This window comes from Corvus moneduloides, chromosome 3, assembly GCF_009650955.1.
Source record: "Corvus moneduloides isolate bCorMon1 chromosome 3, bCorMon1.pri, whole genome shotgun sequence".
Classification (NCBI taxonomy): domain Eukaryota; kingdom Metazoa; phylum Chordata; class Aves; order Passeriformes; family Corvidae; genus Corvus; species Corvus moneduloides.
Window position 1 is genome coordinate 99006272 of NC_045478.1, and position 144179 is coordinate 99150450.

Sequence of the window (144179 nt, forward strand, 5' to 3'; positions counted from 1 at the left end):
AAAGGCCATGCCTTAAAGTACCATGCTTAATACCACACCTGAGAGCACAGTGGATGGCCAGGGGTCTGCAATGCAATTCCTGAGCTGTTGGCACCATGGGGCTCTCTCTTCCTGGGCTCTTCTTACTTTCCCAGCTGCAGGTCACCAGCGTTTTGGGCTGCTATTTATGGTAACAGTCAGATGGATCAGGATGCACTTTAAACCCAAATTTCCTTGCTGCAAGAAGCTGAGCTTCAAAAGGCAATTAGAATCTGAATTAGAAGAAACCACAAAGTAAGAGAACCCTGCTTATGTTCATGAGTGAAGATGGCTGTTCTCTACCAGCTGCTGCTGGCACCAGCCTGCTTGTCTTTGCAAATGCATCAGTTCACAACTGGGTCTCAAGGATCTAGGAACTAAATCCACCACACTTTGCAAATCTTATGTATCCCTTAAGATGCAAAACCCCCTAATTTTGAGGGTGAGTTCATGTTCATCTTTGCATAGGAAAAATTTATTAGAATATTTAACCTAATCTGGCATTCTAGATGGAAGCCTTACCTTGGCTGCACCCACAGAAATTTGTTACAAGAATAAATACATGGTACAGAAAAAATTCATCTCACCTTGAAAACTTGCAGTCCGGATTTAAGAGGTTAAGAGATAAAACGTTGAATCAGGTAAGAAAACTACTTCATCTGAATGTAATTTGAATGTCCAACAGAATGTCCCGGTAGTTCCAATCACCCAAATAAATGACTGCTCAGAAATGAGACTCAGAGAATGTTATTCAGAGTTTCAAATAAAGGAATATAAAAAATGGAGAGAGCCTACATTATTCATAAAGGCTGGCCCAGTGAAAGACCCAAAGAACCTGAGCTTTCAGAAACTTCAGCCATTGATGATTGTCTCTGCAAAGCCCTTGGACCCCATAAATCACTCAGCTGCAGTGGACTTCAACGCACACACCGGAGAAGCCCAGATAAAAAGAGTAAATATTTAAGAATACAAAAAATCAATAACAGACCTGAGCAGCAGAAGATTACTTCCAAACCTATGAATCAGTTCCTTCATTCTTATGTTCACATAGTGCTCACTTGTTCTCAAGAGTTTATGAAAAATAACATCCTTTCAAATTTGAGCAGAACAAACTGTACCAAAACCATAACCAAAACATATGGTTTGCCTACAATTTCAGCAATTATCAAGTGTGTTATTTTGAGTTAATACAATTATTAACAAGGGCTTTGCAGACATTTCAGGTACTCGGGTAGTTCAAAACAGGCACGATATGTACTTGTCTGTATTTGCAGCAGAAACAAAGACATGTCAAGGTCCAGTTGGCCTCTCTGGTCATGCTCTAGAGCTGCTCACCTGCCCCACCAGCCTCACAAATGGGCCAAGGTGCAGCACCTGTACAAGTGTTAGACTCCCCAGCTGCCCCAGTAGTCCCAGCACAAGCAGAACTGGGAGACCTCCCATTCTCATGCCCTCACCTCAGCTTCAGAACTGAGACCTGCTTTTTATCTTTGTACATTTTCCCAAACTGGCCATCCCCCATTGGTCCTTCCACAGACTGTATTCCCAATCCATTACTTGGCTGCCCTTCAACCACTTTCCAGTTATCATCTCTCAAACCCAGGAGGCAGCAGCAACAAAACCACAATTTTTACCTCAGACTTGACATTGGCTGAACAACCCAGACCACATTTTTCTCTGGCATATTGTCTTTTTCTTTGCCTTCATCTGACCATGACTCTAGCAGGCCTGTCATACAATTGTGTGCCCATTTGTCCTACCTGTACTGCTTCTCTCCAAGTTTTGCAGTGACATTCCTGGTTTGCACTAGCATGACTGTGCATACACAAATTAGCCTTTCATCCAATGTGACACAGTTACCTTTCTCGCTCTCTTTTTACTGCATCTTTCACAGGTGGAAACTTTAACTCAGTTTCACTCCAAAAGTTGGTTGAGCCTCTTAAACATCAATGCCTCATCATCCCCACACTGAGAGCTTGCAAGAACGCAACTTCAGCACATCCATCAGCTGCATCTCCACTGACTGTAGAGGGAGCATAGATCCCTAATTCAGGCACCATTTGTGTCCAAGATTAGTTTATATGAATCCATCTGAAATACATATGTTATTTAATAATTTTTGTATTTATGTGGGCTTTTCCAGTACCCAGGAGAATGGGTCTGCAGCTATTCTGGAACACAGATCAAAATAACAGTGTGCAGAAGTTGCCTGGCTTGTGTAGAAGTGCAGAGTCTCAAGTCCTTGTAGGAAAACTGCCCTTAACAAGGGGTGCTTGGCAGACTCAGGTTCTGCATCTCAGAACCCCACCATCAGATGCAGGCTTCATGGAAAACAAATATACCAGGTCTTTAAAATGGCTTTGGATCCTAAATTCTCCTACCTGAACAAACAAGTGAGCACTTGGTAAGAGCACTTGTCCTCTACACCCCATCACCAATAGTGAGAGGATGTCAGTATTCAACATGAAGGAGTCTTTTCACCACTATCGGTAGGAGCACTACATTCTTCTGTGTTTCTGGGCCCTGGAGTCACATCTGATTTTTTTCTGTACAGTTATTGTACAGTAAGATAGCCAGCACAGCCCAAGGATTTTGGGGTTTTTTGTTTAAAACTGCTTGCAGCCATGAGGTGTTAAAATTCACACTTCTTTTCAACTGCTGAAGCAACACTCTGGGATGACATATCACAGAAGAGAGGCCAGCTGATTATCAGAGAGAGATATATCATAAAACAAAATAAATGACAAAGAAAAATGGGCCACTGTAAAAGCAAAATAAAAACAGTGCAAGGCGGTAGCACAAGCAAACAAAAAAGCAAGCAAAAAGAAGTACAAGAGCTCACAACACTCTTTGAAGCCACAAAAATACTCAAATAAGAGCAGCAGTATTCAGTGGAAACTACACAACAGCACTGTAGTCCAGCTGCTTTATTCTTCTCTTATAAAAATGGATCTAATATTAAACATTACAGCTCCTTGTTAGAACATGAGGAACTAATGCTGGCTGCACACTATGAATCACAGTGAGTTTCTATCTGCATTTAAATTTTCTGGACTTTGGACAAAATGACCTAATAGCTAAAAATACAGTCAAGTTCCCATTTCTAAAATCCCATTTCTACCCATCCTAACAGTTCACAGCCAGTGATGGTTTGCTGTGCAGGTACCAGTCCCTTCTCTTTTCAAAAGAGATGTGATGCAAGCTCTGACTGATTGGTGTGGACAGATATTCGAGCAGACGTTTCTCAGAGCTATCAGTTCTTAACTTCTGCGTTGCCTGGACATGATGACAGGAATCTAGAAGTAAATTACCCTGAAATTTTCCTTCCTTAAAATTATTTTGTAAGACTGACTTCTGTCTCCTGCTGTAAGACTGTGGGAACACTACTACTGCCTGTCTTTGGTCCTGAATGGCACTGGCAGTAGCAAGCACGGAAAGATGTTATCTTCTTGCTGCCCACAGAGATAAAGCAAGAGGAAATAAAAAAGGGTGGATTTTAACATCAGAATTACCACATATTTTATGGCTTCTCTAAAAGGCATAAAGTTTCCCACACTGGAAGTCTGATTTAACAGAAATATCACCCAAAGATAAACTGTTAAGCGGCTCTATCTAGTTTTACATAGGCAGCTGTCTAATACCATACTGCCAAAGCTGATTAGATTGAAGAACTTCCCACAACACATGTAGATGAATCCCTTACAATATGAAATTGAGGTTTTTGTCATGCATAAAACCAAATGCAAGCATTCACGTTCCACAAGTCAAGCATGTCATGTCACTGTCTCATTTAGAAACTTCACCAAATACTGCTGACCTTGCAACACATTTGGCAATTCAGATAGTGGAAATAAAGCAACTCCATAAAACAGGGATATCCCCGGTATGCAGCATATGTATCTTCCTAAATCAGTTGCATTTTTTTAAAACAACCAGCATGTCTGACTTAAGAGCACACACTCCTTGAAAGTGAAACAAGCTTTTTCAGAGGAGTGTTGTCTCATAACTTGTGCAAAAGCCATAACTCCATTTAGCTGGCAACTTCATCTTGACAAGAAATAAGTACAATTGTATTTTCAAAGTTTTTTGTCTATGAAAAAAAAATCTCTACTAGCTCATAAAGAAAAAAAAACATGCTAGAGAAGACTGGTGCAAAACTCATAGTGGTAGTAAAATTATGTTCGTTATAAGCTGAACAATTTACCTAATAAAGAGGCATAGGAATTTGTAACAACTGAAAGAGCTGTAGAGGCAAATTTAAAAAACCAATTTGTTCACTGGTAGACTAAATTAACTATGTAAACAGAGGAGCAAGTTTTGTAAGCCTGTTTTCCAAACAATACTACATTTTTCCCCCTACATCATGCATTGTTTTTGTCTCATACTCATTTTCTCTGTCCTCAGACCAGGAGCAGCACTACAGCAAAGCAGCCAAATTGTGACCACCACTGGTAATGCCCTTTCATTTTGAAAATCATGTTCCTATCCTGTCTTGGAGTAGAGGGTCACCTCACAGAGGGGGTGACCTGGTCTGGGACAAATCTGAGAGTCGGGATGATATTAGTGCTGAAGGTCATTATCTCTTGGGAACACAGTAAGGATTAACCACAGACTAAGGACCTTTCCTGGCTCCCGTGGAGGAGTTTGGGAAGTAGACAAGGAGAGTTACAGAAGCAGCAGAGCTGGGACCTGCCTCATGTGTGACCCCAGAGTTGCCAGGGATCCATGGGGACAGAGCTTGTGCAAGCTGAGGGACAGACCCCGTGGTGTTCCCTGGCACAAGGACAGGCATGGTGGCCGGGGTGGCCAAGGGTGGGGCACAGCTCCTGCCAGGGCTGAGCACACAAGGGGTCAGGCTGGAGGTGTAGGGCTGTGTGGGCCTGAATGGAGTGGTGGTGCCACCTCCAGTCCCACCTGGACTGATGTGCTAGTGTGTAAAATGCAGGTCGTGCTAGTCCTCACACCAAAACCTAATGGCAGCTACATCTTTTCCTGCTTTCTCAAGGAAGTAGGACTTAAGCAATCACAGCGTCTCTTGTCCTGCCTGTTAGATGTACCCTACAACAAATCCTGAGTCTGTTGGCCAAGTTTAACCACAGAAGGGCACGGGTCTGAAAGATAAAAGCAACTTCTGAATGTCATGCAAATCTGCACGTGGGTTGTGGTGGGGACACCACAGCAGTTGCTCCAGCATGAGAGAATTGCTCTAAGAGCTCTACAGCTCTTAGACAGGGGTTTCTTCTGCTCAAAGTGCAGCACGCCCCGGAGCCAGGCCTGGCACAGCCTGCGCCCTGCCCACAGGAGCACTGGGGCACCAGGGAGGTCATAGGGATTCACCTCATCACTAACCACGATTATCTGTGGTTGGTGAGGTGCTGCAGGACCTATTATTCTGTAGATTAATACAAAGAAGGGAACAACAAGCTGCGCAGCCCCTTTGGTCCTGCTGCACACCTTGTTGTTCCCTTCTTTGTATTAATCTACAGAAGAAAAATCCCAGTTAAAGGTCACAGCAACACATGTAAGTTTGCAAGAAGGTGTTGTCAAGAAGCCAATATTGTAATGTCTGATAGTTTCAAGTGCATCACACTGACATAGCATGGAGACATTACACTATTCTAATATAACTTCTGATGGTCACATAATCTGGAGATTACCATTCTGAGAGATATTTTAAAAAAGAATTCTACTGCCTTATTATTATTTGGAATTTTATGTTGAACTAGACTTTTAGACCTGTGTTGGGGTTTTAGTTTAGTCTGTTTTTTCTCTGTTAAAGGAATTTTCTCCCATATGCATGTTGCTAGGGGACAAATAGCTGTACTTAAGAAAGACAAAAGGGGAGTGGGGCGGACCTGGCTACTCCTTTGTCTACACCTGGGTGTGGGGTCAGTTCGCTCTGAGCGTCCGGGGAGAGAAGCTGCAGAGAAAGGAGCTGCTGCTTCTTTCTTTTTGGCCGTTCTTTCTTCCTGCTGGAAACAACACCGGGACCCCAAAAGCCGCTTTCCCTGCCCTGCTGGAGACCGAGCTGTGGCTGCCCTGCCCCGCTGCTGCTTCGAGCTTTCGCTACGCTGTAGCCCTGCTCGCCCTGCCTGCCTGGGCCTCCGTGGGTTTTTCCCATCTGGATACATCTCGTCTGCCACCCGGGATTTGCGTTCGTCCCTGCCGCTCTAGCCTGCCGTTCCAGCCTGCTGTTCCTGAGAGTCCGGGATCGGCTGCCCAGGGGTTTGTGAAGCCTTTGTCCCATCCCTTCCCGGGATCCCAGGGCACCGGTGCCGCGTGCTCCCCGAGCTCGCTCCGGAGCGCCCCCTGCAGCCGCGGGGGAACCATCGCACCTGCCCTGCTCACCGGGAGCCGCCAGCGCCCCTGCCGGCTGCGAGCGGAACTGCACCCGAGGGGAAATAGCCTGACAGCCGAGAAGGCTGGCACTGGGTTTGTGATTGCTGTTACTGCCATAGTTGTTGTTGTTTTGTTTGACTGGTTATATACATATATATATATATAGTAAAGAACTGTTATTCCTATTTCCCACATCTTCGCCTAAAGGCTCTTGATTTCAAAATATAATAACTTGGAGGGAAAAGGGGTTATATCTGCCACTTCAAGGGGGGCCTCTGCCTTCCCTAGCAGACACCTGTCTTTCAAAACCGAGACAGATCTTGGCGCCCAACGTGGGGCCTAAGGGCATTAAGAGATAGAGGTGAAAAAGGAATAACAGTTCCTGGATAACTTTATTTTGTGTGCTGGATATTGGAACCTTGTTAGGCAGCACTATGTGGTCTAGTTTACCCTGGTTCGGGTGGCATGTAGCCGTGGCTATATTCTTCCCCTTTGCAGCTCCTTACTTGAATATGGGTCCTCTGACTAAGGCTACCATTGCTGTTATCCAGCTTGCGTTATGGGTCGAGAAGGTGAGGAATTCATGGGTTTTTAACTTCCTCCGGAATGTGGGCACATGGATAAACAGCTATCACACACTGAGCACATGTTTTTGGGGTTATGTTAACAATGGTACCTTCTGTGAGGAAATGACACCAGGGGAAGTTTTCTCCCAACCCCTCAACCAGTTCTTTGGGCCCACCCCATCAATTTTCGAAGGGTTTAAATTCCCTCTGAATACTAACCATCTGCTGCTGATAGGCCTACTCTATTTAGCATTCAAGGATAAGTTGAGATTGGCTTGGATATCTACCCGGACACCAGCCCCAGAGACTAGAGATCCTACCCCAGAGCCTGATCCTGCCCCAGAACCTGACATGGCCCCAGAGAGTAGAGTTCCTACCCCAGAGCCTGATCCTGCCCCAGAGCCTGACACGGCCCCAGACACTAGAGATCCTACCCCAGAGCCAGAGCCTGCCACAGCCCCAGACACTAGAGATCCCGCCCCACAGACTGATACTGCCCAACAGTCCACCTCAGAAATGGACTACCCAAACTGGGTGAGGGTACTGGCAAAAGGGATGCAGGAGATGTGCCAAGAGATGGGTCAGGTGCGCCAGGGGATATGCCAGGAGATGGGTCAGGTGCGCCAGGAGATATGCCAGGAGATGGGCCAGGTGCGCAAGGAGATGTGCCAGGAGATGGGCCAGGTGCGCCAGGAGATATGCCAATTGCTAAGGGAATACACCTCCTCAGCTAGTGAAAAACCCTCTCCCTGCCCCAAAGAGGGTGAGTCCGATGGTGCAGCAGTGGAACCCACGGATGTTACAACCGTCCAGGCTTCAGCTGAACCACAAGGACAACCACAGCCAGCAGCAGTCGCTCCTGTGCAAAGGAGGAAGTATAAGACCAAATCAGTACGACCAGTTAATGATGATGGGCAACCAGGGCCCTCACAACCAGCAGGAGAGCCAGAGCCAGAAGTCATCACTGAGTCCCTGTCGCACGACAGTCTCCGTGCTATGCGAAACGACATTGTGCGAAGGGGGCGTGAGCCTTATACCACCTGGCTGCTTCGGGTTTGGGACCTTATGGGCACAAGTGTGCAACTGGATAGTGGTGAGGCAAGGTATCTGGGATCGTTGACCCAGGACCCAGGTGTGGACCAGATATTCGTGAGGGAGCCAGGGCCCCTTTCTCTCTGGGAGCGGCTCTTAATGAGTGTGAGAGAAAGGTTCATTCACAAAGAAAGAATGCAGGAGTATCATCATAGAATGCAGTGGAAGACACTCGAGCAAGGGATCCAACAGCTAAGAGAGGTGGCAATATTAGAGGTACTCTTTGGGAAGGATGGACAGCATGATAATGACCCCGATAAGGTCAGGTGCACAGGACAGATGATGTGGAACCTGGCAAGGCTAGGGCCATCACAATACACCACCTTCATTGCAACGATTGATGCTGACAATACCCGAGAAACAGTGGGCTCTGTTGCCAACAGGCTCAGGCATTATGACAGCATGATCAATGGCCCGCTAAAAGCTCATGTCTCTGCTGTGGTCCAGGACCTCAAAGAGGAAATGAAGGGGATGAGGGAGGAGATGAGGGAGGAGATGAGGGAGGAGATGAGGAGGGTCAGCGTGGCACCAGTGCGAGTCACAGGCCCCCAAGTCAGAGCCCGTCGTCCCCCTGCGAGAGAGAGAGGGTACACCCCACGAGCTGAGCTGTGGTTTTTTCCTGTGTGAGCATGGGGAAGACATGAGAAGGTGGGATGGGAAACCCACCTCTGCCCTGGCAGCGCGGGTGCGTGAACTCAAGGAGGGAGGCACTAACCGAGGGGGTTCCGCTAAGGTGAAGGTAGCCTCAGCCTCCCGTGACCGAGCTGCCAGGCACTACAGAAGGGAGGATGATATGTCGGATCCCCTTGAAGGTACCTCGAGCATGTACGCCCAGGGAAAGAATGATAACCAGGGCTAGAGGGGCCCTGCCTCTAGCCAGGAAGAGGCACGGGAGAACCGAGTTTTCTGGACGGTGTGGATCCGATGGCCTGGCACATCAGAGCCACAAAAATATGATGCATTGGTTGATACTGGAGCACAGTGTACTTTAATGCCATCAGGACATGTGGGGGCAGAACCTGTATCCATTGCTGGGGTGACCGGGGGATCACAGCAGTTGACCCTTTTGGAAGCTGAGGTGAGCCTGACTGGGAAGGAGTGGCAAAAGCATCCGATTGTGACAGGCCCAGAGGCCCCGTGTATTCTGGGCATAGACTTCCTCCGGAATGGCTACTACAAAGACCCAAAAGGACTCAGGTGGGCATTTGGGATTGCTGCTGTGGAGGCAGAGGGCATTAGGCAATTGAACACCCTGCCTGGACTATCTGAGAATCCTTCTGCAGTTGGGCTCCTGAAAGTGGAAGAGCAACGAGTGCCAATTGCCACCTCGACAGTGCACCGCCGGCAGTATCGGACAAATCGAGATGCTGTGATCCCCATCCACAAGATGATCCGCGAGCTGGAGAGTCAAGGGGTGGTCAGCAAGACCCACTCACCCTTCAACAGCCCCATCTGGCCTGTGCGCAAGTCTGATGGGGAATGGAGATTGACTGTGGACTATCGTGCCCTGAATGAAGTGACTCCACCGTTGAGCGCTGCCGTGCCAGACATGTTAGAGCTCCAGTACGAGCTGGAGTCCAAAGCAGCAAAGTGGTACGCCACTATTGACATTGCCAATGCATTTTTCTCCATTCCTCTGGCAGCAGAGTGCAGGCCTCAGTTTGCCTTCACCTGGAGGGGCGTGCAGTACACCTGGAACCGACTGCCCCAGGGGTGGAAGCACAGTCCCACCATCTGCCATGGACTGATCCAGACTGCACTAGAAAAGGGTGAGGCTCCAGAACATCTGCAGTACATTGATGACATCATTGTGTGGGGGAACACCGCAACCGAAGTGTTTGAGAAAGGAGAGAGAATAATTCAAATTCTCCTGCAAGCTGGTTTTGCCATCAAGAAGAGCAAGGTCAAGGGACCTGCCCGAGAGATCCAGTTCCTGGGAGTAAAGTGGCAAGATGGACGACGTCAGATTCCCATTGAGGTCATCAATAAGATCACAGCAATGTCTCCGCCGACCAACAAGAAGGAAACACAAGCTTTCCTAGGTGCTATAGGTTTCTGGAGGATGCACATTCCCGAGTACAGCCAGATCGTGAGTCCTCTCTACCTGGTTACCCGCAAGAAGAATGATTTCCACTGGGGCCCTGAACAGCAGCAGGCCTTCGCCCAGATCAAACAGGAAATTGCTCACGCCGTAGCCCTTGGCCCAGTCAGGACAGGACCAGAGGTGAAGAACGTGCTCTACTCTGCAGCCGGGAACAAGGGTCTGTCCTGGAGCCTCTGGCAGAAGGTGCCTGGTGAGACTCGGGGCCGACCACTGGGATTCTGGAGCCGAAGCTACAGAGGATCTGAAGCCAACTACACTCCCACAGAGAAGGAAATCCTGGCAGCTTATGAAGGAGTCCAGGCTGCCTCAGAAGTAATCGGCACAGAGGCACAACTCCTCCTGGCACCCCGACTACCGGTGCTGGGGTGGATGTTCAAAGGAAAGATTCCCTCCACGCATCACGCCACCGACGCTACTTGGAGCAAATGGATTGCCCTCATCACGCAGCGCGCCCGAATTGGAAACCCAAGTCGCCCTGGGATCTTGGAAATAATTACGAACTGGCCGGAAGGTGAGACTTTTGGGTTATCTTCTGAAGAAGAAGAGGAGCAGGTGACACGTGCCGAAGAAGCCCCACCATATAACGAGCTACCAGAGAGTGAAAGACAATACGCCCTCTTCACTGATGGTTCCTGCCGAATTGTAGGCGCTAGCCGGAAATGGAAAGCCGCTGTATGGAGCCCCACACGACAAGTTGCACAGGCTACTGAAGGAGAAGGTGGATCGAGCCAATTTGCTGAGCTCAAAGCTGTCCAATTAGCTCTGGACATAGCTGAAAGAGAGAAGTGGCCAAAGCTCTACCTCTACACTGATTCATGGATGGTAGCCAATGCTCTGTGGGGTTGGCTGGAAAGGTGGAATAAGGCAAACTGGCAGCGCAGAGGAAAACCAATCTGGGCTGCTGAAGAGTGGAAAGACATTGCCACTCGGGTAGAGAAGCTATCCGTGAAGGTCCGTCATGTAGATGCTCACATCCCCAAGAGCCGGGCTAATGAAGAACATCGTAACAACAAACAGGTAGATCAGGCTGCGAAAATAGAGGTGTCCCAGATAGACTTGGATTGGCAACATAAAGGAGAACTGTTCCTAGCTCGATGGGCCCATGATGCCTCAGGTCATCAGGGCAGAGATGCCACCTATAAGTGGGCACGAGACCGAGGGGTGGATCTAACCATGGACAGTATCTCCCAGGTTATCCATGATTGTGAGACATGCGCTGCGATCAAGCAGGCCAAGCGGGTGAAGCCTCTGTGGTATGGCGGGCGATGGTCCAAATACAAGTATGGGGAGGCCTGGCAGATTGATTACATCACACTGCCTCAAACCCGCCAAGGCAAGCGCTATGTGCTCACAATGGTAGAAGCCACCACTGGGTGGCTGGAGACCTACCCTGTGCCTCACGCTACTGCCCGGAACACCATCCTGGGCCTGGAAAAGCAAGTCCTGTGGAGGCATGGCACCCCTGAGAGAATCGAGTCTGACAATGGGACTCATTTCAAGAACAGCCTTATAAACACCTGGGCTAGAGAACATGGCATAGAGTGGGTGTACCACATCCCTTACCATGCACCAGCAGCTGGGAAGGTTGAGCGGTGTAATGGACTGCTTAAAACCACCTTGAAGGCACTGGGTGGGGGGACTTTCAAAAACTGGGAGATGCATTTAGCAAGAGCCACCTGGTTAGTTAACACTCGAGGTTCCACCAGCCGAGCAGGCCCTGCCCAATCTGAACCCCTACAAACAACAGACGGGGATAAGGTTCCAGTGGTGCACATGAGAGGTATGCTTGGAAAAACTGTTTGGGTAAAGTCTGCCTTGAGCAAAGACAAACCCATCCGTGGGGTTGTTTTTGCTCAGGGACCAGGTTGCACCTGGTGGGTGATGCAAAAGGATGGAGAGACTCGATGCTTACCTCAAGGGGACCTTGTTTTAGGGTGAACTACCCATGGCTCTGTACTTGTATCAGTATCAGCATGTATATTTGTATATAATTTGGGTAATGCATAGATTTATATGGTTAAAAAAGTTAAGTTTCATGTAACATGTTAGTATGGGAAAAAATTCGGGGTGGATAATGTTGGGGTTTTAGTTTAGTCTGTTTTTTCTCTGTTAAAGGAATTTTCTCCCATATGCATGTTGCTAGGGGACAAATAGCTGTACTTAAGAAAGACAAAAGGGGAGTGGGGCGGACCTGGCTACTCCTTTGTCTACACCTGGGTGTGGGGTCAGTTCGCTCTGAGCGTCCGGGGAGAGAAGCTGCAGAGAAAGGAGCTGCTGCTTCTTTCTTTTTGGCCGTTCTTTCTTCCTGCTGGAAACAACGCCGGGACCCCAAAAGCCGCTTTCCCTGCCCTGCTGGAGACCGAGCTGTGGCTGCCCTGCCCCGCTGCTGCTTCGAGCTTTCGCTACGCTGTAGCCCTGCTCGCCCTGCCTGCCTGGGCCTCCGTGGGTTTTTCCCATCTGGATACATCTCGTCTGCCACCCGGGATTTGCGTTCGTCCCTGCCGCTCTAGCCTGCCGTTCCAGCCTGCTGTTCCTGAGAGCCCGGGATCAACTGCCCAGCGGTTTGTGAAGCCTTTGTTCCATCCCTTCCCGGGATCCCAGGGCACCGGTGCCGCGTGTGTCCCGAGCTCGCTCCGGAGCGCCCCCTGCAGCCGCGGGGGATCCATCGCACCTGCCCTGCTCACCGGGAGCCGCCAGCGCCCCTGCCGGCTGCGAGCGGAACTGCACCCGAGGGGAAATAGCCTGACAGCCGAGAAGGCTGGCACTGGGTTTGTGATTGCTGTTACTGCCATAGTTGTTGTTGTTTTGTTTGACTGGTTATATACATATATATATATATAGTAAAGAACTGTTATTCCTATTTCCCACATCTTCGCCTAAAGGCTCTTGATTTCAAAATATAATAACTTGGAGGGAAAAGGGGTTATATCTGCCACTTCAAGGGGGGCCTCTGCCTTCCCTAGCAGACACCTGTCTTTCAAAACCGAGACAACCTGTAACTCAGATGCAGCAATGAATGAAAACCAAAGAACTTAAGCATTTTTCCAGTGTTTTCTCTTGTGGAGATGAACATGCATCTTTGGAAACCACTAATTCCTGGCACTGAAGGGAGCAGTCAGGGAAATCTGATAAGTACACTAGCACCAGTTTGCAGTCAGCTGACAATAACACTTTCTAACTTTGAAAGCATCATAAAAATGTGTATTTCCTTGCCTTCTCTATACCCACCAGTATTTTCTGCAGAGAGCTACTCTAATCTCCTGGAAAGCATCACACCTTATGGTACCAACCACAGGAAGATGTGGTCTGTGCCCTTGGGAAAGAAAGCCCAGGATCACCAATTGGACTGGCTGAGGAGGAAGGGAAATGGAAAGTTTCTGACTTTGGACAGCAACCATGAGAATAGCACGTTGCTTCTTTTAACCATTTCCTAACTAGAATTGGTAATGTGAAATTTACTTTCCATAGACAAAGAAATTGGAACCAGTATTACTTTGTTCAGTTCTGTTTATTTATAAGGGAGGAAAATCATCCTGTGTCCTTGAAAGCAAAAGCAATCAAGCAGCAAAAGAGGCAGGCTTTGCTTACAAATCAAAGCCCCTTTTTAGCTAGCAACCTGGCCAAAGGTTTTCTTTTCAAATTACTTCTAACACTGCCAGACTATGGGTGCTTCTGTGGCTGCAGTGATCCCTTTCTTACTGTCCTGTCTCAGCTTCTGTTTTTTCTGCCCCTCCTCACAGAACCAGAAACACTTAGCAAACTGTACTCAGTAAAACCTCTTTACTTGCATATGCTTGAACATTGGAAAGCAGCTCCTACTCTTTTGGTTACCTGGTCCATAAAAGATCCCTTTTCTTACCAGGTTATTAATATTAACCTAAATGTATTAAAACTATTTACTCCTCAAAATGCCTAATTAATGTTCAGATGTAGCCAAATGATAGCAGCATGCAATCTTGATTCAAGGCACCCAGCATGACTTGGCCTATGAAATTATTACAAAGAATTTCAACTCTGGTCTGCGGAGCTAAAAACAACAGTAAAACACACACCACCACTGTTCCTTCAGAGACAGAGTGTTTGCTGTTAAAAGAGTTCAGTGGTCAGTGGAAACAGCAAATGTAAAAAACTAAATATGGCTTGGGGGCAGAAAAAAAAGAAACTTCTTCAGAAAAGACTGAAGAAATTGCCAGATCCTCAACTAATGTCAATCAGTATATCTTTGGTGAAGGTGATGAACTTCCTTAATGTAATGGAGCTAAAAAGACTGGCCCAAAGCAAGTACTAGAAATTAGGACGGTCACAAAAGTACAGGGCAGGGGGAAAAACATAAATTAATGAAAACTATTTTCACTTTGCATTATCTAACAAAAGAAAAAATACTTTGAATAATGTGTTCATTATTAATCAGATGAACAGAACATTCCAATATTCTACTTATAAAGCAAATAACCCCACTCTTCCAAGTACTGCTGACAGTCTCTTCTCATGATCTGTGCAGACTTCCAAATTTCTTCAAACCTGTAATAATAATCCTGAAAAGCATAAAGTGGCTGGGCTGTGGCAACCATGCTCTAAAGTGTGAGAAACAAAGAAGGAAGCACCCCTACCCGAAGGGAGATCAGCTGGACAAAGAGCAGCAAAGCACATATGGGTTTTGCGGTTCAGGATAAGGATTTTTTTGTTTATCCTTTGGTATAGCTCCAGCTTTGTAGGAGTTTTTTCCATGGTATTGTTTGGCAATAGGTCAGATCTCCTATTGAGTATCCACAAGTTTCCTGCATCTCACCTTGTCTCCTCAAAATCAGAGTGCCTTTCTTTGTCATTGCAGCGTCTCATATTATGTTAAATGCCCTTTTCTCCTGCTTCAAAAAATTGTCTTTCTTTCCAATTCAAAACCTTTGAAGGACTCGTAAATCTTCCCCTTTGCTCCCTCTGTGAGACCCTCTGGAACTGGTATTCTTTTAATCCCTGTTCCTTCTTCCTGTTTAAGGACTTTCCACTTTATCTGGTAAGGCCATTAAAGTTAATGCCTCTCCATCACTCTGACAAATATGTGGTACAGACCCAGCAGCAAACTGCCTGTTCCACATTAAAAATGCGACATTTACAATAACATTGTCCAAAATCCATCACATGTGTAGAACATGCAGGCCACCCCATATGTCTGGGATCAAATAGAGTTTAAATTTCATTAAAAGAGATATTTTATGGTTTTTTTCTAAGACAGAGTGCAGGACTGGGCCTACTTTAACCTTCTAAACAGCAGCTGACCAGCCAAGTCAATTAACACAGATATTTAAGTAAGACTTGGGTAACACTGATTTTGAATTTTTCCCTTTTTTCCCCCACAAAAAAATAATAAAGCTGCAGAAACAAAAGTGTTTGAAATCCCCACTGCCCTGTTGGACAGGGAAAACAAATACTAAAGACATTCCAGTCACAATAGTTTTGTAGTGTTTAGTAATTATGTGTGTAGACAGCAGTACATTCAACACCAGACTACAGCAAAGACATTTCTATCTCAAAAAGCCAAGAAGTCATACATCCTCTGAAATCTCTGTGGTAAAATTGTGGAAGACAGAAAACAATTTTTTATCTAGGATATATATTCAGAGATATGAACCACAGAAATCAAATACATATGGTTAGTGTATCAATTTGTCTGCATTATTTTGGAAATGTGGTGAATATTCATAAAAGTTATCATAAGAAGAGATGCCATCTTCTATCCATTAGAATGATCTAGAAAAAAGACAGTTGACTATGCCTGTACTGAATAAAACTGGAAGACATTTTTTAACTATAGAATCTATAGAAATCAGTTTAGAACTGATCCTCTTAGAACAGCATTGAGTTTACTTACACATCAGCTCATACTTCTGCTGCCTACCATGGCTTTACTTTTCAGAAACCCACTTTAATATTATTTTTTTAATGGAAAACTGAATATTAAAAAAAAGAAATTAATTTCAGAAAATGAAAACTTATGTTTTCAATTACAAAAGTTTGTCTTTAATGACATGAATTAGTACATTTTATGTCAATGTAAATCTGATGACTTTGGTGGTTCTGTGGTCTCCAAAAAATTAGAGTAGAGAATAATGCGGCCACCAGTTTTCAAAGGAAAGGAAAAATGGAAGGGGAATAGCCATGTATGAGAGCATGCATAAAATTAAATAATCTGGAAAGGAATTAGAGCAGGGGCTCAGTCATACTATAATTATTCTGCTTCACCTCAGAGAGTTCTGAGGTCTATTAAGACAGAAAATAGTTTGAATTTTTTCTTTTCTTCTAAGTTGTCAACTTTTTAACAAAGAGATAGACTGAGTAACGTATGCAGCCATGTGATCTGTTCTGACCACTGCTGGCTAATTAAGGCTTTAGCTAATTTATTTTTGAAAGATGGTTTCAGTTAGAATCTGAAAACTCTTGTTAGGTAATACAAACACAAACTGAAGACCTGTTACAACTGAGAATGAAACAGCAGTTGTACTTCTCATCTTAGTGGAGGCTGTAGGTGTCATGGACTGCAGCTCATTTCACAGTAACAATTTTTACTCAAGGAAGACAACATCTTTTTAAAGTGCGAAATAACCTGCTGGTAAACTCCAGTGTTTGAAAAGGGCCACTAAAAATTAGAATGGTGAAGTCAAAAGTGGTGGGCTTAAGTGGAAAACCTTAAAAAAAGGCTTTTTTCTCTGTAAAGTATCTTCTCCTAGGAATCAGTTTTTTGACGAAATATCAAATGAAAGTTTGACTAGCTGTGTGGAATATTTTTCCCAACACCCTGAACTAACTGTCTCTCCTATGACATCAACAGGACAAGAAGATTTGCCATTGCTTTTTAGCATTTTCCCAAAGGGCTAAGCACGACTGGTAGAACTCGTCTATGTAAATGTATGTATATATAAATGTGTACGTATACACGGGGCACCTTGTACAGCATGGCTGCTCCCCGGTGTGGTGTGATTTAAGCCAGAACAATGATGAAGACGTGCTCATCATTTACACCATCAGAGTACTGAATTATCTGAGTGTTGTCAAGTATGCTCCTCCCCCAGGAAAGATGAAATTTTGAAGAAATGCAATCAGGTGTGATGGTAGTAAGACCAGCCTGAGGGAATCCATCCCTGCCCACCTGCTCCACCCCTCCAGGGGAAAAGTGGGTTGTGACTTCTGAAGCCAGCTTTGCACTGAAGCCAGGGTGCCTTTCAATGACATGGTAAACCCCTCAGACTTTAGAACATACATTGAACAGCATTCAGTATAAAATTCTATCTTTTCATGCTTTTACAGGACTGGGCAAAGGCAAATATGTCTACAGCAAAATTTCAGGTTGAAGCCCATTATACTTACTGTGATCAACTCATGGTACACTGTTAAGAATATATATATATTTTAAAAGATATGGTTGGCTCAACTTCTAAGAATACTCAAATCTATTTAATATTCCAGATATTTGGCTACCTGTTGGCATTTACAAAGCTCTTTCTTGAAAGTGAAAATATAGCCCTATTTCCCCTGCAATGTTTGACTTTCTTAAATAGCAAAGGAATACTGCTATTTAGATGCAGGAACAGCAAGAACATTTGCCTGTTCAAATCTTCCCTTTCTGAAAACATGGCTTGTTTATTTATTTACTTATAATTTGTGAAAACACACTTGATAACTGGTTTTGTAAAAACAATAATAAAAGGAACAAACCAGAGTTATGAACTCAAATTACTACAACAGTACAAAAAGGCTAATATTCAGAGGTTAAAAACATGCTGTGTTGTTAACTGGTAAATCAGGATGGAATTCAGCTCTTCCAAAAATGGCAAGGTCACATACTGTCTGATCACATTCATACTACAAGCAGTTTTATTTCACTCAAAATCTTTTTCTTTTTAGTTGGTGTTGATCTAAGATGTTAGAAATGATTGCAGTCTACAGAAACAAGGAGGGGGAAAAAAAATCAGTTGTTAAACATGTCTGACTCTTGGAGATAATTCAAATGGAAAAAAATCCAGGTCATTGGCCTTTTTAAATAGACCCCCGGCAATATTTACTCCTCCATAAATAGCACAGTCACATGAAATAAAACTGTGTTCAGTAAAGCCTGCAAAACAAAAGAACAATTTACAGACTGAAAGGCAAACTGCGGCTCATGAGTTCGCCGGGTAGGATTAAGTGAGCTTGCTGCACGGTCTGTGCTCAGTGATTGTGGTGTCAGATCCGCTGCAAGGAGAGCAAGTCGGGTCACCGACGGTGCTCCATCCTTCAGCAAAAGCCGGGAAACGCCGGGATCCTGCTCCAGACGGTGACTTGTGAGGGAAAGCTTTTGCTGTAATGTCACGTTTCACTGGGGCAGAAACGAGCTCCACTGCCTTTCCCCTCGTGACTCAGAGCACATCTACATAAGGAAAAATCACGGGCATTACTGCGCTGCTTTAATTCAACCACCATGGCTCTGGTGCTGTAGGAAGGGCAGCATTTCCCCGAGGTAGACAAGTCCTAACATGGAGACACAGGCTTCTGAAATACCAGTGAGACCATTTAGTGCATCTGCTTGCAAAAATAGATATTTTTGGATGTTACAGACAAAAGGACAAATGACTAAATTACTGTAAACATTATTTCCATTTCTCTAAAGCTCGTGTCAATCTCTTCTGTGTGCTTGCCCACACTTAGGACTCTATTACAAGTCTTACTTCTAAAATTTTTTCCTCAAAGGTCCAGCTCTGGAAATCATGTTATTACATAAAAGCCACAGCTGTCTCTTTTAAGTCTCTTGTAGCTCTAAAAACACTTCAAAATGTGAAACAACTGCACACAAAACCTTTGTAGCCCATACAACAAATCAGTAGTATCCACAAGGGCATGTGACTTCATTTCATTCATTAACTGGGGAGTGGAAGAATTGATTTTAATTAAATCAAAATTTAGGACTCTTCCTTACTAGTATCACTCATTCTGGTTTTGCAAAATGAGGTTAAACAATGCTGCTGAATAGGTATTTTTGGGATCTGAGCCTGGTTTGAGGGTAAATTTGCAGGCAGTGGGTGCCAGCCCAGTCACCAGTGGGCCGTAGAGAACTGGCTGCTCGGCTGACTTGGCTCTTTGTTTCCAGTTGCTAAATCACAGCAGAGACACATGGAAATAGAAAAAATTTTTCTGCTATTACTTTCCAAGGGGAATAGAACTAAAAGAGAATAGAATTACAGTCCTAGATGCAGACCTAACTCCTGACAGAAAGTATTTTACACCATCAAAGTGCTTGGAAACCTTGGTACAGCAAAGCCTTTCCAGCTTGGATTTAGGGAGAGATTTTTGCCTATCCTCTTCATTTTTCTTCACTACAGCCTATATATATCTGATTTGCAACTCTTGGCCACGTTTTGTACTTTTCTGGCTGCCACATTCATTAAGTTTCCAAGAGCAGCTGATTCTTAGCACGCAGTAATTCTTGTTAGCCTGCTATGAAGCTGACAGAAAAAACCTTGCTGTTTGTTTAATTCCCTTCACTGAGCATTAGGAATTATTTCTGAAAGAACTCGGGTTTCCAGGTGTTCTTTTTCACGTGCAAACATTTCATACCAGAAGGAGTTCCCTCTTATTTCCTTAATTCTGTGTTGAACAATCTTTACAGAAGACTGTAAAGCTGAAGGTAGTGCTCATGGGCATTTACAGAGGTCTGATTTGCCACAGACAAAAACATTTAGAAAGTGGTAGTGGAAAGGCTACAGTGGTTTTTGTTGTTGGCAGTGGCAGTTGGTTGGTGGGGTTTGGTGCCATTTTTGCATTTCAGTGAATACAGATAGCTTTTGTTACATTTAAAAATATTATGAATCCACTCCTCTTGCTGAAGATCTTTACCCATTTTATATATGTAAAATACAAATCTTCAGCACAGAGAACAGATTAATAAATAAACATATGCTCATGTTCTGTAGATTCTTGCTAAGGAAATGTCATCATGGCAAAGATGCTAACTGACTGTGAAAGCTTCGTTGTAAACCTATATCCCTAAGGGATGCTTTGCATCTTACTGAGCCAGAAAGATTGCTGTTGAATTCTCAGACAGCACTGTTTACACCCAAAATGACAGTTCAAGACACAGGCAGAATTAAGGAGTTAAATTGGGATACATTTTCATTGGACTATCAGTTACAATAATCAGTGTATTTGTGCCTGTGCATACAAAATTCTTAAAATACATTTTTTATTTGCAACACAATCACACTGGGTTGTCTGACAGAAGATTCAATTTAAAGGTTTTTAAAATAACAAGAATCAGAGCTAGTTTTAACAATCCACTGCCTGCACTAACCCATACGCATAATTTTGCCTGGAAAGACTGTAATGAGGTATTCATAGGTATGCTGAAGGAAATCAAACTCAGGACCCTTACAAAAACAATCTTGCCAACTAATCTCTGAATTCCTATCCCTGAATTTCAAGTTCTGCTCTGGGAGGAAGGTGACAGATGGCCCTGAGATAACTAATGCTGTATTATTCAAGGATTTATCAAGCAGAAGGCTCCGGAACACTTATGCTAGACAGCAACTACCCAACACGGACTACAGAACATGTAAACATACAATTTAACCTGAACTAGGTGAATATCTCACTTGCTTTTACTGGGGCATTAGTCCAGGAAGTATTTTAAGCTAGGATTGAGCACCTCTCCTTTGCAGGCAGGCTGAGTGAGTTGGAGTTGTTCATCCTGGAAGAGAGAGGATTCCAGAGAGAAATTAGAGCACTTCCTGTATCTAAAGGCAGCCTACAAAAGAGCTGGAGAGGGACTGACTAGAAGGGCAAGTAGTGACAGGACAAGGGACAATGGCTTTAGACTGAAAAAGGGTAGGTTTAGAACACATATCATTAAGAAGTTCATCACCATGAGGGTGGTCAGGCACTGGAACAGCTTGCCCAGAGAAGCTGTGGATGCCTCATCCCTGGGAGAGTTTAAGGCCGGGTTGGATGGGGCTCTGAGCAACCTGGTCTAGCAGAAGGTGTTCCTGCCCATGGCAAGGGGTTTGGGATGAGATGGTCTTTAAGGTCCCTTCCAACCCAGGACATTCTATGATTCTATGAAATACCCTGAAAAACTCCTGGGGTTGTGCGGTAGTAAACATAAGCACAGTTGCAGTCAACGGGGCTTTTCATTTTCATTTTCATTTTGAGAGGGAAATAAAATTTTCTCCACAAACCTTCTTGGCTGAGAGTTCACCCACTTCAGGCATCCTCTTTACTAAAATATTCCTCCCACTGTCTCTGAGAAGAGCTAGATTTCTGGCAGCTTGGCCTCCAAGCATCTGTATAGAAGAATGGGAAAGCAGAGCTGTAGTTAACTCCTCATCTGCTGGCAGCGAGGCAGCTCCCAGCAGCAAAAACCCAGCAGCAACCTGGTACTTGAAGCACCACGCTTGCAAGCCAACTTGGCCAGGATTCTGCAAGTTAATGATGCTTCATGTTCACCTTTCCAAGAGTTTCTCTTCTGGGTAAAAAGATGCTAAGAAAGTGCAGAAAATAATCCCCCGTGACTAAATGAAAAGAACTGTAAATGTGACTTTCAGTAAAATCTGCTCCAGAATGTTGCTTCTGTGTTCTGAATAACGATCATGAATGATAATGAGACTTCCTCCAAGTTAGAGACATGCGAGAGGTTTTGCAGAATCAAGGCTTCAGGGCATATTGAGGGCCCTAATTTAGGAAATAACTTGGCATAAAATTACTATTCAAAACATTCTCTGTGGACACTGTGGACTTTGATGAATTTAATCTGGAGCCAGCAGCTTGTAACCTGGCAGGGTCCCTGTGTGCCTTTAAATACACTCTGAAAAACAGGGGCTTCAGAAGCTGACTCAGAGCAGCTCCGACAGCTGTGTAGGAAGCAGTATGTGCAGAAAGCGGGGAAGGGCAATCTCCAGCCTTCTCAAACACAGTTATTTCAGACTGCCACTCACAGCTCTCACTTTCATTTTTTATCTCCAAATACCCCAGTCCTGCAGGCCTGTATGTTCCAATGGTTTCATGCATCCATGGAATTCCACTAACTGCAAGCACAACTTAATGCAAACATTACCATTTCAGTTTGGGAAACAGTAGCTGGTCTCCAGAGCTGCTGCTCATTCTTCTCTGAAACAGAAGAGTTCTATTAAAAAGGCAAAAGAAAACTCAGTGGCTAAAGACACTTCTCACTTATTTGAGAGAAGTTTCATTTTGTGTGGCTGACTCAGAGTTCACCAATGTTTCTTTTACAAATGATACATGAAGATGCAGTCTGAAAATATCTTCCAGTGCAGTCAATATGAAAATCCCATCTCTGCAAGACTACACCTATTATTTATGGAGGTCTTTGTGTCATGGATTTCTACTGCCAACAGATTTTTACAGCACGGTTTCAAACAGCATTTCTAAGCCTAAGCAACCTTGGAGAAAATATTTTAAACCTCGGAAAAACATTTTTACATTACCTAGAACTTGCAGCAGGCTTTCTTAACAAACTCTGAAATATTGATGAAGCTCTAAGGTAGACTCTTTTACACTGGGAACTGGCACCAAGGCTTGAGTTGCCAATAAACAGTACACAGGACATGCTGGGCAGTGTCAGTTTCTAAAAATGGCCATAGAAGAAAATGACAGCTGTTGGGGGGCAGGCAGGAACAGAGGAACACAGAGGATACAGGGGCTTGGCCCCAGTGATCTCTCAGTAGGAGCTGTGGGCCTTGAAGTGAAATGTGAATTAACCAGGTAAGGAATGCAAGGATTTCCTTTACTAGAAACAATACAGGAGCTGGCAGTTTAAAGGACAAGTGCCTGAAGACTGCTATGCTGTCTGTAAAATGGATTTTCTAATACATTTTTTAAAAATTAAATGAAAAAGTCTACACACCTACAAGAAAGAAAAAAGTATATTACACTGGTACCCTATAATTCTAGATATGTTGTATCCAGAACTGAATCTAAAGTGTACAGAAAAGGATTCTCTGAGCTCAGCTCAGCAGATAGGAGTTATAGAATATTCCGAGTTGGAAAAGACCCACAAGGATCACTCTTAAGTGAATGGCCCATACTCCCTCTCTCTACTAAAGATCATTTCACCAAAAGCAAAAAGGATGGGAAGTGCACAAGTTAGAGACTGTGTTGACAGAGGAAAGGAAAAAAAAAAAGAGACAGAAGGAAACAGAGAGTTTCTACTGAACAGGCTTCCACAGTCTTAGCCTTTCATGTTCACGTAAAGCTATAATCATTTGGCTTTTGATTTATGGTTTATAGACACAAAGATCAAAGTCAAACTCATGAAGGCATTTTACAAACATTTACAGTGATGTTACTGTACTTATGCCCTACCGCAGCTACTGAAACTTGAGTGTGTGCTTGAAATACTACACTTACTGCTGAATTGGTATCTAAAACTATATAGTAAAAAGAAATGTGCTGATGTGCATAAAACGTAGCTCTACGTGAATGGCTACAAGGTAAGGCATCCCACGTTTCTGCAGCTCAAAACGGGGGAGGGGGGAATTGTACATGGAAACGGGACAGCCCAAGTGAGATTTAATGCAGCCCCGAAGCGCACGCACGGTCACGGCTTTTGCGTGCTGCGGCAGTCCCAGCTCTCCTTTCTCACGGCCAGGCTTCAGCCCGACCCGCAGAACCCGCACAAAGCAGCAGGACCGGTTTCTCCCTACACACCCATCCTTGGAAGCGCAGCACGTGCTCGGCTCAGGCAAGGCTCTGCCTCCAGCCCGCGACACGGCAGCCGGCGGCTCGCTGCGAGAAAGGAAACACCGCGGCAACGCTGATCGTCGAACACCCGAGTCCACGCGGAGACGGACGGAAGACATAAAGTGCTAAGGCGTCGGGAGGGTGGGCAAAAAAAAAAAGGAGCACTCGGGAGATGGCACGGAGACGCGCTTGGGAGCGCATCCGCGCGCTGCCGCGACTCCCGGCGCGCTCGGCTCCCGGTCAAACACCGTTTTGGCAGTGTCCCTGTGAGAAGCATCCCCGGGCAGGCTCCGCAGGGCGCGGAACGCCGCGGCGCGGGACCCGCCGGGCCCGCTGCGCCGCTTCCCTCTCCGCCGCGGGATTGGCCGGCGCGCGCCCCGCCCGCCATCCCGCCGCTTCCCCTTCCCTCCGCCGGGAAACCCCGCCCACCCCGCCTTCCCCGCTCCCGGTTGGAGGAGCCGGCTGTCAATCATCGAGTCCCCAGCGCGCGGCCCAACTCCCGCGTCCCTCTCCGGCCGCCGCGGGCCGAGCGGAGGGTGTTCCGCGGTCCTCTCCTTCCATTGGCTGCTCTGAGCCGTCAATCTTACGGCACCGCCAACCGCGGCCGCTGCTGCCGCCCCCGTCCCGCCCCTTCCCCCCACCCTCCGCTCAACTCCGCTCGCTCCGCCAAGTTGCGCGGCCGCTGCCCGGTGACTCTGGGGTTCTGGTGGCGGTACTCGCGGCGGCCCCCGGCGGAGCGTGACGGGGCGAGATGACGGCGGAGGCGCGGGGAGCACCCGGCGGCGGCTGAAGGCGGAGAAGGGGCGTGTGGAAGCGAGCAGCTGAAGCCCGGGGGCGAGTCCGGCCGATGACAGCGGGCTCGGCTGAAGGGGACGCGGAGCGAGCGAGGCGGGAGCGGGCTAGCGGCGCCGCCGAGCCCGTCCCGCGGCGGGTCGCGCCGCGCCTGCCCTGAGGAGAGCGGGACCCCGGGAGGGAAAGTTTGGAGCTCGCCCGCCCCCGCCCCGCCGGGCAAAGTTGTCTTTGGGTTTGTTTGTTTGGTTTCCCTTTCCTCCTCCTCCTCCCCCCTTCCGCTCCCCCGCCGGCTCCGCGCGGGGAGGAAACGGCGAGGGAAGCAGGAACTGAGGAGCGACCCGGGAGCCTCCCCAGCGCCCGGCAGAGCTCGCTCCACTCCTCTCCTCGTCGGTGTGGTGTGTGAGAACAGCCAGGACTTCGTTTTTGGTGGTGTTTTTTTGTTGGTTTGGTTTTTTTTTAAGCCACTTTCTTTTTTGCCCGCCCGCTTCTCCCTCCGGTACAATATATGCTCGTGGAGAGCCGCCCCGCCGCCCAGCCATGTCGGCGGCCATCTCTGCCGCGGAGAAGGTGGATGGCTTCACACGGAAATCGGTGCGCAAGGCGCAGAGGCAGAAGCGCTCGCAGGGCTCCTCGCAGTTCCGCAGCCAGGGCAGCCCCGTGGAGCTCTCGCCGCTGCCCCAGCTCAAAGGTACGAGCCTGCCCTCTCGCCCTCCCCTCCGGCTGCAGGTGCCGCTGCCGACACCGCCTGCCCTGGCTTGGCCCCTGCCCCGCACCCTTTGCCCTTTAGCCGTGTCCTCCCCTGCCCCCGGTGCTTTCCAGGTAGGGACCCCGCGGCAGGAATTCCTCCTCTGCTCACACAAACCAGCGCCGCACGGGTTGGCTCTCCCGCGCTGTCCCGGGCGCTGACCCCACTAACTCGCCGCTCCCCTTTTTTGCCTGGTTCGCGTGTTTTTTAAGGTCTTATTGAGGAAAATGTAGACGATAAGTTGTGTTCAGGAGAGCAAGGAATTGAGCGCTAAAACCTGGGAGCGAGCGGTGGCTCCTCCCACGGGGGATTTTGCGGAGAGGAGCTCTGCCCGTGGCATAACATCTTGAGTTACCGGAGAGAGTTTGCGTTCGGCTGCTCGGTGCTTTCGCACCGCTCTTGGACACTGTTTGAACAACGTTTTGCTGCTCTTCAGGAGTTGCTTCGGAGGCTTTCTCCTACACAGTGCTGTGTGGAAACACTCTCAAGTGAATGGAAACTCTGGATGCTGGCATTGCTGCCACTGAAAATAGACCGTGCAGGTTTTATCCACTGTGCTGCAGCTAAAATCTGAGAAGGCTCAGTTGATTAGGTTACAAAAATGAAGCGAAGTTCATTGCAACCTTCTGCATCTTTGAACATCAGAATAAATTTCTGTGTATTTCAAAAATTACAAAAAGTACTTGTGGGACAGAGAATACAAAACTTGTTATTAAAGCATTTGTCAGGGACCTGAAAAATAAGGGAGGGCGATTACTCTAACTTGACCTAGCACGTTAATTTTGCTTCCACTGGCTTTAAAGTCTTAAGGCTTTTGAAGCTGCATCATATGATGAGGGGAAAAAAAAAATCTGATTTGCAGCAAATATCCAAAATCTGAATGAGATATAGCAAACTTAAAAGTACTCCTAGATATTAAGTATTTTTTTTCAGTTTGATTTTTATGGCATTTACAATTGTGTCTATAGTATTTCAAGACAATCCCTTTTTTCCTGTTCTTTGAGTGGCAGATGTAAGTGAATCATAAATCTGGCTCTTAGCAGAAGTGTTATTGACTAGAAATAAGCTTAGGCAGGGGAGCAACATGGGGGAGGGTTGTTTGTTTGGTTTTGGCATGTTTGCTGCAGTGGTTTTGGGTGTTAGTTTTAACAACAGCAGGGGTGTTCTTGCTGCTTGTTTTGGGCTTTCCTTTCTCTCTGAAATTGTGTCCTGTCTTGGTGTGCTAGTTTGATTTGAGGGATTTATAAGCTGGATAATTTGTTTGAAATCAAGATCCAGTTTCTGCTGTTCCAATGCTGTTTAGACAATACATTTTCCTTAGAGATGGATTTTAGAAAACCACAGTTGAGACCTTGTAAAGGCCCTTGGTAAATATTGCACATAGGGGGCAGACTTCAGAAAGTTTGAGTCTTGGTCCAGCAAACAGTTAAACATACATGTGTTATGCAGGGAGTAATTCCAGCTTAAATCAGCATAATGTCCAAGTTTACATTCTTTGCTGAGCTGGGACTTTAATATTAAATTTTTAACTGTGCATTATTAAGTCTTGTTGTTTTGTGAGTGTGATTTTACAGCTTTTTACTTACAGCACAGAGAAATTTTGCATGGCATCAGCAGCTCAGATATTTGGAAATTTGAAGCCATAAACCAGCAGAGGAATTTCTTCAGTTATGCAGGGTTTTATAGTAGTTTGGATTGCCTTATTGCCTTAAATTCTAAAAGGAAAATCCCATCAGTCTTTATGCTTATGATTCAGATGTAAAGTCTTGCCTTGGAGACCTGCTTCAGAACAGAAATTGTGAGCAAAATACACTTTTATGAGCTGTAGTATCCCAAGTAGCTAGTTTGCAGAAAGTCAAGCAGCACTCCTTTGCTTGTTTTTCTCCCTTAGGTTTGTGATGCTTGATTTGTGCTGAACATAACCATGGACATGGGATGGTTTCTTTTTATCTGTTGATGCTCCCTCTCTCCCTTTTCCTCTTAAACCTTCCTTGCCCCTGAAACCAAAAAAGGTTCTAGAAAGAGTTTGCTCTCTCTATAAATGGATCGTTTTATGAAACTATTTGTTCTAATCACATATGTCTTGGGAAGATGAAGCTTTGCTTTATTCTTCAAAGTTGATATGGAATTCAGTGATAGTTTTGATGCTGCCAGTGTAGTATCATCTACAGAATTATGAGCCAGAATTCCCAGGGAGGGGCTGGAAAAGGAAAGTACGGTCATTATACTGATGCCTACGGGTGCTCAGCATACACTTATGTAATTAGAATACGTTTTTTCTTTTACAGACCTCTTCAAATAAATGGTTAAACCTGGTATTTCAAACCTGTATTGGGAGAAAAGCGGATATTGTTAGATGAAAAAGCAGTTTGGTATTATGCTGCTGTAAAATATTTCATCTTGTTTATAGGTACTGTCTCATTTCATCACTTTTAAGAGAAAATATTCTAAAATAAACAGTATTCTAAAACTCCCCAATAGGTTTGTCAGACTGGCCTACATTTGCATCTATTTTACTGGAGGGAGAGATGTGCCAGAAGAAAAACAGAAATTACCTATCACTTTAGAAAGTACCTTCTTGGGTAGAGGGTTTTGTGGTATTTTTCCTTTTCTCTAGGGGCTGTTCTGTTTGCCACTGAGATGGCCAGCTCAGATGGTGAGACACACTTTCAGAGTTGTATTGTTTCAAAGCCTCTAGACAGATAATCTTAAAAGTATGTATTTCTGCAGTTCGTTGTACTGCTGCTCTGAATTACCAAAATTCTGTAGTTTGGCTGTGTCTTTCTTCTCCAAGCAGTGATACGTCGCATCTCTTACTAATGGGGAACAGTCCTGAGTAGTACCCCAGTAACAGGAACTCTTCCCTTCAGAGGTGTTGTTGGGGGAGTGAGATTGAGAGGAGGGATGGTAAGATTGTGTGTTGTGATTAATATTCACCTTATTTTTGTGTGTGATGATATCTATCCTGTTTAGATGAAAGCTCAGCAAAACCTGACTGATGGCAGGATACTCAAAATAAATTAGTACTTTGTTCTTGAGTTAATTTAGGAGATTTCCTAAAGCATTTGTTATTCAGGACAGTGTCCATTTTACTGTATTATTTAGAAACTGAATAAGGAATACTGAAGACATGATTATATTTAAAAGAAAAAAAAAATAGCTTCATCTCCCCCAATCTTCTTTTTATTTTGTTACCTAAAGTTTGCATTATATAAGTCTTTTGAAGAATCTTCAGCCAAAGTAATGTGCTGGAACACAGCAGAATTTTGTCATTTCATGGACAATTCTGAGAGTGTTGCTTTTAAAAAAATCTGGCAAAGGGAATGTTATTTTTGTTGTCCTAATAAGTGATGATTTTGTCCCAATAGGAAATTGTTTTAAGAGACTGCAATAGGACATGGCATTTACCCTCATTTTTGAAAAAGAGCTACAACTTGACCTTGGAACCTGATCTGACTCTCTCCAGTAGATGCATGCATGCTTGTCTCTGTCATTTTTGGTTGAAGAAGCATGTAGAAATACAGGTGAAAGGTGGTGAATAGAAAACACAACTTGTTGCTTTTATTTGGTATAGTTAATATGGCCTGTCAGGTTGTAAAGCAAATAATTTTTTTTTTTTTCTGTGTACCAAACATGTCAGCTGCAGCTGGAAAGAATAAACATTTCCTGATGCCTCTCACCCACACAGCAGAAGAACTGGAAAGTGGTCCAGAAATCTCTTAGCCGTGGACTAGCAATAGCTACAGGGATCTCTGTGGGGCTGAGAGTTACAGAGGTGGAGTGTGCTGGAATAAGACGTTTTTAAGAAGACCTCCCAGTGTGTAGTGTCAGCATTCAAATACACGGTGTAAAATAGGTGTTAAGTCTGGTCTTTTCTTTACTTAAACCCTTGAGAGAGAGCTTGGGTTTGGCTGAAAACCAGTTGCTGCGTTCAAGCTAAGCTTCTGTGGCAATGTTACAGGGAGACCTAGTAACCTTGGATAGGTAAAATTTTAATGTTACTGAATCCGAGGATCAGTTCAAGCCTCAAACTTTGAGTCACATAGTGAGTACTTCAGAGTGACATAAATAAGTGGAATTAAAAACAGCTGAGAGGAATTTTCTTGTCATATTAAGTTGCCTTCGCTCCCCAAGGGAAAATGTGCTTCAGAGTTTTAGAATGGTTTACTTTTACTACAGCCTTAATAAATATTTGTAAGTGAAAGGACAGTTTTCTCTCTCAGATTTGCACTTGTTTTTTTATATCCCTCATGATCCATTGTTATTTCCTCTTCTATAGTCCCCCATCCTCCACCTTTTGTATTCAACATCCCTTGCAACTTCTGATAATCTTGGATGAGTTTTTCCTTAAAAGTGAGAATCTTTACTTCAGATGAAGAATAAGGATGTTCTGTGAGGAATTTATGTTTAACTCTTACTATAATCTCAGCAGGGTGCACTGTGAAGTAGTCAAAACTTCCTTTTTAGTGAAGTTACAACCTTGAGAAATAAACAACCTATAATAGATGAAAAAGCTGTAGTAGTTGCATGAAAAATGAGCTGTTTGAATTTTTTTCTATATTAAGGAACTGTTCCTAGTTTTTGGAGTGGAACGTTTTGGTCTTTAATTCTTAACAAATTGACCTTTTTTATCCGTAGACTTGAATTTTTGGTCTTAGAATATACTTCCATCAAGAGCAACTCCTAAATATAGAGCCTATTGACAGTCTTCACATGAACTTTTCTATTTAAATCTTTGATATCTTCTATGTGCCAGCTTAGTATCAGATTTCTTTTTCCATATTCATTGCTTTCTGGTTTAGTCAGATAGTAGTTTTGCGGGTGCTGAATTTAATGTTAGTTACTGTAGGAAATACTAATGGAATTAGTTACTGCTGCAAGCTATCTGATCAAAAGATGATTTCTTCAGTCTATAGATTTGGGTTTTTTTAACATCTGTCTATCCTGAAATCATTCAGTGCTTTTGAAAAGGTGTCATACCAACAGTTCTGGACAGATTGATATTCTTTTTAAGCACAAAGGGGATATGTTTTGTGTTCTGATGAAAAAAAGACACTTCCATTGAGAAGGCCATAAAATTTAGCTTCTATACCCTTGTTGTCCTGATTCCTGTTTTAATCTAGCAGGTTAAAATTATGGCTTTTAGCAGCATGTGGATTTGGAGGGTTGGAGCTGCAGCCCAATTAGATGAATAGGTAGTAAATAACACCTGTTTTAGAAGACTCTCTTGGCAAAATGCTCTACTAGAAACTGGATGGTGACAGCTTCTTTTTAATGTCTGAATCATTGATTCTATGATAGAATTACTGGATTAGTTTCTCTCAAGTTTTGCTGAGTTTGTGGCCAGTGAATAATGTTGTCTACAAGACGCTTATTTCATAGTATATTTCTGACTTGAAAGCAGAGTTCATCATAGTTGAGGTTGCCTTCAGTTTTCCTTCACAAGACCTTATTCTCAGCTTCTTACAACATTGCTGAACTGTTTGGACTGAAGTTTTCCATGCCAAGTATGGACAATTTTATTTGCAACTGTTCTTCAGGCTGATTTTCTTAGTTTCAGCAAAACCCATTCAGACTACTTTGAAGACTAGAGGAAAAATAAATTGTATAGTGTCAATATTAAAAAAACCCAACAAACTGTGTTGAGGTTTAATGCTTGCAGTACTTTGGACCTTAGCACGTGGTTCTTAATGCAAATATGCAAATGAATCTCATTTGGTCCAAATTCTTTTTGGTCCCATTGCAGCTGTTGTAGCTCAGCAGCAAGACTGATGGGTTGGTATTTACTAAGCTGTTACGTACAGATCCTTCAGGATCTGCTGTGCTGCTCCCATCTGCCATGCTCTGAGGTGTTCTGTGTAGCTTTCTTTGGGCTTCTTGTCTGTGGTACTTCTAGGGCAGAAGACAAGTGTAGGGAAAACCTGTTATTTTCTACAGGTAAGAGCCCAGGAGTACATTACAGGTGGAGGGATGGTATGGAACTGGTGAGATGATGGAAAAGCTTAAGTGGGGAGAGAAGGCAGAAGCCACGTCCTCTCCAGTGGCTGCAGGGAGCTTGGTGTTTGGAGTCTCATCACTCCTGTTGGCTGTGAAACTTTCTGGAAATGTTTCTTGCCATATTCTCTTCTAATTTCTTTGTAACTTTTCATTGCAGCTGTGGATTTTGAACTTCCCATGATCTTCCTGAAACTTCACAGGCTTAGGGTTTTTGTTCTGTACATCAGGAATTGATTGCTGATGAGTTAGTTCATCATATAAGGTTTTTTTCTTGAGAATTTAAAATGGAGGAGAGCATAACTGTACATTTGGGGGTGGGAAAGACTGGTGAGATGTAAGTGCAGGATTCTGGGTAAGATACTAGGCCTCAGTATTTTAAGGGTTTGGAGGCTATGGGAAGAAACAGCAGTCTGATCAGAATTCAGCAGACCTGTATCCTGCTAAAATAGTCGTATGTATTGCTGCAATGGGTATGGTGAAAAGAAAAGGCTATAGATTAAAAAAATAAAAATTATGCTATTGCATTGCTTTTTACTGTTGGGAAAAGATTTCTGTCTCATTCTCATCTTAAGTTGCTTTTCTTTGCCCTTACCAAGGTTTCTGAGAGAGGTTTCTCCTGACCTTACCAAGCAAAGCTTTGGTGAAATTGATGGGTTTTGTCAGCTTTCTTGATATGATAGGATTCAGAAGAGAAATACAAATTTTGCTTTGGAGTTGGGAGGTCAAGGTGAGAGTAACAGCAAAAATTATATTTGTGCATGTATATTCAAGAACTACACTGCAAAAGGAAGATGTCCTATCTCTAGTAAATAATTTTTTAAAACTCTTGAGAATTTAAAAGATGGTAAAGTTACTCCCTACCATAAGAGAAAAGCTTTCCACATGTTATGCAAGTTTCAAATTACTGATTAGAAGTTTGTATCTGAGACCATTGCATGCTTGGAGATTTGGCAGGCTGTGGGTAACAGACAATGAAAGCGACACAGTAGATTTTCTCAGAGCTGAGAGAGGAGGTGGGTTGAGCAAGTTTAGAGAAGGACAGTATAGCATGGGGCAGGAAGGCTGAGCTGAAGAAGAGCAGGAATAAAAAGTCACAGCAACATGTCTAAAGATGAAGGGGGAAACAGCTTCATTTCTGCTACAGTTGTATTAAAGGATTAGCAGAGTTCATCACTGCATAAACAAGTGAGCTTTTAGAAGTGATTTAATAGGCTTATTTCTGTAGATGCTTGGTACTTCAAAATACAAAAGCACAGATTTTATTTTATTAATATCATCCCAGGTAAAATTATATGGGAGAGTATGGGGGGGGAAAGTGCTTTTAAAAAAAGAGTTCTAATTTAGTGTAACTTTTGAAAAGTGTACCATATTTTCCATTAAAAATTCTGTGCTTGACATATGACGTGTGTAAGCTTGAAGTCTTGTTAAGCAGCAAAAATTTTGGTTCCACATGTATGTAAAAGCAACGAATGGTGAGAACTGAGCTTAGGTGTTGAAGTATGTATGGGAAATAAACTTATGTATTTCAGCCTAGTTGGATTCTCTAGGCAAACAGTTGTTATTGTTTGGAGAAGAAAAATTAAGATGTGATTATCAGAACCCTCTTGAGTGACATGGGTTTGGTCCCACAGTAAAGTCAGGAAGGACAAGGTTTGGTAATACATATTTCTTCATTTTCCCTTAAGAGTAGGAAGCAGGATCAAAATAAACCAAATACATCAAAGTGATGTAAGTTGAGTTTAAAAATAGCCAAGAGATTTTGCCAAATGGGAGAGTACTTAAAGTGCAGGATCCCTCATTACTGAACACTTTATGTTTACAGTTTTTGGTAGAGAGTGTGTAACTGTTAGAGGATGCTTAAAATTGATGAAAAAAATGATCTCAAACTTTTATTTATGAGGCTAAATGTCTACTTCAGTTAAATTAAGCAAAGAAATCCCACAATGTTTGGTATTTGTCTGCTCAGGATGAGCTGTTCTCATTCGGGTGGTGAGAGTTGGGTCGCTGAATGCAACATGACCAGGTTTTCACCTCTGTTCCCCATCTAATTTAAACATTGCACACATTGTTACTGCAACACAATTATAAAGTATCTCCTTAAATTATTTATCCCAGAAGACTTGGAAAAGCGAGAAACACTGGTGGAGCCAATTTGTGAAGTACATATTTATCCAAGGAGCTAATCCAGTACTTGTAACTTCCACAGAGATTTACACATGAATTCAAGGGAAGAGGTGGGTTTTCCTTGTCTTTTGAGAAGTTAGATTGACTGCTTCCTCTGGCACACATTTCCTATTAAATGACTCTTCTATGCATCTCCTTCACCTTTAAAAGCTAAGTGCTAAATTAACTGCAAAATGAGTTTCTGTACTTCTGTTAAATAGTGTTTAACAGCTACACTTGGTTTCAATAAAGGGTATTTTTATATTTCACTTAGCACTAATATTGCCATGTGAAAATTACATGAGTGTTTCTTCAGTTTCTGGGAAAATAAATAAACGTGATTTGTTGACTTGCATGTTCTAGTGTGATGTCAAACTGGAGCAACTTCATCATTTTACTCAAAATTAATTTTATACTTGGATATGGTGAGGAAATGATGGGGAAGAATACAAGTTAATAGATATTTAATCTGTTAATAATGCCACACCAGATCCACTTATGGCATACTTCATAATTACCGCTCAGTCATTATAAACTACCTTAATGTCAGTCAGACAGGAGTTTTGCAGTTGACTTAATCTAAAGGGAACTTAAGTTGTAAATACAGTTGCTGTCCTTCCAGACTTACAAGGTGCAAATCAATTTGATTTGGTCAAACATCAAGCAAAGTGTTTAGGTTGCTATTACTTGAAAATGTCCTGGATAATGGGTATTAAGCTGAAATTTTTACTGAGCATGTGTGGCACACAACTTTGTCACCAGCTTTTCAGCTGTCTGTGGGCCCTGGTAAAATTTGTGGACAGCACTACAGCTGTTGGGGGATAAAATAGGGAGCAGAGCTGCTCAGATTATTCTTTTAATTCTTAGGAGGGTAGGAGCGAAATGCTTTCTTGAGTCTGCCTTGTCACACCGTCAGGGGCTTTATTGCATCTTCAAAATTACATGGGAAAATCCAAAATTTTGTAGAACCATTATGCTTTGATAAACAGTATTTCTCTAAGGGCAAGTGCTTCCGTTTGTGGAAAAATCTAAATGATTTCCTGTTTTGGGAACATGGAGCACCATACCAATTGTCCCTTCTGATCTTTTTGATTTGACACTCTCAGAAGCTTGGTCTGTAGTGTCCTTCCATTTCTGTAGTCTCTTGGGTTTTGCTGGTGGTTAATTTTCCTGGCACAAGAGTGAATTACCTGGAGTAACAAATTGCTCTGTGCAGCCTCTCTGGGTGCTTTCACCTTGTGGTTCATGCAGTGTAACCTGACTTAGACTTTAAAGGGAAGACCCGTTTACATATGCGGGGCTTTACCTTGACCTTTATTTGCCCTCTTGTTAGGAGGACTTCTTGAAAGCATCTCTGTCTTACCATAACAAAAACCTTCGTTGCATTTCAATATCAAAAAAGCTGTTTGGGAGTTGTCTTTTCTGTTTGGGAAAGCAGTTTTAATTCTTGGGCTGTTGTATCACTTTCTATAATTTTAAGTTAAAGGTGCTATCTATCCCATATTCTCATCTTTTGAGAAACAATTTCCCATTCAAGTAATTAATTACTCTCTCCTTTTCCCAATTGAATGACCTGAACTGTGCATGTGAATTCTGCGATAGGATTTATCACCCTTAAATTTAGAAGTATCTTCCTTAAAGAGGCAGATTAGTGTTTTAAATTAATTTTTAGAGGCTCTGAGTGTATTCAAAAAAGGCTTAACTCTGCCATATGATCAGTCACTAAAACTGCTTTATGGGTTTCAAATGAAGACAGCAAATACAAGTAGCAGTGTGTGTCAAAACCATAAATGAACACATTGGAGAGCATAATAGTTGACTTCTGGGTGAGAGAAAGCTTGTTTCAAGTACAAGATCAGTGGGGGGGTTATTGTTTTTTGAAAATATAGCACTTCAGCTGTGTAAGAAGTGAAACTTCTTTGCCTTTTGCAATAAATACACTATCACTCTGAACAAAACTTCATATGGTTAGCCATGTGCAAATTCTTCAGCTTCTCAGTACTTTCAAAAACAACATTGATTCAACTGTGTCAGTCCATTGAACAATTTTTTCCCCTGCTTTTCCTTGTTGTTGCATGGAACTGAATTTCAGCTAGATTCTGAACTGCTGGTGTGCTCTTGAGGTAACCTTTGTATTGTTAAACTTGTACATTTTGTTAAGGGTGACTTTAAGGTGGTTTTTGTTCCTGTTCCAATGATTGGTATGCTTGGTGAGTTTTTATTTGAAGAATCAATGGTGGTTTAAGTCTCCTTTTTTTAGAAAGTGTGGTAGAAGTAAGGTGAATTGTGGCAGGCCAAGTTACTGGAGTCTAACTTTTTAAGGACCAAAGAGGATAATTCGTATCAGTTTTTGCATCTAACTGCTTGTTGTCTTCTGTAATTAAACAGTAGGAAATAAGGCTACTAATACGAAAGCATTTCAGTGGGGTACTTTCTTACTCTCTGCAGTATCTTGGTTGACTCAAATCTTAATTAAAATCAAGGGATTTAACATGGTAGTAGCTAGAGACTCTTAACTATATGATGTTATAAGAAAGCCTGGAAGACAGTAGAAACAATCTAGATAAGACACTTGCAGTTTATTGTCATTGCAAGAAGCCATGTCACAGAAATTGTGACAGATGTTGTTAGATCAGCATGGGCTTTTCAGATTTTCTGGACTGATTTGTTGAGGTCAACTGCTGGCCACGTGGAGCAGCAGATGAGACTCTCTGAACAAACAGTGTCTTATTGGGTGGGAGACAGCTTTCCAGGAGTACTTTTTACTAAATGACTTAAAAATTATCTGTAGCCTAGACTTGTAACTAACTTTCTAAACCACAGTGCTGTATGTGAATAAAAGGAATAGTTGATTGTTGTTCTCATCTACTTTTACTTCTAATGTGTGATTTCCTTCTTTTTTTCCTTCCCTGGCATGTATCACAGAATTAATCTTAAATTCAGAATATTCCAATGAGCAAAATTTCTGATTTTTTAACTATTTCAAAAGAGAATGGAGACTTATCATGTGGAGGGTGCCGCAGTGTGCAAGTCTTGCCTGATGACCATCTGTGGAATAGTTTACTTAAAAATGGAAGTACAGGAGAAGCTCAGCTTGTTACCTTGATTGTTCCTTTGCAGTCCTGATTTCTGAAATGAAGTTAAATGTTGGTATGAGCACATGGGTCCTAGACAGGATTGACCAACTTGGCAATTCTTGGCAAGTACGTTTTTTGTTTGTATTGTGTGGTTTTTTTGTTTTGTTTTTTGTTTATCTCCTATAGGTAGTATGAATTTCCTTTCAACAATGATTGAAAATGCCCTTTTTCTTGATTGTCTTCCAAACCTCTTTTTCTAGTGAACAAACTTACTTTTGAATAAGGAGCTGCTTAACTTTTAGGATACATAATTCTATCCTGACTCCTTTATCTGTCCTGGAAAGTCAGAGTTCTGTTTACTGACAACATGCAGAAAAATTCACTCAGCCCCTTCCAGAGTCCTAGCAACAGCTGTAGATTTTGGGGTAACAGGTACTTTGAAAATACATTCTTTGGATTCTGATTGGAGGGGGCAGAGGGGAAACCTACAACTCTGGTCTACTAAAAATAGTACTTATTCCTTAGGATGACAAAGCTTTTTTTATGTGGAAAACCTGAAGCTGTTGATGAAGACTTCCCTGGATGCCTACGGTGCTGCACAGAGCTCATCTGAGTAGCCCCATCAGTTTCACCTGGGCTGTTGAGCTACCAACAGCTGGAATTTTGGGAACTTCTCTTATGGATATATGGAGTTGCTGGGGAATGTTGTACACTACCAGTGTAGCCAAGTATACAGTATACATTTTTTTCTTTAAAAAGGAGCTTAAAGTGATTTAAAACAAAACAAAACCCCCCAAAACAACCAAACCCCTCAACAAACAAAAAAAATCCAAAATGTGTTATTCTCTAAAGTGTCTAACTTAACTGAAAAATTTTACCTGCACATTATCTCATGCCTCAATAGTTGGATGATATGGTTCCAGAGGAGATGGTAAACTAACTTAGCAGCTCACTGCAGAGAGCTTCTGCTCCCATTGCTAATCCTGTGCCTGAGCTGATGCACATCAGGCCCCTCCAGAAGCCATTTAACCTCACTAATATGACTGTGTTATTGAGTTAAAGCAGTTTAGGAAGAGCCTGACAAGTTCCAGAGCCGGTGCTGATGGATGGATGTGACTGGAACAGAGAAGGGGAAGGGAGGAGTAAATGGGAAAGGGAGTAGCAGGGAGGGAGACCTCTCTCCTCAATCTCTTGGTCAGCCACCGACTTTGCTGCCTGTCAGGCTTACAGATGGAGACTTCTGAGAACATGGAAACACTCTGTGCCCTGTTGTAACATCAACTTCACCGAAACTGCGTCTCTTAACAATGCTTTAGCATGCCTGTGACATCAGCACTGACACTCATGCTAGGAGAGATCACAACAATCATGTACATGAGGGCTCTTCAGAACAAACGCAAATATTAAATTTAGGTGAAATAGGCCTCCCTGTGCTTGGTTTATGTAAATGGGGCAGAGTTTATCACACTGCCTCTTTTTCAGACTAATGGTGTCTCTGAAAGGAGCGGGCTGTACAACAACATTGAGTCTTTTAAGTTAAAAGCCCCAAAACCAGAGCTTTGGTGTCTCATAGTCCACGTGATCCTCTCTCCATGTCAGTGTTAAGGCTTTGTTCTGCTCGAGCAGATTCCTCCACCACTGGGTACAGCTGAATATAGTGCGGTAAAGATAACCAGACAGCAGAGACTAAATCCTAAACTTTGCACTGTGGAATGCAGCATAATTATGACATGATCCTTTTCATGTATTCAGTTTGTCAGGAAATTGTGTAGAAGTGTAGGGTTGTCACCAGGTTCTAAGGAGATGTGTGGTACTTTATTCCATAATACCATTGTCCTCTAAGTGCTTGAAAATGCTGTGTATGAACTGCTTTAAGACAAAAACTCCTTGGTTGTTTCCCTGGCCTCTGCATCTTCCTGGGGTAGCTCTTTCAGGAAAAAGTAGAAATACTTAATTAGAGAGACTTAAAAAAAATGGAAAATGTTTGCAAATGTTTGCGAGGGTTTATTTTGTACTGGCAGGGAAACTATGAATTTTGAACTTGTCATTTGTGTATTTGAGAGAGTTTTTGTGGATTTAGAGTCTGGTTTCTGTTGATGAATCAAGGATTATGTTAGGTTCTCTGGCTTTGTACTGAAGGTCTTAAGTAAACAATTGTGTTGAGAAAGGAGAATTATCTTTCTTTTCCTTCCAGGAGGAAGGCTGTAAACATAAGAGAGAAATATATTGCAGGAAGACATTGTTGTAGCGTGTTTGTGTCTCCAGTTATGAACCAGTGAAGTAGCTCTTATGAATTCTTTCCCTTTCCATATTTTGCTTGGGCCTTCCCCAGAAAGATTAGTCTCTTAACTCAATATTCTATGATCAGATTTGTACTGATGCCCTTACAAATCTGAAAGCATTCAATTTAGAGACAGATCTGTACAATCATACAGTTTCAGTGTTTTAAAACTTCTGCTCAGGAAGAACTTCCAAGTCATATTGCTTGCTACTTTTTGTCCTTCAATGTTGTGGCTACTGTCGGTGATGAGGGGGGTTTGTAAACAGTAGAAGTAGTCTGTGGAGAATTTAAGTATTATGAAGTGCAACAATCAAATTAAGTATTTTAATCAGGTACAAGATCTCTACTATCTATCATGGAAATGACCAGAGGCAAGTCATGATTAAAGTGGATCACAATTTGCAATAATTCTTTTGGTGCTGGATGTTAAGCTTTTGTCTTCAGGATTTCCCATAATCATACTTGATTCAGGGTTGTTTCATTGAGGCACCCACTGTCTACTTTGAACCTAATTTATCTTCTATGGTCTTTATGGTATTTAGGGTATTTGAAGAGTAACAATTATCTTGCACTTCATATGTACGATGTAAATCTTCATAGAATATTAGATTGAAGCTAGTTCAAAAATCATGCCATGGGTTGTTCAACTGCTAAAGCTAAAAGCTCCAGTGTTTATGCAGTTATGGTGGCACACTTTATTTTATTCTTAGAACTAGAATGAACTATTGTGGTATTATTTTGTTGTGGTATAAAGTTGTCTAACTTTTACTGTGTTGGGATAGTTAAAGGCAAGGCTTTGAAAAGTTAAGGACCCCCGTCTGCCAAACAATCACATGGTTCCCATGGTACCTTTCATAACATTCCTGGGGCAAATGTGCAATGTGTCAAGCAGGGATTGAGCACATGAACACAGGTTGTGCTGGTATAACAGAACTGGCTTTCTTGTTGCCTTATTTTTTGCCATGGTTGCACATAATTTTCATCTCTTGAAGATGACTAGAGTAGTAAGTTAATAAAATAACTGTGTTTCCCCTTGTAAGTATGAAAAAAGGACATATGCTTAGAAGAAGGTACTTCCTTTGGTTTTACTTTAAAAGTTTTAATAGTAACAAAACAGATTAATGGGCAGGTTTTTCATTTGAGGAAACGTGACAAATTGAGAGAGCTCAGGTTGCTAATGAAGTGGACTGGTGATGCATGGTAGGGGAGAGATTCCCTGTTACTCTGGTGTGTAACTAAAAGTGGTTAATGCAGGAATTTATTTGGTATCCTAGGGAAGGTAATAAGTGATTTAATTATTTTGTATGAATTCTAGTTACTGGCTTTTAATCTTAAGTCAGTTTGAACCATGGTTAGAAGTATTCAGGTTTTTGAAACTTCTAGGTAAATTTTGCTTAGTGATACTTCATTTAAAATTTTTTTTTCTTAATTTTTGTAATTTTTTATCATTTAACTATATTGTATTCGCTGTGCCACACTTGTGGACCTTTGTAACTTGGAGTATAGTTGAGTTTGTAGTGAGGGAAAATAAGAGTAGGCTCGATTCCTGTGTTAGTCTGGCTCTCAGCTTGGGGCTAGTGACAAAAAAACCTGCCCTCCCTGTGTCCGATCCTTAAATTAGGCTTTTTGGATTTTATCCTCAGCATGTCACTGTTACTGCTTTGTTGCTATGATACAATACTTACTCATGCAATCCGCTGTAGAATATTAGAAGATCTGAGCTGAAATGTTATGTAACTTACAAATGTTTTTACAGCTGATGTTCATTATTTTGCAGAGTGTAACAATTCATGTCTTTGTAGTTATCTGAGCAAAATAAGCATCTTGCAAGGATTTTATTCAAAAGAAAAATGGTTAAAACTGCAGAATTGACATTCAAAACTGTGAATCGTTCTTCATGAGGGAGTAGTAATTGCTGGCTTGTTCAAAAGCTCCCTGAAGTTGTTATGCTCAGCTAATAGGATCAGAACTGTCAGGTGGGGAAAGGGAACACAATACAGTATTCTGGTGCCTGAATTTCCAGGGCAGAGCGAGCAGTATGGAGGACAGTGGAGGCATGTCAGTTCATTTCAGCAATTACTTTTTGCTTATGGAAACAAAACAATTCTACCAGATAACTACTGAATATTAAACCTACTGTTGACTGTTGTTGTTCCAGCCACAAAATGAAAGGTGTTTGGTGTGAAACTTGAGAAACAGGCATTCTGTTCACAGAGTGAACTGTTGAAGGTGTAGACTTAATGAAGTTTGTTTCATTAGAATGATCATAAAACATTAAAGAGAAGTGTGAGGTTTTTCGTGATTTGTTCAGGTTTTAAAGTGAGACTTAAGATTTTTCAGTACTCAATTGCCTTTTTCTTGTCTGGATAATTTTTTTGGTGATGAAACAGCAGTGCTCATAGCAATACTGCAGTGAATGAATGATGCTAAGGGATGTAGTCAGGCTGTAGACAAGTCATGAAAATTCTACAGGGGAGAGCATTCTTCATTTGGAGATAAAATTGGGAATACAGTTTTTTCACCAGTGTGAGTGAAATCCCAACTGGCTGATAGATGAGGTGATGCTGTACTGCTGCAGTGGCTTTGAACCCCTACAAACAGTTAAGAACAAAAGGCACATTAAAGCAATTTTTCAGTTAATGCCATGCCTGTTTTTGTTGGGATCATGCAACTTTGGAACAGTTACGATATATTAAGGATTTATTAAATTTTCGAGGTGTAGTGCTTGATAATCCATCTCTTTTAGAGTCAATGTGAAATGCTAATGGAGGAATTTTGCTTATCAGATTACAGAGGTACTGAATGCTAAAATGAAAATGCTAAGTCACAGCCAAACACATTGTCTTAATAGGCCAAAACATCTGGAAAACCCTTATATGACTGGGATTGTAATAAATTATTTAGACCAAAGCATTAAAACTCAGGATTAATCCTTTCGAAATATTGGAATTCTTTCTTCAGAGAAACATTGATCACATGATGTCAAAAGTATGTGAAGCATTTTGCATTGGGGTAAAAAGACAAGGTTCCTTCAAAGCAGATTTTACAGCTTTTAAGCAGGTTACATAATAAAGGATTAGGGAACAGAATGAGACAAATCAGATGAATGAAAGGTTAGTACGATGCACTGCTTCTGGATATGACTTTTGGTGAGGGAGAGATGGGACTCATTAATGTCTGTATTTCAAATAAAGTTAATTCAGGAACTCATTGTTGGTAAATATATTTACTGCCATGTCTTTGTCCATTATTTCTTTCATGTACCAAAAGCTGGGAATGGCGGGTGTTTCATTCCAACAAATATTTTCAGTTTTGACAAAATTGCTTATTAATTTGCTATTAGTTTGCTGACTGAAGCACACCATTCCACATAAAAAAACAAGTCATAGCTATGCAAATTCCTGTCAACAAAATAGACTTAGAAATCCTGTGTTTGCTTCTACAGACTTCAGTGTTTGGGTTTTTGTTTTCTTTTATAGATGCCACCTTCAATGAACAGCAGGATCTTTTCTGTCAGAAGTTGCAACAGTGTTGTGTGCTCTTTGACTTCATGGACTCTGTTTCAGACCTGAAAAGCAAAGAAATCAAGAGAGCAACACTGAATGAACTGGTTGAATATGTTTCAACAAATCGTGGAGTGATTGTTGAATCAGCTTATGCTGACATAGTGAAAATGGTAAGTAGAATGCTCTTGTTACAGTTCGAATTTTAATAAAATATCTTAATCAGTTTATTACTTTAATGGCATTTAACTCAGAATTGTGGTTGGTTTTTCTGCTTATACAATATAATATAATTTGTTAATGATAACTTGGCTTAGAAAGGCTTGTAAAAACAAACAACTTTCAAGTTTTAATTACTAGCTGAAACATGATGCATTCAGGTTAATTAAAATGAAAGAACCAGTGCACTGCAGATACTTGCAGTCTGGATAAGCTTTAAAGTTTTTCTCTTTCAGCAAATGGCAATATTTCAGTGCTGCCTATCTTTATTTACTAGTGGCAATGGAGAGTTAGGCTGAAGTTTTCTGGTAGTGATTGCTGCAGGTACTGGTGACAGCAGAAAGGTTTATAGTATAAGAAAGCAACTCTGCTTTGTAAATACTTTATATGACTGTTTGTTATTATTTTGGCCCTGGAGAGCTGTGCTAGAGTAGCCTAAGTGGTTTACTGAGGTTATAAACTGTAGGATGACTTGTCCCATGCAATTTCTACTAATGGCTTGTTGAATAATGAACAAAATATTTGTGGTTGTTATCTGCTGACTTTCCCAGGTGTTTATGTGCATTTTAAAATGCTGCTTAAGTAATGGTTTTGATCTGCCTGTACTCTGTGTACAGGGAACCCAACTGAAGGACACTTGAGAATAATCTGAAATTGGTTTTTTTCTTCCTAGAAATGTGAAATGTAAAAAGAATGGCTTTAGTGCCTATGAATTTATGCTAATGGTTCTCTAAACTTTGGTGAAGTTTACGTAGATAAAATGCTGACTTTAAAAGAGCTCTCCAGAACGTAAACAGAGCAGTTCAACTACACAGCCTACAGCCTGTGTAGTTCTCTGTACAGTACAAGCTAGTTTGTTCTTAAGGTTTGTTTTGTTTGTTGTTTGGTGGTTTGTTTGTTGTTTGGTTGGGGTTTTCTTCTGGGTAGCTGATAGGGAAGATCAGATCTTTAATGTAAATAACCGTGGAAGTTTTGCCATTATACTGAAGGGCTAGGATTATTGGAACCCCTTTAATCATTTTGGCTGTTTCAGCAGATGCTTATTAAGTTTTGCAAAAAAATCTGGGGACACTGGGGGTTTTTGTATAGTTTTGTTTTTTAAAGGACTTGGTTTTCTGTCCTAAATATTTTTTATGTAAGAAAATAAAGGACAATGTATGTTCACCTCTTCTTAGGCTTTTTTTTTCTTGCTGCTGGTGGCAGCAAGCCTGAATCCTTGCAGTATTTTCTTATTCTGTGTGCCCTCTGTAGCCCCTTGTTAGGAGAAAGAATATACTAACTAGCCCATAGTACTTGTTGAAGGGAGGTTTTCTTTTATATGGGAGTTGTTTTCTTTTCTTGGCGATAAGGTGGTGTTGAGCTGGTCTTTTGAGGTTTTTGTTGTTGTGCAAATGATTGGCTTCTGTGGATGCTTGTTTTTCCTTCCATAACAAATTTCCATCTCCTTTTCTCCCCTAAAATGACAGAAAGTGAAGAAGCTCAGTGAGAGCTTTAAATGCTCAGTGAGAGCTTTTTGAGAGCTTGAGACAAAAGATCCTTCCAAGCTTGAATAGTATTTCTAATCTCCCTGGCAACTGGCAGCAGAAAAGGCCTCTGCTGTGAATTAGGACGAAGTACCAGCTTTCAGAAAAAAGTCTGCATGGGTCTGTTTCTCCCTCCAGATAACACCTGTGTCAGGCTTGAGGCCTGTCTTGGTAGCAAAACTTGTATGAGATTGAAGAGTTACGGTTTCACTTTTGTTTTGTTTGGGTTTGAAGTTTTTAGGCTGTTCGGTGAAGAAAAAGAAAGAAATTAAAAGAAAAAAAAACATTTGGGTTTTACTGCAGAGTTTGAAGGATCGTGTTTTTGAGATAAAAAAAATAGAAGTGGCCTTAATGAAACCCAGCTATCATCTGGCTGGTAGTAGAGGATAGGCAGACTAAAAAATTCCCTGAAAAAACCAGAGTGGCATCAGTGGCAAAAGCAGAGACAATCTCTTTCCAATGCCCCTTGTCTTTCCCTAGGCCTGGGACACCTTTCCTCCAGCTTGCAGAGGAAACAACCTCAGGTTTCAAACAGGTTTCCTTGGAGTCGCCTGAGCCATGGGGAGGCTAAGTCAACAATGCCTTAGAGATAGCAGGAGGGGAAATAAAATGTTGTTTCTGACTAGTGCATAGGCAAGGTCTGTGCAGGTGAGGAGGTCTCTGGTATTCCTTTCCTTCACTGGTCTCTGTTGCCAGGATAGCTGCTGGGCCAGTACCACACAGGCTCCTGCTCTGCTTGGATCCTGAGGTAGGGAGCTTGAAATGATACAATTTCAAGCCACTGAGGATGGAACAACATCATTAAAAAAAGTCTTTGTTTAAACGGATGTGCAGGACACACTGTAGGTTATTTTTTTGGTGCCCTGGGCAACCTGATTTTCTTTCAGCTGAGGAGGAGTTTTGCTTACAAATAGTTTTGAAGGTGTAGCACAGCAGTCAGTGCACCTCTGTTCTAGGTCATCTGAAACTAGTGTCTTCTCTGGAAATTCTCTGTTAAAAGCACTCTGAAGCTAACAGGAAATTAAGGTTTGGCACTGCGAATATTTTAAGTTTTAAAACTTCCTGGGAAGTTAGAAAGTTCTACTTTTTATCAGTTTGGGGAGCATAACAGAAATGTCTCTTCAGTACACGTTACTCTTCATCGCCTTGTGCCTGTCAACCTCGCCTTGTTCCCCAGCAGCATATAAAACTTCAGTGTAATGAGATTATCCTAACAGGCTGTATGAGTTGTGAATTCAGAATTTAAAAGAAATCAGGTATTCTCAATCTGTACACTCAGAAATTGGAATTGAACTTAGTATCTTTCACATGTTTAGCTCAAGTGTACAGACAATAGGGGATTTTTTTTCTGTTTTGTTTTAATAAAATATAATTGCTGAATCTCAGTCTATTAACTGGCACATTTTTGGAAAACTGAGATTTAATTTAGAAAGCTGATGATGGATTTATCTGGAAATCTATCCAGCTTTAAAAACCTTTTATGATTTGTGTTTCTGAAATCACAGTTTTGGGATAAGACACCAAAGAAAGAAAAAGAATGATTTAAATAATAGAAGAGGATATAGAGAAAAATTTGCAAAAATGTTGCAAACATAATAAAGTAAATAAACTTTTTTGGGGTGAGACAGGCTAGTACATAAAAAGGGTGCAAGGTTTATTTTAAGTTTCATATATTCTCAGGAGATGACTAATGCTAGCGGCAGTACTGAATACTCTGAAAATCATGCAATTGGTTTTCCAAAGGCCTGGCTGAGAGGCTTGCTAATTGTTTCTGCTACAGAAGTGTATTTAGTACTTATTACCTTTGTTTTGGACATGAAACTGACTCACTACTCTGAGGTTCTGTGCTGAAGGCTGATCAGCTCAGTTCAGCAAGATGCATGTAGAAAGAAAAAGAAGCGTTTTCAAGAGATGTTACCAGAGCACTTGCAAGCAGAGGTAGAACATTCTCTGTAAGAGACTGATTCATGTGCTGGAGGGTTTTATTGAACACCTAGTAAGAGCAGAGAAAACAAATAAGAGAACCAGGATTGCAATGTTGGGTTTTGAGCTTGATTAATGTTCTCTGACTCCTATTTCCCCGTCCTCTCCCCCCCAGCCTTTTGTTCTTGAGCTTTGGAATCCCAAGTCCCTTGTGTTTACAACATTAAAGGACAACTGTACTGTTTCTCATGGGGTTTTTTGTTTGTTTGTTTGGGTGGCTTTGTTTGGTTTGGGGGTTTGGTTTTTTTTTTGTTATTTTTCCTGTGCATTAAGCTCGGAGACAGCTGTAGTGCCCATCCCTACAGAACATCATTGCCCTTCCAGTCCAGGACAGCAGCACCACAGCTTTGCTGTGTCCCAGCAGGAGACAGTGACAGGACACAGAACGAAGGGCATAGGAGGAAATGAAAAGTCATTTTATGCAACAGCTGTGTATCTTGTTTAATGAGGCAGCTGATTCTTCTGTGCAGAGCCAGCTGGTGACTTCAGGATCTTTCTGAAGTCCTTCTGCAAGGTTCTTCAAACACCTTGGAGACTCCATGGGATATGTGCAGGAGGATTTTCTGCAAACTGTCAGTTTATTTTGTGTTTAGTAGGCTTGAGTGATAAGCAGCTACTTGAAACAGATTTGATCAAAAAGACTAAGAGTGTAAAAGGTGATTGGAAAAATTGGGTTAAACTTGTTCCTGAAAGAATGGCAGAAAATGCAGAAATGAAATGAACTTCATGTTCTCTTTTGTTCGTGCTAGAGATTTAAATCCAGTACATTATATCTGGTGCAAGAGATGACATTTTTCCTTTGACATCTGAATGGTCTTCTATCCAGACTTTAATATACTTCAAAAATCCCTGAAGAAACCTTTTTTAAACTTGTCCTTTTGAAATTGATTTGATGAGACTGTATCATACTAAAAGTAACTTAGAGTAACTTCGAGAAAAAATAGCTACCGTGTGAAATGGAAAAGCTAGAATGGTTACATGTTTCTAACTTCCCAAAACCTTGAAACATCTTGAAACTTTCAAAGGTGAAAAGTGAAAAATGTAAACAGAAATATCCCGAAATCAAGTAAAGTGAAGAACTTTAGAATAAGATGTGTTTTTGGGATTGTCTGCCTTACATGTGGAGAGAGAGCTCTTTAAATCATAATTGGTTAGTTATATTTTATTTGTGGTCTTATTAAAAAGAGCTCTTGGTGTCACATAGTTAAAAATTGTTTTTTATAGGGAAGCTTAATTTTTTTTTAACTTCCGTAGTTTCAGGGAAAATTTTGGAATATGACCATGTCTGGCCACAAGCTTCTAAAGCAGTTGAGACAAAAGTTACTTTCTTATTTTCACTGACCTGTTTCAGACTTCTGGCTGCTTGTATTTTGCAGTTTTGAAAAAATGGAGTGATTTATTATGTTACTTCTTTTAGATGGTTTTGTTTCATTTGATTCTAGGATAAATGCAGTACCTTACTGCATGTGATCTGTGGAAGCATAAACAGTGATACAATTAATTTTTTTTTTTTTGCTTGCAGATTAGTTCTAATATTTTCAGAACACTTCCACCTAGTGATAACCCAGATTTTGATCCAGAAGAAGATGAACCAACTCTTGAAGCCTCATGGCCCCACATACAGGTGTGTGATTTCTTCACTTTCAAGCCTTCTTGTATGGCAAGAAATGTGGATTCTTCAGTCATTTTGTGCCTTTGTTAAGAACATAAAAATTGCTTTTATAGTACAATTGAGTTTTTATACTTGAGAGGGGAAAAAAGGTGGTGCTTTTTTTAGCATGTATAAATATGGCTGAATGTTAACTCTTCTAAATGGCTTAAATAATATTTTTTAAACAGAGGGATTGCACTGTTAAATTGTGGTGTATGTATGAAAATTGTAGGTATTTTAGGTAATTATGTTCTTCGCCTAAGAGGTTTGTTTTGTGCAACTGAGCAACTTTTTAGTGTAGGTTTAATAAAATATAAGTTAATATTAACAGTTCAGTTTCTCATGATAATTACAAAAAATGGAGTACTAGCCTTTATTTGTCCTTTGAGCAAATAGAAATCCCCTCCTTCTTCCCACCCTTTTCCCTCCCTCCATGCAAAAACTTTACAATATCCTCGTTGTTTGGTAACAGTTGCGTGGTTATTCCATTGTTGCACTCCTGTGGCAAGCTCGTGGTTTTTGTAGCACTGCTGTATCAATCACATGATTTACTTGAATGCTGCTGAATTTTATTTTATTTTCAGTTAGCTCCTAGAAGTTGTCATTGTACAAGCACATATCTCGGGTATCAGCTCATTGCTGATTTATGTAAGTAGTGTCTGTTAAAGAGAAGTTAAGTAGCAACTCCTTGCCGTGGGTAGAAGATTAAGCTGCTGCACAGCTGCATACCATTCGCTCTCTCCTCTCAAGAGCTAAAATGCTACCCTGCCCCTATAATATTATATTTCCAATGCATCAACAAATGCTCTTATTTAAAAACTGGGCTTCTAATACTGACTATAAAAAGTACGTCTTCAGCATAGCATTCGAGATTTAAACCAAACAAGAATCAAGTTACCACAGAAAATAGCTCTGTGGGTTAAAGGCTGTGATCATTATTTTCTTACATATGGCTGATTCTAATTCATAGCAGAAATGGCTGTAACTGAACTAGATGAGAGGCTTGATTTTGTTGGGTGGGAGGGTGCAAGGGCTAAGCAAGTGTCTCCTGTGGTCAGTAGCAGCACCATCTGACTTCTAAATACCTGTGTCTCAGAGATAAAATTTGTAAATGCTAGCTTAGTTCACTTTAGGTCATAATTAAACTCTAGTCTTGTTCATAGAAAAAGACCTGTGCATTTTGTGATCAGTTCACTTGTGGCTTGTGCTTGCCTGAGAGGAATTGAAAGAGGTTTGTAGCCTGTGGTATTACTTGAAATTTTATTTTCAGGTTTTTTCCTTGCTGTTTTCTAAGGGAGTTATTGTCAGGCTGTCTGGTCACTGATTGTGGATTTCCCCCTCCCGTGTCTCTTGTTCATCCTGTCTTGGGAATAGATCACTCCTTGCAGCCCAATGGAAACAGTTTGTGTTTCCCACTCTGTCCTTTTACAGTTCGTGTGCTACTGGACCATAGAAGACTGAGTTGGCTAACTTGCTAATTGCCCTTCAGGAGCACAAAGCTGCTGGAAATGTCAGATTTTGTGTGTGGAAGAAAGGCTGTACACAACCGTTCTCCTCCCCAGCAAAATATACTATTATTTTTGGCATAGTCTAAAGGACTGCTTAAGGAGGGAAGATGTGGATGCTTTGCTGGCTGTGATTTGTGACTGATGAATTACAAACAAATTCCAAGTTCTATCCTGATCTGGCAGTCAGGTAGCCAGTTTTCTCAGAGAGGAAGGAAAAAAATCTGAATCTCTACTCCTTTCTGCTTGAATCTGTTGACATAATTGCTTAGTAAGTTACCAGTGTGTGTAGCCACAACAAAAGACTGCAGACCTTCAGTAAAGTGAGTGGCACTTGAAAGATGTTGCTTTAAAGCAGCGCTCAAGGTGGTTTGTAACAGCCAAACTAGGTCGAACAGGTTGGCATTTAAAGCCACTGTGTATTTTGAAGCTTAGGGAGTTGCAGAGTTGGCAGAATTGGTAGTTTAAAGTAAAAATATTCTAGTGGTCCCTGCAAGATTGAATCACTAAAGCATTAGGAGTTGTATTTCATAGCTCTTCGACCCAAGCAGACCAGTTTTGAAAACAAAAACTACTAAATCCAACATCTCTCCCCTGATTTAGTATTTCCAATAGTAAAGCTTCTATTAAACTCAAGTTGAGCATGCCTGTCTCTTTGGGTAGGATCTGTTGTGGCCAGAATCTGTTCTGGTGCCCTAGTTTGATTGTTGTTGTTGTTATGCTTTTAAGTTTGCAAACATTAGCATACAGGAGAACCCAGAGCTCATTTACCCAGAAATGGCCACTGCAACTTGCTTCCTGAAATGGCCTGGATAGAGGGGCTTTCATGTATTTCCCGAGGCTCACAAGGATTTCCAAAGTTATTTGATACCCAGTTGATATCCTGAATTTAATCTTGGACAGCTTGTAACAAGATGGTGCAGCATTGTGCTTTTTGCTTAGTTCTTCTGCTTGATGTCTATTGCAGTCACTGTATCTGTTTATGGAAAGAAGCCCTAATTATCCTTCCTCCCCTGTCCTTTAGGGAAAACAAACTATACCAATCTAGTGTTCACTCTTAAAAAGTGCTCTATCCCATGACAATTCTAGTGGCTCTTTCTCTGTCTCCTTTCAGGTTTTAATAAATTCCCTCAAGCATGTGTAGGACTGTACATCTCTGTCTGTGCTGTCAGTATCTTCCTGGAATATCCTAGGATTTCATCTGTCACTTCCATAGCTTCATTGTGAGGATGGATCTTAGTCATCCTATGGTTAACCCTTTCTCAGCTTAAGGGCTTGCAAATGCTTAGCAGAGCTTTTTCTTGGAACTCCAACTGTGACTTTGCAATCCTTGAGTTTCATCCTGTATTTATTCTTCTAGGGCTTCAGGGTCAACTTGTCCTTTCTTGTTGGTAACATGACATACTTCTCTTTTTTTCTATTTTCCCCCCTGGTGGTAGCTTCCAATATTGTTGCATTGTCTAAGCAGTTATTGCACATGGCTGTTCTTTGCTGTTGTCACTGACAGAAGTATTTCATGTAGGAATTTATTACAGAAATCTTGAATTAAATTCCAAAATTAATCCCTATGACGCTGTGCTATATAACTTCCCTCTGGCCATATGTTGCCCATTTCTACAGGAATCTATCTAGTTGCTAGTTTGAAAAAGATCAGTAGAATCAGAATGTTTTAGATTGGAAGAGACCTTTAAAAATCACCTTAGTCCAAGCCCCCTGCAATGAGAAGAGACAGGGTACATGAGATCAGGTTGCTCAGCTTTGTGCCATCTGCAGACTTGCTGAGGGTGCTCTCAGCTCCACTGTCTGTGTCATTGATGAAGGTATTAAACAGTCATGGTTGAGCTCTTTCTAAGACAGAGGATGGTGTAAGGTAACATTTAAAATTCTATTATTGGCTTGTCTACTAAGGTGCCAAGAGGATGGTGCCAGACTCTCCTCAGTGGTGCCCAGTGACAGGACAGGGAGTAATGGCCATACACTGAAACACAAGATGAGGAAGAACTTCTTTACACTGAGGGTGGCAGAGCACTGAACAGGCTGCCCAGGAAGGTCATGGAGTCTCTCTCTGGAGACATTCAAACCCCACCTGTTCCTATGTCACCTGCTCTAGGTGAATCTGCCTTGGCAGGGGCGTTGGGCTAGGTGATTTCCAGAGATCCCTCCCAACCCTAACAATTCTGGTTTTCTATGTAAACTGCTGATATGAAAAGCTCTTCTTCAGAGGGGGAGCAAATGAAGGGTAACTTGTGTTTCTGAGCTTCTGCTTTGCAGATACAGCACACCCTCCTTGAGGCTATGCATAAGTAACTGTCAGTTCAAATGTTCTACATGAAAGTACTTACTGTCATGCATTTCTCTCAAGTGAGGTTCCTAATTATAATTATGAATTACTCAGGTGTTGGCTCTCAGTTTAGTTAAGTACTCAGGGTGGTAATAGTTGAAATTCGTGCCTGTGAGTATGAGCACAGCTCTGCGTGGGTTTTATTTGGAAACATAGTCAGTGATGGCATTATGCACCTAAATTGCATTTTAGTATTATTTCCATTATATTCCATATAATTAAACAACTGATTAGTTGTTTAATTATATGGAATTATGAAATAGTCATTGAGAACATAAACAGCTCTGAATGTAATCTAAACACAAGGCCTCTTTCCTCTTGGTTGTGTCTTAGTTAAGAGATGCCCTCTGGGTATTTTATAACCTGCCATTGTTATGGAAGTACAGTATTTTATCTTGGACTTTTGATAAGCCCCAAAATATGGGACTTGTACTCTGGCCTCTTCATGCCACTCTCTGTTACCCAGGCCCTCGGTAGCTCTATCTTCTGTCAGAATTTTTATCTGTGGGCATTGTGGGATTGTAGCAAATGGGAACTTGAACTAAATAGAAATAACATGCTACAAGCCATAATGGATATTATAATTGAGTTTCCAGGATATAGAAGCCTAATTTCAATCCAAACTCTTTCAGTTTCTGTGAATTCATTCAGCTGCTTTAATATGACTTTCCATTTTCAGAGTTTTCAGTCAAAACTTAATTTCAGGAACACTTAGTAGCATCTCTTTAAGGAATTATGTAATGTTAGAGCACTTAATTTTACTGAGTGCTGCTAAATGTTTGGTAGCTTACTTCTCGATAATAAATTCTTAACATGGCAGGAACGTAACATTCAGAACTTGGTTTTTGTCCACTAGTGATATTTTCATTTGACTCTTCTGGGAATTAAACTGTTCTATGTACTTAATGTAATTCTTTCAGTAAATTCCAGTAGAGGCTGTGGTTAAGCAGTGATGTGTTAGGCTTTGATTCAGTTTTTTTAGTTTTTGAGCATGTGAATAGTCCCACTGGTTTTGGGCTGAGATCTGTGTTATGGTATACTTACTAACTTCAGAATTTTCATTTCCATGTCTGCAGTTGGTGTATGAGTTTTTCCTGAGGTTTTTGGAGAGCCCAGATTTTCAGCCCAGCATTGCGAAGCGATACATTGACCAGAGATTTGTGCAGCAGGTAAGAGGGGAGTTCTAAAGTTGAAAGTGGGATTTAAAGATCACCTCTCGAGTTTAATTTATCAGATGGACTCCTAAAGCTTTCATGTTGACACAGGGTAAATTTCAGTTGTTCCAGCAGTGGTTTCTGCCAAACACTAAATAAACAGCACATCCTACCACCGGGGCTATATGTAATTAGTAACTTCAGAAACACTTTGTTTTCATTTGCGTTGCAATGCAAGACATTTGGAATTTGTGAGGACAAGTTGTGTTTTTCATGATTTGTAACTTAATTCCAGTCAAATCAACAATGTGCTAAATATATTTTGTAGTCCTTTTGTGTTTGGTTTCTTCACAGTTGTATCATGGGAAAACTTACTGCAAGCTTTTTTCTTGTAAAAAGTTCATTTACTTATTGTACATGAAATGTGTTTCAACACCTTCTTACTTGTGTGTAGATAGTGTAATTCTCTTTGCTATTGTGTATTAACCATGGAAGGAAAATCAAGTAAGAAATTACTTAGGAAAGTCATGCTTTACCATGCAAAGCAACTACAATCAAGAAAACAAAGTGAGATTTCATATTAAATATAACTTCTTAGGGAAATACGGTGTAGAATTCCATAACAGTTTTTTGTTCAAGGTGAATTCAGTGGGGATTTTTTTCAACATGTTGAAATATTTGTTTGCCAGATTTTGTTTGTCAAAATACTTGTTTGCTCAGTATCTGAAGAGTGCTGGCAGGCCATCACAATACAGCAATGAAAAATAAAACCACAAGATGGGTGCTTTCCCTCCCTACCTTCAGTGACTGCATTTAATTTCCACTTATTTGATTCTACTGTTCTTGTTTATAAGTGTTTCCTTCTTCTCAGTTTTATTCCACTTACACACAAAATTTAAGCCTGAAGCTGCTGGTGAACTATTGGCTGTGGGTATCCAGTTTACAAATTGACCTGTGGTCCTTAAGAGCAGCATTGCAGAGTTTGTTCCTGACATTTCACTTGATCTTTTTCTAGAGTACAAGATAAAGACAATGCAACCAGCAGCTAGCTATATTTGGGAAAAAACATGGAGTAGTGACCCTGAGAAATTCCTGCTAAATATAAAACTGAAATGAGCCTGAACCAAGCTCCTGAACAGCTGTTTCCAGTCCCTTGTGCTGCTTGGTACAGACATACCTAAGCTCAGACCTGAGCAGGAGACTCTGGGGACTGCTTGAGCTGTTACTCACTTGCTCAAGGCAGCTAACATTTCTGAATATGCTGTTGCTTGGACATGCAGGGTTAAAAAAATAACAAAAATTGTGGTCTATAATGGGACTGGAATATTTTTTATGTCTTTGAGTGAGCATGGTCTTTTCTGTATCCTTGGAAAACTTTCTACAAGAAAAAAGTGTGTGGAAATTTTGTTAGCTTATTGCAGCATTTAGTCTGTATTAATAGGGAATTGGTTAATAATTACATATCTTGTGCTTATTCTTTGACCCCCTCCTTAATTGTAAAATTTCTTGTATAGGAATGCTTTTCTCAGCCATCAAGATAAAAGTACCTTTTTGAGATAAGCAGTAAAGGATTTTAATTAAGAAGTCGTAAATATAAGATATGGATGTGATTCATTCTGATTTCTTAAAGAACAAGTGTAAACCTCTTACCTACAGTTTGATAATCTCATTTTTGCAATTTCATTTTTATTTTGATAGTATAATAGTTACTGGAATGACTTTGGTGTCTGTTGTACACAGGAAAGGAATGAAGTTGATGAGTTTATTTAAAAAAATCATCTTTATTAAAAATGTAATTTTGAAAATCTACTATTGACAGCTAAACAAAATGTACAGTTAAACTGATTCTATTTTTTTCCTAATGTAAACTTGTTAATTAAAGATAAAATTCAAATCAGGTAGTAACAAACCAAAAATCTTAAGTCTTTCAAAAGTAATGAATTTCAATTTAATTTTTAAAGTTGTTGGAGCTCTTTGACAGCGAAGACCCACGAGAACGTGATTTCTTAAAGACAGTTCTTCATAGAATTTATGGAAAATTCCTTGGTTTAAGAGCATTCATCAGGAAACAGATAAACAACATTTTCCTCAGGTATGCTCTGTGTATGTGTGACTAACTTCAGGAATATTTTATCTTGCCTTCATGGTCTGGGTCTGCAGTGATTTATTCTTGAAATAAAAGACCTGGGTTTGGTTTGTGATCTAGCTTTCAAACATTTGAAGCTTAGTAAAGGTTATTTCTTTGGAATCTCTGATCCTTTGTGTCAATTTTTGATGGTTGTCTTTTTTGGTAACAGGTTTATATATGAAACAGAGCACTTCAATGGTGTTGCTGAACTTCTTGAGATATTAGGAAGGTAAGTTTGATCTCACACAGAAAAAATATAAAATATTATTATGAATGTTTGCTTCAGCTTTTCTGCTTTGGGGATGGAGGGGGGGGAAGAGAATTATTACAGTAATGAGTGATGAAGTGCAGTCATGGATAATCTAATACTGTCTGGGTCACCACATGAGTATCAAATTAGGACACAGAGAATAAATTATTCATTTTTCAGTGCAAGTTTTAAAGATGACTGGCAAAAAATGTTTCTCAAGGGTCCTTGTTTGTCAGACCTATCTACTCTTGCTTATCTTCCACCTGATAGATGACTTGTTCTTTGATTCAGGAAATGAATGTTAACTTTTGCCCTCATGCTGAATGAAATGCTCTAATCTTCAGACTGGTTTTCCTTCAGTTCTATTCAGGAAAGCCTTGTAAGTGCTAAGGGGTTTTAGTTACCATTTTTTTGGATGTTATTTCACTAACTTCAATTTAACTTTGAAGTTTTTCTCTGCTAGTTTGTTTTACTGCCTTTCCAAAACTGCCACAGTAGAAAATTGTATAAGTGTTGCTGGTCTAACTGAAAATAAAAATATGGTGAAGCTATTGTGGAACAAATTTTCATGAAAAATCAAGTGAAAGGGATACCATTATTTTCTCAGATTTGCCTGAAATGTAAGGGGCAAAAGAAACTAACCTTTTCCTGAAGGACTTTTGTCTGTTCTAGAGCTCACCAACTCTTAAATAAAAGATGACTGAATCAATGAGACAATTTGTTTTTAAAGGGAAAGGTTGTTCAACAATCTCAAAACAAGTGTTCAAACTGCACTGTTAAAATTGTGTAATCTCTTCTTTTTTCTCTGCAAGTTGCTAGTGACTGTGAAAAGGTGAAATGGATCAGCTTCCTGGTACATCTGTCTAAGCTTTAAAATTCTACAGCAAGACTTACTGTAGATGATTTTGTTTAATGGAGGTCATGATAAAAATACTTCAGCTCATTTAATGAGTATTATTTAGGTTCTACTGTGGTTCTCTGGTATTCCTGCCAAGAGTCTAAACTCTCATGATACCAGCGTTTTAAAGGTTGTGCACATGTAGAGCTATTTTATGGCTTCAAAATAATCAGGTTTAAAAACTGAATCAGAAATGAAATTTCACTTGAACTTACAGAAATTCTTGACTTGCTAGGAAAAAAAAATATTTTTTAATAAAAATAAATCCTGCTTATTCATGTTTTCAGTATTATCAATGGTTTTGCACTGCCACTGAAAGCAGAACACAAACAGTTCCTTATGAAAGTTCTGATTCCCATGCATACTGCAAAGGGATTAGCTTTGTTTCATGCACAGGTAAGCTTTTGCCTATTTTTAAGAGTGGTGGGGTTTTTTGTATTTACATTTGAAACTAACGAAATTTAAAGCACTATGTGTTAAAATATCAATATTCCAAAACATTTGCAAATTCAGTTACTTTTTTAAAAAGTCTTCCAGATCTCATATCTAAATGTTGATTTTGAGATAATATTTGGCATATATTACAAGTGAAAGAATGTATGTACCAGTGAGTCAAAGACTTACCAACTGAAGCTGGAAGCTTTTTTGCTTGCAGTCTTGTCACACTTTAAGCTTCATTTAATTCCAGGGCCTTGTGCTCTTATCACTTCCTTTATGTAACTTAAATGCTCTGTGTAAAGGAACCTTGGGCATGGCCAGGTATTTATTTCAGAAGTTTTTTCTCGTTCTAAATCCATACCAGTGATGGGGGGATGGGGGTGTGGGGGGTGGAGAGAGAATGTTGTTGCCATTTATAAACGGTAGAAATGCACAGTAGCTCTCTGGATCAGCCAGAAATTATGTAGATCCATGACACGCTGTCAGAATGCTGCAGTTCTTCAGCTGACTTTGATTCTTGTACTTGCCACAGACATTCAGCATTTCATTTGAGGAGTAATCTGTATCCTTTCCAGACATATGGCACTTCAAGTATTGAATATAGTTGATGCAAATTTGGAAGTAATTCTGCTGTGACTAATTAAAACTTGCTTTGTAACTTAGCTCACTAATACAGCTCCTTACAGACTAAAGATACAAGAAAATGGGTTTCTAATTAAAGTGAAATCATTATGGCTGTAGAGCCTACAAACAGGAGCAAGTGAAGAGCTCACTTAATTCCTAATTCTCATATGAAGTTTTAAATTAATCAAATCACTTGTCTTCGTGCTTTATTGCCTTGCTGTTCCATGGAATCAGTCAGTGAAATGAAAGGGCCCAGTCACCTCCCAGAGGTGTTCTCACTGGCAGATCAGTACAGCAAGCTGCCCTTTTTTTTCTGGGATGCATTTAATTCAGTTCCTGGGTACCTGAAAGGGCTCTATTAATTCAGCTGTACCTGAAAGTAGCATTTGTCCTGCTGAGCAGGCCACTCTGTCCCTTCCTAAAACACCAGTGCCAGGTGCACACACAGCACCGTGTGTTCCTGGTTTCGTTTTATGCCGAAGGTTTAAGCCAGTGTTAAATCTGCATTGCAATCCCAAGTGGCCTGGTTGCTTTGTTGCTGAGTAAAGTATAGCCTACCCTTAAAAGTTAAAGCCTTCAAGATGAAATAAGCTTGAGTCTGTGTCTTTGAACAGTAAAGCATTACTGTACTGTATATATACGTATAATGGGATTTTATGAGATTAATGTGTGACATTTATTATTTTTTTAGTCTATACAAATGCATCAGTAGCCTAAGGGCAAAAAGAAATAAATTAGACCTGTTGCAATTACAGCATTGTAATTATCTGCTTTGGCATAACAGATTAAAAAAAAAAGAAAGGGAGGGCTTAAATTCAAGCATCCTGAGTATTGAAATGTGATGCATATTACATAATTTTTGTCTTTGCTTTATATTGTGAAATATTGTGACTTTTTAAAATCAGTCTTAATAGAATCTAGGATTGTAACTAGTTCAGTAATAGGATTATTGTATGGTTTCTTCATGGGATGGTTGTTTATTTATTCAACTATGTGCTAAGTAACTAAACTCTAAGTGATTATATAACATAAAATATCCTTGGCCTGAGCAGGCCCTGCACAGAAACCACGAGAGGCTGGGAGAGCAGTGCTGGTGACTTAAGCACATTGTGCTTCCCCACTTCTTCCACCTTTCCACAGGCACTTGTTGGCCACTGCTGCATTGGGACTGGATACTCAGCTGGACAACAGCTGCCTGATCTCCTGTGGCCTTGCAATATGTTAAAATTCTTTCACTTGTAATCTTACCACTGAATGTTGTGTGCTGTAGATGTCTGGTACCTGAGCAATGTGCAATGTGTGCTCAGTCAAACCTGTGTTAACTTGGTTTTTTACTGGAAGTACAGCCCTTTTTTACCCCAATATAGATGTTTGAAAGTGATAGCTTTGTAATGTTAATACAGGAGTTGATGTTAAGAAAAATCTGTCTGCATATGGGATATGAGTTAGGGAAATATCTGCCAAGCTTGAAAATAATTTTCTAGGTTGAAAAGAAATGATTTTTGGTGAGCAGGAAGTTTCTTTTAAGATAGACCAGGCTGTATATCTTGCTGCTTTAATTGCTGTTTTGTTTAGTTTGGACTAAAATGAAATGGCTGTGTAAGGGTGTCTTAGGTTGGGTTCCCCCCATGATCTGAAGTGCTTCCATTAGAAGTTGTGATACTTAGTAATGCTGCAATGTCTAAACAGTGTCTGCTTAAACTAAATAACCATATGACTTGCATTCTAGCTCGCCTATTGTGTTGTACAGTTCCTGGAAAAAGATACAACTTTAACAGAGCCTGTAAGTGTTTTTCAGTTGGATGTCTTTCTATTTTTAATTTCAATTAAATATTTCAGTGTAACCTGTTGAATTGTACAGCAGTGCTGTGCTATCCTGATTAAAGATCTATAGGTGGGATTTTTGGGGTGGGGGGGAGGGGCGGTAGAAGATGAAATCTAGGATAGTTAAGAAAATTCTGGGTTTGAAAGGGCACTTGTGTCTTAAACTGTGGCCAAGATAGAGCACAGATTTAACTAAAAGTTTGAACTGCTGGTATCATGCAAACTACCCCAAATGAGAAAGCATGTAATGGCTATATTCTCTCTTCATAAAAATTAAAATTTCAATGTTTTTGGTACTGATTGCTTATGCTTAGCCACTGCATGAAGTTGAAATATTTTAGGGAATAAACAATCTCAAAATAAAAGTTGAAAAGAATAACAACACTTCATCTAGACAGAAAGACCTCTGAAATTCCAAATGTGGTGTTTCTGTCCTGCCTCTTCAGTTCCTGGGGTGGCTCTTGGCAGTCAGAACTGAGGTGCTTCAGGCATCTGTGGCTTTTGCCAAACTTAGTCTCCTGTGATACATATTGACAGCTCAGCTAAAAAGGGTTTATGCACAGGCCTTGGCAGGGCCCATGAAGAAGAAACAGAGGCTCAGGGCAGTGCAGCAGCTCATGAGAACACAGAGTGATGTCAGGCCAGCTATAAAAGAAACTGGTTTTAGCTGGACAATCAGGAATCTCTCCATTAGGGGTATGTTGATATTTATATACTTTACCCCTTTTCTGACAGAAAAATGAAGGGCTTATGCAAGACCTAAATTTTTCTTCTATAAAGAAAAAAAGATAAACAGCTTTGGGAAAACAGCATTGATCTTCTCTGAGTGGTCTTTCAGTGGAAGCTTGTTTCCAGCACAGCCACTTCAGCACTGATGTTCCTCATCAGCTGACCAGTTGTTCTGTAGGTGGTGGAGGGTGTCTGTGGATTTGCCTTGTGTGCTTGAAGCATCTTCTTTCCCCCCCGTGCTGCAGTGTTCCCAGTCACACTGGTCAATAAGCTGGTTTTGTGGGATAGGGTGAGGAGAAAGGAATTGTGTAACCCATATTCCTTAAGCCAAGTGAGGAAACAACGCAGGCATTTTGACAGTTAAAGTTGACATGTGAGCAGAAAATGTGTAGTGTTACATAAAAACCTGCAAGGTTGAATGAAGTGACAGCGTGACAAAGTCAGAACTTCCTGACAGAAATTTATCCAAGTGTGGTGCAGGATCCAAGCCTAAACTGCTGTGAGGACTTTAGAGCAGTGCCACAGTGCAATTCTGAGGCTGGGCTGGACTGTAGTCTGTACAATTGTGGTTGCTTCTTAATCAGTTAAAGGTGAATTCAGGCTGGAGAAGACACAAGAACTCACTGCAGAGTCACTGCCTGTGTTTGGTTTGGTTGTTACTCTGGATATATAGTAAAAGTTGCTTTATAAAGGAATCAAAGTTAATAAGAAGTGAAGCTTTAAGAAACTTTCTGAAATGCTTGAAAAGTAAATGTTAAAATTTGGGGCAGCTGCTGAGATAGCATTGGAAATTTTTCTTGGCTTTAGGTCAAGTAATATTTTAAGAACTCCATCAGAAGGCTGTCTCACACATACCTTCCTGTTATTTTTCTGGCAGGAATTGTCACTCAGGGTCAGTTTGGAGGACATTCAATCTGAGCTCTTGTAGCTATGGTAGTCTGCCTTAGGTCAGGCCTGATGTTTGCAGAGCTGACAAGAAGAGTTTGTTACCTAACCCTGCTGAGTGCAGTGGCCTTTACATGGAAGAAATCAGGCTAAATGAGCAGTCCTTGTACATGAGTTAAGTTTTCCAGCAGGTGCCTATGTTGTAAGCCACTTTATGGGAATCCTGTAGCTCAGGGAAGAATATTAATAATGTGTAGTAAGAGCAGCAATCCATGAACATAAATGTGCAGCTATCAGCTTTTTAATATAAAAGCACAGTCAAGCTGGAAACTGATACTCCAGCAAGGAGGAGCAAGGAATAGGTATCCTGTTGAGGTGTGCACTGTTATACTCAGAACATGTCACTTCTTCATTGAGAATATGGGTCTCTCTAGCAAAGTATATGCAAAAGTTCTTGCAATAACATGTTCTGGAAAGTGCACTTCAGTCACATTAACTTCTTCTCTGGAAAGCCACTTTTGATAGTACATGTAGTTGTTAATAAAGCGGCCAGCTGGAAAGCTGAAGGAAAAAAATCAATATGGCAAAAAGCAAATATGGAAGGATTCAAATAACTGAGTAATTTTGCCTTTGGGTATGATCCATTAGGTGCTGTTGTATCATAAAAAAATAGAGGTCCTTTCCTCGGAATGAAAGTTTATAAGGCTCTGAGAATGTTTCTGCTTCTGGAACATAGTTACAGCTTTTTTTTCCCTTTTTTTAAAGACAGCATTCATTTTGCAATTTAGATGCCATGTGAGATGTTTATTTCTAGGAAAAATGCCTCCAGCCTTTCTTTGCTGTATTCCCTTCATTCCTCTTGGGGGCTGTACTTTCCAATTAATTTTCCCACAGGGTTGTTTTTTCCAGTCTTGTGTAAGGTAGTTTCAAATGTAGATACTAGAATACATTTCCTCTGTAAGTTCACATCTTTCTTACTTTAGTTTCCAGTCTAACATGTCAAATTGTAGCAGGGAAAAGGAAGAGTTGGAGGCCATGGCTCCTCTGTAGAGCCCTGTCAGCAGATACTCTTTCCTCTCGGGCTTCAAACCTTTGATGCCAAGGCAGGTGCTCCCCAAAGTATGGATGAGTGGAAGACAAAAAATATTCTGGGAGATTTAGCTGCAGGGGGGTTACCTTCACTTTGTGGTGCTTTGATGCGATCAGCATCCTGTCAATTAATGTAAGTACTGGGATGGGAGCAGAGTGTGTGTGGATAATCACAGGCACACAAAGCCATAAGGGTCTAAGTTATTCTGGTAACCTAAACAAGACATTTAAATGAGTGTTTATTCAGTTTTCATTGAACCACTGGATAAGGAAAAGCAAACCAGTACTTCTTTCATCTTCTCAAGTATAAAAAGAAACTTGTTCTGCTTTAACTTGTTTGTATTTTTCATACAGGTAATCAGAGGACTGCTCAAATTTTGGCCAAAAACGTGCAGTCAGAAAGAGGTTGGTTTTGTGTCTCGTTTCTAGTGTCTGCTGTGATGTAAAATGTTGTGGGGCAGGTTCCCAAACCTACTGTGCTCTACAAGAGATCTTGCAGGAAACTTGCAGTTCTTGAAGCTTCTTGAGGCACTCACCTTTGTCATGTGACTCAGTTTCTTCTCTGTAGTTAAAATGAGTTTAAAAACCAGGAGTTTGATTTATCCCATCAGATTCCATCCCCAACAGCTCTTTAAAAGTGGGTCCCTTTTTGGGACCTTTTTGTCTCTGTTTCTGCAAGTGGTGATAAATTTTTCTGTGCCAGCTACACAGAGTTCTGCTGGTTGCAATTTTATATGGGAATTAACTACTTATCACTTCAAAAGCTACTTTGGTGATCTCTGATAATCTCTGCAACCATTCTTTAAATAAGATGCCCTAATTTTTTTTTAAACTGTAAAAACCTTATTTTCTGCAGAAGCAGTTTGGTGAAGCATTCAGTATTTACACAAAAGAAGTCCAAGAGGAGAGCTGTAACTTGGTAGCTGACAGTGATGATTGACTTCTTTTAGACTGCAACACTCCTGTGAATGTCTAAATGTCTTGTAACAACACACAGAGTTCTTTGCAGATCATGACTAATGTATAAGCTGTATTTTGTTTGCTTCTGTTTACAATGGTGATATAAAACATTCTCATCCTTTTTTTTTTTCTCTCAACAAACAGGTCATGTTTTTAGGTGAAATTGAAGAAATCTTAGACGTTATAGAACCAACACAATTCAAAAAAATAGAAGAGCCTTTATTTAAGCAAATATCCAAGAGTGTGTCAAGTTCACATTTTCAGGTAAATAAGCATAAAAAAACCCCCAGACAAACCTTGTGGTAACTTATTTTATGGTTGTTATGAACCCCTAACTTTGTGTTTCAGGTTGCAGAAAGAGCTTTGTACTTCTGGAATAACGAATATATTCTTAGCCTGATTGAGGAGAACATTGATAAAATTCTACCAATTATGTTTGGCAGTTTGTACAAGATCTCCAAAGAACACTGGAATCCGTATGTAGCATTTCACTTCATCTGTAAATAAATTGTCCACTGTTTCAGGCTTGGATTGGGAGCTTGTAAATGTGGCTTCATTTTTACTTAAACCAGGTTAAATCCATGGCATTCTGGGTGTTAAATGGAGTGTCACTTTCAGCTATATTGTGCTTTCACTGTTCTGCATTTTTATGATGGAGACCTGGAATTTATTGAAAAAGTGTGAGGAAACTGAATGATGGTCTTCATATCGTAATCACATCTGATCCTATGTGTTACTTCAAAATGCAAATTAATGTTACTTAGACCAAAACCATTTCCAAGGGTTGCTTCTATTTATGCTTTGCTGTCCTTTAATACTTCAGATGAATACAGTTGTCTGTGTCTTCATAAGTATTTATTGCTGCCCAGTGAGACAAGAAGGGGAAAAGATCCTATCAGAGAAGAGCAGGGCTGAGAAATGAGTGACTGCTTCATTTTATATTTAGTGCCACAAGTTAAATATTGGTATTCCTGTGTTTGAAAGAAGCAGTAATGGTACTGAAATACTGAAAAGCAAAGCTTCCTGGTGCCAGCACCTTGAATTAAGTTGGAAGTCAGTGTGCAGAATGTAAAGCTTGTACAGGCAAAAGCGAGGGTGAGCAGGAGCCTCCCACAGCCCTGGAGTAAAACAGATGTCCTGATTTAAGCCCATGGAGGCTTTGCAATTATTCTGGGTTTATGTAGATGGTCTGTCTAGTTGCAAATGTAGCAACTAAGACTGAATATAAACTTTGGGAAATAGTCCTTGGAGCATCAATATATTTGGGACCTCAACAAATCTGGAGGATGTCCCTCTTTCTCTGTGTGCAGCCAGAAGTTGCCCTTTATGAAGGAAGTAAAAGACACAGGATAATTGCCTACTTGAGGACAAGGAAGTTTGGGGAAAAAAGTCTAATCCTTTGATGCTAATCTCTTTTGGAGGACAGCAAAACATGCTTTTATCCATCTGGCTGGCTGATATGGACTCAATTACTTGCTTAAAATCGAACTTTTCCTCTCAGAAAACCAAAGCCTTAAATAGGCTTTTGACCTCAAACCACATGAAAGCCAGGATACAAAAAACCACGAAGTTAAAAAAATAAGTGTGTAACAGGCAAAGGACACTGTGCATTTTGAATGAGCACAAGGCTCTGATGAGCACCTGGGAGGTTTCCTAGTGCCACGATGCACAGAGTGCACTGAAAAGGCAAACCTCCTTCTTTGGTTACTTCCTTAGGGGTTTTTTTGACTCCTTTTTCAAGGTCACAGGGCTGCAGCTTTGCACTCAGTGGGGAACTGTCAGGGAGGGAGAAGACAGGGAAGACAGTTTACCTGCTTTTTTGATTAATGATAAGATCAATGACAGGCATTTTAATGTTTAATTCTATTTGGCTTTTTATTTCTTTGTATAAATATGGGTGGGTTTAAAGGAGATAACACAATGTTCAACATTGTTTATTGAAATATGAATGTTTCACAAAAAGAAGGGCAGTGCAGGCATACAGGCAGCCATGTAACACACAGCCAGTGTTGCTCAAGCTGTTGAGTTTCTTAAAGAAACTGAGGTACTCAAATCCATTATCTGATGTTCATGATTCTAGTTCTCTAGCAAGACTCTTGCTGCCCAGAAACACTGCTGGGAGAGCTTTGCATGGCTGTGCTAAACCACACTAAGCCTGTGGTTTGTCTGCTGTTTCTTGAAGCTAGGAGCCAGAAGTTTTATTTTTCTAGACTCTCATATTTCATTGCTCAAATATTACAAAGTTGTTGTTAAAACTTGGTTTATTAAAGGTTCACATAATTGAATGGCTTTAAAGTACAGCCACAGCATGAATAATTATATCCTGTGCAATTACAGAAGTCAGGAATTCAAGGTTAAATAGCCATTTCAAAAAATGTTTAACTATACTATAATTTCCTCTGTAAATTAATAAAATGGAAAGGATTTTGTTTCAGAAACTCCCTGACGTTAGAGTAGTATCTTGAATAAGAAGCTCAGAATCCAAAAAAGAAGTCAAGTGCTTGTTTTCTGAAGTTAATTTTGTCACTGAGTAAATCTAATGGCTGTGCTCCTTCTGTTTCAGAACCATTGTGGCACTGGTGTACAACGTGCTGAAAACCCTGATGGAAATGAATGGCAAGCTTTTCGATGAACTCACAAGCTCATACAAAGCAGAAAGGCAAAGGTACTGAGCCTTTTTCCAAGTTCCCACTGCTGAGTCTGTGTCCAGGCTGTCACTTTGGATGTTGCTTTGCTGTTGTGGCTGCAGGGCTCTGCAGTGGAGCTGTTTGGTGCTGGCTGTCCCGTGCCTGAGGCAGTGCCTGGCAGTGCCGTGGGGGAGCTGAGCCCAGGGAGGGGACAGGAAGGCCCCAGCTCCCCATCCTGCCTGGGCAGGGAGGGTGCTCTCTCCTGTGTGGTGAAATCGGGCTCAGCTGCTGCTGGCTGTGCTGCCTCAGGTGTCTGGAGAGAATGGAGCTGGAGAACTCTTCCTAGCTCAGTAAAAACATCTCTTATTGTACTAACCTACTAAGCAGCACTGTTGGAGTCAGGGAGGCAGGGCACTGGTGACCCTTGACCAGCTGAGACCACTGCCAAGCTTGGTGTTCTTTGCCTCCCAAAGATGCTCAATCCCTTAATTTGTGTGCATGTGATAAAAAAACCTCCTTAAAACTGCAGCCATCTGTGCAAAGCCACCCTACAGCAATTGTCTGCATTTGCTGAAGCAAAGGTACAGTTTAACCACTCATTATTACTGATTTGTTATGCTCACTTTTTAATTGAGGAAACTGTAATTGCCTCTAAATACAGCTTTGGAGAAAAACTTGAAAGAGGAATTGGTAGACACAAGTCACAGTTAAGTGACTGTGTCTCTTAGCTTGTGCTTAAAACACATCTGAAATTCATCTTTCACTCTTTTTTACAGAGAGAAAAAGAAAGAATTGGAACGTGAAGAGTTGTGGAGAAGGTTGGAGGAGTTAAAGCTCAAGAAGGCAATGGCAGAAAAGCAGAACAGCACTCACAACGTGCTCAATGCACACAATACAAGTGCCAAATAAAAGAAATGACCACCTCTACTCGGCAGACATTCTTTTTTTGTACCCTTTTGAAATATATAAGGATTTGCAAAAGAAACCTCATCAGTATAATAGAAACAGCCAATTTTTTTCTCTGGCAAATGTAAAGATTTGAATTTAAATACAGCAGTTAAGTGATGTCATTACCACAACATATTGTAAATTTGTCTAATTGATATACTGTCACTTCCAATGTTTCATAGAACTGAATTATCATCCTTAATGAGTGAAATAATTACGGGAGTGGTGCGAATTATGACTTGAATTTTTGATTGTGTTGCACATAGGTGGTATAGTTTGCTACGTACACATTTTTCCTTGTTTTATATGTGCTTTTCACATTGCTGCATACTTTGGTTAAGGTGATAGAAAAGGCTTCTAGTTGTGCTGTACTTTCTCAAATAAAACCAAGGTACGTTACCAGTAACTTGAGATACTCAGTATATGCCCCTTACAGCATTGAAAGGAACTCGGATACAGCGCTGTCCTTGAATTCCTGATTGGATTCAGATTTAGATTTACACAATGCTCACTTTAGAAAGGAGGTGAAGTAGGGAGAGAATCAGCTGCAACAGGTTGGGGTGGCCAGTGCCTCTACTCCACTCCTGCTGCCTCTTGGGTCCTGGGCTCATTAGGGATTTCCTCCTGCTACAGCTGAGGATGGAGCTTCCTCTGGAGAGCCCATCAATGATGCTCCTCATCAGCCCAAGGACACTCCAGAGTGGTGCAGTCTCGGAGAGACCCATCTTGGATGTTTCTGTGTTAGTTTTAGCATCTCATGGACTGAAGAATGAGACCAAAATTGAAATTAGTGTATTTTTTTTTCAGTAAGGAGGGAAGGATGTCAAGAAAGAGTTCCTTGTTTTCTTTAAAGAAAATGCAGTCTGTTTCTTAAAGGTGGAAAGTTGGCAATAGAAGTCTTGTCTGTTTACTTGATCAAGTATTTTTTTCACATCTTTTATCAGAGTACCATTCCAATCTCTTAAATTGCAGTTGTGTGGAAAAATTTTGTAATGAAAGATCTTTGGGGAATTGAGCAGCATTCAATAAAGTCTTTATGTTTGTATTTAGTGCTGTACCTCACATCTTTGTGTTTATGAAGACCAGGAGAATTAGAATGGCTGTTACAACCAACCTTTTTAACTGTACAATCTGGCTTTTCATGGAGTGGCAGAAGTGGGGAAGTCCCTGCTATACTGTTTGAGTCATGTGTATTACACTTATTGTTGCTTTGTTTTGTCTCTAGGTAGTTGTTTCACAGAGGGTGTGGGACTAGCACTGCCTAAAGGGCCTTGTACTCCCAACTGCTCTGTTGGATCAATCCAATACGCTGCTCCTTTCTGTCAGTTTTACATAAAAAGAGCAGTGAATCAGCTGCCCAAAGTAACTTCCATGGTAGCTGGCAGCCCAGAATTTAGGGGGGAAAAACCCCTTTACCTTTCATGGCCCTTCTTGCAGGGACAGGACAGTCACACTGGCACAGCTCACCTCGGTTTAGTGCTTTAGTGCCTTTTCGCCCTTAGAAGAATAAAGTTCCCAGTGTGTGACAAGCTTTGCTCAGCTGTCCTAGAGCCTAAAGGAAATAACTTACACAAATGTTGGAGAACCAAACACATTGCAGGGGTCCAAGGAACAAATCACTGGCAGTTGTAGTTGTTACAAGTTTTCCCAAAAGTTACAGACATCAGGCTTAGGTAACAGAAACAACACAGGAGCTGTAAGATACCCTTCCAAATTGTGCAACACTTGCTGTCAGAATCACTCCTATAAATAGGTATGTAAAAGAAAGGTTTCTTGGCTGGGATCACTGGCCTGCTCTTGTAACATTTCCTTATAAAACAAAACATCTTGACAGCTGAGATGTAGTGACTGAAGTGGACTGCTGGGGAGTTTATTGAGGGGGGAAAAAAAGTACATACTGCAAAAAGGAGTTTATCCTTCATTTAATGATGCTTTCTACTCGCCCCACAGCTGCAGCTAACTTACCTGCTCTGACCTCACTAGCAAAAAAAAAAAAGGAAGAAAAAATGTAGTAGGATCCATCAATCCATCAGTACCTGTTCAAATTGTTTAAATCCTTTTTTTTTTTTGTAAAATCCTAGAAATAGCTGCTGTAATACCATTTGTTCAAGGCACAGTTGGGTGTTTCTCTGGCAGTGAGGCACTAAGAAAGGTCACTTGTCATAGCACAGGCTGTTAGGTAGCAAAGTCAGTGGGGGTTTTCTTGCTGTGGAAGGGTTAAGTGGGGATTTTATCCATCCCCCCCCAGCCTCTGCCTGGTTTCTGTCCTGTTCCCCATCGCCCAGGGATGGAGTAGCTCTGTCTGCTTCAGCCATGCAGTGTATGGCCTTTGCTGCTCCCATCCAGTTCAATCTCAGTCCCTTGCTGTGCTCTTGGCTGAGCTGTTCAGGAGCCATCATTGTGAGGTACTGAAGATAAGGTGGGGACTGGACACCACTTGTCTCCCATACAAACATCTTTGGCCCCTGACTAAACACTTTCCTCCTAACAGCCAGTGCTGCTGTTCTGCTTATTTTACTACAATGAGTTGTTGTTCCCCTGTTTAAGGCTGTGTCTGGTCAATGATGTGCCTTAATTTGCTCTGGAAATCAGCTGAAAGTAATAAATTTTGTCCCAAAAGCTGCCTCAGTTGCCAAAAACAAGGAAGAAAGGTAAGGGGGTACTTTTGATACACTTACTCCTCTGAGTACTCTGCTGGAAGAGGAAGGAAGAAGCAAACTGTGACTTGGCATCCTTGCAGCAAAGCCTTCAGAGCAAACACGCAGTGGTGCCCTGCTCCCTGTAGACTCCACAAGTCCAAGTCAGGCATCTCAACTAACAAAGGACTTATAAGGAAGAAAAAGACACCACCACCCCAGCACACTTGGTGAGCAGGCATTCCCCACAGAACAGAGAATCACAGTTCCATGCCCATGCTGATGAAAGACTATTTTTCACTTCCTTAGGAAAGACTGCCAGAAAGAGGGATAAGCAACAGCCTGAGACAGACTTGGAAATCGACCACCAGCTCAGCCCCCCAGGTTGTCCTGTTGCTTGAGTTTTCTTTGAGCTGCACTGATCAGGAAAATCTTTTTGGTTTTCACCTTATCCTCATGCCATAACACCCTGAACTGCCTCCTGTGAAGCTCCATCTGAACCTGAGAGCAGGTAGTTTCAAAGAAGGCACACAATGGCTTACTTGAAATATTTTTTAATATTAAACTTGTTGCACTTTAAGTCAAAAATGACACGTAATAGAATTCCAGTGTATTTTGTTTTAAAACATACTTTGGAGAAGAGAGGCCAGGATGTTTTCAGAGTACTTTGCCTTCCACTAAGCACCATCAAGGCAGTGACTGTGCTACGTGCAGCTCACAGCTGATGCAGAAACTAAAGGGTCTGTTAGAGAAACATTCAAACACTGCCCACTTTTTCACCATTTACTACAGTGATGACTTTCTGAACATTAGTGAGTTCCCTTTTTTCCCTGTGGTTCCCCCATACACTGAGGTAAACTTGTTAAACTGGGACTAGAAAAGCATGAGTTTGTTAGACCTGTCCTAGAGTTAGCTCCGTCTGCAGTTCCAAGGCCGTTCGCTAGGCTGTTCCTCCAGCCAGCATCTCTCTGGAAGAAAACATACCTGGTTTGCAGCTTTAACTGCTGACTGCAGTTTATTCCAGTTATGTTCTATCCCTCCTGCTATGAACAGTTAGAAGGCAGCCTTAGCCTCAGTTTATGTGGTTTGTTACTTGACGAGTCCTCTTCAGATGCCTTCTTCGGATTTTGATCATCCACTTAACACTTAACTTAGCAAAGTCTGCTGCCTTAAACAGGGCCAGAAAGATACCACAAAGAAGAGCAATCATGTTCCAGGGGTTTGCTGTGATAATCTGAAAGAGATGACAAATATTAGTCCCCTCATCTGATTCCATGTATGTTATATTCCACATATATTATACCTATTCAGCACCAAACAACTCCATTTTCCAGACTGAAGTGTTTTGCAGCATATTCCTTTATGCTGCACAGGTGGACTGCAGTGCCTTCTCCCCACACCATGGTTTTCTGACTCCTGCCATCAGGAAGAAAACACACCTTGTACTGACTGCTAAATTCCTTTTAGAGTATTTCAGAATAAGGAATTGTTTTAAAACTTTGGAGGTACAGTTAAATTGTTAAAATTACAGATTAAACTTACTGTATTATTTAAGTATTTACAAAAAGGAGCAGTCACATTGAAGATCTTCCAGATGACAAAGCTCAGAGAAGCAACTACTGAAAGCTTTACCAAGACAGCAGCATAATGTTAAACCAGCTTCTGACAGCAACAACTGCTGCTGCAGAGCTACAGCCACTATTTTGTATTTTTTGCTATGTTTGGTTCAAGAATAGTTAAGCTTATTTGTAGTTTGGAGTTCTCCTTGCACCTCTAGGCACAAGGATTTCCGATGGAGCAGGAAGAGCTAGGCTTAGGCAGCAATGGAGCAGGACACACTTTGGGCTGGCCAGCACGGTGTCACTGGGTCATCCCCCTAAGCCAGGTGGTCTCGAACAGGCTTCCCATATTTGTTAATCTTGCTGAAAGCTGCCACTGCTTGGGAATTATGGACCTTCAGCAAGAGGAAACGAGCACCCCCAATCCACTGGATCGAGGGCAGCTTGCAGCTGGGAGGTGGCAAAGGAGTGAACCCCCCCGGTAGAGAGGAGTGAGAGGTGTGGGAATAGGACTGGGCTCTAAAGGCCAAGGAGTGCCTGGGTCCTGCTGGGACAGCAGGAGTGCACAGGACCATCTCCTGCCCCACACAGTCTGCATTCACACTCTGGTTTTGGGCAAGAAAACAGCAACACTGTAGATTTTGCTGCTGCTGGACCTTGGTTGTTGGGTAAATACAGTACCACATTTTATTCTAATAATGGCACAAGGCTATTTTTATTATTCTTATTTCAGCCTGGGTTTCTTGTAAATTAATTTTAAAAAGTAATTAAATCAGATTACCCAAGCAGACTTACTTAAGCAAAAAGTTCAGCCCTGACCTGAAGCTACACTTGGCTAGAACACAGGAGACAGGTGCTTTGCTTAGCTTCGTGTACCTCTAGCTGCAAGCAGAATGCTGAGTGTCACCAGCCCAAAGAAAAGCATCAGGTGGTCCTGACCTCCACACACAATGCATTATTGGACATAAGGAAGAGCCTAGCCTGAAATTTCAGAAGTCTCCTCACCCTTCCTCTGCATTTCTGCTTGGAGTGAGGTAACAGAGGCAAGTGCATGCTCACACAAACCATGAGCATGCACAGTCAGACAGTGGTTCAAGAAGGGACTAGCGGGTTACTCACGTCCTGAACAGTCTGTATGAAAGGATCTTTCCATTCAAACACCACAAAAAACAGCTGGTCACTCCTTGGTTTAGTTCTCTGGTCAATGTAGTTAACCACACTGGTCTGGGGAAAGAAAAGTGCAGGTTACTTTCTTTAGCCGTACAATGAGTCTTTTGTGCAACAGAAAGGCCTGTAAGAAGGTGAAAATACCAGACTGCTTAGGGACCTTCCACCTCAGACTTTCTCTACCTAAAACAATGGGCTGCCAAAATATGGCAAAGGCAGTTTCCTCCCTCCGTCTCATGTTCATATGATTTTCCTATTTCTCACAGTACAATACCATTTCTACATTGCCTTTCAAGGGGGGAAAACTAATTTCCAAAATTCATTTACTTGCAATAATACAACTTTTGGAAAGTTCTCATGAATGAATGTTAAATTAGTTTTATTTGCCAGAGAACCACACAATGGTGGTCAAAAAGAAGATTCCTTCTTTTTGAAAAATCAGCTGTAGAATAAACTAGAAGATTCCAACAAGTGCCAAATGAACATGGAAGGAAAGAAGCCCAGGTGTTAACAACCAACCCATACTTCCCAGTACTGCCCATTAACTAGGTCACCACTTGAAACTAATGTTGCCCAGCAGAGCTGTAACACAATTCCAACAGGGAACTGGGTTAGGATACCAGACTGTGTTACAGCCACATGAAACCAGAGTCTCAAGAACCACAACCAGGAAAATATTAAGATATCAGGCCCCAGGAAAACATTTGTGTTGTACCACCTGCCCCCAGCCCAGGGGGGAACTACACAGGGTTCGTACACAGGCAGTAACCAACACAGTTTGAACTGACCCCTGCTCCTAGGGGACAACACAAACTGCCCAAGAGCCACACAGGGACCTCAGGAAAGCACAGTGGTGGAAGGGCTTCTCCCTTCTTCAACCCTCAGAGAAGTGTTTACATCTTGGTGCATGCAGAGGGGAGTACTGCTGCTCGTCCTGCAGTTGTTTCATTCTGTGCTGGAAGCAATGAATCCAGGAGCACTTTGACTTCATATCAGTGTTGTGACATGAAGATGAGACGTATGATGGAAGAACACGCCTTTTCCATGTTTTGTGAGCCCGGTTTCCCAGGCAGAGGAAGGCTGATTTGGAAGTCTTTAAGCAGACCACTTTCTTCATCTCCTTACAAGCCTTCCCACTGCTACAAAAGCCTCCCATCTACCATGGTGCAATTTCTTTACAAATACCTCAGGGTTTCTCTCAGTCTGCTCCCCAGTCCCTGCCCTGAACAGATTTTAGGCTGTGAACAAGCAGAAGCAGGAGCTAGAACACTGTTTATGGCCACTCAGAGCATATGGGAGCTTCCCCACCCCCTGGTTTCTGGTCAAATATCTTTGCTGCAGGCTTGCCCCACACTTGCACAGCTCATTTCCTTATTGCAGGCTACCAGCACCCCAACCACACTCATCCAAGAAAACTGCACACCAGAAAACAAACAGCACACAAGGGCAAACGAAGGCAATGGGGAAGGAAGAAAATACAAACGAATGACTGCTGGGCTAATTAGCAGAGTGAGAGACTGTTCTGTTTGACCTAGTATTTGTATCCATCTTTCCAGTATGCCAGCTCCCAGGTTTGGGTTTGAAAGGCTAATGGACTTCTTGGTGCAATTTGAGCCCATGTTGTACTGTCAAACAAAGCAAGTGCAATTTATGTCTGAGCTGTTTCAGTATCTGCTGTATTATTAATAGGGATCTCATTCCTGGCTCATAGGTTTTATTAAAAACAAACAAACAAACCAACCCACAAAACAAACAGAAAACCCAAACCAGCAACAGTGTTCACTTACTCTGATGATCAGAGTCCATAACTGCAGGACTAAATAGATGTTTATGGTCACAAAAAGCTCATTTTTTCCTGAATTTGAGCCAGCCTTTTGTTTCCACTTTGAGACATGTTAGACTTGGGCACACAAAGGAGGACTTTCAAAAATCCTATACTTGGTAAGCACCAAATGGCAAGTGATACAGAGCTGTAGGTAATGAAGGACAGACAGACAATTGTCTACTGTCAGTGCTTACATGGCAGCAGCAGACTGATGCATTCTTTCCTCTCCTCCAAACCAAGGCATTAATTTGGGACTTGCGTGACTCTGGGATTTGCCTCCTGTCCTTCTCTAGTGGAGCAGGAGGATACCCCTCTCACAGTCACAGCTCTGCTCTTCCCTTAAGGCTGTGCCATGTAACACCTAACTGTGAAAACTAAAGATAGAACTGGATATTCTGCTTCATTTTGCTCTCCCCAGAACACTCTTTCCAAGAGTACCATGGACTAAGAGAAAGTATAGTCTCTGAAAGAGACACCCTCTGGAAAGGACAGCTCTTAAAATCCTCATTTTTCACCACTGATGAGACACTTCCTTTCCAACCAACACTGGAAGAAAAACAAACTCAAAACACAATTATTTTCCTGTGCATTAATGTGAACAGAACAGGAATGAAAGTCAGGCTCATTTCCTCTCTAGATAAGTTTTCATCTTCCACCTGCATATTTTCTAGTTGTAAATGATGCAAGAAGTGAAGTTACTCCATGTTTCTAAGGACACTCAGCAGCTAAAAATTCCAAACTTAAACAAAAAGCAGACATGAGAATGCTACAAAGGATACAAGACTTACATTTACCTCTTTATCCTAACATCACTGGCAATCTAAACAATACCTCTTTCCAACAGTAGCTGTTATTTAGACAATTCCCTTGGCAATTGTTCTCCACCTTGAACTGTAGGTAGCTGTGCTAATATTTCTATGTTCATCTCTTTGGACCCTCACCTCAGGTGTCATAACCCATTTGAGGCCTGGATTTCTGGCCTCCCTGTCAGCAGAAGTTTTCCTGAGCTGGGTCACTAGGCCACACCAACAGCTGAGCACATCAAGACATTCACACTTTTACAGAATCCCTCCTTGTTGAGAAACAATGGGAGTAACTAGAGCCAAAACTGCTCAGTGCCAAGTGGTGTAATGGATGCAATGAAACAAAAACCAAACTCCCAAAACATTATGAGAACTTTTTTTTCTTTTTACCTCTTGTTTGAATTCAACAGTCTCACTACCATCTTCTTCTTTTGTTTTGACCAAGGACATCTTGACCCAAGTCCGGAAGCCTCCAGAAAACTTCCAGCTGGAGTATGAACTTTCACAGTCCTTCATGAATTTTGCTTTTTCTGGACTAAAAGGAAAAGACCGTCACTTTATTGACCAAACTGAGCACTGTAGGCAGGAGAATGTCAGACCTACAGGCACTTCAAACTACTTTCACAATTCCTTTTATTCTCCACCTGCTAAATTCAATGTATTTAAACCATTGGGTGTAGTGATGTTTTCATTAACGGCAGCACTTCATTCGTGCATCCTTAGCTGCAGAGGACTTACCTGGTGCCCTACGACCCCGGAGTTCTGCCTGCCTGTAGGGATTGTTCTGCCTCACAGGGGAGTTCAGCTCTGCTCATCTGTCACCTCTGGGACAGAAAGGAGCAGAACCAGGACCTCTGGAAACAACTCATCACCATGTTACGAAGCAAGAGACAGAAGGAAGAGCCTAGAGGAAGGACAGGGTGCTTCTCCTCATTTCTGGTTGCCAAATAAACCAGTTGCAATGCAGACATGCTTAAAATACTTCGAAATTTACATTTGGGATATTCCTATTATTTTGGAAAGACTGTAGCTTTGGTGTAAGGCTCCCACCTGCAATAACTGTTTTCCCAATATGCAATCACAGCTATTTGCAGCCCTCAGAACAGCAGGATTGCTTTGTGTGTTTTGGTTTGGGTTTTGTCTTTTAATACTGTGACTGTAAGCCATTTTAAGGCTTCCAACATCCCTCATGCTGCAAGCAGTAAAGAGGGAGCTTTAAGGCATATCTGGTCTCCACCTCTTCTCTACCAGCTGCACAGGACATAGTGAATTAACCATGCTATTTCCTTGGAGAGCCTCAGTACTGTGCTTTCAGCCACTTCCATGTCATCCCTCTGAAATAAGCCCACTGTGGTAAGTCATGAATCATTAAAGTCTATTTTTACTAAAGACAGATTTCAGGTTGTAGAGATATGCCAGGGTATGTTGGTCCTTAGAAGAAGGGAGAGGGTTTTGATCCAGACTAAATCTATCCACCTAGGAGAAGGGAAAGAGGATTCTTTGCTTTTATGGCAGAGGGTGTGCATGACTGGGTCTTTTAGGAGATTAACGTGTTTTGGTCTTCCAGGAGAAAGATGAAAAGAAGTAGATATGAAAAGCAGAGGTGAAGAAGCAAGTTCTTGTCCCAGAACAGGCCAATCAGGAAGAATTCTCCAGCACTGACTGGATTTGTACTTTTCCTGTCTTTTCTCCTTAGTTTTTAAACTCAGGGCTCCTTTTCTTCCTGCAAATCAAGATGCCTTTATCTACAAGGACCAAAAGGACTGCACTGATACAAATATCATCACATTGATGGCTACTCTGTACACCACCTGCTCAGACTTAACAGATGAATACACACGTGTCCATGGGAGGGCAAAACCCAGTAAAGCCATTGCTCAAATCAGGGCTTCAGGCAATGGGCCCAAACACAGAATTCCACTGGGCACATGCACAGAAAAGAGAAGGGTTTCTGGGAAGAAAAACTAACATGCTTTGCTACCCATCAAGACACATGCCGTTCCAAGGGTGTTTTGGGAAGTTAGCAGTATCTTTATTTGTCACATCAGGTGCTTGTTTAGTAACCCCAACAGGATGGCACCTCTCTGCCTCCCCTAGGAAAGATGTGGGCAGAGCCTAAGGACAAAGCCTGCTCCTCACCAGAACAAACCAGTGACATGGGAACACCTAATCCAACCACTGCTTCCCCCCTCGGGATGTGGGCAGAGCAGCAGCTGAGGGCACGGCACGGAGGAGCTCTGGAGTGCTTTGCCACTCAAGAGGAACATACATAATTAGCACTTTGCCAGCCAGTCATATGCCTAATGTCTGGCTAAATACGGCATCCCAGAAAAGCTTTCCAAGCCAACATGGAAAAATGAGGCAGGAAGTTATGACGCAGAGCTGAGTGTTACAGCCACAACTCCCATGGCAGCAGACAGCAGCAGTATGCTCTGCCTTCGACAGTAATTGTAGGCTTGAAAAAGAAGGATTAATAATATCTTAGGAGAAGCTGTGGAGAAGTGATCTGAGAAGGCATCTCCTTGCATGTGCCCATAATCCAGACCACTGCCATAAAATGAGGGGAAAAAAGGGGGACGGACGGGAGGAGCAGAGCGGAGAGGCACAAGCTTTGCACAAATTATAGCAGAGGGCAAATAACAAAGCTTTAAAACCACACACAAGCAAGTGAACACAAGACAGGCAAGGGATTTTAAGCCAAAAAACAGTTCTCCAGGCAGTTTCTTTTAATTCCCTCTTCACACCAAAGACAGACAACCCACACAGGCTGCACCTCTTTTTTTTTGTTGCTGTTTGGTTTTTTTTCCTTCCTTTTTTCTTTCTCTTTTTTTTTTTTTTTCATCTGTGGGAGTCACTAACCTATTTCTGGACTGGGCTGTAGTGCTGCAGAGGATCCTTCTAACACCAGTCTCTATGGTGTTAGAGGCAGTTTTAGGACATCCCACCAGTACATTCCAATGCAACAGCAAGAGCCAAACCCACGGGTGGCTCAAACCTAATTTGTGTTTATTGCTTTTGCATCTCCCCAGAGCAGCAAACTGTCAAACAGCCATGACATCTAATAAAGGCTGGTGTGGTACCAAAAGTCCTTTTATGCTGTATTTCTCTGCATGCAGCAATCCAGATCAGAGATATGAACATGGAGCTCTGTTTAGACCCTTAAATCATCTCTGATCTGTTCACACTGGTATCCTTCATTCCACAGGACCATAAGTTATGGGACATGCTACACTAACAACTGTTTTGCCAGGAGTATATTCAGAGGATTTTCTTCTAAACCCCATGTATTATCCTAATGACAGTTCAGGATCGGAACTTGTATTTTTAGCCACACTTTTTGGGTAATTTGCAAGGGTTTCATTATTTCCCTCCCTCCCTCCAATTAATATGGTACAGACAGCAGCTGCCACTGCCTTAAAAAAAAAAAAAAGGAAAAGAAAAAGAAAAAGAAAAGAAGCCAGCAGCATCTCCCTCCAGCTCAGAGGCCAACAACAGCACACAGTGCAGCAGTGTTCTGTGGAGAGCAGAACAAAACCAGTGAGCAGTGCCAGTTTCATGGAGCCTGATCCAATTTTAACGGAAGAGCTGCAGAGAATAAAGCCCTTGACAGAAACGAGTGGACTTTGCTCAAGTCCTCAGCACTTACTACACCACAAAAAATCTCTTAAATGTACAAGTCTCTAGATGCCATTTTTGTACTGCTTGTGGCACCTCTGATGACACTGTACATGAACTGCTGGGCACAGTGTTGTTCTGGGCTCTCATAACCAGTGAGACACTTTGTCAGGAAAAGCAGTTAACAGAGGCCAGTAACTGAAGTTGTTAGAGGCTGTATGGAAGGACACACAACAGTTTCTACAGATCTCTTAATCCAGACTTCCCATCAGCTAAATTTACCATCTGCTGATGAACAAGAAATTGTTTCTATTTTCTCTTCTGCTGGAAGCTGGACAGAACGAGTTCTCTCCACATACACAGTGCAGTTTCACATGCACTTTTCATAGTCAGGAGAAATGTAAACTCCCAACCTGCCCTGAGCCCGAGTTCATGCCCCAGGATGCCAGGACAGCAAACACAGCACTGAGCAAGACAAGCCATGTCATTTGTACCAAGCTTTGGAGGATGCTGTAGAAGAGACACCACTGGCCTCTTGCCCACAGCTGGTTCTTTTCCTGTATTCCACCTAGACATGCAGATCATTTACCACTAAAGCCTTCATTCCCTTCCCAATTTTACCATTCACGTGGGTTAGTTCAAAACTAATTTTAACTCCCATTCCCCTACTACCTGCCCCAAGCAAGCACAAAGGACGCATCCCCAAACAAACATCCCCATTTCCCATGAGGCTTCCAAGGCCTGAGGATGCACAGACTGAGCTGTGGCTTGGTAGCTGGTTCATCCTGCCCCAAGCCAGGTGCAGCACCAGGGGTGGTCTCAGACAGGGCTTGTGTCTGACAATATAGAAAGGGCTGAGCACCTTGCTGCAATTGGTCCCACTGTAAGCATTTCTAACCAGAGCACAAGACATAAAACCAGAAAAAAACAACATGTAAGGAGCAAGCAGCACCTTCTACACCACCACTCTTAACTGGTATTTTCTCACCCTAAAATATTAATGCCTAAAATATCCGGAGCATTAACATTTTATGAGGTGTTTTAGCACAATTACAGAGAGTAGTTAAAGACTTAGGATCTCTTAGAAATGCTTTGTAAAAGGCAAATCCAGCTAACTGGTCTTTGGCCACCCAGAGGTATCATGTCTGAACACTTCCAGTCTTTGATCCATTTGAAAAGCACCAGTCTGACCATGTCCAAGCCCCTGAGAAGGCCTTGCTACAATAAAATCTGTTCTCTTCCCTCCCTCCCCTAATTTTGTTTTGCATATGTCCTTTATCCCCTGTCCCTTTTTCACTGAGCATCTATTACCAAATTAAGGCTTTCTATCAGGCTTCACTGTGACTAATATTTCTTGCCTAACTTTTAATCTGGATCACAGAGGGAAGAACAGAACCTGAATTTAAATTACAGTAAAAATTAAACAATTAAGTGCAAAATTCATTCTCAAAAGGTGGGAAAAAGAGCGGGTCTTTCTTGAAAGTTCAAGACAGGATTAATTCCATTCTTGTTAAAATTAGAAGAAGGTAGATTAGATACTCCAGTGGTACCAATGTCAAACCAATATGAAGCAATTTTGAAAACTCCATATATAAATTTATATCATTCTGTAGAATTTTACATAAAGCCAGTAATACAAAGAAACAGAGTTAATCATTCAATGAAATCACAATAAATCAACCTGGGGATCTGACCTTTACAGTAATTGCTTTAAAAACCCCCAAATGGTACAGGAATATTAATGTTCTTGGTGCACTTCCTGACACACTACCCAGGACAGCACACTTCCTGATCACCCATAGCAGCAGACAGCAGGAAGCCAGCACAAACTCCAAACTTTTAGAAAGTGCAGCAACAAATGGTTTAAGCCCAGCTGAAGAACAGTTTTTGTCACTGGAAAAAGCCCTCAGTACATTTTTAAAGGTCAGATTAGTAAACAAAGACATGAAAGAGCACCAACATAGTCCAAATATTAAAAACAACATAAAAGCCTCTCTAATTTTCACTGAAAAAGCCCTACTTTCACAATTATTGTGACAGCAAGTTCAGTGCAGTCACAGGCTCATCCCCCCTTTACATACCTGCTGACAAACTCTTGGAAAGAAGAAAACAGCAGGTAGTCAATGGCACTAAAATCTTGGTCTGTTTCATTTAAATGGAACTGCAAAAACACCAGTTCCCTCTTCTTCACATCGCGAGGGCCTTGAACAACCAAAGCATACTTCTGTAAGCAGACAGAGATGGTGAGAGGAGCAAAGGAATCCTCATTTCCTGTTCATTAATTTGCCATCTGGCACTAATGCTCTACAGAAATCTAATACACACTGATTTTAATAGATGTGCTACTAAGTACACATCTATTAAAATACCTAACAAGAATGCCAATTAAGTCCCTCCTTTTAGTTTAAAAAGGAGGTCTTTACATCAAGATTCAGTGTTTAAATATTAATATTTAAGCATTAAATATGGTCCTTTGTGGGTTTTGGGCATTTGCTTATACAGAAGCAAGCTTCCCTGCACTTCTAAGGGTAATTTAAGACACTCTATCACTCAATGTACCCACCTTGCTGGCTCACAGCATTTCAGTGTAATGAAACACCTGGTGCCATTTGGGATTCTTCCAAGTGTGACAAACATGGTATGTAATTCCTAGCAGGAATTCATGTATGAATTCCCAGCAAACATACAAAAAGAGATTAGCTATCCTTCTTTAATGGGTACTGATACTGCTTTCAATCAAAACTAGATTTACAGTATCGAGGAAAATGCTTCCCAGTTCATTTAGGAGAAGAATGAAGTGAGAGTTTCACTGTGAAAAATGCCTTATTTTATCCCATTAAGGTTTCTGTGCTGAACACACCCACAGGACAGCTGATCTTCCATAACACACACGCACACTGACTGGGGTCTTTTACATTTCTGAAAACAAAATGACAGATGGCTTATAAAAAACCAAACCAGAAGCATGGATTTCTTTACAGCACAGTACATACTTTTACTTTCCAATAAGATCATGAGCAGAAAACCCATACTGAATAAGCTTTGTACCATTATATTGTTATTACCATAGTTTGATTAGTAAAAGGATCTGTGTAGTTGATCCTCTGAGTGGTGCATTCAATATCTCCTGGCTGACCTGGATTTATCAGAGGTGGAATGTGATCGTAGTAATGATGTTTGCAGCTAAGCAGCCGAGCCTTGCCTGGGTAAAAGGCAATACCTGGTTGGGGAGAAAAAACATTGCAGAGCACTGATTTCCTTCCTGAGTACACAGATTTTCATTCTGGAATTTAATCCCACAGGATACTGAGCTATCCTTAAGATCCCACAAAACAATCAAATTAAACCATGCAGTTCTACATTTTTCTGGAGCAGGACAAAAGCACCAGCATCAAAAGCAAAAACAGACAAAAGCATCAGGACAGAACCCCCATGATGCATTGGAAAAAAATCACGGTTCACATTCTGTTACAACAATTCAAGGTCCCTAGAAGCTAGTCTCCCTAGTCTTCTCACAAGCCAGCAGCTAATCCATCAGTCCCTCTCACCCCAGGTGAATCTGTAAAATAAGTTAGGGGGCATCAAATGGGACATGCAGTGCCTTAGTTTTCAGATAGTAGCATTCAACACATCAAATGTTAATTGGAAATAATGTACATACCATACAAGACAGATCAAAGGTCACTGGCTGAGCTAATAGAAGCAAAAAGATGCTCCTCAGAATACAGCATCTTCTGTTAACTGAATGTGACATCATGCAAGAAATCAAAGCCATCAAACACACACTCACTGCTGCCATCCCTTATTATTTACATCACTGGGTAGGCAGGCTACTAGTCCACCTGGATGGAAACTCAGATATGTCATTCAAACAACCTCAGCCACCTCAGCTTTGGAAGGCTAGCAAAATACAAGAACCAGATCCCAAAATCCTTTTACACCAGCTATGCCATATTTATTACTGAAACAAGCTTGCTGGAAGATAATCTTGTCCAACTTATTTTTAAAAAGAGTGTGATTGATTAGATATAATTAACTCACACAACTGAGAGGACCTGTCCACCAAAATGTGAGATGTCAAAGCACTCAGCATATATCAGCCTTTCTTCAGAGCTCCATGCTTACAACTTGCCCTCTCATCATTTTAACAGAGCAATAAACTGAAGGACTACATTAATTTAGTTCTCTGATCTGCAGGGATCTCCAACAATACTTTCAGATTAATATGTATGCTGCTTTGCTTATTTAAAATCTGCTTATTTTCTTCCTGTTGCTGTATGAAAAGCTCACATGGAGAAAAAAAAAACAAATAAGGGGAAAAGCTTGAGTTTGCTTGCTCTTACAGTCAGATTCATATGGTCCAAACCCAAGGCACTACTTCCAGAGCTGGGCCTAACTAGCCATAGAGAAAAACAACTACAGTAATATGGCAACAGCTCAAAACACTCACCTTTCAGCCACAATTACTGAGGTGGGTATTTGGAAAATGTGGTAACACTTCAAAGAAGAAGTATTCTTGTTAAACTGGAAACTGACTGATGGCTGACTGAGCTGCACTTGCTACCATGGCTCTACTCATGAACAGCTACTGGACAATTAAAAAGAATAATAACAACAGAACTCACTATTCAAAAATGTTCCTGTGGAGCCATTCCTCCTGCAAACTGCAACAGTTTCTGCTGTCACGCTGCATTTTTATGCCAACATTGTTCCCTGCAGTCACATCACATTTTCATTGCCTACTGATGTAATACCATGTTGTAAACAAGGCAGGATGGAAGTAGAAAGTGGCATTGTGGTTATTTTGTGGTTGGTTTGAGAAATTCACCTTCTTTAGTGTGAACGGCATCTCACTGCCCAGTGCAGCACTGAGCTTCTGATACACATCCTATGTGTTACCCTGTTTGAATGATACAGTTTGGGGAATATTTCCAAAAGGAATTATCTTTCTCCCCTAAAAGAGGACTCGTTCTAGAGTCTGAAAACACTTCTTGTCTATCAAATGTTGCATAATTCTCCACAGCTTCTGCCATTCATGTTATTGGCATGAAAGCTCCCAAAAATCTCCTCTACAACGTTAACATTTCTGTGCAAAGTCAACACAACTTTAGATTAAAAGGAGAGGAAATTAAAGTAACATATGCACTCTGGGCCCTGGAGAATGACCACCAAAAATTTCAAACAATCCAAGGAAAACATGAATGAGAACTTAACCGATTTTGCTTGTTATTGCTCTTACCAGGTGCATCATACAAGGACACTTCCTTGTAAGTGACAGACATCACTGGGTGCTTGAGCTTCTCTCTGAAGTCACTGATGGTTTGGTAGACAAGGAACACAGCTACAGCCATGAGCAGCAGATAAATAAACAGGAGAATTACTGAAAAAACATTCTTTAGGCAGGTCTTGCTGAAACGCAAAGAAGGGGTAGTGGTACCCAGTTCACCATCTGGAACCAAACAGAATATGGATTGGGACTTTAAAATACAGATATTGGTGCTGAATTTTCCTTTAAAGATCAATCATGTGAGGGGAAAGTAAGCCTCAAACTCAGCTTGATTTAAAAAAACACCTAATTCTGGTTTTTATCATCAGTCAGGCAGATGCTTCCTTCTCAAGTGTGAGGTGTAATCATCCTAAGACTTTTCACATGCTGGAATTCGGCACTCTGCTTAAGGCCACTGCAGGCAGGAAGCGAGGTTTGTTTTCAAGGACAACTCAGAAACAAAGTTTAAAGTTCACAAGAAAGTCTGTTGATGGTCAATTCTTTGCTTCTGGAAAAAACAACTCCTTTCCCTCCATTTCCAGTCTGAAGCGATTCTTTCACACACTCAGCACAGGCATCAGAGGAGTGATTTAATATTCTAATGCTCATGTCCAGCTCTCTGCAGTGCATCTCCACCATGGTAGAAGTCACTAAAGTGACTTCACTCTAGTTCATAACTCCTTGTGCATGTTAAAGGCTTTCATAGAAGGATTTTTCCAATTACAGCTAGAAAAAGACTGACCCAATTCTCCCAGAGTCTCCTTTCCTTCAAACCTTATTCTCTGGGCAATACTTTCAAGGATAAAGGTTCCTGTACTCTTGAGTTACGCATCACATCTTGGTCATGAGCAATATACAGCTGAATACACAAAAGCAGCACTAAAACTCAACATAAGAAAGGAAATAAGCAGCCATGCTTCCTGCTGACTGTTCTGTGTGGTGTCACTGAATGAGTCAGGCCCTCTCAGGCCATGCCACACGCTGCTCTCCAACTCTAATAGCACAGTTTGGTGTTTGTTCCTCCCTACAGCGAACATGAACCTTCTAGTAAACCTAATTGCACACATAACCACTCACAAAGGTCCAAGGGCAAGTTACATGCCAGGAGATGGCAGCCAAGACATTAATATGCATAAAACTGCACTGCTGAAACAAATGTCTTGAACAGCTGCAAGGTGCTTAGGCCATACTCCTTTCAGGCTGGCTAACCTCAGTGCCTACACCTGGGCTGCAATAAGCCCATTTAACACTGCTCCATGCTCTCCAAAAGCAGTTTAACAAAGAGTCTGTTTAAAATCTTGTCTATTCAATACTGCATCTTGCTCATGTAAATCTCACAGAGACTCTGCCTGCAACCCACTGCCACTCAGGTAATACTCAACATAAAGGAAGATGACATACTAAGCTCTCTCAGAGCCAGACGTGCTGAACCTGTTTTGATTGAGCACAGTTCGTGACAAAGAAATATTCTCCTATTAGTCCTTGGAAAACCTCCGTGGCTTTCCCTCAGTACGGACTCACATAAAATAAGTAATTTAGTGTTTGTAATTTAGTGTTTTGTTTGCTTTCAGAAGTGCAATAAAATAAGAAAACCAAAACAACCAAAGCCACACAGAGCAGCAGCTAACAGGCCCTAAAAATCAGTAATTTCTGGGTCAATAGTTCTCACCTGGTAAAATAACAGAGCTGGAATCTTCATGAACTTCCATCTCTCCTTCTCTCTCCTCTGTTGGGTTTTCAGATACTCGCTCCACATCTTCACTCAGCTGTGTAGTTAAAACAGTGGTTCAATTTCCAAACATGCTCTCAACTTGCAATTGTTGGAATTTCTATGGTACAAATAAAAGAGGCTCCAACTAACCAAACACACAAAACCATGCCCCCAGTCCAAGAGCACCCAACATCTGTTCCACTTGTTCACAAGACAAAAGCCACATTTCTGTAGACTTAGAGACAAAAATTAAGTGACTTGCATGCTGCAAATTTAACCTACTTCTACCCTGCTGCTTCAACAATAACATCACCTTTCCATTCAAGATCAAAGTAATTATTTCCCTGGCAGCTCCAACACACTTTAAACCCCCAATTAGGACAATGTTCTCTGAAATAAGCAGGAACTTGGTTCTGTCACTGAAGAATATATTTTTAGGCATAAAGAAACCACAGCACATACCAGCAAACAGAGCATTAGCACTTCTTAATAAAGAGGTGCAAAAAGCACGAGATGCATTTTGACAGGTGTTCGAGCAAGCCACTGGAATACAGTCTCAGCCACATAGGTGGGTGGGTCATCATGAGACAACAGTCAAGCATCTCTGTATTTCTGGTCCTTATTTGATCTCACTGTGCAGATTATTATATATTAGCGGCTATGCAGGTAATTAGTCTTCCAGTGTTTCTGAAACACCAACAGAGACCACATGTTTTCTTGTTTTGCTATTCAGAACTCCGGGCTCCAACTGCCAGGCCACTTCCATCAGAGTCAGAAGCTTGTCACATCCGATACGCATCACATGAGGTCATGAAGCACTACAGTTTCTAAACATTATAAATATAAAGTATCTCCTGTATGTTTTCCAAGTCTTCTTTCGTGGTGGGAACTGACACAGAGGTTACAACAATGCAAAGCAGGGCATGAGCTTGCAGCACATCACATTAGCTTTGCTCCTGTTTCAAGGAAAATGGGGGCACAGTTAACGCAGCAGCTGCACTGAATGCTATTAAACATCACACTCCTAACTTACTCATCAGCAACGTGCATGTATCCATAAGGAAGTGCTTTTATTTCACCCAACTTTAATTCAGTTCTGAAATCACCATTATACTATTGCCAGATCATCATTAGCACCTATTAGGAAAGAGTCTGCTCACTTCACATCTTCAAAGTCTGACGTAAAGTCTCCATCACCTCCTGCTGTATTTCTGTGCTCATTTCCACCATGCAAAGCAAGATGAAAGCAGTTACCTGGTTGTTGTTAAATGCTTAGTACATAAATAAAGCATGATTTCCCTTAGCATGAAGCAAGAAGTGAACAGGTAACTTCCAGGCTAAAAACTCAGCTCACTTGCAAGACTCTTACCAGGGTCCAACTGATGATACCTTTTTCAATTACCACCATCAAATAAGGGAAAATTAACACTCTGCTCCTTTTTGTAGAAACATGCTGGTTCTGTTTGTTTACCTGACCCAAAATAAGCTATTCTGACCCAAGAAAAGTACTCATGGAACCTCTTGTACTTCACTAAATCAGCTAAGAAGACAGTTCCAATTATACTTGTGCAAAATGGTGATACCAGAGCTGACCCAACAAATGTAATGCAAGTTACAAAGTTCCTCAGCCGAATCCCACACCTCTCTGATTCCCCACGTACAGGCACCTCATTGACCGAGGTTATTGGGAGGGTAAGTGAATTCTATTCCCGATGGCAAGGAGATCCCAACACAAGTTCAAAAAAGAACAGAACATGCAACATTTCTTATCCTTCCAAGAGGACCTAAAGCAATTCTTTCCAACAAGCAGAAGAAAGATGATCTTAGAAGTAACTCCCAAACTAAATGATTCTGTGATTCTGTGAAAAGCTCAGAAAGCACAACCTTTCAGCACTCCTTAGAAACAAACCACAAAACCCCAAACAATATGCAACTATGTTTTCTTATCTCTGTTCACAATGTTTCATAAGCTTTACACACATAAAGCCAGAGAAGGACAGCCAAGCAAGAGCAGGACTACTAACATTGCTTCAGGTCCAGTGAGGAGGTTGAGCTGATGTGTAACACCTGCTCCCTAAAAATAACTATATTTTACTGCAGATCCTGAACACCTGAACTGAGGTCACCAAGATGCCAGCACTGTGCATGGCTCAGGCACTGCGCTCTGAGCAGCACACAGCATCCTGACTCTGCAAGGCAGGGCAGCACAGACCTACAGACCCAACACCTCACACACACACTGAGCTACAGTCTCCTGGTGATGGGGAAGCCAGGACAGCTGATTCCAGTTCACACTCGTCGCTCCTCTTAGATTCAGGGATTCTGCCAACAGTGAAACTGGAGCACGCCAACCAGATTCACCCTCACATGCCAGCTCTTTCTACGTGGTATTTTTGATAAAGGAGTGAAGCGTGGTGCCAATCAGAAGGAACACAGATTGCAGGGTGGTTAAGCTTGCAACAAGATGCAGAAACAGGAGAGGATGTCAAGGGCAGGAAGGGCATGAAACAGACCTTCACTCAGGATTCCTCTGAGTTCAGCACATACAGCTGAGGGAGAAACAACTGCAGGAGCCTGCCCATGTCCCAGCAGTTCTTTTTCAGTCCTGCACACGGAAAAGCACTGAAACAGAAGCTCAGAAAAGGCAACTCCAGATATTTGTGCAGTCCTGCTAGGGACAGAAGCAACAAAGACTGCGGCAGGTGCCAGAGAAGGGATGAGCACACAGGTACTGCACTTACATACACACCCTATCTTGACTCGTGCCACAGTTTGAGATAAACCTAAACATATGGAGCAGTGTCTGTGGTGGCTGATACTCAAGGTGGAAACATAACATGCATAGTCCAGTCCACACTTCAGGCATCAGTGCAGCTTCATTAACTCTCTCAAGTACCTCCTCTATGTACAAGCACGTAAGTAAATTCCATCTTGATAGTCCTGGGCTAAAACCCTGCTACTGGATAAAAACCCCTTAAATAAAAGGAGAACTTGTTCATACAGGCCTTTAGCTGATCTGCTGATTCATCACCTTCCAATGCCTCCAAGCCTGGCAAGAAAACCAGAAGCTGAAACTAAACAGACAGTACTACACTAAATTAGAATGTATTAAAACTGAGCCTCGAACTACCCGTCACATGCAGGGGAAGGAAAATATCTACATTCCTTTTGCCTGCAAGATGCAAACAAAAGTGCTCTGCAGTAACTCTCTACCGCTGCTGAACTTGGCACAAATAGCCTGTATGCCTACTAGGAGAGATAGGAACGAGCAAGGAAGTCGGGTTGCTGAGCCTGTACATTGATATGCAAACCAGGCGCTGCCTCAGGCTTTTGGCAGTGTGATAAAGCGTTCTTCAGTTTCGGATGCGGGACTTCTAGTACCCAAATCGCTTCTCACACCCGACAGACCATCCCCTTGTTACCAAACCCCGGTCACACAGTCCAGCTGTACCCACCTCACACACCTAAAACAACCGCTGCCCACTATTTCAACCACGTTCAAAGGTAGGACGCGGAGCTGCGCGCACCCGAACCTGCGGTGGTTTTGGTGCAGGTGCCGCCTGCCGCCCCAGGCACCCAGCGCCGAGCCGAGCTCTCCGCGACAGCGCCGGCTGCCCCCGCTCGCCGAGCGGCGAGCCCCGGGACGGCCACCGGCGCCCGGCGAGCTGCCCCGCGGCCCCCCGGGCCCCCCGTACCTCCTGGTAGGATGCGGACACCTCTGGCTTTGGCATAGCATCGGCAGGAGCGGCGCCGAGGGGGCCGGGCAGCGCCCGCCGGCACCGCACGGGGCGGGGCAGCCACGGGCCGAGCCGGCCGAGCTGAGCCGGGCCGGACCGAGCTGAGCCGAGCCGAGCCGGACCGATCCGAGCCGAGCCGGGCCGGACCGAGCCGCCCCGCCCGGGCAGGGCCACGCAGGCGCCGCCGGGACCCCCGAGCCGCCCGCCCCGGCCGTTTCCCGTCCCCCGGCGGTGCCCGCCCCTTGCCGGGGCTGCCGGGAGGCGTAGTCCGGGCGCGGCGCTGCGGTCCGGCAGCACAACGCCGGCTGCTCGGCACACGTGTAAGGGGCTTTTTGGGAGGGTTGTAGGAACATTTCTCCCCCCCAAGAGGTGTGCTGTGTCCTGGCGCGGAGAGGAGTCTTTTCTACAGCGCGCGCTTCACAACTCTGCTAACACGAGCATGAGCCAGACTGGAAAAGCAGTTTATGATAATTCTGCCAGCTCCCCCCAAGCTGCACAGCATTACCCTTTTGATTTTTTTTTCATTTTTATTATTTTCTTTTGCTCAAGGCTGTTAGCAGAACACCGACACCATCAGACAGAACTCCTGTAGGACCCCTGGGATGACCCATCCATGCTGTGCCCGCAGCAATGGGGCACTGCAGGAAAATAAAAAGTCAAAACCACGAAAGAGCTGATTCACGAGCCACCCGGCCACAATACCTACACAGCTATTTTTTTTTTCTTCCCCAGCATGGAAGTAATAGTTAATGTTTCATCATCAAGAAAAAGCATGTGCAACTTTTTTTTGCATTGAGATGAAACACTGTAAGGGAGTCCCTGCTGAGTAGATAATTTCCCTCTGACTAAGGCCCACACCTAGTAAGTTAATAACCAAGGTTTGAAGTCCTCGACAATAACAATCCTATTATACATTTGAATTACAGCACAGTAGTCAGAAGGACTGGAGGCCACAGAATCAAACATCCAGGCTTTAAATCCTTCAGATCCTCACTTGTCACCACTGCAGCAAGGGATGTGATATATAGATCTGAACCATAAAAGGTTTCTAATTTTCTTGATTCTATATAGAATGATAAACATCAAGTTTATTCTTCTGCCAGTCCCGAATGTTCCCCCGTGCTGTATTTATAGCATGGGGAAAACATGTCCTCTGAAAATTTCCTAATTATTCTCTCCATTGTTAGGCTAAAAATGTCTGGGTTTTTTAAGTCATTAACATGAAACCCGCACGGTGTGCGCTGATTTTGTGAATAAACATTGAAAACAGCTAGCAGAGAAACCTCAAGAGGGGAAGAAGGAGGAAAATTGAGAAATCTTTTATTATTAGATATCTGTTATGGTGGCGCCAAGTCCATCACTAAACCAAGTCCTTAGGTGCCACATCCATTTTTCTTCTAAATATCTCCAGCGATGGTGACTCCACCGCTGCCCGGGGCAGCCTGTTCCAGGGCTTGACAACCCTTTCTGTGAAGAAAGTTTTCCATAATATCCAATCTAAACCTCCCTGGCACAACTTGGGGCTGTTTCCTCTTGTCCCATCGATTGTTACCCGTGAGAAGAGACCGACCCCACTTCCCTCCAGCCTCCCTCCAGGCAGCCGTGGAGCGCGATAAGCTCCCCCCGAGCCTCCTTTTCCCCCGGCTAAACGCCCCCATGCCCTCAGCGCTGTGCAGGCGGTCGCGGCTGTTCCTGCGAGCAGCACCGCGCTCTCCACAGCGTTCCTTTAACTCCAGCCCCACCCCGCTCCCTTCCCGGGCCGCCGCCGGGGGCGGTGCGCGCTCCGCGGCATGGCGGGCGCTGCGGCCCGGGGCCCGCTCCCGCTGCCCTTCCTGCCCTTCCTGCTGCTCCTGCGGCTGCCGGCCGCCACCGCCGAGCCGGAGCTGCGCTTCAGGCGGCCGGCCGAGGCCCCCGTACGGCTCTTCACCGAGCCCGAGCTGGCCAGATACGACGGGCACCAGGTAGGGCCGGGCCGCTGCTCCGCGCCGAGGCCGGGCCGGGCCCCGCGGGGCGGCCCCCACAGCCCCAGCGCTGCCTCCTTCCCCAGCGCTGCCTCCTTCCCCAGCGCTCGGTGCCCTGGAACCGCCGTGAGGCTCGGGTTTCTCGTGCTCTGCTGCTGTGCTGCTCCTCGATCCCTCCCGCCATGTCGTTCTGGGCATCACTTGCTTTTTGGGCAGCGTGAGAAGTTTGGAGGCGCCCGTGTGCTCCTGGGTCCGGCTGGCAGCTGCCGCGTTTGATGCTGCACACACACGATTAGACAATTGGGTGCCATGTGCCCGTTTTGCTCGCTGCTTGTTTGGCAAGGTGCTCCTGCCAGGGAATTTCAGATTACCATGAGCTGGAGCCAAAGTAATTCATTAAACCATGTACTTAGACCCTTTTTTTAAAAAAAACCCCCACGATTATCAAAATAACAAGACAATTTTAACTCAGTGTTCAGCTTCCTGTGACTCAAGTCTCAGCAGAACTTCAGATTCAAAATGATAAAGTCCTGTATTGATACATATCTGCTTCTCTTTTGAAACACTTGCTGGCTGACTTTTTCGGGGTCTTCTCTAGATAGTCTAAAGAGACTAACCAATGTCTGACTAAAATTACATCTTATATATAAAACACAAAGCAGAAGCACTGGCTTATTAAGTAAAGCAGATGTCAGCTGATCAGATTTACGTGTGTTTATGTATTTATCTTTTTTTCTTAATCAAATAATGCTGTTGGCCACACACCCTTTTATTTTGGGCAATATCCATCTGCATTAGGGATAGAAAGATGCAGTTGACAATTTTCAAGCAGACTAGTGTGCAGACAAGAGGTGACTTGCAAAAGGGACATGTCTTCTATGGTTGTGCTGTTTAGATTAAAAAGATTCTCTCATTGCTTATGGGTGAATCCTCAAAGAATGTTGGGGACAGTTTAAAGCACAAGCAAGAAATGTCGAGAGAGGGAATGTGTGTGGTGGTATAATGAGAGTAAACATACAACAGAGAATTTGTGTCCTGCAAGCTTGTGGATTTCACAGCTAAAACTAGCTGCTTTTTGCCTGTGCTTGAGTGCTGAGGATGAATTGATGGCTTTCTCTCCAGGAAGGACAGCCCATCTACCTGGCAGTGAAGGGAGTAGTGTTTGATGTCACCTCTGGAAAAGGTTAGTGTGCTTCTCCTCTGTTGTCTACTTTGCTTTCATATTATTATTCAGTCATTTGTTTTTAAATATTCCCAGTGTACTGGAAGCCTGCAGTTCAATTGCAACAAAAGGAATACACTTTTTCCTCTTTTAAAGAACCCCCACCAAGGTTTTGTCTACGACATGTTGACAGACAAGCCAGCACTCTGCAGGTAGCTTGGGCACTGCTGACAGAAGCATGGGAAACACAGAAGAAACCTGCCCAGACCCCTGAGTCCTTGCCAGATTTGGGGTCAGGCCACATGGAAGCTGCTGCTACCACATTTTATTGCCCTGGGTACATGAACTGAGCAGATCAAAGCTAACATGGATGTACCCAAATGGCTCTGTACAGGATCAACACTGCTGCAGCTGCATCTGTTCCTTTTGTGCCCGTGTTCACTCCCCTTGCTGTTTTTGCCTTCCCTAAGAACTACTAATGTTTTCATTTGAACTCCTGCAACTTAATCCAGATTTGCTATAAAAAGTTTGAAGGGACCATGAGGGTCTTAGACACTTGCCTCATCATAAGTAAGCTAATGGCTTGTTGCTGTGTTTGTGCTAACCTTGTGCCAACCATACACGTTGGGTTGGCTGATCTTCAAATCCTAAATTAGACAAGGCTTGCAAATTCTGAAGTCTACAAACATCTCATGACAATGTAAAGCCCAACTCCCTAAATAATAGGTAAATTTTAAGAATGCAGTGTAGGAAGTTCAACAGCTGCATAACTCCAAAAAGTAGGAAATCCAAAGTCAGTTCTGGAAAGAAGAATCTTAGACTTGAGTTGCTGCTTTCAGTTCACTGACATGTAACAGGCTGATGAAGGGTAGGGGCTGAATATACCCTGGACATTGTCAGATCATCACTGGATTTATTATTATTATTATTTTTTTTTAATCTGACAGAATTTTATGGAAAAGGAGCCCCATACAATGCTTTGGTTGGAAAAGACTCAACAAGAGGAGTTGCAAAGATGTCTCTGGATCCAGCAGATCTTACACATGACACAGTAAGAAAATGAGCCATCAGTTTCATTCCATTTTGCAAGTTTTTATTATTATGCAAGATGATGAGTGATGATTTTAAATTGCTTGTATTTATATAAGTCTATTCACGTATTTGAAATCAAAATCCATTAGTACTCTTTAGATACATAAAATACTGCTCATGAAAGGTGCTAACAGCCTTCAAGAGGAAAGTTTTGCATTTGTGGAATCAATACAAATTCTGTAAGCATGTAAAGGGGAAATCACCTCCTCTTTAAAAAGATGCTCACAAAGACAGTAAATCCTTTCTTTGTCAACTGGTTTGGTGTATCCTGACATGGCAGTGGATGCTAGCTCTGGTGGTGGGCTGTTGGTTGTTTTGTCACACATTAAAGTTTTGTCAAGGCTGAATTTGAATGAAAAGAATAAAATTACAGGCTATGCTATCAATTTTGTTCATCATGCTCTGCAGTGTAAGCCCAAAAGCTGACCCTAAGGTTTACAGTAGTCATTAAAAAAACCCCCATGTAAATATCTCTATTTTTATTTCTTTGAGACAGGACTTTCAATTTCCTATTTCCTTTAGACAGGACTCACAGAGGAGGAACTGAAGTCCCTGGATGACATCTTCAATAATGTTTATAAAGCCAAATATCCAATTGTTGGCTATACTTCTCGGCGCATTCTGAATGAGGATGGCAGCCCCAATCTGGACTTTAAACCTGAAGATCAGCCACATTTCAGCATTAAAGATGAGTTTTGAGGAACATTTTTGTACCTAGAGAATGCCTGGGGAGAAGCACAGCAGAATATTAAATAAATTCCCTCTGTTGTGGAGTTCATTACTACAATTAGCTATCATGACTCAGTTTTCTGCTTAGAAAATGGGTGTGTGTACACACGTAGCATAGAGGAAACAAACAGAGCTGTAGTAGTGTCATACACCTGGGCTGTTTGCTGGGAATTACGGGAATTATTTAACCTGCAAGTTCTTCCTGCCTGGATTTCTCTCTTAAAAAAGTGTATAATGTAAAATTACATTCCTTAGAAGAGAGAAGGAAGTTTTTACTAATTGAAATAGGACTGGTCTTTTTGTAAATCCCAAGCTGTTTCCCACTCCTTGGAAAAGTGTAAATGAATTATTTGGACAAGCTAACATCAATTCTCTGTGCTTCATGTGAATTTAGGTATCACAAGTACAGACAGGTGCAATAGGGGCTTACATTTTAAAAAGCATTGTGGGGTTTAATATATGATAGGTTTGAGAATACTGAATATAAAGCCACTCAGTCTCCTCAAATGCAGTTACTGTGGAGTATTTCTGCAAAGCCTACAGCTGTAAACCGAGAAAAAGAAATCTTTTTTTCCACATGAGAAATACTGTGACATTTAAAATAAGACTATTATGTTAGGTTTGGATGAATGACACTTTAATTTTTAATAATAATTATCAAAGATGTCTATATTATATTATGATGATTTCCTTCTACCTTCCTCCAATCTTTCTCTGACTAAAAGAGTAAATCATAGCCCACTGTTTGCCACATACTCCTACAGCACAAGTTTATTATAGCAGTTTAGTGTCCTGTGGATGTTGTTAGCATTTTTATATTAACAATTTCAGCTGTCATTTTTTATGCCTCTTAGTTTTTCTTTGTTCTTACTCTGGCTTCATCACTGCTGTTTTAATGAAGCATGCAGTGCCATGTTCCTCTTCCTCTTAATCTGATATAAAACTGCAGATCCTGCAGGGTGAAAGCAGATCCCCTTTATGGGGGATTTGCAGCATTTCAGCAACAAGAGAACTCTAAAGGCCTGAGCTGTATAAATTCTGCTAACCACTGACTTCCACTAACTTAAGTAGAATGTGAGTTGTGCCATATGTGGATTTATCTGTCACTGTCACCATTTTGATTGATATGGGAAAAACTAAGCAGCTATTCCCAATTCTGTATTAATAATACAGATACAATAAAAATATGATTCTGTGGTGTTGTTCTATTTCTTAAGCATTTTGGTAATTTTCTATGAATGGAAGATTTTATTAGATGATTCTCCACCTTCTAGTTTGCAGGGACAGCTGCCTGTCAGCTGAATAACTAGAAAAGCTGTTTCTATGTATCTGCCCATTCTTTCACAATGTTACAGGTTTTATACTAGATTTGTTTTGTGTCTTACCATTAGACCACTTCATTTGCAGGAGGAACTCCATGGGCCCCCCCTGCTGTTGGATGGTGCTCTGGGTAGAAAAAATAAATCAGCATCTAAGAAATGACTGTTGCTTCAGATAATTATTTTGTGTTATTATTTATTATTATTACTGCTGACCTTTTGATTAGAGACCAACAGCAGCTGGGAATTTGCTCCTTGATAATACGTGTTGTCTTTTTGGAAATTCATGTGGGTTTGGTGGTAATGGTGGTTTGATTGTTTGCCAGCATTTCAGAAATAATTTTTCAGTGCCTACTGTTGATTTTGCCCTTCTTCTCCTTTCCTTGCATGCTTCCTGATGGGGCAGCTTCAGTCGTTGTGCTGCTGTGATTACTGTAATAGTCTTTGCTTCATCTGGGATCACGATATCCAGCTGCATTTCAAAAGAAACCCCTTATAGCTCGATTGCAGCTCATCACTGCTGAGCGGCTCAGTGTTCCTGTTCTCTCCCTGCTTTTCCTGTTCTCCCTATGAAGTCACCTTTGCTGATGTCAAAGCAGGTAGCTCAGCTTCTACTTGTACTAAATTTCAGGCTCTTTTCAGTGAGGAAATGCTCCTGTTGCAACAGGAAATGGTGATATTAAACCCCCTCTTGTAATGCAAGATCCTTGCAAATCCAACCTGCTCTCACCTGTGTCTCTCAGGGAGATGCTTTAGTCTTTCCTTTCTGTTATTAAAGACAAGGTTATCACAACTAAGTGCATTTTAGAATGCAAAACATTTCCTTTTTGGTTTTATTTCCATTTGGAAACTGAAGGTTTCACGTTTAATCACTTCCTAGACTATTTACTTGGGTTTCCCACTCAATAGAAGTGTTATAACAATAAGGCTTTAAGTGGACTTGAATGCTTTAAATGCATTCAGAGTACCACAGTATTTCTTTTAGTGTTAATTTAACGACACTATTTTATGTCTAAGGTTGTTTTACTTGCCAGTGGCCTGAAATTTATTTTGCTTAAAAGCCAACTGTCTGCTCTGGCTGCTTTGTTCAGGCAGCTGCATTTCCCTGACCTCTGTATTATTCCAGTGAAACAGGTGCCCTCATGATCTATAAATTGCACTCAAAACAAGCAAGCTGTGCAAAGCCCTATTGTAGCCCTCCTACTCTACACCTCCTTTGGAGAGTGTAGAATTTCTTCTCAATTTCCTTGCTGCTTCCAGATAACATTGCAAATGTCATTATTTTTGCTGTGCTGCTTCCAGCATGCAACTTGCTAACTTAACAGTGATGTGAGGTTTTAATGAATTGCTGCACCAAGAATTGCCTTACTTTAGTATTTAGTAATAGTTTACTCTTCAGGATGTTAATTATCAGATGGGTTCATTCACCTAGAGGATGCATAATCTGCGTTGGTTTTCCCACCTGGCACTCTTTTCAATAGTCCCTCACTTTGATCCTAACACATTTGTGACAGGATAAATTCTACAAAAATTCAATAAAGGGGTTATGAAATGCAAATCAAAGTATTATCTTTATTTTTTGCAGCTGTAGAGACTGCAGTGAAGAGAAATCCTACTAAGAATGTGTTATTAGTTACTGCATCCTAATCTAAACAAGACCACCTACCAGAATGCAGGGACTCTGAATCCTGCTGATTGAGCAGCTGAGATTTTTCCACATAATGTGGATATGGACACCACTTTTTTGTAGCCCTTTGCCAAAATATGAGTCTTTCTTTGACTGAAACAAATCAGTTTTTGTGTAAGTTTTCTTCTGCAGAAAAGGCCTTATGATCTTTTGAAAACTGCAGCCTAGGCTACTAACTTTGTGGTTTGATGGTACAGACCTGTATGAATGCCTGTGCATTCATCACAACATCAGTGTAGGAATCAATGTGGGATCACATTTCAGACTGCACTTGTCAGACCTGCCAGAATTTCATGTTTCAGTAAAAATTTAAAGAGGATGCTTATCTGTTTAAGGATGGTGCTTTGGAATGGGAGAAGCCTCAATACAGTTTGTAAATCACCTCCTTTGATTGTTGTTTCAAAACCACTATCAGGCAATATATTCAACAAATGCTAGTTTGGAAAGGTATTAATTGCTGTAGTTTTCACTTATAAGACTCCCAAGAACCTGTAGAACAAGAAAAAATGGTTTAGATGACTTTCACATATGTATTCTGTCTCTTATAGATGAATATATTTATCTGAAATGGGCTCAATGTAATTTGCATTTGCTGAAGAGAAAATGGGAGAGATGTGGAAAGATTCACATAGGAAACCCAATGCTAATTTTTCAGCTGCTCTGGTTGAAGTGAAAGGAAAAAAAGTGAAAAAACATCTGACTACTTCTGTGAGTGAAAAAGCTGCCATTCAGAAGGATTCAGCTGCACATCAGGAAGATGTGCTAAGCAGCAATGATTAGTATTTGCATATTTTCAGATGAACACTGGATATCTTGAAATCCCAGAACTGACGTAAGTGATGACAATCATGCACTTTGTTACCCATCATCCATTTATGCCTTTGCCTAATGTTTTCCTGACAATACAGGAAAAATACACAAACCATGCAATTTATATGACAAATCTCTGCCCCATAAGTAATATTCATATAAATGCACATGAACCTATAACCTGAAAGCTATTTACATGGTATACAGAATGGCAGTTTTCAAACTAGTCCTTGTCTGTGAATGCTTTGAAACAAACAAAAAATAAAAAAACTTTTAGATTTGTAGCACTTCACTCAGAGATCTGTGAATGCCAGTTCAGACAATTATAATGTACAACGTTATCTGCCTGCTTTCATAGAAAAATCAGTGCTACATCAAAAGGTGACTTTTCCCCCCTCTATTCAGTCAGAGTATCAAAGAACTAAGTGTATGATAGGTGGGCATCACTGCTAGAAGTACTCTAATAGGATAGGCATGATTTTGACCTTGGCATGTCCAAAAAAAACCCCAAACCCAAAAAACAGAATACGTGGGAAATGAGAATTTATCTTAGTGTGCTACTGGGACGATTTACGCTGGCAAGGTAGATCTGGCAGAGCAGGTCTGATAACAGTGCTTCCTATTTTAGCTTCTGTCAAATCTGATCAATGATAACAATGGAAACTTGTACCCTTACCCATCTGTTGGTCTTTACATAACACCTTCTGGTTTAGCTTTTTTCTTTCTGTTCAGTAGAAAGTGTGAGTCCTGGTTTAGTTGTTTACAAAACTTACACTTAGATCTTGGCTTGGGTAATCTGTTGATGAGAAATCCAAACTAAGAGAACCAGAGATTAATGTTCTGTGAAAAATAGAGCCTGTGCACCTGGATGAACTGCAGAGCCACAGGAAGTACTCTTGAATAAACAATTTCTATTACTGTTTCCTGTAAGTTATTTGTAGCCGTTGCCATCAGAAATTCTGTACTGTTGATGAATGTTCAGATTGCCATGTTCTGCAGTAATTCTTGACATGACTCTTTATCATTCTGACATATTATCCTTCTGAGAAGTGAAAAGTTTAGAAGAAACTGGGTGCAGGCCATCTTGGAGATAAGCCAGTCAAGAAAAATCAAAATATGACCTAATTTTCCCTCTACTTAAAGAAACCTCTCTGAAAAAGGAAAAGAAATCATCGTCCCCGTGTCTATATTTTACCTTCCAGATTTTGCTGAAAGTTTTTTCATACTGTGCAAAGGCAGTAGATAAAACCTTGAAAAAGACTTGAGTCTAACCCTTGCATTGTGAAAATTTTAATCCACTTCTTGGCATATCTCATGGGGCTTTAAAGATTACGACAACACAGATAGAGGAGTACAAAGAGTCAAACACATGAACTGACTCAAACCAGGCCTAAGATAGTAGGAATGTCTGAAAGTAGAGCTGAAACTTAGAGCCTTTCACCCTTGTTTTGTAGACAACAAAATCTTCAAATGAAAAAAGAATTCCTTAAAGGTAGCACTTGTTTCAACCAGTTTGGGCAGACAGAATTAGGTGATGACTGAAAACTTCCTCCTGCCTTGTTCTGTGCTGCTTTGCAGGGATTCTAAAATCATTTGTATTGGATACACAGAACTTAGTTACCAAGCAATTCACTGCCTGGAGGGTAACTTTATAGATTAAACTGGTAACTGGTTCAAAATAGCAGTGGCAGATCAAGAGTATCCTAGGAAGGTTATTTGCCTCGTTGGGGGCTGTGGCTACATAGCCTTTATTTTACACTGCAGAGCTGTTTTGGTAATGATCACAGATAAAAGTCCAGGTGAACTCAAAATTATTCATTTCATTCATACCTTTATTAATTTTTATGTTTGAGCAAAACTCCTACAAACTTTACTATTAAGAATAAATATTGTTCCACAAAAAAGCAAAGTGTGACCTGCTGGACTGTGCAGCACACCTAAGTATACTTAAGGCAAAAGTGGCAATCAGAGGGATTGCATGTTGAAATTGAGATTACATTCTTAGGTAACATGTCTTGGAAATGCCTCATGGATTTCATGGATTTTTCTTATTTATGTTTAACCATGCTCTGCACTTTAAAATAGTTATGCAATACTTTTTAAGAATAGGGCAGTAGGACTTTCAAGGCATTTGTGAAGTATTTTCATGTTAACACAAAGACAAATGTACGTGTGCACCTGAGGCACTCAACAGAGAGATCTAGCATTTATACAAAGTCAATTCTTACAGTCTTTTAAAATATTGTATTCCATGTATTTCATAAACTGAACAGGTCACAAATAACACCCTGACACAACAAAAATGATAGGCAAAAATGAGCTTGTAGGGATATCTGAACAACTCCTAGTATTAATATGTGTAAAAGACCAACCTATCCATTTTAGTGAACTTGAAAGGATTTTAAGAACATGAGCTTAGCAGGGATGTCTGTGTGCTGAGCCTCTGTGATTCTACACATTAAATATTAATATTGTCCCTAAATGCCTTCCCATTCCTCTGAGTGGTCTCCTTTGAGTTTAGCATGTCTTGCAGCTGGAAGAAAATAGACTGCTGAAAGGTTTCTATGTGAAGCAGCAGCGTAGCAGTGGAATGTAACGATGTGAGGCAGAGGGAAGGAAGGGGAGTGAAACTACTTACAAGAAGAAGCAGGAGATTATAAATAAATCACAGGAGAGTACTGTTTCAGAAGAGGTGAAAGTTGCTGATGCACTCAGAGATAAGGTTGAACTTGAGAACAGAGAAGTGGGACATCCTCCTTGGATACAGTTCCGGGGAAATCAGCATGAGTTAAACAGCTCATCCTGCTGGCTCCTTGCTTGACAACCTCAGTCTCGTTTTCCAAACATATGATGCCTTTGGCTTTGATACCTTGCAGGTGCCTGGATTCATGGAAAATCACACTGCTGCTATTCAGTCCATAGCTTCTCAATTTTTCCCATTTTCCCTTTAAATGATGCCCATTCCAGCTGAAGAAAGAAGGCTGGAGTTTAGCCGATGAAGAGGTGACCTGGGACACAGAAATTAAGGTGCAGTTCTCAGCTTCACTACAATTTTACCATCCTTAATGATAGGTTTCCTAGCTGTTAAATAAGGTGGTGTTTTCCTTGAATTCCTTGTGACTTTTGTCCCTGTTGTGACTTTCAGCCTTTTGAGGAAGGTAATGTTGACTGGACGTTTGGGCTGGTGGGATCCCAAGATGGCTATAGTATCAAGAATGCTACTTTATGGAACTCTTAACTTTACTTTCCTCACTCCAAGGAGGTATCACTTTGTGGTGCTTCATCTTTCAGCTGAAGTGAGTATGGTTTATCCATGTTGATCCAAGTGATAGGTATTTATGGGAAGCTTTAATACATAGGAAAATAGTTACAAACTATTATTCTACAATACTGTAGCTCATTTTATTGCAGAGGGAGTGTGTGTAAATTCCTCATGGTACTGTGAAAACACAAATATAACTAGTCTAAGTCTTTGAAATATATCTGGTTTATGTTACCCTTAAAAAAACTCCTCCACTAGGCTGTTTGATTTAAGAACAACAGAAATAAATCTGGGGTGTTCCTGGTACTAGCTGAAAAATTATCTCACTGAATGTGTTTTCTTCACAGCTGGGAACTTGTATTTTTCATTGTGCACACTGTTGGTAGTCACATAATAACCACTGGAATACCTGCATCAATTATTTACATAAATACTTTTAAAATTCTACTTTAAATATATGTATATATATATATTCTGTTTTTGATGGAATTGAACTAGAAGTAGACAGCTAGCACCGTGTGACTTGAGAGGTCTCCATGAGCTACTGGAAAGCACTTCTTGATTTATAGGCAGAGTTTGGAAAGCCAAATGAATTCTGTAGAATGTTTATATAAAAGCATTACTCTCCATAACCTCCTCCAACTGGACTGTCCTTTCATTTATATCTTTTTCCATCAACTCATTTAGACCCACTCATTGCACCTAAAAATAGTTTAGATTTACTTTATCTTTTTATACTCAGAATAACACCACAAAATGGATCATGCCTACATGCAGTTCTCTGAGGAAACCTACTCTCTTATTTCAGCTCATTCCTTTTGGAGTATGGAAATCACTGAACGTCACATTGAGTCAGAATAAATTTAAATAACCATAAAAGTCAAGGAAGGTATGTGCAAGAATCTGATCCCAACTTAAAAATTTAACAAAGATCAGTCTCGAAGCCCTAGAGAATGTCTCACCTTTAGATATCCTTTTAGAAACAGCATGACTGCAGTGCTGTTAATGGAATCATCCCAGATCTATGTTGGTGTTACTTCAAATAAATCCAGGCTTCTTGAATTTTAATTCTTTTGCAATTTTTTCCATGTAGCAGGAGGTAGCTTTACACCACAGGAGCCAGAGGAGGAATTCTGTGAATAGCAAGTTCTTACCCTGTCTGGGACAAATCACAAAACAGAAACAAGCCCAAATGTAGTTAATTATTCTGTACCCTGCAATGTGGGTTTTTTTTAGAGAAAAAAACCCAAACCTAAACAAAAAACCAAATCAAAACAAAAAGAGATTATAGGAACTTCAGAGGGAAAAGTGGGACTATACCTGCACACCAGAGAGTTGGTATGAACTTTTAACAGTAAGGCTTGTACACATTTGTTTTCACATTTTCAGACACCACAAAACTCAAAACTATTCTGAAGCACTTATTCCAAGGGAGAACAGCACAGATATAATTTACCTGTTATTCATCCACTTCAGAAAACAGATTTTTGCCTCAAGCTATAAATCGTGAAGGCCTCTAACTTTCAAACAGTGCATCACAAATTGGCTTTCCGGTTTATGAAAATCATCCTAATATGCCTGAGCACTGTTTTCTTTCAAGAAAGCCTACAGAGAGCCAGCTGTCTGAGCTGGTTTTGTTGCTATGTAAGATTTGTGCATAAGTGTCTCTCTGGGAGTTTTGTTTTGGTTCTGCCATTTAATATTCATGACAATCACCATTAACCTGCCAGCTGAGCTGCCTTAGCATCCTGCCTCCAGACAAAGTCAAAAGTTTACTCCTAGCCCACACAGCTCCTGGAAGCCTACATTTCCACATTACTGGCTATTTTGGCATGCATTTCTTATATTTAAACTAACAGGATAAATAAACCCCAGAAGAGCTACTAGGGAAAAGATAAAGCAAGAGCAAGAGGGTGTTCGGTACTCCTAGTTAGCAATGACATGGTTAAACAATTAATCTGATCATTCCAGCAAATACACCAAGGTTTTGAGAAAGCTGACAATTCAAATGTGTCCATTAATAATAAAACGTGATGGGGCAAAAGGGGAGGGGGGAAATCCTTGCTTTTAAGCTGCATGGAATAAACTGTGCCACCTTAAAATTATTCATAGCCCACTGCATATCTGTCAAAACAATATATCAATATTGGGAGTAGTAAATAATTTCAGTGTCACTAAGAAGAAACATATTCATGCTTTGCATTGCAAAGCAAATTCTGTAATTACATTATTACTTTAATGTACATCTTTTTGCATCAAGAATGTCAGAATAATCCAATTATGATTAACACTCTAGAAAATTCAATTACACACAGCAACTTGGAGAAGTCCAAGGGATGCTAAGTTTCAGTTTCCCCAATCAGGCAGAACAAAATATACAGTAGGACTCCATTCTGCCAGTGTGGGGCAAACTGAAAAGCTGTTGGAGAATCAAGAAAACAAAATAGTGACATGAGGAGGAGGGAAGAATCAGTGATAAAAAGAGAGGAAGAGGAAAGAAGGACCCCCATAATTACAAGAGAGAGATAACAGAAATTTTGATGTTGACAGCCACAGCAGATAAGAGAAGTGCAGAGCCAGCCTCAGTGTGTGGCTGGTTCCTGCCTTGGTATTTCAGACTAGTGAGGTGGGGAAAGAAGAAACCCACGCTTCAGAGTGAACTGCTGGCAATTAGATATTATTTTATATTGTACATAGTGATTAGAAGAAATCTGTACTGGCTTGTATTTCTCCTTTAAGTTCCTGAGATGGTTTTTGTTCAACTGCAGCTGAACAGACAGAAGGAGGGAGAGGCTTACTTGCTGCCTGAAGGAGGAGAAATGTTTTTTCCTTATTTTACTCTACACCCTGCAACAGAGAATCAGGGATGGATTTGTCAAAAAGCAACGGTTGAGGGAATTAATAGCTCACTCTTCAATCAAGACTACATCATCATCTTTGCTAAGGAGGCATACAGTTATTTTCTAGAGGGAACCAGTCTCCCAGGGATGTTAATAGCAATGATGTACTTCCAGAGGTAGCTTTCAAAAATAAAGGTTTGTATAAAAGCTGCTACGTAAAACTTCAGATAACAGACTTCTGAAACTTGCCACAACTTTATGAATGTTTCTTCCCCACCAACAAAGAATGTAAGAAACGTGAGGAATGTGAAATACAAATATCTAACATGATGAACAGCTGTCTACACATAAAATGACATTACCAAAACATGGAACAATAGAGAAGAACAGAGCAAGGGCCTCTTCATTTGTATCTAATGGGCATCCCAAGTGTGGATGCAATATTGTGAATTAAATCACAATTCACCTGCCCTTCCTGGGTGGAACCAGCTCAGTCTTGATGGGGAGGGCAGCTTTCACCAGACTCTTCCCATGCTACAAACCAGCACTGCTCACCCTTGTTTCAGCCTCCTGCTGCCTTCTGTAAAATCAACTCTACTGCCTTTAGGCTGCTTTAAGGCTCTGGCAGCAGAAAGCCCACCAGGACTCAAAGCCTGAAATCCCAACAGCAAGACCCAATTTTCTAGCACGTCTCTTCATACTGCACATCCTTTCCCTAAGCATGATTCTGTGAGCTGGCTAATAAGGATAAGGTTTTCCTGCACCTTCGAGGAGAGGAAAGAGCTCTTATTCCAAGTATGACTGTTATGAGGCATATACATATTATCTTGTTTATGCAGAAAAGAATGATTTTATATTTTTAGTAAAAGCTGTTTATCAAGTGCCTTAACACCATTAAAATTATAATCATAATTATAGGGGAGTAAAAAAAAGGCAGCAAAAAGAAAGGAGAAGCATCTCCTACTGCATACCAAATAGCAGCTCAATACAAGAAAAACATTTTTTCTCAGACTTCCTTCTGGAAGCCACTTTTTGAAAGATTTTCTCTTCTTCAAATCCAGCCATAACTATGGCTTTATACAATGTGGCATAGCTGTTGCATTTGCAAAAAACCAGTGTGCTCCCATTAGACTGTTTCTGATCTGCCTATAGCCACAAGCTACACTCAATATTGTTTATTTTCTGTAATTTGTGAGATCATGTTTTATAAGTATTGCTCTGCCCACTGTCGATTCAAAACAGCTAAAGGAAGCAGGAGCAGGACAGCAAACTATGCAGTAATAGGCAACAGGCCTGGAGAGAAAGTTTAGAGAAGATTGCAGCTCCAAGAGCAGCTGTTTCTGTATAAGTAGAAATCACCTACAGGCAATTTTCCGTGTTTCTAGGAGCCTATTAACTTTGATATTTATGAAACTCTTAAGCTGCTCCTTTGGAAACCATCATAGCAAATGCTCCTCCAGGTGGTTATGAAGCAATGTTTTTTTTTCTCTAGAAAGCTTCTTTAGAAGTAATGAAAAAAAAATTAAGAAATTTAGTTCTTGGAAATATACCTCCAAGGCAGCTAAAAGAGCATTGACAGTTTGCTTCACATTTCAGTCCACATTTTCCAGGAACTCCCTACTAGGAAACTTTATTATATGTAATAGTAAATTTAATTTAGAAAGAGTGTTGTTTTCAGTGTATTTTTCTTCCCCAAATGTTTTCCTAGATGGATGCTTTCATAACAGTACTTTTTTGTTTGTTTGCTTTGTTTCTATGCAACGTGAAATCATAAACCAATTTTCAACTAGCATACATCAATAGAAATACAGAGCTCCAACTGAGCTATGCTGAATTTCACTATTTTAGAACCGTCCCCCCTCTATTCCCTAGACCACAGAAACCTCCCACATTATCAACTTTCATCTTTTCTATACTGCTCAAAAACCTACATATTTTACATTATTTAGAATAAGCACCAACAAAATACGTGTCTGATTATGAACATAATTACAGATCCACTCTTCTTCCACAATTATAGAATTAAATGGACACTTACTTTTGATTAAAAAAAACCTTTGGAACTTCAGAGGTCTGTACTTCACTATACATCTGTGTACATTGTTATCCCTTTCCCTTCATTTCTCTTTTTGAAGAATATTAAGACATCCACACTACTGGGAGTTTTGACAGATACTGCTGCAACATACAGATGAGGTATCTACTTATGAACCTGAAGCAATTGCTAAATCTAACTAAAAGCTATAGAAACAAACCATATATTTTGATGATGCTTATTCTTGATTTTGCTGGGGAAAAAACCCCAACAGCCCCCCAAAAATTCAAAGTAAACATAATTTTCTAATTTCATGCTAATTTACATAATCAAATAGCTCTCCAGGGGTATCACTGCCAGTCTAAGATAACAACCATGCAATCTGGCTCTTGCATTGAATAACCACTTCTGATTATTGTTTTTATATGTAGTCAGGATCAGGCAAACGTCTCTCTCAAGACGAGCCTGGAAAAGCTAAAACCCAGAAGGACTAAAGGCCTTTAAATATTCAATAGAGAAAAATGCAGATTTGTCTGCCCCAGACTTTAAGAACATGGCAGTGAGCACCTCCCCTGTTCAATGCTTAATTTAGACTGTTAAACAACACTTTTGATATTCCTTAAATTCCACTGTCGGAAATAAGATAGACCAAAACTTCTTTCCCTGCCTGTTTTCCTGAACAGCCTCAGAGAAACCCAACAGAAAATGCAGTGGAATGAAACCGGTTTGTAGTCCTAGAGAAGAAAATGGGCTTGAAATTTAACTGTGGCCAACAGAAGATGAAGACAAATAGGTACTTGCCTCCCAAGCACCAGCCACAAGACAAGCAAATTAAAAAAACCATCTGAGCCATGTGGATGCAAACACAAAAGTGTGTGTATATAGTTTTAGCAAAATTGTGTGGCCCAGTCAGAAATGTTACAAATGTAGGTAACACCCCAAACCAGTGAAGCAATTTGTAGAATGATCCTGAATTACCACAAAGAGAGAAAAAAGAGAGCGAGGGTTTTCTGAGTGCAGCCCTGGTTGAAAAGGGAGGCTTGGGCTACAGCCAAAGGAGCTGTTTCCTATTGTCTTTTTTCCTGCTACATTCAGGAAAACAAGACCTCAGTTTAATCCTACTTTGATTACAAAGAATGTACACAAAGATATATCACTTTGTATAAACATTTCTGACACAAATAAACTAGAGGAGCTCAAATATTGGCCAACCACTAAAGTAAAAAGTTATGTAACATACTGAAAAAAATATATACAGGAAAAAAAATCCAGCAAAATTCTGAAATATATCAGACTTTTAGCATTAAGAATTTGTAATCTAAGTAATTTTTTAACTTAAAGAACTAAACATAAATGAAGAATATAAGGAAACATACTCTTTCACAATATACAGATGAAACTTTCTGAAAACAGTATGGAGAATTGAGGAATGGAGAAAATTATCTAGTCATCACATTACCTTGAAACGTAGAGATATTATATTCCAACCTAACCCCAAATTCCCACCTTAGCCTAGCTAGATCACTGGAACACAAAATTCCCTGCACTCACCTTCATGGGTCCTTCTGAAAACACTGCCTGAGGCATCACTCTCTGTATTCCACATCTCTGAGAGCTCTGTGCTGTGGAGCAGTACAGAACTCTTTGATTCTACACAAGCAGACACCGTGAGGTTCTCAACCTCCAAAGAACTTCTGAAGCATTTTGCTGCATTCATGTATTTTTGATGCCTCAATCAAACAAGAGCTGATAATGTGCACGCAGAAAGATTTCCACTGCTTAAGCAATGCAGCAGCTGAGCAGGACAAAGACCTGGTCCTGTACCCCTGACTCACACAGGGAACCAAAAGTCTCTCCTAAAGCCTACTTTTCCAGAGCAGGATTTCATTGGAAGTTCTGAGTGTATGTCTCTCTCAATTCTGTTTCAGAACAGGGAAAGCAGAGAGTGCACACTCTTCCAGAAAAGGGAAATCCAGTTCTTGTTTATATGAAGTTGCTCCCAGCTTAACAGATCTGGGCCAGAAACCCCTGGCATGAAAAAAGAACATTTACCTGGTGCATTTCTTCAATCCAGCCTAACAGAGTACTTGCTTACATATGGTAACTATTGCAAAAGGCATTACCAATTTTAACTTATTTTCTCAAATAATATTCAGTTATTGGCAGCAGCTTTAGTACAGTGGTACAGAGCACAACTCAGAAGAATGGGGCGGGTAAAAAGTGCTCTTGTAATGGAAGAAAAATGCATTTCTCATCTGTTAATCTTGCTGATAGCTCACAATCTCTTGTGTTGAGAGTTGTGTCCCATCACCCCGGTCAGCTGGGCAGCAGGGAGCAGCCGGCTTCCCACACTGACCCATTTATCTTTCCCAGATGTAGGCTCGTCGCCCTGAAAGGCCGGTCCTTGCCCATGAAAGCGGAGCAAGAGAGACATCCAGCGGCTGCACCGTTTAAGTGCATTTTAAAACAGAACTGCGGACAAACTCAACATCCTTCTTAGCTAGTCCATGATCCTGCGTGCGTAAGAAAACATTTGTGAGCCAACTACCAGACATACAGAAACAGAGAAAAAAAATATTCCAGTGGCTGAAGCACTGTTTTCATCTCTGCTGTGTATTTTTCATGCAACCTACAGAGTTCCTCACTGCATTCTCGAAGTCCCACCCACAATTCTCCCTTTTTCTCTGAGGCTTAACTTCATTATTTTGTTTCTGAGCTCTACATGTGAATTGAGCTGAGTCTATTAACTTCCATGAAGCTACAACGTTCTGTGTCAACCCAGGATCTCATTCCAATGCTTTGCCCTTCAGACATGTACTTTTCACATCTACTATCTTCTATTCAAATATTTTCTTTAACCTTAACTCTATTTGTACTGCTTATTTTTATCTGCATAGTAAATAGAGTTCCCAGTTAATACTGATATAAAATTCCAGAGAATCAGTTGTAAACCCTAGTATTAAGTGGTTTGATCTTCATGTAAGAGCAAGGAGAAACAAATTATTAACTTTACTAGTAGAAATTAGTGGTATCTACAGTATTTGTTATTAAAAATTCCATGTCTTTCCTGCCGTATCGAAACTATTTATTGTATATAAAAATATAGCTTATTCAGAGGTATAAATCAGCACAAAAGGGCTTGTAAACTCAAAAATCTAGAGACAACATGAAGAAATAGAAGGGAAACAGGGATAACTTTTTTTTTTACTGAGTATTAGCAATATTAATTTATAAGTAATTTATTTGGAAAAATCAACTTTGTCACTGCTGCCTGTTAAGTAATGAATTTTTTTAAGGGCTTGACCCTTACAAACTTGAAAGATCTGTATGAAAAGAGTGGGGAATGGGCTAAGTCTTCCATACTAATGAAGAAGTGAAGGCAGGCAATTGCTGACTTCACTGGTTACAATGCAGGACGAGGTGTTAGGAATACAGTTAAGGGATGTATTTAAAGAGCTTTTAAGGAGAAAACTGTACACAGTTGATAGGGTAAAACCAGATAACATGATAGGATGAGCCAAAATTATCAGGATATGCTACTTATGAAAAAACTGACATACCCAGTAATTATTAGTAATTAATAACAGACAGGAATCAATGCTGGAACCAGGACTGGTGATCTCTTTTTCCCTCTTTAATTAATCTCTCCCTTCCTCTCTTCCCTTTCACCCCACCCCTTTATCCCAAACCCAAACCATGGGCTTACACAGTAGGTCAGGGACCAACACACCAATTTCCATGCCAAGTGTGCAACTCGCTAATAAAACTTTCTGATTGTTTGCAGACCCTCTGACTTCTGTCATTCCTTTTGCCCACGAGCATTTATGGATCTTAGGTGCTTCCTTACTCTTAAGGGTGGGACATCACATCCACACAGGTGGGAACCACACGTGTATTGAAGGCTAAGCAACTCTTCAGGGACTCAAAGCCCTGGATGTCAGTGAGCTGTCACACCCAAAGCAAGCCAGCCATGCAAGCAGCTGTTTGGGACAGGGCACCGGCACAGAAGGATGTGGTTTGTCTGAGCAGTGCAGCACTTGCATTCCTGCTATTTCCTCCACAGCAAATCCATCACGGATGATTTTATAGCAGCACTTTGCAACACGCTGAGCTACAGCGCATTTAGCCCAAATCTGCCACCCCTCGAATTAGCTTTGATCAGTGTTAAATTCACTGTCCAGTTACACTCAAATGACCTAAGCTGAGGATTTGTCCATCTGCTGAGTCCTGAACAGTGGCCTCTGAAAAGAGAGACAAAACCAGAGGCACCTCTTAATCCGTCTTTACTCATGAAAATCATTAAGTCTTACATAATTGCTCTTCTCTGGTGATCTAAAGTGCCTCAGATATTGCTCCTCTGCAGAAAAAAGTTACACTGGCTGGAGACAATACTCATTTCTTATGAATGTTTTTTCTGTACTTACTCCCTTGGAGGAGTGCAGAAAAAAAGCATGTGAATTTTCTTCTATTAGAAGAGTTATTAATTATCAGGAGGGTAATTGGTAGAATTTTCACCTGTACATCACTACAGTTAGATGGATACCAGACAGTAATGAAATTATTATTACTTCCTAGTTATCCCAAAAGATTTTTTTTTTATTTAAAGGTTAAATCAACAACTGATTAATTAATTATTTAATCACTTAGGTCCAAACATATTAGAAAACATATTCTAATATATGCCTACATGGAAACTAAAGTAAATATTTTTCCTTAGTTTTCTTCTGCTTTGTGGTAAGAATTCACTGAAAAACAACTTAAAAATGGTGATCTATATTTGTCATGAGGTCACCCTGATTTTGTGCAAGCATTTAAAAAATACCACTCCTCAGATAGGATTCATTTTCTGAAAGAACTTGAGTCCTATCCTATTGGGAAATATACTACTCGTTTTTACACCACATACTCTTTGCACTGAGGACCTTGTTTCAATCAACAACCCCCAAACACGGGGAGCTGTTATTGTCACTCCATTCTCCATACAGAAAATGGTAGGAAAAAAGCTACATCTAAAGCTTCATCAGCACTTTACAGTTGAAACAGAGCAATAACTCAAATTCCTTGAATTGATATTCCGTACTTTTCCAACAAGTATTCTGCCATTAGAGTTCAAGGAACAACAGAAATGATGGCTGAGACAGCCAACCAAACCTTAAAACTAAACCTGAAACTGTATTATGTCAGAGAAGTCCCAGTATCACAGTTCAAATCAACTTGACTACGCAGTTCCTCTGTTAAGAACTTATCATAGAATCTTACAATGGTTTGGGGCAGGACCTTGAAGATCATTTAGTTCCAACCCCCTCTGCATGGGCATGGATGCCACCCACTAGATCAGGCGACTCAGAGCCCCATCCAACCTGGCCTTGAACACTCGCAGGGATGGAGCACCCACCACTTTTCTGGGCAACCTGTTCCAGTGCCTTACTAAAGAATTTCATCCTAAGATCTAATTTAAGTCTCTCCTCTTTCAGTACAAAATTGCTCTCCCTTGTCCTATCACTATCTGCCCGAGTAAAAAGTTGCTCTCCCTCTTTTTTATAGGCTCCCTCTAAGTACTGGAGGGCCAATGAGGTTTCCCTGGAGCATTCTCTTCTCCAGGCTGAACAACCGCAGCTCTCTCAGCCTGTCTGCACAGGAAGGGTGCTCCAGCCCTCTGAGCATCATCGCGGTTCTCTTCTGGACTTGCTTCGTGAATGTTTTAGTCTCTTTTAGGCAACCTTTCCAGAGCCAGAACAGCACTACTGCCCTCCAGGGACAGCACCGAGAGGGCAACGCCGGGCAGCGCCGGCCTTGGAGAGAAGGCTGCAAGCAGATCCCTGACCACGAGAAGGCGGCAGAACACAACCTCCTGGAAACGCTTCCCTGCGGGCCGGGGAGGCTCCTGGCTGCAACCCACTTTAGGAATCTGGCGACCTCAAGATAGAGGGCTTCGTGCTGTCAAGTGAGGAGCAGAAAAGCACGGCACATTGCTGATTTACTGGGACATGGACAGGCGCATCCACATAACCACAGCAAAGATAACTTTGCGTGTGAGGATGAGTGCCAGGCAGAGCTGGTGGGGTAGCTTTGCTGCTTTGTCTGCCTGGAGCTTACAGAGAAGTCTTAGAGGCTCTTAACACTGCTACGTGGCACAAACTCTAAAATGCACTCTTTTTTTTACTGGTCCTTTTCTCTGGCAAAATGGCATCAACTTTGATGGGAAAATTGCCTACCCAAGAACTGAGGAAAATCTGGAGAAAGGCTTCTAGCAGTTGACCAGTTAACAAACCGTGGACACAACTGAAGGGATCAATGAGTTCACATCATAAAATTAATACAGAAAATAGCAGGAGATAATTATTGTTCTTTATTCTTTGATATCATCAGCTTCTCATTGTGTCATACGACACAAGTCTGATCCCACTTAGGTTTCTGAATCACATCACTGAACATGCAGGTTCCTCTTGATTTCTGAGATGAGTCTGTTTCCTTATATCCCAGGTGAAGGGAGCTTCACAGTGTCACAGGGGTTTAGCAGGTATCTATCTATGTACATCACATATGGACAGCACTGTGTGCTTTGGCAGTAGCAGCACAGGAAGAACTTGAGACTGGAAAACCAGAAGCGATATGGGTGAGTGTGGTCTCAGGTATGCAGTACAAGATGCCTGCAGACATACAGCAGGATTTGGTTGTCTCTCAGTAACTTTATTTAATGACACAATCTATATTGAAGAAAAACACGTACCACAGAAACATGATCTACAAATATAAAAATAAGCAAATCAAGCTGCCAGAAGGAATGGTTAAAATGCAGATGACTTGAGCAGTGGCCTGAAGCCAGGACAGCTATTTAACTATTCCACACCCTGATGGAGAGCAGGATGTGATTTTATCCAGCTGTTACATTCACCAATATCTATTTTCCTCTGTAAGAAATGAGAAGGTGCATACCTAGCTGTGAGAACTCTAAGTGGAAAGCACTGGATAAGGAGTAAAATCTTACTATATTACACGTGGAAAAAGCAAGGCAAGGAACCTCTGTACCTGAGCGAACTAAAGTTCAGGGCAAGTAGTGAGATACCCAGGTAAGGAGTGCACAGGCTGTGCAGTGAAGAAGATAGTCCAGGAGAGCTGGTTTACAGCACAAAGGAAGGCAGGTTTGAGGCCAATGTCTGGAAGGGACACACATCTGTGCAGCACCACGGGCCACTTGCACCATCTCCTGTGGCAGCAGCACCCAGGGCACAGCAGAGGAAAGGACATGAGACGACTGCACCGAAAATCAACAGTAGTATACAGTAAAATTGCAGGTTGGTTAGGGTTTTTTTCTCTCTACCAGTGAATAAACTCACATCCATTCCATTCTAGCACAGCATGCTCTTCCAGAATTTAGAAGCAAGGTGATTCTCATTCAGTCTGCTACAGAAAAAAGGGATCTGAACGGGAATCCACGGGCACTCAGAGCTAGGTCTCTGTTCTGGGCAAAATAACCACATGTAACCCAGAAATTCCCAGAAGACATCCTCTTTCCTGCTGCTCTGCACCAGAACAAGATGTATTTTCACAAACATTTCACTAACAGTGCTGGCTTTAACAACTTGGTCCCTCCTGTTTACTCTCACCTTACACCACAGCCCTACTTGTGCCAGGACAACTGCTGGTACAGGCACATGTTGAACTGTATTGAGGAAAATAAACCTCTCCTACCCCTTTTCCTCCCCCTAAAAAAGGTTTTTAGAAAGAATTAATTAGCTTCCCAATCTAATTCACTGTGCAGTCACATCAACTGTTACACTGGCACAAGTGCATATGTAGGTGACGGTGGCAGCAGGCAGGAACGAGTGACACACAGATGACACTACTGTGAGAAAGAAGGACTTGTGAAACCACATTCTCGTGGAGGCTGAGCCTGATCATTAATCACTGAGGAGGCACATTTAACTTTGGCACCAGTCAAACTACTCAGCTCTCAACATTTTAACCTGAGCACCTTGCCAAAACTCAGGTGGTTTTTCCAGTTAGAAAATACTGATAGAGAATTTAACTCCAAGAGAGTGCTGCTTTAACTAAGTTAAAAAAAAAAATAGTTTTAACTGTTAGTTCTAATAACTGGTATTAATTTAATTTTCAAGGCATTCCACCTTGCTCACTGGGCTTTTCACCCCATCACTCACAGCACAGCTGCAAGGGTTGCTGAATCAGCCTTTGGCACAGCAGAGGAACAGGAGGGAGCAGCCAGGGAAGGAGTGGGACTCTTCTGATGTAGCTCTGCTGCTGAAAGCACAGGAACTTTCCTCAAAGCCAGACTGTTCTCAGGAGGCGTCTGACACTGTTTCCAGGCTGTGCTCCACACCACAGTTTCAGATTCTCAGCTGTGCCAGCTCCAGGTACTCAGCCTCCTTGAGTACTTGCACTGCAGCCGAAGGGTGAGAAACCTCCCACACAGACAAGGCAGAAACAAGAACTGACTTTACTCTGTTTGTTTTTTTTCCCCCCTCCCAATTTATTTATCAGCTCTACTTTCAAGATAAAACTAACAAGCCGTTTTACAGGGTCAGATCTTTTCCAGCTGTGCAAAAATCAAACAAATGAGACGGCTGAACATGCCCCCCACTGGTAAAGAAGGATGCTGCTCTGAGAGCTCTTGCTCAGCTTTTCTTTACTCTTACCCAAGATAAGCTTCCTACTCACTCTGTGGTTTTTCTGTTTAAGTTCCCAAACCCAGCTCCTTCTGCATACGTGCTTCCCCTGCTCAAGATGACTTAATATTGCCCAGTAGTACAATTTGTTCAAACATTCAAGTAGCCTCTGCTAATTTTTTCCCAGAACTGATGACATGCTTGTATCTTTTAAAACACAGTATCATTTCTTTAACATAAAATTAAAAGAAATAAAGGGCATCAGTAAAACCTCCTGATTTCAGGAAAGCACCTCACTAGCTCAACTGCTTCTTCCCCTTGCATACAGTCACACATGAAACAGCTTAAAATGGTCATAGGAAAGGAGATTTTATACAAATAATTGTAAAAAAAAAAATGGAGCGGGAATAAGCAGTTCCAGTTTTTCCCCTTGCATATTGTACATTTTGATCTCAAAAAGATATAAGTTCCATGCCTATCGAGAGGGGATAAGACATTTATGATCCCATATTGCATAATGCCTGCAGATTTGAAGGTAAGTAATTACAGATATTTTACAGAGACATTCTCTCTCTTCGCAGTTTTGTCAGTTCATATTCCAAATCAGGTTTTAAAGCCTTCATTTAGCTGCAGAAAACACAGTGGCTGCTAGAATGAAGCAATACTCAACACGTGTTGTAAAGTAATTCCAAAGATGTGCACTGTAAAACTTACAAAATTTGCTCAATTCCACATAAATTAATCCTATATCACCTGAAGAGAAAAGGCTGCAAAGTGCATTTATTTAGACTTATTTCTGCTTCAAAAAAACCCCCAAACCAATCTTCAGGATGGCATTGTACAAATGAAGTTATACTGAACCCTTGGGTCCCACAGTGCTTCTGCTTGCTCTGCTCAGTGTTTATTTTCATTTCTGAGTGCATCAGACTGGCATTCCACTTGTAGGTGTAGTAAGAGAAAACCAAAGTCGAACTCCCTTTGTACAATGTACAACTTGCAAGCCTGGATGCCTACATAAAGCCAACTAAAGGTCAGAGCAGAGGAGCTGTAATTAAACTTGTCATTTAGAAGAAACTCAGGCCTCACTCCAGAAGTGTATCAATGAAATTGCTTGGCTTTCGGTTGCTTGAGTCCTATACAGAAGGTCAACAGTACTTTCCTGGATAGGAACCTAAATATGGACTGGGATTCCAAGTAGTTTACAGCAGATTCACCTGCATTTCTATCAGGACTGTTTCTCTCTTTACTTCACTCCATGCAGCAGTACCCGGTCATGGGACTGCTTAATGCCCATGCAGCCTCCTGCCCATATCACAGCTGCACCTGCAGCTGTATGAGCCAGTTTTAAAGCTTTGTACTACAAGATTTATGAGAATTGTTGCCTCAAGTAAAAGGCAGTACCTCTAACAGATGGGCCTTCACATTTCCATCAATATTGATAAGATGGACTCTTGTCTGCTCTAGCTGAAATTACAAGGAATTCTCCAGTTTGAAAGTTTTGCTAGTCTTGGCAAGAAGGTGTAGTAACAAAGGCTAAATGCCTAAGCTGGCCTGATGTGCTTTTTCAGCCCTAAAGGTTGCTTTTCCACATGGGAATGAGGCTGCTATCCCGTCAGGATGAGGGGGGCGTGCAGTGTGCACCGCACAGGATCAGCGTGCGGTGTAACCACGTGTGTGCTGCCTGCTCGGGGGACAACGTGTCACTTCCCAAAACTGCCAGCACAGCACCTTCCCACAAGTGTGAAATTGTCTGCTTTGGAGGGGGGGAAGCAAAGAAAGACAAGATTCCCTGATTATCATATTATGTTCCTCATCCTGTCAAGTGACCCACCAGGCTGTGGTGAAGCACGTGAGGCCAGCTAAATCCCACCATTATATCATATGGTGGTAGCAGAAGTAGGCACGTTTGCCAAATGACTGAGCAGATCTGGCATTTAAAAACATGTCAACCTTGCCCCTGGACAACCTTAGAGAAAAAGCAAACAAAACTAACCCAGACTCTTCCACCATCCTGACTACAATCTTTGGTGATTATTTTGCAACAAATTTTTGTCTGCAATGTGATTTTCTCCTCTCTGTCTTCCTCAGACCTCAGCTGTGGGAGTTTTCCCATCTCCAGTGCAAGTGATGGGAAAGAAAGAGCAAAACTGCTGTTCTGGGTCACATGACCTGTCACAAAGACCCCGACCCCAGTGTGACTCCGGGGAGGCAACACATCTTTAAGCTACCACCCTTGCATATGATTACGAAAGTCTGAAAGAGCACATTCTCCATCTCATGACCAAAGCACTGGGCATGCTCGTGCATCCTCCTTCTGCCTAGTAAATACCTGCCCATCTAAATTTCATGTCAAATATCAGGGGCGGGGGGATGCAGCCTAAATTTGTACTGAGCGTGTGATTTAAATGAACTACACAATTTCCTGTTCAAGTCCATCAGGTTATATTGCAACACCATTTCTGCTTAAGTGATGTGCAGCCCTCTTCATCTCTAGTAATTTATGTTTCCACAGAACAGATGGTAAACTAATAGAGGAATGCCTTTACACAGTGAATCAGTATATGATTCACCCACTTTCCTAAAACAGTTGTGACCTTTCATCTGACTACTTCCTCAAACAAAATACAGAGGAATATTAATAACATATGGAAACCAGGAACCAACAAATTGGGGGAATAATAATAGCTCATCTCATGATTTTTTTGCTAATGTGCTAATCCTTACTACATGCTCTGCATTTCTCAAATGCTTCTGTCATCTCTTGCTACCCTTTGACTACTTAACCAGACCCACTAAAGCATAGGTTGCTCTTTGTTATGAAATGAGTGAAGGCAGAGAATACCTAAAGGCCTCGCAAAGAGATAAGTTTTCTGAAAATATCATAAAAATGAACAATATCATATGAATAATATACCAGTCTGCAGATAATCTTGTTCTATATTTAAAAAGTAACAACACATATGTACAACTTTCCTTTCTGCCCTTTACAGTGTAAAGCTGATAACAAGCAACCCTGAGCACCAAGATTGAACTTTATCAACAAACACAACTTATCCTGAGAATTAGAGAAGGCAAAGTTAATATGCTACAGTATTGCACCACAGATTTTTTTGCCACCACATGTGAAAAATCTCAGGCATAAAATTAAACATGACCAAAATCCTTCCAGGAAGCTACTGGCAATATCACACTCTATTAGGCATTTTGAAATAATTAATTAAATATCAGAGAAAAAGGACTACTTGGTCTCTAGAAACATAAGGTGATACACACTAAGAGGAGAATGTATTTTAAATGTTATGCAAATCTTTGGCAGAAAGATTAAAGTGGCACCTTTCTCTGCACCCAAGCCAGCAGAATTGAGATAGAGTAGGAACTTCAGAGCCCCATTGGATTCTACCTGGACATGACACGTGTGAAAGAAATATATGGTAAATCTGAGAAACAAAGGCTAAATATATTTTCAAGGGACACCATCCTGCAAATATTCTGCAAACAGTGCAAAAATGGTGCATTTTCCTCACAGTCTGAAAGACTTTGTCATCTGGTGCTTCACTCCTTTTTTTTTTTTCTTCTAAATCAGATCAGTTATTTCTTAGTAGCTTGCTCTGATCAATGATCACAGTGTTCTAGGGACCACATAATTGGTACCCCAAACTCCAGAAGAGGTGGTTCTTTGGAATGCCATGGAGCTTGCTGGGTGCTACCAGGTGCTATGGGTTCCTCTCTGGGAGAGACAGTGGAGCCCACAGAGTGTTAGGAGTGGCAGAAGTGTGAAAAAGACTGACTACTTATCAGGGGAAGTCACCACAGGGATGGTTAGCAGTAGATAAAGATCCAAATTGCCAAGGAAGTAGCTAGAAGCCTGTCTTGGAGGCCTCTGAGAGGTGACTTCAGAGCCACAGTGTGGCATCTCCCTTTTGCCATGGGAATGTGGTGGCAGTTTGCACCACCCAGTGCCAACGCTTCTGCACACTGTACAACACAGTGGCTCAAAATGAGTCAACAAGGAACCAGTAGTGGATACTGGATTTGTGCTACAAAAAGTCCTAAAAACCCCATAAGGAGTTGTGTCTCATTATCCTTGGCACCATACCAGGAAGTAACAAAGAGCTCCCGTCCCAAACACACCACGTCCACTGCTGACAAGATGCCACAGGAGGATGAAACACAGGAACAAGATGGGGATGGATAAGCACCAAAATAGCTTGAAGAAAAGCAGAAGTCCAGAAGTTCCCCTTTTCCTAACGGTTGATTTATATCTTCTGGCAGTGTGGCACAAATGCAGATGACTGAAAGTGACTGTATTCACCCTTAATGAGAAATTTGCCTTTGCCTCACTTGGGACTCTGTTTCCCCATTGCTTTATCAACAAAAAGATCAGCATAGCTCAAGCAGCTCAGGTGTTCAAACCCTGATGCAAATTCTGAAAGACAAGGAATGTTTGGCAGTTACTGGAATGCTGCAACAGGCAGGTAGAAGATGCAATTTGGTGAAATACTCAGGCCTGCAGCACAGTTTAACCACACTATCAAACACAGCTGTACCAGTCACATGCTGGGGATTTCCCAGCTGCAGACTCCCAAAGCACACGAGTTTCAAACAATTCAGTCACTATGTAATCAGCAACCATGTGGCAATTCCATTTTCTCTTTCAAAACATCCAAACAAGTCTGGATTCAGAAAGACTCTGTGGCTCAACCACTGTGACTCTTTCTTAGTACTTTTTCTGCATTTATCATGTCAAACATAACACTGCTACTACAGTAGGACTGTACTGGTTTATCATGGAAAGTCCTTCTGTGATCTTCATTCAGGAAGGAAATGTGTGTTCATATGTACTCACGAGACCCTAAAGATTTCCTTAGCAACATGATCTGGACAAATCACATCAAGACCACAGGGTAAATGTGTGACACTCAGGCATCATTAAGTTTTTAGTCTCTATCACTGGAGAACATGAGAGTAAGTATGTATAACAAAATAACCCCTTTAACAGAGTATGAAATAGGTGAGAATTAGAAAATAAAAGCCTGCATTTAAAAGCCTTTGTACATCCTATTTCTGCTTGGTTATTGTTCCTTTCCTTCCTCAGTTAGAAACCAGACTGGAAGCCCATGAAACAAGAGGTACAGTTCAATTTTGCCAACTATCTTTTCCTCTGCTCATTATCTATGAGTATTCTGGATTGGAAAACATACTGCAAGAAGTAATTATTTACTTCTAGTTTCCTCTTTGTCTGTGCTAATTGGCAGGTTTAATCAGGAATATTACTAAAATAATTATTACTAAAATGATGTTTTAGAGGTTTAATTGCAATGTATGTGTATTAAGGAAACAGTTTTTCCTGGGAGTACAGGAGACAGGAGAACCTACAGTGATGATTATATTTCAGGAAGGAAAGAGGAAGTCAGAGGGGAAAACTGTGCTCTGGGCCCTGACCTGGGAGGGCATTTGATTTAAAACACTAAGGCAAGGAGGTAAGTCCAAGACACATTTTTGGTTTATCACCTCTGAACAGCCATTGTTTCAGAAAGCTGACTAAATTTGAATTCTCACTGCAAAATATGCAGTGTACTCTACTCCTGGGAGCAGCCTTCAACATCACTTACAATCCAGCTGGATGCTATAGCTCCCTCTACATCCTTTATATCATCCCTTTAAATTTACTACACACTATTCTAAAAGAAGAAAAATATACACTGGTTTGCAACAAATTGCTGATACATCCTCCAGATATGTGGGAGTCTGAGCCACAGAGGCAAAATGCACTAAACTGAAAGGAGGGTCTGTCGTATAAAAAAACCAAAGAAAAAAGAATTATTTTTGGCTTCTGCTAGTAGAATCATAGATTCTACATTCATGGTATACCACTGTGGAAGGCATGCTGGTGAACATTTTGCATAGAGAACATAATGTTGTGATGAAATGTATCTGAAATCTCACTTTTGTGACATCACTTCTGGAACAGATGACATTATCCTCAGAGTAAGTATGATCAGATGGATAACACACAAACAAGTGCATGACTTGGGAAGACCTCTTTAACAGGGCTTTTATGAAAATGCATTCCCTGTGGTAACCTTACCTCTGAGAAAAACTCAAAAAGTGGAAAGTACAAGGGTTTAGCTCTTTTTGGTTGGAGGTAAGTTGGAGTAGGCAGGAGGATGTTACAGTAGCAACACCCGAGGAAGTTAGTAAAAAAGCAAACCCAGTACATGCTCAGTCTCTGACAAACTTGAACTTGCATGGCAGAGTGTTAAGAGATGGCTTTTTCAGTCCTTTACGTACTGAAATTGGAAGAGGTAATGAACTAGACATCATGAAATTACCACCAATGCCAAGGGAATGATGCCATTATTATTGGTGAACACTGCACAATGCTGTACCTGATTTAAATGCTAAAAAACCCAACAAACCACTCCACCAAGGTATAATGAGCGGACAAGTGTGACACTGTTGCATAAAGCCACGAGTGGTACATATGTGCTGCAGTTGTCAGCACCCTGCAAGTTCAGAATCCCATTGGAGTAATTAAAATCATGGTTGAAATTGATGTAGAAAAGTCAGAAGTGAGAAGGTTTTTTAAGAAGAAATCTTAGGATGGTCATGAATTTGTAATTCCACAGTCAAGAAAAGAATAATTTTGCCTAAAAATGCTGTCTTCTTTCACTATCCAAGCGCAAGCAGAAGTTCATAATAAAAAGTGCTACATAATAATGAAGATAAACTGTAACACTCCATACGAGTTAGGAGTTACAAAGGGAAAAACAACAATAAGTTAGAAACATCAGCAGAAAGTCCACAGCTGACATCACCAATGTAAAATGAAAAATTAAAAAACCCTCAAACTTACCAAGACTACAATACCCTAGCAGCTATAGAAACCCTTTGCCAGATGGAAAAGATAAAACTTTTAATAGTGATGCAGAAGAGACAGACATATTTAGAAATATTTCTATTCCGTATTTGGACAGCTGCTCTTATGTCACGTGATGAAGTTGAACTATTTTCCAGTCCTCTGGTAACCAAGCAGGATGTTATACAACATGCACTAGAAATCAACATTTTAAAGTCAGCCAATTCACCTACCTCACACCTAAGAACTAAGACAGAGAAGACTTGAGAGCTAATCATGTTTATTTTACTAAATTAAGGCATTCCAGGGAAATCCCATACGACTGAAAAAGTGCTAATGTTGTGCCAATAATAACAGAGGCCAGCAGGATGACTCAGAGCTAATGGACAGTGAGTCTGACCTTACTTCCAGGTAATAAAGCTGTTATAAATTTAATAAGGAATGGAAGTGATGGAATATAATTAATATCATCCCAGTGAACCCAGTTTTGTGGCAAGCAGGTCTTGTAAAACAAGTCTTTGCATTGTTGGATGAGACAAGTATTTGGATGACGAAAGTAATTGTATATTTGCAATATATCTGTGGAGAGCAGTTGACTTAATAGGGTGTGACATTCTCATTATGAACACTGGCACAATAGTATCAGTAAAATGTATTAAATTAACTGAAAACTGAAAGATCTAACAAAGTAATAATGAATGGAGACTTGCAACATAAACTCTAGGGCTTTTGTGAGACGAAAATAAATGTATGCATCCATGATAATAAGATTTGTGAGATCAATAAAACTGTGAGGATGAAAGATGAAGATAGTAATGTAGAACAATTTGAACACTTAATAAACTAAGCCAGTGCTAATTAAACATGTCTTAATACAACAAACTGCAAGGGGAGTAGAAACAACAGCTCCAGCACCAGCCAAGTCTTCTCCCTGGAAAACATATGGTCTGAAAAGTACCAAGAAATACAGGTGACAAACAGCTGACCTTGTAGCTAAAAAAACAAACTAAAAATCAATCCTAATATATTCCTTGTACATGTAGATAAAAAGCAAAACCAGCCTTTTCACTGCTGAAACGTGCTGTGAATCACCACATCGAGTTTCACAGTTTAGAATGATTTCAAAATAGAATTAAAACATAAAAAAAGCAGATGAAATTATTTGAAAACTGTCTTACAGTGATGTTTGAAGAAAGGACTCACTTGTTAACATTATTAACTAGCTTGACTTAATAGAACAGAAAATGCTGGTTCCTAACGGTTACTTAGTGTAAACACAAAGTTCATGTGGAAACATGGCCTATTAAACAACAAGTTATTTATAGCTGAAATTGCCATGGGAATTCTCAAATTCTCAGTGGGATCTTCAGTTCCTGAGGTCTTCAAGGCTGGATATCTTTTTGAGTGTTGTAGGTGCGCGTGTATTTGCTTGCTTACTACTGCAGCTGAATATAAAATACTTTGTACAGAGGTAGCTGGGTAATAATGACCTATGATACAGACAGCAAATTAACCTAGTAGTTTCTTCCTGCTTTTTTCCCCACGTGGATACTGTAAATATATTCTTCTCTGTTTGAAGAATTGAGCTGACACCACTTCCCTGTGGTGAAAATTCTGGAATATTCTATGTTGAGATCTCTCAGAATTCACTAAAGATTTTCAGATCCTCACGCTTATTTCAGAACAGTTATTCTCTGGAAAAGTAAGGGGTTTTATTAAAAGTAAAGGCTGAAGGTAGACCCAAGTGGAAATCCTAAGCCTGATCCCATTGACATTAATATGTGATTTGACATCAATTTGCAGCAGCAAGATCTGAAGCAGTGTTCATAACCCTGCGGAAATTGTTCTAATTTTGGGGTTAATTCCATGAACAATTTCTTCAGGAGCAACTGCTTGGTTCTGTGCATGGTTTAATAATAACAGTTGGACCTTCCGCTTTTCCAGAAATAACCATGTCATAAGCTGCTGCTTCCTTGTTTTATGTATTTACAGATATCAACAAGCCTATACAAAGCCTCTCCATGATTTGTTCATATACAGTAGTCTTCCTTTTGACATATTTTTAGATCAATTGCACTGAAACAATACTTCCTCAACCTACTGAACTTTGCTCTGGGACAGATGATCAAGGGAAATGCAAACACTGTGCTGTTTAAAGGATGACAGCCAACATTTTCCACAGCCCTTGCTGAAAGGGTAGGGTACTATGAAGGACAAAGACTTTAGCATGCCTCCAAAGTGGTGCAGCACCCAGTTCATGCCTTCCAACTCTGTACCTGCCCTTTGAGCGGCCTCCAGAACAAGGTAGGTGTGAATTTACCAATGTGCAAGAAGTGGCAGCTTACATGATCTCTCATGTAAGATGTACATGTACAAGACAATACATGATCTTTCTGTTTTCTAATAAACAGTGCTGCTTTGAAGAAAACAAGAGCTTCAAGCTCCTTTGCAAATAATTTTATCAAAGGGAGAATTGTAATAAATAAGATGACTCATCAAGGAAAAGCTGCATCTGTGTGCTCCTTTCCTTCTTTGCTACAAGGTTTGATGAAGCTGGAAAACACCTGGAGAGGCAATTTTCCTATGGCTAGATTGTTGTGTGCTTTCAAGCACATCACCTTAGAATCTCAGGAATGGCAAAACTACCCTTTTCTGAATTTTCCAGTGTAGAAGATATAAACAGGCCCAACTTCTGGTTACTGGCTCCAGTACAGGAAACTCTTCTGTCAGATTCTGCCATTTCCTCCAGAGTAAGAGGTGTGGCTAAGTACAGCCCTACCTGCAGATTTTTCATGGTTTATAAAGGCTGACTGTTAAAGCTGCAGCATGGAGAAAAGTCACAAAAAAATGTGCAAACATAGAACTTTTGTAGCAAAGTACAAACTAAATCAGTCTCAATTACAGTACTGAGCACTGTCGCATGAAGATTTCCCCTCACAGGGTGTAAAGTACACCAAGAAGAATTCATTGTAGTTTTGAAAAACCACTTTCAGCTCCCTTGTGTGCTGTGAAAACTCTCCTGTTCTGATTCTGTTCTGATCCCATGCAGTCAATGGATATCTTACTGTACAGAGCACTGGTGTTGGGGGAGGACCTGTTAGCATGTCATAATCTGTAATTCTTTATGAGCAAATTTTGTTTCAAAATATGGATTAGTCAACAATCAGTCAGAATATTGAAGAGAAAAGCACTTGGGACAACTGCAGTTTGCAATCATTATACCTGAGAATCCACTGTGCCATAGAATTTACACATGCACATGTTGCTACATATCAGTAAGAAAAACCCGCGATTTCATCAGATACCAGTAAATAAAATCTTCACAATGTTGAAAAAAACATTACAATGTTCCTTTGTGTGCTTTCTAAGTGGAAATTGTTGAGATATTGTTATGGATCGAGTTAGAGCTTTAGATAAGCCCTGCATTAGGTTCAGATTTTTTGGCAGCAGCTTTACAGATCCAGAATGCCCATGTAGACAACAGAGAAAGCCAAATCCTACACATCAGTGCAAAACATAATCAAGTTATGTCTGCTTTGTAGGAACAAGACATCCTTGTAGAACTGATTGTTTTGCAACTCTTGTCCTGCTGGCAGAACTAGCGGTACATGCAGGTGGAATTCTGCAGCTGGAAGCCCAAAGACACTGAGAATGGATACAAATGGGCTTTGAGACAGAGAGTGGTACACAGTGAGAAATGAGATGGAAAATGATTGACACAGAGACAGGACAGGGACATAAACAGCACAAGAAAAGGCATGAGAGCCTGAAAAGGGTAAAGGCACATGACTACATCAAGTCAGGAAGAGCTGACTCAAACTGGCAAAAAGTGAAAGATATACATAAAGGTACAAGAGTGGTGATGCACAGGTTGTGTGCTGGTGCAGATTTAACAGAAGTCTGAAGCTAAGAAAGTTAAGGCTTATAGTCTGAATTTGGAAGGTGAAATGCTGGTACAGACAACATTTTTTCAGCTGTTAAACCTGTGTTAGGTGACATTCACTCACAACTGAAATGAATGCCTACTGTGAATGCTGAAGGCACCACAAATTGTCTTTCAGGATCCTGCAGAGCCCTGTCCTACATGTGGTCTGGATCATAAAAGAAATAATTTGAAGAGGGTTGTGTCCTGTGAAACTCCAGCAACTAACAGAAAAAAAAAAAAACCCTCTGGGAGTTTTTGCAAGAAAAATGCCCATTTCCCAATTGTTCTCTATTCTGACTGCTCCTTTAGAACCTTTGCAAAATGGATAGGGCAGTTTTTCCAGTTACTCACAAGGAATAGCTCCCATCCCATGTCAGCCTGCTGAAAACCACTAACATGGCTTGCATGAGTTAGGATCACAGAATCAAGCCTACACGGACTAACTAGGCTGTCCTATGCACTAATCTAAAACTATTTGCTGGCCTCCAGACTAATATTTTATGTTCTCTCCTGACTTGGGCTACCTTTCAGCCCTGGATCCCACTGAATCTCAATCCACCCCTCTGTGCTGTGGGTTACTGCTGAGCCTTCCCTCTCTTGTCACAGTGCTCTGCTTTAAGAAAAATGAAGAATGCAGCCTTTGTGGCAGCACTGAGTGAACACCACTTGTAAGGAAAATATCCCAAATCTCATTAAAAAAGAGATAAAGCCATCTGGGTACTAAGACAGTCAGTTTGAAAAAAAACCCACAAAACTATTCTGAAACCAATTTATGAAGAGAAAGAGATAGGGAAGCAACTTTGCTGCCAACAAATGTTGTAGCCCTTGTCATCTATTACCACATGAACAAAGCACTTAATGACTGACTCAAGTACCATTGCCAATTATTATGACAACATACAGTATAACCATATTATGTTTACAATATAATACATGTGAGTATTTGATAGAGCCTGGCAGGACTTCAGTCACTGCCTCTTTTATGCTTTAAAAATCAATTTTTTAAACTGAGTTTGCTGTATAACATGTTCCCTAATTACATACTTTACTGTATAGAGAACAAGAAAGGATATTGAAAGTGATTTCAGGCAAACTTCTGAACATTTAGTGAGAGAAACCCTCTTTATTCATACACATTGCACCAATAACAGCCAGCATAACGCTTTTATTCTGTAAACATGCCCCATATCATTCCCATTGACATCAGAGGCAAGTTTTCCAAAAGTTTCAGCTTCAGCTGAAGCTCAAGAACAAAATGTTCAGGGGCTAGTTTTAAAGGGGTTCCATCTTCACCTTTTATGCTACAATTGCAAAGGTAAACAGGATCATTTAAACATCTGCTTCATTTGTGAATGACATCAGAAAAAGAGTTTGCCAAACTATTTGATTTATATTTCCCAAATCATGTGCCAAATAGAAGCAGGAGGTTGCCTTGGAAAATATGAACTAAAGATGTGCTCAGACTCAAATATCCGGTTACTAAGAGGCCTCACTGTCAGTCCACAGCCAATAACTTGGTCAAATTTCTGGGTGGCCTACCTATTTTAGATATAAATCAGGACACAGGGGTAGAGATACTTAAGCATGCTAGCTTAAGTGCATCAGGCCTAAGCAACAGCACACTGATATGATTATAATGATTCTCAGGCAAGCCTGGGTTCAGAATTAACATCGTTCACCAGTCAAACTTTGGAGCAGGTTGTCCAAAGAGGTTACATATGCTTCATCCGGCAGTATTCCAGACCTGACTAGATAAAGCTCTGAGTATGTACATATGGGCACCATAATCCTAACTTCAGTTACTAACACTGGCTTGTTCTGCTACTGAAAGGTGCTTTAAATCACATGCCACCCCTGGCAGCTCCAAATCACAGCCCTGGTTACACAGGGGGCAGACTGGAAGCAAGCAACAATTGCAGAGATGCTTTCTTAAATGTGATGCTTGGCTTGGAAATCTTTGTGTGGGCACAGTGGACTGAGTGGAGCTATTTTGCAAATACCTGAAGAACATCTAGAAGCTCTCAGAGACTTCTCTGATTACTGTAGGGCAATCCATTTTTATGCTTCAGTATGATTTATAAAATCTAAGATCCACGCATACACTTAACAGGAAAATTTGGATTATATGCTCTTATATTCCTATAGCTCTGGTTAAAGAGAAAACCATACAAACAATTTCAGTATCAGGCTAGAGAGAAACTGTTAGGGTAATTCATCAAGTATCTGCCTCGAAACATATTTAATATTTTCCCTTGTGACCTTGGCAGAGAAACTAGGTTTGTGATAAGCTGTTAGTACAAAGAAAGACTGTGTTCCACACCAAAGGAGAGCAGAGAACTCTGCAGTAACAGAAACAGAAAGAAATTAGATAAAGTGCATGGTCATCCATATAGGAGTAAGAATTCCTGTGACAAGCTGAAATTACAAATGAGGAGAAAGAAGAGGGCATATTTAGTGCATCAGAGGATGACTGTGAGCAATCACTGTGACGTGGCACAAAGAACAGTAGGATATTCTGGGTGGGATGCTGCCAGGAAAGACAGTGTCAGGATACAAAGTGCTAATCAGAATGAAACATAATGCAAGATCTTGCCACTCATATTCAAGAAAAATGAAGTCAAAATAGTGCAATTACAGAGAAGTTTGACACAGTAATAAAAATAAGATAAACACTAAAGATACAGATAAATCATTCTTATGAAAGAAAAGTCTGATTTAACTATTAACAAGCTGACAAAATTCAATACTTGGAATATTTCTTTTACAATATCCTTTATGTGGCAATTATTAAAATTTAAAATGACCAGCATTATGTACTACTTTGTTTCTCTAGACATCAGTTTCGGCATATTTTTCTTCTTTTTTTTCCATCTTCTGTTCCAGGACTATGGATAGCAACAAGCTTGAAATTAATTTCAATATGAATCCTCACAAAGGCAGATAAACTTATATTTTTCTCTAAGAGTTACAGGCAATTTTAGAAAAAATACCAGTTACCAAGGAGAAACACAAATGTCAGTTTTTCCCCTGAAGTCTGTGCAACTATGAATTTGTACTGCTGGAGTCAGGAACCCTATTGTCATTCTACAGGCAAGACCACTCAAAAAAAACCCCCTCAAACAATTTCACCTGCTAACATCACAGACTTTGTTTTCAGGACTGGCAGTAAATGTACACTGATTGTTAGACAATGTTAAGCATCACACAGCACTTTGCCTGCTCAGTTAATCCTCATGGCTCTCCTGGCAGGTAGAGACCTCCTAAGGCCACAAAACTAAATCAGCTGGGATAAAAACACAGCAATGTCCATCTCTCAGGTTGTTCACTATTAGAGCATGCTCCTCTTGTAAGAAGGGATACTGGCAAATTCCAGGCTTTATGGGAAAGAGGCTCTATTTAAACATTTAAAACTTAAAGTACTTACTGGAATAGAAAAAAGGAAATGGAAATAGAAAAGATGAGAAATCCAAGTTAATCCAAGAAACGCGATAGGAATTGATCACAGTGCAGTCTGGAAAGAAAATGTAATCAATACAGAGGGGAAGAAATCAAATAGAACAGATACAGCTCCAGTGACTGAAGCACAGATGCTCAGACTGCAGTGAGGGGTGACTAATTTGTCCTCACCCCTACTGTATGATGAAAACTAGAAAGCTAAACAATAAGAAATGTCATCTAATGCAAGATATATCTTTCTTTCAACTGTGTCAAAGTGGCAAATGCAAGTCTGAAATTGCTATTAGAATTGCTATTCAGATCCTAGGAATATGCCTTATTCACCAAACACTGCTTAGTCACTGCAAGGGAGTGGTTTGGTGCATCTATGCTCCCGGGAAATGATGTTAGCATGAAAATCCTATTTACATTTAATGTATTTTCCAGTACTGATATTTTGGTGACAAATTGATCTTTTTGGTGACAATTCCAAATTTGTTCTCAGGTATTAGGAATGTAACTTTGTTAATGATAATAATGCTAACATTTACAAAGGTTATGATGCTACCAACCTAGAATGAAAGTACCACAGAGACAAATATCTTAAGTACCAAGCAAATAATATTTTCATCTAGGAAATATATTATCATGATTTTTTAGTATATGATTTTGTGCCTAAGAAGTAACTGAAGCCAGGTCAGTATGGTCCTACTCATACCAAGAGGACAGCAGTTCTACTCTGCTATGAAAATCAGAATATTTCATTAGAGAATTTGAGCTGGAGTTTGGGGGATTTTTGGGGTTTGGTTTGGTTTTTTTTTTTTAAAGAAAGGTAGAGAGTTCCCATCCTGCATCTTGGAAAGCTGAAGTATCATAATCAAGAGCTCAAAAGTCAAGCTCCATTATTCGTATTTTACAGTATCGTACTCCAGGTGTAGCCACAGTAACTTACTGCCAACACTTTGACAGCATATTATTAATTAGATGAAAGCAAGAATGCAAAGTCTACTTCAAAGGGTTTAGACAGAAGTTCAGAAAAAAACTTGAAAATCTTTTTGAATCTTGAAATCTTGAAAAACTTTTTGAGTTTCCTCATTCTGCCTAATTCTAAGATTGTTCAGTCTCTCACAGGATTATCTTTGAGGGAATTATTTGAATACAGACCCTCCTCTGTGTCCTAAACTCATTTTCTGGAATTATTACAGCTGGTATCATTTTTTCAAAAAATACTCACTAGGTTACATCTGTGACTTATCTGGCCCTGAAGAAAAATGATATTCCAATTTCTTTCCTTTTTCTCCTCAGATGGGTCAATATGACACAGCGGGGGACTTGACCCCTGCCTTTCATAGGCAAGGGAGTCACTCTAAGGATTAAGAACACACACATAAATGTACATCTGATCTTTAAACACCAAAGTCAAATTAAACTCGTTTCTCTTTCAGATACTATTAACTCTAAGAATATGAGACATTTTTCTTTCCAACATGTTTCATTGAATTTTAATTCCAATTTATTTTTAATATAAAGGATTTCCTTCTTGAGTTCCATTTTTTAAATAAAAGTTTTCTTAACATTTTCCCTCAGAATTTAAACTCTCCTTTCTTCCCAAGGTTTAGATTACATTACAAAAGGAATACTGTTTCTTTAAAGCTGACACGGGGAGAACGAGCAGGCTGTCTTAGATTGCAGGCCATTTCATTTCTCATAAGCATGCTGTCATTAGCTACCTTTACGAGAGTGAACTGTATTGATTGGTTCAAATCAAACCTGTGACCTGGTGGCAGTATTAGAGGTTTGTTACAGAGCATCATCTCGTCATTAATCTTTCATTAGGCAGCATGATCCGAGAAGCAGCAGCAGTCACACCACGCTTACTCTCTCGAGTGATGCCACCACAGAGCTCTCCCTTATTGGATCACACCAATTACTGGCCTTACATCGCAGATCCTGAAAGCCTTATCAAATTTCCTCCCAGGGATGGCAAGCTTACAAATAATCATGTGCTGTTTCTTGGGTGAGGACATCACAAAATTACACCAGAATGCAGTAAACCCAAGTCATTTGCAATTAAACATGTGACCCTTGTTTCTGAGATCATACATCTTCATTTACAGCATACGAAGTCTTTTACAGAAATCCCAAATACATCAAATTAAGGTGTCTTAAAAAGTTGCAAAGAACAGGTAGGTAAGTGCCAAATCACATTTCTGCCTGGGAGAAATGAAGCAGAATCTCTGGTATCTGGATTGCTGGCATCTCAGTGCTGTGATTTAAAGAGCTGGGAAACAACTGGCAGGCAAACAGCAGGGAAAAATGTGTCTGTTCCCAAGGACCTAAGCACTGCTGGAAGAGAGCCCAAGAGGGGGATATCAGTTCTTCTTTTCAGCTCACAGCACATCATAACAAGGCTGGGAGGGGCAAAAGCTGGAAATTTTGCACCTCTAACAATACATGCAAATATTGAAAAGATTAAAATTTTAGTGCTCTGAGTGAAGATCCTTTACATACTGCAACTGGCCTGTAAGTCCAGGGGATCCTGTACTTCCTCAGGTTTACAAGTATAAGGGTTGTGTGTCTAAGCTATTTTCTGCAGCCATATAAAAGCAGCATTAAAATCTGTACACAAGACACCCCATTAACCTCGGCAACCATTAAAATAAAAAGCAAAGGGCAAAAATAACTCTCTATTTGAAGAGAACTTAAAAATGCATACTGCAGAAAGGTTCTTACTCATGCAGTTTAAAATTATTCTGGCTAAATCACAAAGATTTAATCAGGGATATGGAAAATTGACATGCACAGCGCATACAGACATAATGCAACCACCTCACCGTTGCCACAGGCAAGGTGATGAACCCCTTCTTGTCCCACAGATGTTACACCTCCTACAAACATCACCCACAGCCACTCCCTTATTTGTAAGCTGTCCACCATGAATATGGCCGTGAAAGGACTGGCAGCCTACACAGAGTATCAAAATTAAGATTAATTTCTTTTCCCACATGAAAAAGACACATCCAAGATAGGTAGATTCAGGTAAAATACACGACAAGTAGGTGTGGCCAATGCTCTAGGTTGTGGGTTCATCTCATCATGGGCAGTACAAAATGTCAGTGTCACACTTACTACACAAACTCCAGTGGTTCAGAGTTTGGAATTTGCTCTTAAAAGTATTTTGAGCTTTAGGAAACTGAAGTGCCTCCTTTTTTATTATGCTGTTGGCTTGGGCACTTAGTTAAGTATTTATCTCCTCTTGTGTTCAGCAGGGAACATCTATCATTGTTCTCTCAAGTCTCTCCAGCCAAGTACACATTTGGAGAAGCAAAATGATACTACCCTAATTCACATGACATACTCCATAAGATCTTGCATGATAGAGATCAGTCCCTAGTCTCGTACACCTGGGTTGTGATAACAGCAAAAACTGGCAAAATGGGCTGTCACAGATTTCTGTAACAGGCAGATTCATGGTAAAATCTGGACCTGTTATTCATCACAAAAAAAAATCAGCCTTCAAGTGTCACACTAACCTCAAAGTACTTCATCATGTTGTGGTTCTTCACCAAAGAACATGAACCCTGGAAAGAGCTGAACTGTAATGGGCTGTTTTAGCTCATGCACTCCTGTTCTCTGGAGCTACCAGACAAATTGTGGGTAAGATACAAGTATTCTGAGAGAAAAAAAAAAAAAGCGAGCTCTCCTGAAAAATGTGACATTTCTCAAATGTGAACATGCCATTGTGATGGAAAAATTGAGACTGCTAAGTGAGGAGGAAAATACATGAGCACTTTCAAGATAAAATGAAAAAGAACAAGGTATGATTATGTATCTTTAGTTGCATGTATGAATTTTTAAAAATACTGAAATTTAATAATGTCTAATAGAAAACTATGCATCTTTCATAGTCTTCCTGCACATTTACATTCCAGAATTAAACATTTTAGCAACAATAGCTGATTACACCAAATTCTCCAAACTCTAGCAATACAGTTGTCAGGCTAACATGCCTTAGGCAAGACTGTAATGCAACAGATAGACTTCCTGAGGGACAGCCCTATGTCTCGACAAAATGCAGTAATCATAATGTTAATAAGCCCAAAAGCCTAATTAGTATTGAAGCACATGAGCATGAAGAATTTTAACCAGTGCAGCTATCTTAGAAGTTAGCCAGAGGTTACTTCAGTCCTAACTGAAAGGTGGGCATCCACGGGGCAAATGGTAAGAGCTGCATCACACAAGTGTTTTGGTTGGGGAATATACTCCAGCTGAAACTGCAGAAATCATTTAGGCAGCTATGTAGACACAATTCAGGGATACAGAGATTAACAACCTTGAAAAGAATCTTTGCTGACCCTAAATGGCTTCTCTCAGGCACCTCTGTATCACAGCTTCCCACTGCACCTTCCCCAAAGCATAAACTCCAAATTCTGAATTTCTAATACCAATTCCCACAACACAGACAGTCAGTGGATGCCTCTAATCCAAGTTTTTATTGACACTAATGAAGCAGTTAAAGCCAGAGGTAGCTGATATTTTTCAGCCATTTCACCCAACAAGTCAGAAATGGGTTATTTACAACAGTAAAGCATAATGTGACATATGAAACATATCTGACATAACTGAGTTACCAGTAAGCCAGTCCACATAAAACCATTTGTGTTGGCAAAAAGGACTGGAATAGCAGAATGCAGCTTCACAGGGTATACAGCTCCACAATTCTCGACTAACCTGCAAGCAGCTCAATGGATTTCTAAGCACTTTCCTGATCCAAACGGTTTGGCTACTGGCAATAGTTCTGCCCACAGTACAGTGGCAAAATGAAACCCTGCACGTGGAGCAATGTGAAAGTTGTCTCACTGCAAGATGTTACAAGACACCCGGTGTGGAATATTTTCTAGTTTGGGACACATGAAGCAGTGAATGTTGATCTTTAAATGCAGAAGCTTCCTGCACAAGGAGGCCTTGAAAATAAAGACATAATAGCTGCACTTTTGTAAATGAAATAACTGTGTATCCCCATATTTCCCTCAGGCTCTTGCTTGCTTGGCTGGAAAACAAAATTAAATGAAGCAGCTCATCTGCTTCTCAAGAAGATGACAAGAATTCTTTTCAATCTAACAAAACATTTTACATTTGAAATATCGTGTCTTCTGACAACAACAAAAAAATCCTACCAGAATCCTCATTTCACCAATCCCAGTTTCATCCATTTCAGCAACTATTACTTCTCTTTACTTTCATTATTCCTTATTCCCAAACCACAAGTCCCTGTTTTTCTGTTTTATGTGGTGGCTTCTGACTTTCTTAACTACCTCAAAATGCTCCAAGGAGCTAAGATACATAAAATAAAATTAAATAAACTTAACAGAAACTAGATTTTTCATTTATAAAGACAATCAGTGGAAATTTCAAAATTATACTGAAGATATTCCTTGAAGTTTTGGAATAAACAGTGTGCCTTCATTAAAAAATCAAGACATTGTAGTCAGAAATGCTACTGTCTTGAGTGTTAGACCTTACTTTGCTCAGACAGTGTCACTGATATCATACTGTTGAATTAATAAATATAGCTGAATACATTTACTGATCTTTGTCAGGGGCCTGGCAGCAAGTTCATTGCAAAGGAAATCTTTTGGAAAGCCTGTGTAATGATATCCTTCTCAATATATAATCAGGGCAGAAAACAAAAAATGTGACCAAAAAACCACTGGGTATGAGGTCAGAGAAAGACCTGATCTATGCTTACATAAGGATGTCAGATCTGCACAAAAAGGAGACTGTAATTTATTTCTCATTTGATAGAGTGAATTTAATCTCGCAATTGTTATACAAAACCTCAACAAATAAACCAATAGAATTCTTGTATTTGATTCTATGCAGAACTCTTTTTCATAAACTTTGATCCTGCCTCCTTCATGTTTATCAGAGAACCCCTCTTTCCAGTTCTTTTCAGAAAATTCCAAACTCTCAAAGGCTCAAACCATAAATAAAAACAGGAGGGAAAATTAACTTGTCCAAGAGAACTTCCATTAACTCAAAGAAATGGGGTTCCTAGACTTATCCAGCCGGGTCACCGGCTTTTTAAATCTTACATGGGTGATGCAATACTTAAGTGTTGTAAAGGATTAAATTGTTAAGCACTGACAGAGCAGAGCATTTAAGCAAGTAAGCCTGATGAAGTAAGCAACTAAATATGAGATGTGACTTTCATGAAGAAAGTCACTCTAGGAGAAGTTTAGCAGAGGTTTCTACAGCCGACTTTCAGACAATACAGGATTAGAGGAGGAGGAATAAACCAGAGAAGGCAAAAATATATTTAATGTGTTATTCAACTAGACAAAGCAGGTTATAAAAACCTATTTAGTACATTCACCTATGAAAACCTGAAAACACTCCTGTCAAAAGCAGTAACAACTTTAAATGCTATTAACAGAGCAAGGCTTGATTTAAAATACCCACATGGCATCTTACATGGTGAAGAACTGTGCTGCAGCCAGAGTAACCAAGGATAACGGGACATAATCAATTCATAGACAGAACATTTTTCCACAGACAACTCAGAGTTGAACAGAGGAAATAATTCACCAGTACTAAAGGATGATAAAGCAGATGTTTGTACTGTAGACATCAGCATTCATTTGGAATCTGGACTGTTTAGTTTAGAACACATGGTATAAGAATGATTGGCAGTGAGAGGAAATACTGTGAATAAGTTTACATATATTTCACTCCAAAAGCAGATTTTCTGCTTCATGAAACAAACTTAACTTCAGGTTTAATGCCAAAACCCACCAAAATAATTCACAACCCTGCCTCTGAATAATTACATTTTTGCTAGTCTTGCCACAAAACCATGCATTTTCATTAACTGTACTATTTCAACATCAGAAATACGTCCTCTGCAAGTTTGTATACATTAGTTAGCATACATTTTCCAGACATCCACATTGGTAATAACAGTGACATCTTCTTAAAAGATTTGCAAGCATGGATGAGCATTGCTCACATACAGAATGCGTAACAAAACATGAAACTAAATGTATTTTGTGGGGGTTTTGGATTTTACCAAGAGCTTCTGGCACATAACTCCATTCTATGCTGTCATTCCAGATCACAGATTCTAGAAAAACAAAACACATTCTCATTTACATTTCAGTCTGTGGAATACCATACCTAGCATGGAATTTCTCTGTAAGCAACATTCACTTAGGTAGAGCATTATTTACTAATCAAGTGTTTGGGAATGCATTAAGCAATTCCTATACAATCAACAGTGTACTTTCCAAGGACTGTAGAATGTATATCCTTCAGAGATTAAGAATTACCTACCACAGTGAGTCACACAAAATCCCAATACTTGTTTTCTTTCCAAACAGCCTTACTAAAACGCAAGACCGAAAACTAAATATTTACTGTAAATGACTGTTGTTTCTGTAAGATGCTCTGCCATTCTAATAATCAATCATTTGTAAAAAATGTTTCATTTGCACGTGACGATATGGGGCAACACCTACTATAAGGAAATAAATTCATTATCTGTGCCAGGTGATTTTTAATAACTTCCCTGGATTCTTTTTCTTCATGAGAGAACCCTTGATTAGAAATCATATAGAAAATATTGAATGGGAGAAATAAATTTAATTTACAACCAATAGAAAATATCATAGGCATAAAATAAATTACTTGTTACCAAACTGTATGATTGGAGCTCATCTAAAGCACCAGCTTGGTAAAGAATGAATATCAATACAGTGGTTTTTTAAAAACCCAAATAATCTTTTATGCAAAATACAGTGAGTTTGATTACTTTGTGAAAAACCTGGCAGAAGAGATAAGGTTTTAGATTAGCATAGGCACACATGGTGAATTACTGGATGGTTACCCTGAGCAGTTCTGTACATATTTTGAGAGGTACTTGACTAAGTAACTATACTTTATAATTATGAATAATGTATAACACACTGTGTTAAGAAAAATATTTAAATCCCGAACTGATATCAGTGGAACAGAACTGCCTGATTTCATGTGAAAAATTAACATTGTCAGGTAAAATAGATGGCCATTTAAACAGTAACTAAAAGTAGAAGTGCAGAACAGTATCGAGGCTGTCCGTGAACACTCCTGCTGACCTAGGAGGAAGATTTATCTGTGCAGGATTAATATTTGAAGAAAATGTCTGTTCAGCATTCAGAGCAATAAAAGAACAGGCACTGTACATCCAGCACAGGGAACAACAAGAATCCAGAAATCCTATTTTTCCCAGGCATAGTTATATTCACTTACACCAACAGGACCTCCCACTGCACAGAGCCAAGAGGTAAAATAAGATTCTTGAGGGTGGCCATGGATATAGATGCTCAGCTATTAAGGGAAGAGAGAGATCACTTTCACATGGGAAACTAATAGAAATTCTGCACACCAATAGCTCCCAGAAGAGCATTCTCATGAAGCCAGACTGCTGTGTGCATTTGACTTTTTTTGAGCCATTGATAGGTATATTTAGATTAAATGATACTTAGACTAGAAAATTTCAGGTCACTTAGTATTCTAACAAGCCTCTTTTTTCTACTGTAAAGAGTGATGTTCAAATTCTTGCTTGTTGAGAATGAGTGAATTTAAGAGTGTAACTAAATCCTTTATGAATTTAAGTTAAACAGTAAAGATTAATTCAATATGGCCCGTTTCTGTTTTACATTCTATACTGCTTGCTATGTCACTTCCCTACCACAAAACATCTACAAAGCTATCTACAGTTGATCCACACATGACTAAATCTGGGTATGTGCAAAAATAATTCTGTAATTAGAATGTCCAGAATTACACAAGATGCATGCATCATAAGGTCCTTTTAAAAGTTACTTTACAACCTCTTGTATACATCATCGCTTAGAATTTTAAAAGCGTGAATTGCAACCGACTTACTTTTTAGTTTCATGTAAGATGTGTTCATACTGGCATACTATTCTTTTTCATGAGAAAAAGCTTTTATACTCCTTCAGTCTGAGTGGCTTTTATCTTACACCAACAGAAACAATAAAATCAAAGAGAAGTTTCTCCAAGAGCTGTCCTCATAAAGGAAAGAATTATGTTAACTCACAGTAATTATAAATGCAGTCATAACACTGGCTGCAATATAATCTAGACATGCCTGTTCTAGTTTTGGAATAATTTCCTGGGATACTTGCAGAGATCTAGGTGGGGCAGCACACAGCTCAGAGGTGGCTGGCAAAATGGTCTATTTTGGGCGGTCGGAAGCTCAATGGAATTGAAACTTTTACAACAACAATTCTTTACAACAGCAATACAATTGAATCCTTACACAAGATTAACAAATCAAATGTGTAACTACACTTCCTTGTAGTCTTCAACATGCTTGGATGATCAGTGCCCTCAGTTCCCTAGGTTTTGCCTTTATGTTTACTGGAATTAATACTTTAATTCTTCAAAAGGCCCATACATGGATGAGACTGGAATGTCAGATCAACCTTTACTATTTGATCTAAGCGACACACTCTCTTACAGGCTCCTTTGAAATTCCATGTTAGATTTGGCTTTGTTGTAATCTCAGCTCAAGTTGCAAGTTAAATATTGACATGAATTTAAGTCCTATCTATACATTAAAAAAACCTAACAACATAGCTTGATATGGCACTGGAAAATTAAAGGACAGGTAAAGATCAATTTACACAACTCATCAGTTGCTCACACCACCAATTCCTAGTGTGGCTACTTGCTTACAATACTCATATGCTATTAGTGTTTCACCAATATTCACAATTACTTTCACCTCTCGAGAATAAACAATCCACTAATAATTCAGACAGCATCAAAATCCACTGTAATAAAAGAACCAGGAAATGTGCACCTGTGCTCACCCTGCCACACAAAAATGAGTGGATTTCTTGTACGGATACATTATCCCACCACCACCTTGCACTGTGGTGCCTCTTTGGGCTAACAGGAGGACATGAGTTACACAGCAGAAAAAAACCTCAGCAATATTGTCTGGAGTGAAGTTCACAGTGGTTGCCATCCTTACCCTGTGGTTTCTCTCAACGCCTACAGACTGCCCACATCAACTCAGATCCACTGCTCTCCTATGCCAGCAGCGGTAGAACAATGTAAGGGAAGTGGCCTGTACCTTTCCCAGTGAGGGTCAGGGTCATGTACAACCATCAGCACAACTCAGGGCAGTCCTCCAAATTCCCTGATTTTGGTCCTGATGCAGTCCTTTTAAATGATTCCAGGAGAGCTGGCTGTCTGTGCACAAAAGCATTCTGACTGCTCAAATGACTCTTGTGCTCAGGCCTTGTACAGGAGCCAGGAACACAGAGGGTGCTGTGGTGGCTACGAAGAGATGAGACACAGGAACAGTGCACAGGGAGGAAGACAAGACCTTTTTGCTTTCTTGTCTCATGTGCAGGTATCAGAGGACAAGGCAGACCAAAAAAAGGCTCCTAAATGTAGAATCAGTACAAGATCATGCTTACTTGTTAATAAAAACAACAAAAAAACCCAAATAAACCAAAAAAACAAAGCATTTTTCTATTTCTTTTTTTCCTCAGGGAGGAAATGAGATTTCAAGCAAGAAAAACTCTGATACCTAAGAAGATTAAAGACATTCCATCAAAATTTTCCTTCTAAGAACTTAACCTGTGAGTAGAGACATCAATACAATATACTAAGACGTGCTTTGTTACCTAAATTGCCTCTTATAAAGAATTAAAGCAACATTACTGCTCAGAACAAAAATGCACTCTACAATCTACTTTAATACATTTCTTTTCCTAGGCTTAAAGACAACAGCAACATTAATCAAAGAGATTGTAAGTATTTCTGCTACAGAAAAAGCAGCCCATCCTCCCTAAGAGATGCACATTTATATAATGGTTCCTTATACTGACTTTTATTTGTATACTACTCTGACCTGTTCTCTATTCCATCATGTGAAATTATGGATGGATACACAAGGCAAAATGGGAGAAAAAGCAGAAGGCACCTCACAGAATGAGAAACTCTAAAAAGGAAAAAATTATACTCTCTGTTCATAATTCTTCTTTATATGACTTTCAAAACATACTTCATCCATCCTGAGAATCACAGTCTATATTAGGAGGTATGAACCTAACCAAACCTGCACCAACCCTCAAAGTGACAGTGCTTTGCAATGATACAAAGGGGTGACCAAGTAATTAGTTTGCAGAATTACAAAAAAGGGTGACTTCCCCCCTGTATTGTGCATGCTATTCAAAAATTTTAAGGTAATGTAAGTAATGTAATAGTAAGGTAGTCTAAAAACACATGACAAGCTGGCACTTTATCTCCTCAGTAAGACAATACTATCCAGCAAATATTTGTTAAAATTTTTCAACTTTGTCCAATGTTTTATGACATTTATATACGAGAAGTGATAGACATTTTGCTCCTAAAACAAGAAATAACACTGTAGCATGGGTACTTCCCCCAAATTTCAGAGCTAAGAAAAGAACACTTCTGGTTACTGCTTTATTTTTCTACAGTTCACTATTTCTAGTAAGTTTTGAAGGTGTTCCTTAAACAGGCAGTGCTCTCTTACTGCAGCGCTGTAGGGCACTTCCTGATAAGCAGGAGGAAGCAGGAGAAACGAAATGAGTACACCTTTCTGCAAAAGCCGAGTCACAGTTACAAACTTTCATGAAATACCCCACCCTTTGTGCTCTCCTGCTTACAGGCTGCAGCAACATTCAGCGGGCTACAAGTCAAAAGTCATGTTCAAAAACCAAACAATGAAATCAGCAACTTTTGTAACATGTCACATGAACTTGTGACCATGACTTTGGGAAAGTTCCAAGTTTAGCAAACATTGCATCTACTATTCTAATAATGTGACAAGAAGTTCTTGTTTACATGGCTTATTTATAATACTGTGTAGGATTGAGGAGTTCAGCCTGAAAATAAAAATGAGGTATTCATGGGAACTGACTAACAGTGACAACGGCCACTGATGGTTCTCCATTATTTTGTGTGGGCTCATAGTAGGAACTGCAGGGAATTAATCAACACTGGCTTATATGTCACAGAGTGACCAATTAATCCAAGTCAATGGAGAGACTTGTGCTGCTTTCAATAGCACTTGGATCAAACAAGCCACGATGCAAAAACAGCCCAACCCCAAAACAATTGATACCAAACCCTCGGCTACATGCTAAATGAGTATGACTGAAGTTCCCAAACGGACACATTGTCTGTGAATAGCCAGATTCCCAGACTTGTGAGCACTCACAGAGTTAACTGCCAGTAAATCTGGCAGCTGTTTCAGCTTCGTGTTGGTCAGAATTTATAGACCCAGGCTTTGCAAACAGTGCTAGAAACCCTTGTCACTGTTGGAGACCTGTTAGTGCATCTGCTAATACCTATGGTCTATTCACCCAATAAACTGATGATGTTTAACATGCTCTTGCCTTTCTGCAGAGTTAACATCACCAAAGAGAGGGAAAAAAATGTGTGAACAAACCTAAACAAGAAGCAGCCTCAACGTTTTGCTAAGTGAACACACTCTTTGTGCAGCTGAAGTGGACTGACAAAGCTATACAAGCACCTAAATGCCAACTGCATTTTGAACTACTGTATCTCTAGTTCAGTGTACAGGATCAAGTTGTTATTACATTTTTATGGCCAGTTTATATTCTTACCAAATTTAGCTAAATGGAATAGGGTAAGCCTATTGTACATGTTTAGAAAAGGATGGAGTCAAAGAACCAGAACTTCCCAGTTTCAAAAATGTTTAAGTTTATACTATGCAATATGAGCCTGTATATTGTCTGTATATTCCAACTGTGCCTCAAAAATCCAAACTAGACACACTGCCATGACATATGGCTACCACGAGTTTATTTATAACTTTGGGATCTCTCCATGTGCACAATGAGATGAAATAGGCATCCACAGTGTACTGCAGAAAAGGACTGATTTGATTTACAGCGTCAGATGTAATAAGGGTTTTCGTAAACAGTTAAGATTTTGAGAAAAGGTATCTGAAGATACCCAAAAAGGGTACTAGTGGCTTTCAGCATGTTCTCTGTATATTGTTTCCCACAATGGAAACAAAAGGAGACCTTGAAGAAGGGGTAGAAAGTACTTCTTCCTCTGTGCGACAACTCTCCTTTAATTTGCTTCAGTTCTGAGAGAAATGCTCTTTGATGAATCTGAGTATTTAGCAAAACCAGGGAAAGACCATCTGAGTCATCTTCCCAATCATATAAACACCAAACTCCTGTGACTGAATGATTCAAGAGCTAACGTTACAACACATTAAAGGGACAGTTTACAGGAATTAACTGTCCAAATTGTAAGTCTTACTTTTAATTAGAGTATCATCATAATAGAATATTAGTTACAAAATGCTAAAGAACACAATTAACCAGAAACTGCCAAGCTCATCTTTGAGGAACATTAAGAGTGTGTGTGTGTGAGGGGGAAATAAAAAAGTAGAAACAACTCCAAGTAACACTCCTTGCTCCTGTTATTAGGAATTATATCAGTCTATACCTATGGCAAGAACACATTCCAATACCACTATGTCCCACCTCTGCCTTGGCCTTGTGACACACGTTCATGAGGGGAGAAGAGACTGTAAGATTGGGGACAGAGGTTATCTCCACTTGGAGGGCTTGCAGGAAGAAATTAATAAGACAGTGAAAGTTTTATAACGTGAAGGTACCCCTGTATCAATGAAACTAAGTGTGGAACACTTCCACAATACTAATGTGTTTTTCAGTCCTAGATTCTTCGTTACACATCACCAGTTACTTGCTGACAGCCTCCCTTGTGCTCAGTGAGAATGGGTATGGAAATCAAGATTTAACCAAGCCTTTATAATGATTGCTGAAAAAAATTTTAAAAGAGTTTTATTTGTTTTAAAGATCTAAATCAAATATGATTTATTTGCTTACAGAAGGTCATTCTATTTTGTATCTAGATTTTCATTACAGCACTTAATATTATACGAGATTGCAGATTCTTAACCACTTAGAAATAGCAAAGTAACACTTAGAACACATGTTTCCTCAACATGCAATCAGGAATATTCATCTAAAAAATGTGTCACCTTGTTTTATGGTTCAAATGTACTACAAAAATGTTCCCAAGAAACATCTGGTTTGTATTCACACCAGTTTGGTTTAAATACGTATGTCAACAGATAATCCTCATATTCCAAGTGAAGTGAAAACAGACCTTTTCAGCTAATTCGGCCTCACTCAAACTCATTCTGAAGTAAGTGATAATTTCTACTTTATTTGGTGCAGAATATCATCCACTAGTGCTAAAACTCTCAATGAACTTCAAAATCTTACCTTGAATAATCAATTCTTACCCCATCCTGTTATCACCGATCTCAGCGACACGGGAATACATTCTAAGGGATCATTAAGTAAACAAGCCTGTGCCTTTCTAGATTTGAAATTATATTTTTCAGAGAACTGACAAGCATAAAAATTAATCATAATAACATTATTAAAGATGCACTCTGACTTTCAACAGCTGAAAAACGTTTCTTTTCAGTGCAAAATAACTTAGCATTTAAGCAGAACAGCAATCATGAAACAACAAAACTCTGCAGCAGTTCTCAAGAAGCAAAATAATAAAACCTGGCTTTCTTCATCTGCATTTTCAAGACCTTACAAAGATTGCACTAAAGACAGCATAACTACCCTGGGGTAGGCAGAGCACTACACTGTAACCACAGCTATTAAAAGCAATCTGAATCAGAGAAGTTAAAGCAAAATCAGGCTTAGTTTTAAGTACTCTGTTTAGTGTAGCACAAAGGTTTAAAAAATTGGGTTTTTTCCAGATTACAAAGGGCTTTTAGGACATAACTACCACGACAAGTTATTGTAATTCATGTTTCTAAAGTGCTAATAAAACAATGATAGTTCATATGAAAATTAAATAAAAGTAAGTTTTTTGTGGATTTTTGAGCAACATTCAAGCAGTATGCAACTCAATCCTTAAAAATCATTTCACTTTTGGTAACACAAATCAAATTTAAAAGCCTAAAAAAATCAACTTATAATTAGGCATATGGTAGCACTGAAATGCTTTTTCAAAACTAATTTAGTGATGTTACTGGGATGAGGGAGGAACGAAGCTTTTGTAGGAAATCTCTCCAGTTCCAGAAAGTATGCCAATTAGACAAAAGCTAATTAGAAAACCTTAGAACACCCTGATTTTGCAACAACATAGACATAACAACCAATCTGCGGGAAGAAAGGAAACCAAGAAGGAACAAACTCTGCCACCCAAAAACCTACCCACCCAGTCGTGCATCCCTTCAGTTAGCAAGACATGACACTGAGCTCGACAGGGAGAGGGTCATGCCCCATTTGGAAAATGACTTTCCCTTACCTTCATTACTTCTAAACGTCGGGCAGAAAGAAGATACCATCTCAGAATCATTCATTTAAAAAATATTTTAAGATCTAAACTGCAGAAAAGCCAACAAAACTAAAGATTAAATTCTCATGGGGCAACTTGTGATAACATTTAAGTCTATTGCCTTGACACGTGTTCATGCATCGCTTTTGCCTCTGCTGTGCTTTCAGCTGAATGAGTAACGGATTTAGGATTTCTGCTAAGCATTGTGCTCACTAGAGAAATGTTCCACAGTGACCCGTTCTCCATGGAAGCTTCAAAATGGTAGTCATGATCTACTGAGTCCATTTTCAACATCTCACATTTAGTTAGGCATTCCAAAGCAAAAGAGAAATTCCAAAGAATTTACAAACCTAAACAGTTATAAAAACAGGAGCCTTTGGGGAAACCAATGAGGTTTTAGCTTGTTTTAACTTCTTTACACAACAGTGCCTGCTTTGCAAAATGTATTTCTCATTGTGATTTACAGTATACCACTTTGTGAACTTAATAAAGTTATCCACATTTTTCAAATAACAGTTGAACACCAGAGTT

The 144179-nt window shown here is 40.8% G+C and overlaps 3 protein-coding genes across 4 annotated transcripts; 2 read left to right on the forward strand and 1 right to left on the reverse strand.

The window, feature by feature from the left end:
- The first annotated feature begins 24471 nt into the window (after nucleotides 1–24471).
- Nucleotides 24472–67217, forward strand: PPP2R5A (protein phosphatase 2 regulatory subunit B'alpha). Its single transcript, XM_032102942.1, has 13 exons — nucleotides 24472–25318; nucleotides 42373–42569; nucleotides 47644–47745; nucleotides 52695–52787; nucleotides 54734–54864; nucleotides 55070–55129; nucleotides 56336–56444; nucleotides 58840–58893; nucleotides 61992–62042; nucleotides 62742–62861; nucleotides 62946–63073; nucleotides 65161–65262; nucleotides 66001–67217. The coding sequence occupies exons 1-13, from the start codon at nucleotides 25168–25170 to the stop codon at nucleotides 66131–66133; spliced, it is 1431 nt and encodes a 476-aa protein (XP_031958833.1). The 5' UTR covers nucleotides 24472–25167; the 3' UTR covers nucleotides 66134–67217.
- Nucleotides 67218–69346: 2129 nt separating this feature from the next.
- PACC1 (proton activated chloride channel 1) lies at nucleotides 69347–88677 on the reverse strand. Of its 2 annotated transcripts, none has more exons than XM_032102943.1 (8): nucleotides 88450–88677; nucleotides 84713–84809; nucleotides 83017–83226; nucleotides 80843–80997; nucleotides 79859–80001; nucleotides 74553–74697; nucleotides 71487–71591; nucleotides 69347–70042 (listed from the first exon to the last, which is right to left on the reverse strand). In XM_032102943.1, the coding sequence occupies exons 1-8, from the start codon at nucleotides 88483–88485 to the stop codon at nucleotides 69881–69883; spliced, it is 1053 nt and encodes a 350-aa protein (XP_031958834.1). In that variant the 5' UTR covers nucleotides 88486–88677; the 3' UTR covers nucleotides 69347–69880. The 2 variants fall into 2 exon arrangements, with proteins under 2 accessions (XP_031958834.1, XP_031958835.1); XM_032102944.1 differs by having other exon boundaries at nucleotides 84713–84872; nucleotides 88450–88538.
- Nucleotides 88678–90245: 1568 nt separating this feature from the next.
- NENF (neudesin neurotrophic factor) lies at nucleotides 90246–94917 on the forward strand. The gene is made up of 4 exons (XM_032102945.1): nucleotides 90246–90452; nucleotides 91575–91635; nucleotides 92562–92665; nucleotides 93229–94917. Exons 1-4 carry the CDS (start codon nucleotides 90282–90284, stop codon nucleotides 93403–93405), a joined length of 513 nt encoding a protein of 170 aa, XP_031958836.1. The 5' UTR covers nucleotides 90246–90281; the 3' UTR covers nucleotides 93406–94917.
- Nucleotides 94918–144179: the final 49262 nt, after the last annotated feature.

What these genes read in the sequence shown, in the direction of transcription:
- PPP2R5A (XM_032102942.1), top strand. Translation starts at nt 25,168, where the DNA reads ATGTCGGCGGCCATCTCTGCCGCGGAGAAGGTGGATGGCTTCACACGG. An exon ending in ATAAACAACATTTTCCTCAG is followed by an intron (nt 54,865 to 55,069) that starts GTATGCTCTGTG and finishes TTTTGGTAACAG; the next exon opens with GTTTATATATGAAACAGAGC. An exon ending in TCCAAAGAACACTGGAATCC is followed by an intron (nt 63,074 to 65,160) that starts GTATGTAGCATT and finishes CTTCTGTTTCAG; the next exon opens with AACCATTGTGGCACTGGTGT.
- PACC1 (XM_032102943.1), bottom strand. Translation starts at nt 88,485, where the DNA reads ATGCCAAAGCCAGAGGTGTCCGCATCCTACCAGGAG. An exon ending in TGTCCGCATCCTACCAGGAG is followed by an intron (nt 84,810 to 88,449) that starts GTACGGGGGGCC and finishes TTAACTACACAG; the next exon opens with CTGAGTGAAGATGTGGAGCG. An exon ending in TTCCAAGAGTTTGTCAGCAG is followed by an intron (nt 74,698 to 79,858) that starts GTATGTAAAGGG and finishes TTTTCCTTTTAG; the next exon opens with TCCAGAAAAAGCAAAATTCA.
- NENF (XM_032102945.1), top strand. Translation starts at nt 90,282, where the DNA reads ATGGCGGGCGCTGCGGCCCGGGGCCCGCTCCCGCTGCCCTTCCTGCCC. An exon ending in CCAGATACGACGGGCACCAG is followed by an intron (nt 90,453 to 91,574) that starts GTAGGGCCGGGC and finishes CTTTCTCTCCAG; the next exon opens with GAAGGACAGCCCATCTACCT. An exon ending in TGATGTCACCTCTGGAAAAG is followed by an intron (nt 91,636 to 92,561) that starts GTTAGTGTGCTT and finishes TTAATCTGACAG; the next exon opens with AATTTTATGGAAAAGGAGCC.